Source organism: Sciurus vulgaris (genome assembly GCF_902686455.1).
Source record: "Sciurus vulgaris genome assembly, chromosome: 3".
Taxonomy (NCBI): Eukaryota; Metazoa; Chordata; class Mammalia; order Rodentia; family Sciuridae; genus Sciurus; species Sciurus vulgaris.
Genome location: NC_136463.1, coordinates 8,477,219 through 8,620,310, shown reverse-complemented (window position 1 = coordinate 8,620,310; position 143,092 = coordinate 8,477,219). Strand labels below are relative to the sequence as shown.

General features: G+C 48.8%; 1 protein-coding gene and 3 long non-coding RNA genes across 5 annotated transcripts in view; 3 read left to right on the top strand and 1 right to left on the bottom strand.

The window, feature by feature from the left end:
- The first annotated feature begins 52,028 nt into the window (after positions 1 to 52,028).
- SOX9 (SRY-box transcription factor 9) lies at positions 52,029 to 57,184 on the top strand. 2 transcript variants are annotated; one of them, XM_079134691.1, is made up of 3 exons: positions 52,029 to 52,827; positions 53,643 to 53,884; positions 54,469 to 57,184. In XM_079134691.1, exons 1-3 carry the CDS (start codon positions 52,397 to 52,399, stop codon positions 55,311 to 55,313), a joined length of 1,518 nt encoding a protein of 505 aa, XP_078990817.1. In that variant the 5' UTR covers positions 52,029 to 52,396; the 3' UTR covers positions 55,314 to 57,184. The 2 variants fall into 2 exon arrangements, with proteins under 2 accessions (XP_078990817.1, XP_078990816.1); XM_079134690.1 differs by having other exon boundaries at positions 53,643 to 53,896.
- A 12,238-nt stretch (positions 57,185 to 69,422) lies between these two features.
- On the bottom strand, positions 69,423 to 93,706 carry LOC306657459. The gene is made up of 4 exons (XR_013762801.1): positions 93,662 to 93,706; positions 81,632 to 81,756; positions 74,974 to 75,234; positions 69,423 to 70,608 (listed from the first exon to the last, which is right to left on the bottom strand). It is a non-coding gene; the product is annotated as an uncharacterized lncRNA (long non-coding RNA).
- A 1,968-nt stretch (positions 93,707 to 95,674) lies between these two features.
- LOC306657458 lies at positions 95,675 to 123,209 on the top strand. Its single transcript, XR_013762800.1, has 4 exons — positions 95,675 to 96,120; positions 116,250 to 116,439; positions 121,891 to 121,933; positions 122,817 to 123,209. It is a non-coding gene; the product is annotated as an uncharacterized lncRNA (long non-coding RNA).
- Positions 123,210 to 139,678: 16,469 nt separating this feature from the next.
- The window catches only part of LOC306656757, a 7,780-nt gene continuing 4,366 nt past the window's right edge, over positions 139,679 to 143,092 (top strand). The window contains exon 1 of the long non-coding RNA XR_013762635.1: positions 139,679 to 139,787. This is a non-coding gene — a long non-coding RNA (uncharacterized lncRNA). The remainder of the gene's footprint in view (positions 139,788 to 143,092) is intronic.

Here is a 143,092-nt window from a genome sequence, read left to right as displayed (position 1 = left end):
CCACAGATGTCCTCTGGCCCTGTCCCCCACCTCATCTTAGCGAGTGGCAGGGTATCTCTTTCAATCTTGAACATCTTACCTGAGCGAGGAATATTTAAACAGCCTTCATAATAAGCTTCCAGTAAATATTACAGTCACCAGGCACTGCCCTAAGGCTTTCAAGCATCCATTCACTTATTTCTCCCAAGAACCATGTTCATTTCCCTTTTGTAGTTTTAGAAATGAGATGACTGAGCACTGTCATCCCAAGACCACAGCTAGCCACTGGTAGAACCAATATGTGAACCCAGAGTTCAACTCCAGAGCTGTGGTAAGTCCTCCATCCTACTTGCCAAGAAGTCCTGCTCCCTCCTCAGCTCCCCCTACTGGGCACATCCTGGGATTACATTTATTGGGTTCTGTTATTTGGTGCCGCCATTTGACCAACAAGATGTAAACAAAAGAAAGGGTATCTCACCAAGATGAATGCATTTCCCTCTGCCATGTTCACTGGCAATGTTCTGCCGGCCTGGGTCCCAGAATAAAGATGGCACTGACAAGGGAGGAACTCCACTCAGTTTCTAGTGATACTTACATATTGTGTGTAAGAAATACACTCCCATTGTTTTAACCGATTAAAATTTGGGGATTAGTAGTATAAAAGTGAGGAAGGTAGATAGCTTTGGAGGAAGGAAGTAAGAGACAGAGCACATGTCGAGATTTCTGGAGTACCTACCAGGAAAGCTCTCTTTCCTGATCCAAGTGCTGCTTACAAGGATGTTGACATTCTAATAATATGGTATATATTTATTTTGTGAGGTATCTGTGTATTTATTTTACGCTAAAAGGTTAAAAAATATTTGGGGCTGTTTGTTAACACATCATAACCCAGCCAACACTGACTGATACACCATTGCCACTCCTGTTAGGAAATACTTACTTATATCTCACCTATCCCCTTTCTACTTAGATGTCAACACATTCGTAACTTCTGAAAGATGAGGACTCAAAACTTTGATTTTTTTGGTAAGTCTCTTCATGGAAAAGACAAAGTAGTGACATAAAATGCATTAGCCAGAGCAGAAAGTCTTCAAAGATCCCTCATCTAGAATCTCCTTAGGGATGATGACTGCATTCCAAAAGGCAAGACATGATTGGTTCTGAAATAGGTGATTTGATTATTGGACATCCTGGGCTGTCTCTGACTCTCCTTCCTGCTCTTCCAGCCCCTTATGGTTATTTTGATGGCTAGTATGACGTGTTCTCATTCACAGTACACACAGAGGGAGGCAAATGGAACGGCTCCATTGGATGTTGAGTCAGGAGGGCTCGCCCAAGGCAGGAGAAGTTCCTGATGGTATTTAACTTGTCCTTATTGGCAACTGTCTACGGGAGAGTCCGAGGACATTTCTAACTCATCTGGAGAGCAGTCAAGGTGCAAAGGGCAGCAAAGCTGCACCTCGTTCCCCGGCCGTGACCCCAGCTCAAGCAATGAAGGAAGGCTCTTGCGACATCAAGGAGCTGGAGAGGTAGGGAGACACGCAGTGCCAGAGCAACTCCCTGCACCCAACCAGCACCTGCCACCGAGAGCCCAGGGCTTCCCGCGGGAGGCCACCAGCCATTATGAAACTCTGTAATCCACCCCCCTTCTGTGCACCCCAATCCCAAATAGAAGCATCCCTGCACCAGAAAGGAAAAGGACTTCCAGGTTTCTTTTTTCTTCCATTCATTGTTTTCATTTTTACCCTGTCTCATTTATATAGTTGCTGATCTACTCATCTGCCAAAGCTCTCTGTAGTTTCAGTGTATTTTAGAACTCTTGAGTTTCGAAAGATAATTCCAAACCAAAACCCAGATTTTTCCCACCCACCGCAGGCAGACCGCTGAGGATTCACTCCAAATTCAACCCTTGGAGGGTCCTTGATCAGCGCTGGGAGGCCGTTGACCAACAGCTGTTTCCCAAGCTCAGCACTTGCCAGTCTAACCTCATTCCGCCAATACAACACGTCCACGCGATTGATTTATCCTGCATAATAAAACCAGGCTATTACTCACGGGGCAACCTGGCACATTATCTGTGCCTTCTGTACGAGGTAACAAGCCAGCAACATCATAAACCACTCTGCCATTTGGGGAGAGATAAATTACTAATCCGTGGTGTCATAACATAAATGAATTTTCATTACAGTCTGGAGCAACACTAAAACTTCGAGGTCCTGTAATTATAATCCATTGATTTTTTATTGTCACCTGCTAAAAGCAAAAGCATAAAACACCTGCTAAAAGCAAAAGCATTTAACACCGTGGTCCAGTTGAGTGTGAACCCTCCCCCTGTAAATTACAGGTTGCAGTCTGCAGATAAAACCACTTATTCCTCCTCCCTCGTTCCCGGAAACATGTCCAGGAGAGGCCCACGCTGGAGATGAATCATTTAGAAAGGACACTACACTTTCTCTCTTGTGGGACCTCACTCTTTCTATCTTTTATCTTCATGATTTGCAAGAGATTGTACGGCATGCTAGTCAAGGCTGCAGACCGGGGACAGATGCTTGAATTAGAACCCTGGCTCCCCTTTTTCCTGGTTGTCTGCTCTTGACTCATTGTGCCTGTTTTGCTCTCTGTAAACTGAAAATCTTAGTAAGAGTACCTACCTACCCACAGCGTCCTTATTGATGAAAAAAAATTAAAAAAAAAAAAAAAAAGGAGGTTTAAGTCATCAGATCAAGCACTTAAAATGATCCCAGCACAGGAGAGCATTCAGTAAACATCACACGTCATTGTGATTACCCTTAGCACAACAGAAATGAAGCTATGGGTGACGGTCACCCCTTGCCTTCTACAAGTCTTTGTCAATAGGGAACCTGTTTGAAATATCTTTGTTTTAGATATTTAGACTCTGAACAGCTTAAAGGCAATTCCTGGGATTTACCAAACTTTACGTCTCCTGGGTCCAGTGTGTGCCTGAGGCCGGGCAGGGCGGGGGTTCACGCCCAGCTGGACCTTGGTGTGAAAATAATGATGTCGTATTTTTGCTTTGGGTAATATATTGAGCAAATATGAAGAGAAGAGAAGTCTCCCCACTCCGACGGAAGGCATGGTAACCGTGAGAGTGCAGCCCTGCCGTGGACCGTGCCCTGCAGTTCCCCTACAGGGACACTGCAGAAAGCTGAGCCACAGGACCTCTGAGAAACCTTCAGCAGGTCTAAACAGACTGACAACTTCAGCTCCAGAGCCAAGCCACTTTATGGAAAAGAGGAACAAAGAAATCTGGGTCCGAGGACTTGGCAGAGGTGTTTCTCTAAGATAGGGATGGCTCTCCTCTACAGGAAGTGATATAAACATTAAGGCAGAGAAAATGGTAAGGATGATCTAATATGGACCATCACCTAGAACATCTAACACTTTTCCCCAAAAGGACCCAAAGCAAATTCATTGCCTGTGAATTTAAAAAAAAAAAAAAAAAAAAAAAAAAAAAAAAAAGGCCTCTCTAATCTGCAGTCTCAAAACTGGAAGAGGTGGATAACCGCGGGGGGGGGGGGGTGCAAAATATGGCCTTCCAGATGTGTCAGGGATGTGATAAGTCATGTTTAAATTTTACCCAAAGTGAAATAAAGTGTCAACAGAAACTCCTGCCCAAACTCTCTGATCAGGTCAGGCAAACAACCAATCGAAAAAAATCAATCAAATGTGAAAGGTGGCTCCGAGGGGTGGGAATGCTTAACTCTGTGATTCCCACAGGAGCCCAAGATGCTTCACAGGTTTCCTGCCAGCTGCTCTTTCTCCTTGTGGCCATGAAATAGCAGAAGCATATCACAGTGTGTCATTCTGTGAACAGGCTAAGAGCTGGGCGGCATGGACCAGCGGCACGGACCAATGCCACGAAGAGGGGAGGCTTCTGGGAAGGGTGGGCTGGAAGGAGAAAGTCAGATCAGCCCGAGGGGGTCAGTGCTTCCAGAAGAGGCCTGGTCAGCACTTCCAAGGGGGAATGGAGGATTCGGCCTTGATCTGGAACACCATAGGTGCTCAAGGAGTCTGTTAGCTCACGTAGGCAGAAGAGCAAAGAGGCCTCAGGAGATGAGATGGACTGACCCTAGTCCACTTCACCAGGGGCCACCCAGTTGGAAACACTGCATTTCCCCAGGGATAGAGGATTAGCAGGAGCCAGACTGGGTGCAAGACCCCAACCAAACAGACCTGTGTTTGGTTTCAGTTACAAGTTGGAGGTAAATTACCATTTGGAGCAAGGGCCCAATATCATGCACTTAATAAAAATGGTGGAATGAAATAGGTTTGGTGATCAGGAAAGTGTTTGTGTCTCACCTCCTCCCAGGTTAAATCCAATCCTAGGCCTCTAGGGTGGAGGGAACTTCTAATGGATTGCCATTCTGCCTGGATTGGTTGGAAAACCCGCTGGGCTCATCCTGTGTTGGTTTCAGCTGGGTACAGCTAAAGGCCAGCAAGGACTTGTCAGGGCAACCTGCTCCCTGCCTTCCTCCTCGGGGATAACTGACTCCAGGGCACGCCCCTTTCCCCACCCTCTGATATGGTAACATGGGCTAAGATTGGAACAGAGGATATGAAGCATGGCAAACCAATCATGAATTGTTGTACTCAGTGTGAATGGAAAACTTGCTACAGACTCTGAAGAGTAACTTAGTGTCTCATGTAAAAACGAGGAAAAAATGTAAAACCAAATAACTACAATTCTAGGATCCTATTTTTCACCTGAAGAAAGACATTAAGGACAGGAAGAAAGAGAGATGGAAAGGAGCTCTTCTGGAATATCTATCACTATTTTACAAAGCACTTTAAGTGTGTCATCTCATTCCATCCTCAAAACCCAATAGACCGGGACAATGGTGCTCGATAAAGCAGTATTTGTAATAGTGATCACTGTGCTATGTCCTTTTATCATAAAGCTTTACCCTCAGACCCTTAAAAACTATGACGAAGAATTTGGTGCTGATAGGAGGCCGTGTCCATAACATAATAGTAGAAGTATCCAAAATGGTCTACATAATAGAATTACCAAAATATTTCTACATCTCACTCATTACTCTGTGTGATGTTCTGTACATTAAAGTACATATATATATACATATAAATGGTGTTATTAATGGGTAGTAGGATCATGAATATTTTTTCTTACATTTTCCTATGTTTTCACATTATTTTACAATAAATATAGTTGCTTTTATAATCAGACTATAAATATTTAATGGGAATTACTTATTGACCATATGCTTTTATTACTGGTATCGTAACACAGAACCCTACCACCAAAACACCACCCATCATCAAATAACCTGTAGTGGTCACATTTATTAGATGATGGCAAACTACAGACAATTGAAAAACATCTAAAATGTCAGTGGCTGTTCTACTGCTATCAGCCTTGACATATTGAGGCAGTGTTGAAATAAACAACATCACAAAGATTGTGACCCAAGCATCAATAAATATATACTTAACATATTTCTTATCTGGAAACAGCACAACTTGCTCATATTCTGCATTGCTATTGAGAATATGTAGGGACTAGCTTAGAAAATGATTTAAGTTACCTATGTGTTTTTGTCCTATTTTAAAACTCTAAATACTAAGTTGCAGTTTGCAGCATGTTTTTAATCTCTGGCAATCCTAATGTGATTAATTCTAAAATAAAAAGTGCCATAAATGTTCTAATAACAACATATGGTATAGGAGATTGGTAAAGCCAAGACTTTGAAGCATAGTTTTTTTTCACCCTCTCTCTCTCTAAAACTGAGTTATAGAAGGTCTTGGGAGATAAAAACAGATTGGCAGGACCTGGTGGCTCGTCACTGAGAATCCCTGTCCCTTCTTGGAGAGATGGGTCTTCTTCTCTCTGCTGAACTCTGTAGCCAGAGAAACAGCCCCCTTGTGCCCTAACCTGTGGCCTGGGACTCTAGGTTAGAGATGGTTGGAGAAGTGCTAGGGAAACAAATATGAAGGCAAATCATATTTAATACTAGGAGGCTTACCTGATTAGCAACTATAAATTGTGGATATTCTAAGGCAGTCCGCAGAGAGACATTTCATTGTATGCAAGAGTTTAGATTTAGGCAAAGAGGGTTATATTACTTTCTGTTAATATCCAGGTGTATTCTCAGGAAAGAATGTAATATCTTGCTGGGAATGTTACCATTAATAAGATAGATTCTAAGAGTAGCTAATTGACAACACACAATAATTTGAAGAGAAACAAAAGGCCCACAGCCAAAAATATCTTCCTCCTTACGCTATGATGATAATACCTAGGTATGTTTCATCATCGGAAAACAGAGCTAAGCAGTATCTTACCCTCCATTTTAAAAGGTTGATTGAGTTGCTAGGGATTCACAGGGTTTGCTGACATCCGGGCATGCTGTACTAATTAGATTGTATTCTTCTACAAATGCAGAGATCTAGAGTAGGCAGAAAATTGCTCAGAAAAAAAGAAAGTCACCAAAAAGTGTGCAAATGACCTAGGGAGAAAGTGGCAATTAGTGGCAAAGATGAGGGTGTCATGAATCACAGTCTTGCCTTGGGTGGCCCCTGGGTTGGTTGCTCTGAAGCAGAAGGATGGAAGAAATGGACATGCAGGTTCCCTTCTGCTCCAGAGTTTCTTCATCCAGTTATTGTATCCTGGGGAAGATTCTGGATGGGGCCTTCTTCCCATTCCCCACACTTGTGCATGGACAGAGAACCCACCAAAAGGGAGAAAGACATATTTTGCAGCCAACTGTGATGAAGGAGATATTTCCTTGGACTCCACAGCTAGTCAGGTTGTCGACTTTAGGCAAAGACCAACAGCAAAACAAGAGTTGACCCAAACATACATACTGAATTTGAGTCTTCCCATCAAGTAGCAGGAAAGCTTTATCATGCCCATTCAAATCCAGGGACACTAAATCAGGGTTTCTCAACCTCAGCACTGTCAGCATTTGGAACCAGGTCATTCTTTGTTGTGGGGTAGAGGTGAAAGGGCTTTCTTGTGCTCTGGCTTCAGAAGAGAATGATTAAGTTAGTCACCCCAATGAGATGCACCATACCAAATGGACAGACCTCATTCCACAGTTCTATCCCAGTCAATCCTGTAAGCCAAAGTCCCTTACCGGACTTTCAGCTGGACGGCAAACTACGGGTAACAGAAGTGGGTGTCCTTTCCAGATCTATGCAGAAGTTTAAAAGGTAAAAAGACCATTTCCATGACAGGGAGAGGTTTTCCCAGCAAGACCAGTGGGTCATGTGTCCAAGAGCCTCTGGGTTCTCTGTACCTTCCTTTCTACCTAAGCGATCTGATTTGTGGTAAACACATCTGTGCCTCTGTCTAACTGGCTGACAGAACTGGGAAATATATCCTCTCAGGGGCATCTCGGCCAATGCACGGCAGAATCTCTGTGATTCTCCATAGCGTATGTCCATTCTGACCCCCAGCAGGGCTGGAAAAGACACAAAGAGTAATGCAAAGACTTCACACCTTCCTGATATCACCTGCAGATAGCAATTGCCCTTGGCTGTTCTACAGACTTCGTGAGGCACCATAGAGTTGGATCATGAAAGTCAAGACCTGAAGGAACTCAAAAGACCACCCACCCATCCCCTCATCTCCCAGAAAGTTGGGTAGGACTACTATACAGCACCAGGCTACCTAAAGGTAAAACAAGATCAGGATCTGGGTTGGGGTCGAGTGGATTTGCACTGCTAAAAGCAGACTGATCAAGGTCACAGCACTGCGTGGGGGGTGGTCAAGGTGAACAGAAACTCAGTTCACTGATGATCGTTCCTGCTTAGATGGCTCCAGTTCTCTGAGTAAAACACTAACATCCTCCAAAAGAACTTCTTTAGATAGTTTGAACTTGAAGAAATGCACACATTCTATAGATCATTATTTGAAACTCCAGTGCTCAGAATGGCAGGTTCGTGTTCACTGTGAAGTCACTAGACAGACCAGTGGAACAAGGCTACACAAAGATGGGTTGCTTTTTAAGCCAGCTAGTTATCCCCGCTTCCCCTGATCCTGTCTCTCCCTCCCCTCCCCATCCCCTGCTGTCATTTATCAAGCCTGGCCTGATTCTGTGGAATTCCATTCATTTTTCATCAGGGTTTTGACCTCCACCAATCAAACAAGCGAGGTACATTCTGGGAGAGAGCTAATGTCAGGCATGGGGGGCAGGGGGTGAAGAGAAGGAAACAATCAATGCCGCAGGACTTTCCCACACTTAGGGAATCAGTTTTATCAGTGTTTGGACACTGGGTGTCAAGGCTGGTCAGATTCAAGCCAAAGGTTCTGTGGGGGAGGGCAGATAGAAGACTGCTGCCCAGGCTTCAGTTATGGGCTGGCTTCCCGGAAGTGGCTGCTTGTCCAACATCAGCTCATTCAGAGAGGCCTGCACATCACACTCAGAAGCTGCGGGTCCCTCCCTTTCTCTCTTTCTCAATGTGAAAAAAAAAAACTCAAGCCAGGTTCCCAACATGCCCTCTTCATGTCTTAGAAAACACAAGGAAATACGGATTGGTTCTAGAAAAGGGCAGATAGATGCCCAGGAGAGCGGCCCTGCCCTCAAGAGTATGTCAAGACTTCTCTCCCAGAGCTGCTCCTCCCGATGACGTCTTGTCCACATCTTCTGCTTTGCTTTGGCTTTGGCTGTGCTCTGGGATCGTGATGATGATTGCTTTCATCAGAGGTGAGCAAAAGGTGAAAGCCAAACCAGTCAAGCTGCTACCTGGTAGCAAGTTTGAGCAGAGAAAGAGGTTGATGTCACGGCCTTTATGAGGACCCTAAGCTTCTTTATGCCACCCTACCTTCTTCCGCAAGTGCATCAGGCTGGGCTGTGCCTCTGCACCTTGTTCGTGTGACTCCCTCTTTCCGTGACACTACGCCCCTCCCCCTAGTCATCCACTTGAACACCCCTCCTTAGGGCAGGACTCGGCTCGAGTGTCCTCTGTGAAGTTGTCCCTGATGTGCCCCCTAAGTCACCTCTCCCTCCACTCTGCTCCCACCCTGCCAGAAACAGAGTGAGCATTTTGCTCTGTACACGTCTGAGCCAGCCTGAAGGCAGATTCATCTTCACCTGCTTCACCTTCACGTCCCCCAGCCCTGGTAGGGTGGGTAGCATGTACTAGACACACCATACTTATTTGATGAGCATATGGATCTGTGGATTTTTATGATCTCGATACTCTCGGTCCCTGATGATTCCAGAAACCTGGCCCTTAGTTGTGCGCAGATGATTCTGTAGAGCAGTATGCTAATTGCTCTGCCTGAAAATGGTGTAGGCACCTTCTATTGTTCTCTCACCCTTCCTGCAGCATCAGCCCAGACGGCTCTGGAGTTTCTACTGCCTGCATGGCCGGACAAGGGGCCTTGGCATCACCACCTGCCACTCTGCATTCCGCAATCTCCTTCTTCCCACACTGACCCACTCTCTCTGCCCGGAGCCAGAGGACTATGCAAATGATAGAGAAAGGGTCCAGGACACTGGAGTCCCAGTGACTCATGTGCCAGCTCTAGGTCATACCTCCCTGACCTGTGGAATTCATATTGAGTCAGCCTCTTCCTGATACCAAGTGTCACTGTGATGACTGGTACATTCTCTGGTGACCAAAGAGTACTGAATACCCACCTGTGTGAAGCAGTAAGGGTCTGTCCTCCAGCTCCGAAAACTCCCGGACTCTGCTCTGGGAAGCTAAGAGGGATCCTAAAAATCCCTAGTGCTCCTTTGCTTTCTGCTTCCGGAGGGATTCTGGTAATAGGGAGCCTAGAGGGAGGTTGGAGGCAGAAGAAGGGAGAATGTACTCCCTCCTCCTTGGTCCTTGCTCTGCCAGTCACTGCCCCCGACCAGCAGCGCCACATCTCCACCACAGCAGAGTTCTCCTGGAAGTGCAGGTTTCAGAAGGGCACCATGTCACCTTCCTCAGAGTTCTGAGCTGCAACTCCATGAGGACTGGCCCCCAAAATCTTGAGATGCCACCAGCAGTCACTCAGAAACTGCTCCTCACAGGTTTAGGACCCAGATCCTCAGGTCCCTTCCTCCGATCTAAGGAGCCAAGGCTCCTTAGCCTAGTGCAGGGCAGGTTCTCCCTGCAGTTACTATTTTCTGTTACCTCATTTCTCCCGTCTAATATTTTTGAACCATGCAGCACTTATACAATTCCGTCTATTAAATTCCCTTTGCTGAAATACTTACTATGGCTTCTGCTCTCCTGCCTACCCCTTAACTAATATAATGGCCAAAAGAAAGAAAAAAAAAATTCTTCAGTTGTTACCTAGTAGAGACATTTGAGAATCAATTCAACATATTGTGAATTCCAAATGGCAGCAATGTCTAAGAGAAGCATGTCAATACCAGTTGTCTGAATAACCGTAGACAAGTCACATGACCTTGAGTCTCAGCAGGTTGGGAAGACGCTTTCTAGTTTTGACCTCAGTCGGCTCTGCAAGACAGTTCCTCCCACCTGTACCAGCCACGCAGGGAATACTCCAGATCTGCTGCTCTGTGAAGGACTCACACCTTGACGGGAAGAGGTTGAAACCTACCATTTATTTCCCTTATCAAAAAGAGCACGGCCATCCCTTCTCACAAGTTCCAACCTCGATATTGCGACGCCAGGATCCAGCCTCTCTTCTGGGGGAAGTAGGGACAGGGGTTGTCCCTTTTGAAGAAAGTATAAGAAGCAGCGGGAAGGGGGACGGTGGGGCAAGAAAGGGAAGGACCATTTCTTTCCAGTTGGGAGTCATTCCAAGGGTGAGACTCCTGTTAAGATCTCTCTCAGGAAGAAACTCCATGGGTTAGTGGAAAGTGGGGATAGGAAAGAGGCGGCACCTTCAATTACTGAAATTGGCCCCAAACAGGTTTCCTCATTCTTCTGCCAATTGGTTTTGCAATAAATCAGAAGAAATTTGGCGAGATATTCAACCAGGGCATAGACAGTGTATTAGGACCAAAATAAATAACTGTGACGGACTTGGCAGTTTCTCATTGGTTGTGTCAAAAAGTGAGTTACAAGACACCGGTTTGTGAGTTGCTCCTTGTAAGTTTATATGATAGGAATGAAAATAAAGCCACAGATGATGAATTTTTGCCCTTGAAATTTGAGAGATGGCTATCAAATAGGAAATTCATGTATGAAACACACAAAGAAATGGAGGGGGAAAAATAGAATGAGGTTAAACATTCGTCCATAGCCAACATATGGAACTGAAAGAATTCAGCCCAAAAACATCTCTGCATATAAAAATAAAACAGGCCTCGTAGTAACTAGGAATTTTTTTTTCTACGAAGAAATATCCCTGAGACCCAGCCATTGTTATATTTTCTTGAGTGAATGAACAGAGATTGTTAACAATATGTGTACCAGGAACTTCCTGACAATTTGGTGAAGGCTTTTACTCTACAGGATTATATTTTAAATGCATAACTTCAAATACAGTTGTACATTGTACTGAAAAAAAGATTATAAAAATAAATCGTACTGAAATATGGTTGTATAAATAAGTTTAAAATAAACCTAAGGACAATACATATGTTTATTTATTAATGCAGAAAGCAGGAGTCTCCCTTTAAACATTTTCCTGTCCTCACCAAGACCATGAGTTGTCCTCAGACATGAGACAAGAAAAACCCAATCCCATGCAACTTCAATGAGAGGAGGAAGGCAAGATGACCAGTTCCCAAGGAGTGACAAAGTCTAAGAGACCAGATGGCACAGAGAGGGAAGCCTGAGGAATGAGGACAAGAGCTGGCAGGTTAGCCAGGCGTGGTGGTGCACGCCTGTAATCCCAGCGGCTCAGGAGGCTGAGGCAGGAGGATGGCGACTTTGAAGCCAGCCTCAGCAACAGCGAGTTGCTAAGCAACTCAGTGGGACTCTGTCTCTAAATAAAATATAAAATAGGGCTGGGGATGTGTCTCAGTGCCCCTGAGTTCAATCTCCAATACCTACCCCTTCCCCCCAAAAAACTGGGGGATCTTCCATGGCTACATTTTAGTAACCTAAGAATTATTTTTGTAAACTCAGCCTTTGTTCATATGCTATTTTTTTTAAGTCTGTTTAAAAAACAGTCTTCCTTTTGTAACATTTTATGTTGTCTTGGTCTAAAAGGTAAAGTTAAAAGTCCCTTAACTTATTAAATACATCATTACTAGGTGAAAGAAGACATTCTAAAAAGGCTACACGATTCCATGTCTATATGACAACTGGGGACGGTCAAAACTATGAAGACAGGAAAAAGATCAGTGGCTACCAGAGTTTGTGGGGTTAGGAGGAATGAATAGGAGGAGCACAGGGGACTTGTGGGACAGCAAAGCTCTAATGTAAGACACTATAATGGTAGATACATGCCATTTGACCAAACCCATAGAATTCATAAATACACACCAAGAGTGAACCTGGCATGAACCCTGGGCTCTGATTGATCATGATGGTCTACATGGGCTCACTGATGGTGGGGAATGTGCCACTCTTGGACAGGGTGCTGGTAGTGGGGGAGGTTGGGGGGCAGGACAAGAACTATATGGGAAAATCTCTGGACTTTCTGCTCAACTTTATATGAACTTCAAACTGATCTAAAAAATAAAATCTAATATTTTTTATTTAAAAAGGAAAGCAAAAAGAGCAATTAGAGAGAAAAACAGGGCCCCCTCTTCTCTCACTCGCCAGCTCCCATAAGGTAGGTAATAGCACCACCATGGACTGCGTGTTATGTGACCAACTCACAGTGTCACAGAGGGGGAAACAGGGGACAGCTGGGGGGGTTTGACACTATCTCCTTCCCACTTGCACCTTTTAATCTGTCCCCCGCCAATAGGATGTTGTTTGTGTAACACCTAAACCTACAACGTTCTCACTCTGCAGAAACACTCAACCTCAAAGCAGCAACGGTGCCTGACCTTCCTCCAGCTCTGGTTGACCTGGGACTTCACCCACATCTGCGTGTGTATACATTTAATCTGTATGACCCTTAGGGAATCATTGGTGATGATGGGACTAGAAATGCTCATAGTAACTTCTGGAAGCTCTCCTTAGCCCCTGGGTAGATGTGATGGATACCCAGCCTCCAGAGCTGGACCATCAGGGGAAAGTTTTAAATCAGTTGTGATTGCCAGGAAGTGTGTCCCTGGAACAACCTGGAAGCCTGGTATTCAGACTGTCACATGCAGTTAGGATCCCCATCAGCAGCTGGCAAGATCCTGGGAGTGACCCCTGCGACCCCTTTCTACACTACAAAAGTAGATTCATCTCTTCCAAGTGCACGTCCCAGAATAGGGCCTGAGCAGCCCAGATGGCTGGGTTAATTGAGATGAGAGTCATTTTTCTTGTGACCAACTCAGGCTTTCGAGGGTAGCAGCGCCAGGGTGGCTTAACCTCTTCTCTACTCCAGCTCCCAAAAAAACATGGGGTCTTCAGGGGGTCGAGCTGGCCTGACTTTCCAGAAGGGAGATCAAACAGGGCAGTGTGCAGAAACGAAAGTTCCTTGGAAGCGTGGGGAGCTCGTCACGGTATGTGAGGTCCTGGCTTCTCTGCATCTTGAATTATTTAATCTACAAACCCCGCCTAGCAAACTTCTAAACGTGGGAAGTGTGTGACTGAAGAAGCGTCAACACCACTGAGAACTGCGGGTTCCTTGTGAACACCCAACGACATGGCTGCAGAGTCTCTTCCTTCCCTTCCCTGCCCTTCCCGTGTATGCATTGCCAACTTACCACACTCTCGTACAGGGAGCTATAAACATTTAGAATCTGGGCGTCTTCCAGTTCTTCATCAACTTTAAAGATATGGAATGGGTGAAACAACAAATGCCTAGAAATTCCAATATATCAACCTCAAGAAGGAGTCAGGGTGTGCGTGTGTGTGTGTGTGTGTGTGTGTGTGTTCGCACACTCGTGTGTTTTCCTAGTTGCTTTGTTCTCAGATGAGAACTGTGGGAGTCGCAGGAAGTATGATCACCTTTTTCTGCATTCCATTTGTCTTTACTTAGGAATACGTGGGTCTGCGTGTGTATATATTTATATCTGTTATGTTTACTCTTCCTCCTAATATTACAAAGTGCATCCATGGGATGTTTTTGGCTGCAAGTGACAAAACACCCAGTTACAACTGGTTTAAACAAGGACGCATCAATAAGTCAGGAAGCAGGCAACTTCAGGGGGAATTAATTCTGTGGCTTAGTACCCGGCCTCCCACAGGGCCTCTTGACTTTCTCTGAGGGTTGCAATATGTCTGCAGCCGCCTCTCACAATACTTTTTACTATTTTATTATTAGAGGCAAAAGGAAAGGCTGATTTTGATGAACAATTTGTGCACTATTTCCCCAGGACCTCCAACCATATTCCATAGGCCAAGTTTGAGATTCCCACTTCTGAGTCAGTCGCCAGCAAAGGGAAGTTCAAGAGCATCAGAACTGACTGAGATCAACCAAGTTCCCTCCTTTAGCATCCTTCAGCTCTACATGTCCTGACACATTGCTGCCTAATGCTCACCGGAATGGGGACTCAGGAAAGGGTGGCAGGGCTGAACACCAAGGAGGTAGTCAACAGGAGTGAAGTCACAGTATTTATCTTCTTCCTTAAGTGCATGCATTTAAATTACTCTTTACCAAGTGACAGACGATGTAGTTGTCTGTAATTGGAACAGAAATCTACTCTCTCCATGACAGGAGTCTAGAAGTCCTTTTTGTAAATTAATATGCATTCAAAGTAAATGTTCTAGTTTCTCACTTTTTAAATCATATCTGGGATATGAAAAATCCTAATATTCTTAGAAATTTCTTTCTTCCCCCAAGGATCGCTCACTTTTGGGGCCAGGAGACTGAGCTGCCAACCAATGACTGACGACTGATGTGAATGCTTTTATTCTCCTCCACGCTACTTCTGCAATCTGGCACAGAAATTAAACACTGAGACTGACTGAATACAACGAGGCTCAGGTCATATTGTACAGTGGTATGTGTGTGCCTGTGTGCAATGGCGTGTCTCTATCTCCGTGTTTGTGCCTGTATGTTTGTGTGTCTGAGTGCATGTATAATTTGTTAGCCAAAAAAAGACTAGGGAATAATTCAAGATAGAAAAGGAGGTTTTATTTAAAAAGAAAACTGTAAACAGGCAATACAGCTTTAGGTCGAGAATGAAAGTGTGTTCTGAAGGAACAGGAAGAGGCTGGCTTATAGATGAGGACCCCCACCCCACCCCGGCCAGGTTCTGACTTGGTCGGGTCCACTTACGTAATTGAGGAAGGGGAGCACGTGAGAAGCGCCCAGTACCCATTGGTCGGTTGCTGCGTTCATCTCATTGGTCAGATCCAGGTAGCAAAATAGGAACTTTCTGGAGCCTATTTTTCTTGGCAGCTGAAACAGGAACAGGCCTGGACAAGGGTGGTGAAGTTTAGTTTGTGGTTCTTCCAGGAACACAGAGTACCCATGTGACCCCCCTGCCCCCTTGCTGGCAAATGGCTATCAGCTTGGTTCTGAATCCAGACCCAGGTAGCCCTTTGGGACCCTTCTTGGAGATCTAGCTTTTCTTAAAAGTTTCCATTTCCCCCTTTTGATTGAAACCTGTCTGCAGACAGGACTGGGGCTGATTAAAACAACTATGTCCCCTCACAGTAGGAGAGTTGGGGGTCATCTGCTCTGAGTCCTTCCATTCTCCTGTCAGGATCATGGTGACCAACCCAGCAACCAGAGCTGTATGTGAATGAGGCTCACCAGATACCTGTTAGCTCAGAACAAAAGTCCCTTGGGTTAGGTAAGTCCCCATCTCCAGTTGAGGTGTTGGGTTACCATGATTCTGGAGAGGGCCTTTTTCAAACTTGTATTAAAACAGGCTAGAATGTTCTTAGAGAGAAACTAAAGGCTTCATCCTGAGGTAAAGAGAATTGTCAGACACTAGATGGAGGGCCAGTGTGAACCCACCCAAGAAAGTGGCCAGTATAAAGGGTGTGAGGACGGGGAGTTGAACCTCTGAGAGGATCTGTAGAGGGTACTTCTTCGGAAACTAGCCAGTTAGATGATTTGGGAAGTTTCCAGATCAACCCAACTTGAAGTATGTACTAGAGTACACCATGAGGTATTCGCACCAGCACAGATGCCGTCCTGTGTACCGTGTGGTTATCCAGGACTAGATCTAGAGCAGGGCTCTAACGGGCTGAGCAGTGGGACAGCATCCACCAGGGGGAAAGGCTTCTCAACATGGTGGAAAGGTTTCCCATCATGCATTCATTCCAGGTGTGCAGTTCCTAGCCAGGATCACAATATTGCTCCAAACCTAGCCCAGCACCCAGAATTGACCCCTCCTGGTAAATCACAATCTTGGGAATGCCCGCAGCTGTCTCCCTCATGATTTTGATAGGCTGTCATCAGGGTCATCTTTTATAATGTGCCTCCTTTGATAAGGTTGGGGACTACTCTGTGTCATTAAGGACAAGGCAGCCCTGGTGTCAGCCAGAGCTCTGATTAATTTGTTCCCAATTTTAATATCTTAAGTCCTGCGCTTGGTTGGTTTTCAGTAGTAGAACTATCCCCCAGCTGGAGATGCTCTGCAGAGGGTTAAGTTTCCGTTCTGGAAGGGCTACCCACAAGCTCATGTGTTAAGCAACACAGCAAAGTTTAGGTAGGTGAAATGATTGGATTATGAGGGTCGTGGCCTCATAAGCATTTCTACCCGTTTTAAGGATGAATCATTTGAATGGACTACTGGGTGGTAACCAGAGGCAGGTGGGGTGCAGCTGGAGGAAATAGGTCACCGAGTGCATGGCCTTGGGGACCATTTCTGTCCCTGTCCCCTTCCCCCCTCCTCTCTCTCTCTTTCTCTCTCTCCCTCTCTCTCCTCCCCAGCTGCCATGAGCTGAGCTGCTTTCCTCCACCACACTCTTCCACCAGGATTGCGGCCTCAGCTCAGGCCCAGAGCAATGGAGTTGGCAGACCATGGACTCAAACCTCTGAAATCATGAGCCAAAATAAATCTTTCCTCCTCTAAGTTTGTTTTTGTCAGGTATTTTGTTCACAGTGATGAAAAGCTGACTAACACAGAGACGAAGGCTGAAGTCGCCTTATCAGGGTTTAATTGTAGCCAGCACTTATAGTGAAGACGGTCCTGTTTGAAATGGTCTGTACGCTCACGGAAAATCAGACCTGTTTCCTTCTGAGATGTAGGGACACTTGAGGTGTCCTTAACTGTCCGTAAGTGGAGGACCATTGGTCTGAGGGCTCTCTCCTCACAATCTCTCAGACTACTTTAGATTCCTCATCTTTCTCTAAGGTCTTTAACAATTGGGTAGCTAAAGAGGTTCTTTTATGGAGACATGTCGCTGCCAAGTTGACGTCATGTGACTAGGGTGTGAGAGTCTCAGGCACGAAGACCAAGCTGAACAAGCTCAGGATCTCACTCAGTTCCTTAAGCCATGAGTTTTAGCAAAACGTTTGTTGGAATCTATCAAACTAACCAAGGCCTTTTTTTTTTTTTTTTTTTTTTTTGACACCACTTTGCATGGCTTTCCAGTTCACCTGAGCAGGAAAATCAAAGGAACATCTTGTCATTGACAAGCTGCTTCTCTATGTATCTTATGAAACCATAGACCATAGACCTCAAGCTAGTTTAAGATCTTCAAGGGGTCTTTCCCATTCAGCAAGTAATACCCTTTCCTGGTCCAGGACATTCTCTATAAGAGTGTGAATAGGGTGCAAAAGATCTGAAAATCTAGGCTGGTGAGGGCTAATGATCAGGCTAAAGAGTCATCCAACTCAAGAGGATGGGTTTTGTAGTGTAGGAAATCCCTGACAGTGGTTAGGAGTTCTGATTTAATCCAGGGAGTGCAGGCAATCTGTCTGTTCCCATCTACCGTCACTGGATCTTAAAGGAAGCTGCTAGAGGGGACTGGAGGGATCAGAGAAGGCAATAGGATGTCAGGACATCAAGGAGAGCTCTGGGAGCATGGAGAAGGAAGAAGATAGGGGAACAGGGTAGAGGGGAAGAGGTGAGGAGGGAGAAGATGATGGGGAAGGAGAAACGGGGTGGCATTTGGTGCCAGAACACTTGTGGGTTCAGTTTGATCATCACAAGCATTAGTTGCTTTTTCTAACTTATTTAGCTGTTCATTTAGTTTGCAGCCATTCTTCTTGGAGAGAAAGCATGAATTCTTGGGCTCATCTAGAAGTTTCAAAATACCAATGAGAGAATGCCTCTATTACCCCTGAGAGGTCCTGCATTTTGTTTTTCTTATCAAGTATGAAAATAGAAAAGGTTTGGAATTTCAAAAGAACCCATTTTGATTTCATCCTAAATTATCTTGGTCCAGAGACTAAGCCAGTTACATTTTTCTGAAGCATCATAATTAGTCATAAAGCCAGCCAAAGTGCCAAAAGGTGGCTGACTAGCAGAAGAAAATTTAGAACATGGATTACCCATCTTGTACTCACCTAATGAAGGAGTCCTTTCCTGTGCAACTTAAGACTGTACCCTTTAAGGACTGGGTGTGCCCCCCTGTGCCCTTTACAGACTGGGTATAATAGTCTGAATACAGGGGTCCCCCTTGACTTGAAATAAAGTCTCTGAAACCCCCTATCTTCCCCTCCTGGAGTTTAGCAGGTCTGGATCCAAAAGACCTTACCCAGTGTGCCCCAGAGACAACCAAGCTCAGGTCCTGGGTGATGCTGGGAAGAAGCAGGAAGATTGCTTCAGATCCCACTTCTGACACCAAGGAATGTCAGCAAAAATTCACTGAGAAGAATTCAAGAAAAAAAGAGAATATTCTAAACAAAGAAACAACAAGGATACAGACTTCAGTACAAAAGTGTGCCCCAAAGGAAGGGAGAGAGGGGCTGGATGTATAAAGTTCCCACCCAATTTCCAACTCAGGTCCATTCATGTAAATGAGGGATACAAGTATGACCCCTAAGCCCTGGGGTCCTGATTGACTGATTGCAGAGCAGTTTATTGGTCAGGTCCAGAAATGCCAAATCCTGATTGGTTGATTGCAGCTCACAGCTTATTGGTCAGGTCAGGTGGCCAAATGGAATATTCCAGAGAGTGTTTATCTTTGCAGTGGAAACAGACACATGCCCAAGTAAGAGCCACAGAGTTTAGTTGTGGTTCTTCCAAGAAGATATTGAGTAAATGGCTACCAATGAGCTAACAGCTACCAGCCTCCATTCAGAACTCTATTTGGGCCTTCTTGGAGGTTCAACTTTTCTAAAGTTCCATTTCTATATGTCTGTGTGTGTATGTGTGTATCTATACGTATGTGTATCTGTAGGTATGTACATGTGTCTGCATATGCATGTGTGTATCTGTGTGTTTGCATGTATCTCTATGTATGTACTTGTATATGTGTGTGTGTGTGTTATTCTTAAACGATCCAAACCAGCAACACGAGTTTGAAACATGACTTATTGATATAGCTCATTATTTGAATAAAGGCATACGATGAAAGTCCACCTAGAACGCCAATCAGTAATAACCTTGAACTCAATAATAGCTTAGCTATTTTCACAAGGACCAACCCAAGTGTGTGGTCAGCTGTGTTTAGCTTTATCCTGACACTGGAGTCAAAATCAACTTTACAGAAAAGGAGAAAACAAAGATATTTAGAGAAAACAACTCGAGTTGAAGGAGATTTCTTGCCAGCTGAAAACACATGGAAGTGAGTGAATGCCTTTCCATCTTCTCTTTTTTCTGCTTACAGAACTCACTCTGTCTACATTCTCCACTCTTCAGTCCTGAGGATGCCGTGTCGACCCCAGTGGGTCAGATCTTCTTTTCACAACAGGTACTTAATACCCCAACCTTTCTCCCCTGCCCATCAAAGTTTACCCATCCTGAGTCCTATTCCCAGACTACCCCTCCTGCAGTGATGGAAGTTCATCCTAAGGGTGAAATTGAATGGCAGTGTGCTCACGGACAGTATTGGTTTGGGGATGAAACTTCTGCAATGGAGCAGCTGTTTCCAGGTCACGTCTGACAGGAGTCTGTCCAGGCAGTGTGCAGCCTCTGGTCCAGAAGGTCAGGAGCTGAACCTGGGATGGGATGGATTGCTTTTTCCCACATCAGACCATCAGATGGCCTCTAACTCCATTTCTCTGTAGCCACTTCGGAGCTGAAAGACCAAGATTTGTCACGTGAGAGTCTTGAACTCAGGTCTCTCCACTTTCAAAACAGAAAAGTGGTACCAGGCCCCAGCTCCTCAAATGCAAAGGGATCAGAGTACAGCCCAGACTCTGCAATTTACTCTCCCTCCACCTGCCACAAAAAAACTCATTTTAAACGCACCACCACAACCAAGCTTGGCAGACAGAGCCCAAGAGGCGAGCAGTTGCCACCGGGAGATCTGCACACCCACCTAAATCATCAACTACCCGTGATCCTTGCAGGACTGGGCGCTGGTCTGGGGTTTGGGAGGTCATTCACTTGGCCTGAAACTCCCTCTTCAGGTTAGGGTTAGGAAATACTTCCCCCAGCCCGCAGTCCCCACCCAGCCAGAAGAGGTGACTTCCAGCGTCCTCATTTTGGGTTTCATTGACAAGTCTGGATCTTATACGAGCTGAGAAAAGATGGCTTAAGACAGCCTCTTAAAGGAGAACAGATGGGGGCTGGGGAGATAGCTCAGTTGGTAGAGTGCTTGCCTTGCAAACACAAGGCCCTGGGTTCGATCCCCAGCACCGCAAAAAAAAAAAGAAGAAGAAGAATGGATGGGACCAGGGAGCATCTCGTCAAGTGAAATCAGCCAGACTCAGAAAGACAAGCACGGCGTGTTCTCTCCCCCATGCAGAAGCCAGAAGGAGAACAGAGCGGTGGAGAGCGGTGGATGAAGTGGCGAGGGGAGACTGTAGTGTAGGGGCGGGAGGAGAGGGGGAGCCTTAGGCTGGATACGAAGGGTCCCCCGAAGACTCGTGAATTGAAGACTTGGTCCCCAGTGCAGCAACATTCAGAGCCGGGGCTTTGGAAAGTGACTGGCTCTGCAGGGCTCTGACCTCCTCCGCTGATAACTGAGTGGCCTTCGGGGAGGCCAGGAGGCTGTGGGCAGCGGGCCGGTGGAGGAGGGAAGTCACGGGGCGCGTGCCCCCTAAGGCTCTTCCCGGCCCCTGCTTCCTTCCTCCTCTCTGCACCCCGCGCCTGGTTTTCTGGAGCCTGTGAGCTGACAGACTCCTCAGCTCCACTGCTCAGAGCAAGGGAGCCAGCAGACCAGGGACTGGAACCTCAGAAGCCATGAGCCAACATAAATTTTTTCTCCCCTAAGTTGATTATGTCCAGTATCTTACAGTGACCAAAAGCTAACATAGAGAGGTAATGGGAATGAATTGGATCAAACTATGTTATACACATGTATGATCAGGCCACAATGAAACTCACCATTCTGTACAATTAATACACATCAATTTAAAAAATATTGCTGGCGGGGCATGGTGGTGCATGCCAACAGTCCCAGCGACTCGGGAGGCTGAGGAAGGAGGATCCCAAGATGGAAGCCAGTCTCAGAACCTTAGAGAGGCCCTACGTGACTTAATGAGACCTGTCTCAAAACAAAAATAAAAATAAAAAGAGTTGGGATGTGGCTCTGTGGTTAAGCACCACTAAGTTCAATCTTCAGTATCAAGAAGAAAAAAAGAAAGAAAAAAATGTATACATGTATGCATATAAGTATATATGTATATTTTATATATATATTTTGCTGCTTAACATTTTCTATATTCAAATGTACACCTAAAGGTTCCACATCAGTCAGAGTTCTCCAAAAAAACACAACCAAAAGCAGATTTTTGTAAATATATATAAAATATATATTTATGATAATTTATAATTTGATATAAAACAATATAAAGTATTATTTTATAATAATATAAATTTTGCACATAAATTATATTTATATAATGCAATAATCATCTAAAAAGTTTTAAAGGATCATGACTAATTTAAAATGCTAAGATTTGCTTGTGTGTTTATTTTCAGGAAGCAGCTCCTGCAATTCTAAGGACCAGAAAGTCCAAGAATCCATGTGCAGACTGGCTAATGAGAAACTGAGGCAGGATTTCCTCTCTGGGAAAGCTGTCTTTGCTCCCAGAACCTTCACCTGATTGGACAAAGCCCACCCACATTGTTGAGGGTTATCTCCCTTATTTACAGTTGACAGGTCTTGAATATGAGTCACATCCCAATACACCTTCTCAGCAGTGTTTACAGTAATGTTTGGTTAAATGACTGGGTCCGGCAGCCTGTCCCGGATGACACATAAAATTAATGACTTCCAATGGTTTGGCGGGCATCTGAGTGTCTGTGAAGTTCTCGTGTCAGGAAGCTTTGGGTTTGCCACAGTCTTTGTAGACCTGGGATACACAGTTCAACTTGATCCAGAGCAGATAGCGCCACCCCTGAAACAGGCATCTCAGTATCTAATTAAAGGAATAATGAAATAACCCCCAGATTGAGTGTTCATCATGTTAGGCAGTTTGCTAAGACACTTGAGCAGCAATATTGGACTAAGTTTATTGCACTGAGATCAGTCTCTGCAGTCTTCCTTCAGAGACAAAGAAAACCCAGGGCTCAGAAGGGTCAAGTCACTTGTCTGAGGTCCCACAGCATTTTTGGCGGGGGCTGGGATCTGAACCTACGCACTCCACCTCCCGAGGCCTGCCCAGCCCTGCTGAGAACCGGCTCCCGGATGGACGGGGCGTTTCTTCTTTCTTCCTTTCCTTCCGCCTCCCCCTTCTCTTCCTCTGTTCTTCCATCCACTGCTGCAAAGGTCTACTCTGCACTGCGCTGACGGGGCTGGTAGTAACCGAGGGGCTGGTGACGGGAGATAGGCAGAGCTGAGACGCTGAGTTTTCAGCCGACAGCTCATCGGGGGAAAGCACGCGGAGACGTTTTGAGTTGCAAAACATGTTTTTGCCAAAACTTTAAAATTTGGCTCCAAACAGAGTTGAAATGCCGCCTGCAGCCAAAGATGCCCTGAGAGCACCTACCTTTCCTCCCAGTCACGCTGACTCTGGTAACATGTTGACGTCAACTTCCTCCGTGTTCCTGGCTCCAGGAAGCCATGCTGCCCACACCAGTCCCTGCGGTCCTAAAGCAGGGGCGCCCCTGACATCCGGGAACTTCACCAAGAGTCCAGTCGCACCTAGAACACTCGCCTGCCGGCCGAACTGACCTTGACGTTGACCTCAGGTTCGCATCCTGACCCCAGCTAAGGAAGGACTGGCCACCTCTGCACAGTTACCACTGCAGTTGTGCAGTGTTCAGCATGGGAGACCGGCCAGTGGGGCTCCTATGGAAAGGTGAATGGAAACAGTTCGCAGCCGTCAGCCAGCAACTGTTGTATTTCACACACACGGGCAGCTTCTGCCATAGCTTTTTTCCTCCAAAGGAATCAACACAAATGAAAACCGGCTGATGGTCTGGTCCACCAGCGGCCGGAGAACAAAACCACAAAATGGAATTTGCCCAGTTCTAATTTAATTCATAAGAACAAACAGGGTATCACTCAGCGAACCTCAAATCCCATCAGAAGATGATGCCCAGCGAGCAAACAGTTTTATGGACCATCGACCCCACCTACTCCCTCCTGCCACAGCCAGAAGATTAAAATAGTTTGAAATGACTTGGTGAGTGACGTTTTTGTGACTGCTTTGTAACCAGTGTTCATCCTGTGCAGCGTTTTAATGCAGAGTCAGACCCACAGTAGAAAGTTTTATTTATCAACTAGCTAAGGTTCTGCTGTGTGCGGCTTACATTTGGTCTCTCTCCTTCTCATCCCTGGAGACCCTATTTAAATACCGCTTCCTTGGGGGTCTTCCCTGGTCCCCACTTAAAACAGCACCTCCACCACCTGGCGCTCAGACCCTCTGGGTCTGCCTCGCTTTCTTCCTGGCATCAGATTGTACCTTTCCTTGCTCGTTTGCCTATGATCTGCGACCTCCCCCTCTCTGTTAGAATGCAAGCTGCAGAGAGACATCACGTTCATACTAGCTGTGCTTCCGGCCTTGGGACTGGTGTCTGTCACCACAGGAGCCTGGATGAACTGTATCAAATGAGGGACTCAAGAGACCTGTCCAAGAATCAGTCACATCAGAGACCCTGATGAAAATGAGCAGATCTGCGTTTGATGGTAGAGATTTCTGTCTTTGGCGAGAGACTCCGAAGATTCTTGACCAGGGTTTCCAATCCCAGGTGTTAGGACGACAGAGCTGAGCAGGAATAGCTGACTTGGCTGGTCAGCGGACCAGCTGTGGGCAGTTTCTACCTGTCACCTGAACTGAAACGTCCTGGAAGAGGTGCATAGTAGAAAGCTGGAGATCAAGAGCTGAAAATCAGGTGACCCAAACCCAAATCCTGGACCTGACATTCCCATCTGGGTGTCCTGGCGTGTTTATTCATCATCTCTCCATGTCAGTTTCCTTGTCTCCTGCGACACAAGTCATACCGACTTCATAGGGTGTCGTGTGAGGAAAATAAGCAAATACGTGTAAGTCCCTTGTACCGACACACAGAGAGCACGCCATCGGTACTAACTTTGGTTAGCGTTATGATTTTGAAAACTAATGGAAATGTATAAGCTTGCTCAGGGCCAACGCTCGAGAGAGCTGAGTGAAGCACCCCAAAAGAAAAATGCAAGCAAGGCTCACTCTCGGGTGACAACGGCCCACCCAGGCCACCCTGAGAGCGAGCGACTCCCTGCGTTTGGTGCCCGAGGTACTTGGGTCCCCTCACTCCAGTCCCAGCTCTGCAAGACACAGAGGTGTAAGAAAAGTAAAGCAAAAGATCGTAAGTGCAGTTCATCACACGGGACAACCAGGCTTAGGAAAAACACATGGCCAAATGAAATGTGAGGCAAAGGAAGAGCGGAACCCAGCACGGCAGCCGAATCAACACTGGCGTTGGGCCGATAGAGTCCCAGAAACTGCAGGACAAAACCCACCAAGCTGAGACCGCGGGTTCTTGGGACTGATCTTCAGACTTAGCCCAGGTTCCTCAGACGTCCCTCCAGCCTTCCAATAGGCGGGTCCAAAGGCACATTGTACGAGAGGTCCTTGAGAGGCACCCAGAAGGTGGGACTTCTTCACTGGAGCCAAATGTATTGGCAAGTGGCTTCCAGTGACATTAGATGCCAAGACTGTGAAGAAGATGAGAACAGCCTGAGAAATGAGCTACCCAGCAGGCCCCAGATGGTCAGGTGCCCAGTCCATCCACAAGCACTTAAGGGAAATGGCTCCAACGGCTCGTTACTACATGTCCTGATAGAGTTCCTGCCAAGGTGCGGGGATCCGATTGATCTCCAGGTGAGACGTCAAAGACTCACACGTGAGGACTGGCCACGGAACAGGCCCACTGTCTCCGAGGGGCTGCCTTCCTCAGTGCGGCCCGACCTTATCCACATAGATGGCGGCAGATAAGCCCAGTCGAATCCTCTCCTTCAAAAGGAACGACTGTCGGACAAGGATGAGACCAGCTTCTGAAACCCAGTTTTGATGTGGTTGGTCCCCGCAAAAAACTCACACTGAAACTGGGCCCTCACCGAAGCAGCCTCGAGCCAGGGCAGGAGCTTTCGAAGGTGATCGGGTCCTGCCAGGGATGAACACAGCTCTCCCGGGACTGGATTCTCCCTTTTTCACCACATTATGGTGCAACACGAGCTTCTCACCAGATGCCCGCACTATGCTCTTGGACTTGCAGCCTCCGGTACCACGAGCTAAATAGATTTCTTTCCTTTGCACGTTACCCAGTCTATGTTCTTTTGTTACAGCAACAGAGAACAGACTGAGACACACGGTTCTCTGTGAGGGTTGCTAATCTCACAGTCCAGAAGATACTAGGATTCAGGAAGACACCATGATGGAAGGGATAGCATCCCTCTCTCCCCCAGACCCATTGCTGAAGGAACCTGTGGGGGCAGGGGCTGCAGGGCCTGACAGAAAGCCCCATACTTCTATATAATCTCTAAATGTTCTGATGCATTTTAGTAATGATGTGCATACCAATCTAAACAGGAAAAAAACGTGTTGCAATACCCAGAACAAATGCATCTGTCTGCCTTCATGCCGTTCCAACACATTACTGATATTAAGGAGTTCCTGAAAAGACACACGGTGATATTCATGCTGCCTCCACATTTTTAATAGTTTCCCAGGTAGGGCTGTCAACACTGAAGCTCAGAGCTGGCAAGGAAGCCGATGCTGTAGGAAAGTCGTCCACTGAAAGAACTCCATAGGTTTGCTTAATGCCAACAGACTGCCCGTCCCCGGGTCAACATTGTTTGCAATGTGATTTACGAGCTTCATGTACACTGTCACGGAGAAAATGAAATGGAAGAAAAAAAATTGCAATTATAATTAATCTTTGAGTGACCAACTTTTGGATGTTCTTGGGGATGCCGAACCATGTGAGGCCACATTGATTCCTTCTTCCTTACCCCTCCGGCCGAGAGGTGGTGGCAGGCCATCCTTCGGTGTGCCACGCCTTCAAAAGCGGATGTCAAAATGTTCAGCCTCCAGGTTCCAGATGTCCTGGTTAGACAGCTGGGAGAGGAATTTGGCTCCCAGGGAGAGGGTGTAAGGCCTGGTGTAGTCACCGCCCTCCCCTGTTTGCTCTGACTTCTGACAGAGGAGTTTGAAAGGGATCTGTGAAGTTTCCCAAGCTCCGTGCGGGTCGCCGAGGTCCACCCTGCAAGCCAGAGTCCTTCGCCCTCTGAAGACCTGTCACCTATGAAGCAGCAGGAAAGGAATTTCCCAGCTCTGCGTCTGGCAGTCCTTACCAGGATCTTCCCACTCCATGGGTTGGAGACCCCCTACGTTTCCACCTCATGAACTCAGTGAGTTGGGCGATTGAAACACGAAGAGGCGAGAACTCCCAAGGTCCAGGCAAACCCCGGTCTCCTCTCCTCTCCTCTCCCCCACCTTTCCGCCCTGATGGGCAGCCTCTGGAGTGGGCCGGGTGACGAGGCACTGGTGTCTTGGACTTCAGGGTGTAGCAGGGTCAAGGAGAGAGGTCAGCAGATCTGACACGCTTCAGGCCCTCTACTCAATTCTGTTGAAACCTCCACCGGTCTCTCAGCTGTCCAGGGTGCCGTGGTGGCAGGGACGACATGGAGGGATGAAGAGACGACATTTCTGTTTTGTCACTGAATGAAGACAGACCAAGGCCCCTATCACACTGCTTTTCTGGACGCTCAGGACATCTTTGCTACAGTAAAACACCACGCGGGGTCTCCAGGGACAGCCCCACTCCTGAGCAGCTTCCGCTGAGCGTTTTTTTCTCAGGGTAAATATTGACAGTCCGGAGGCCACAAGCTTGGCTGTCAGCACCTGTCTCCTCAGTCCCCCAGAAATGAAAACACATTCGGGGAGCATGCTCCTGGACAGAAGCTGAGGAGGGAGTGTGCAGTTTGGTGGGGTCAGGGCAGGCTGCACAAAGGGCTACAGCGGGCTCCCCTCCCTGGCCCAGAAAGGCAGCCCTTCGGAGGAAGTCCCCAGCGTGTGGAGCTGGGCCACAGAGACATCCCGCCCCGCTGTTACGTCCTACATTCGGAAGCATGCTCCTTCTGAAGCACACGTTGGATCATGCGCCTCTCCAACTTCCCAGTGGGAGGTGAATTCCAGTCCTTAACATTGCATATCAGGCCTTTCCCGACCTGACTCCAGCCTGTTCGCTCAGCTTCATCTCTTCCCCCCACCCCGCCGCCCACATGCCAGCAGGACCCCCTTCTGGCCATCTCACTGGCCAATAGTTTCCAGAACCTGCCATGTTTTCTCTCAGTACCTGGATTTGGCTATTCCCATTTTCTGGAACATATTTCCTCAGCTTACAATGTTGTGTTTCTATTAAGAGGTTGTTTCTCTGAAAGTACCAAACCACTAAAATACGTGCAAAGCAACACAGTAAGTCATTCCCAATGATAAATAAACTTTAATCAATAAATGTGATGTTCCATATTGAGGAGCCATCCCCCCATGCTTGTCTTGGAAGACAGGAAACCACAGAGCTCTTCTCATATGGTTACCCCAGGAGTAACTGGGGGTGGAAGGAGCTTACCAGCAACATAATGCAAGAGGGACAGACTCAACCCTCTTTTGAGCCTTCTGACATTCATAAATTATATTGCCCTGTCCCAAGACTAAATGCATTTGCGTGTCCAACCTGAGGGAAACAGAGGAGGGACCACTCTTCTCATAATTTAACTTTTTGAGACAGGTCTCCTCACTCTTGCCCTGGCTAGCCTTGAACTCCTGGGCTCAAGCGATCCTCCTGCCTCAGCCTCCCGAGTGCCTGGGACTGCAGGGGCCTGACACCAGGCCCCTGCCCTTCTGATCATTTTAACTCTGGGAACTGAGGCGCTCAAGGGCGAGCTGCCCGAGCTCACACAAGTACACCGTTCAGCTCTTTCTTCAGATCACCTATCGCCAGCCCCACGCCTCACATGCCCTGAGCAGCAGCCCCTAACCTCAAAATCCTCCCCCTTCCCAGAGGCGCCACCAAGCTCCTTTAAAGCTTTTAGTTTTCCCTTCTCCCAACAATGGCCATCTGTAAGAGGCCTCGGCGCCTGGAATTTGAAATTGTTTTTCTTCCCTCCCTTCCTGAAGACCAGATTGTTCCTGAGCTCTGGGCAGCCCGGCCAGTGCAGCCTCCCTTGCTGGCACCGAGGGTCGTGCTGGGGATCTGGATTTGTTTTCCCAGGATCGCTCATGAGCGATGGAGTGCTGGCGTCGGCTTCTCCGTGAAAGGCACGTGGCAGCTGGGTATGTATTTGCAGGGAAGTAAACTCCAAGAATAAACACAGAATACACCGTCTCCACATCCCGCCCGCCAAGCCCAGCCTCCCCAGTTCTGACAGGTGATCCATTCTGACTTCCTTGCGGAGACACACACCCCGGCCAACTGCTCCCTTGAAGCATGGCAGCCGGGCAGGGGCACGCACCTCCACTCTCCACACTCCCCGGGGGTGCGCCTGCAGAGGTGCTGGGGCTCTGTGGCGCAGGCTCCACCTCCCAACCCTGGGGAAAGCTATGCCTGCTTCTTGGGGTACTTGTGCAGATTCCTGCATAGGCCCCAGCAAGGGTGCCAAGGCATGCTGCATTAAAGACATTCTTTCAGTTTCTCCAACATCCTGTCTTCCCTCCTGGGAGCCTTGGAATGTGCTCTTCTGTCTGTCTGCGGTGCCCTCTTCCCACCTCCGTGGGGTTTCAGCTGAAATGTCATCTGCTCAGAGAGCCCTTCCTAGCTACCTTGTCTAAAGGGGAAGATCCTTGGCTCACCCCATCCCAGTCTCAGTCTCTCTCTCTCTCTCTCTCTCTCTCTCTATCTCTCTCCTTTGCTTTCTTCAAATGTGTATCACAATCTCTCATAATTTTTGTTTGCTTCGTCCTCCTGCCTAAACACCCAGCTCCTGGAGGCTGCTCTCTCCTGGGGCAGGGCAGGGCCTGGAATTTGATAGGGACCTTGATCAGTATCCGTCACATTAATGAACGCATGTCCTTGCTTTGTCCGGGCTTAATTGGTTCAAGGGAGAGATCAATAATAGTTGCCAAAATCCAGAATGGATGCCCTGCTGATGATTTTTATCTCCCACGGAGCTCAGGTGGAACGGTAAATGTCAATGGCAGAAAAGTTATAGACCAAAAGGCCAAGGAAATGAACGGTTGTCCTGCTAGAAAGGACAGCGCAAAAACTCAGATTCTTTAACGTGGACTCCACGAGCTGGGGTTAGCCTACTATGCCAACTATATAACATGTTTGCCCATATCTGCTTAGGAATGTTCCCCACTTGCCAAAGTCTGTGACTATGTTTATAAAAACATCGTGGCCATCTAAGAATTTAACAGCAGGGTGGATGAAAAAAAAAAAAAAATACCATCAGTGGCAAGTGAAAAATTAGGAACTCACTATTCAGTTCTATTCATATGGTACAAATTTACTGAGTCACTTAGACAACAAGTAGATCAATAACATGATGCTACACTTGATAGCTGAACAACTTGCTCAGAAAACAAAACACCAAATTTTGAGACTATGTGAGGAACCTAAAAATACATAAAATGGTATAAAGTAACTATTTGTTGAAGAGCATTGAAGGTCAGGGTGAGTTAGGAAAAAATTAGAAAGAGTTTTGGCTAAAGTCTTCTAAAAGAGTGAAAAAAAAAATAGGTTTTAGAACAGGAAGAGGTTTTCGTTTCATTATTCAGCGTAACCCTCTTATTCACAAATGCAGTAAAGGGGGCTCAAGGACCCCCGACACTTGGTTTCCACGGTAGAGGAGGGTCGAGGAGTCGGCTGGGCTCCCAGGCTTTCCGCTACATCATCCAGGCCATTTTAGAAAGAGGTGGAGCGAAATCTCAGCCAAGTCACCAGAATGACTGAGCAGGATGTGGCAGTGGCTGAAGCAACAGGACCAGGCTGGCAGTGCAGGGACGTGACAAGAAAGGCTTGGGGTGGGGACCGAGGGTGGCCAGTGGCTGGCTTCTTTACAGAACGTCCTTATTTTAGGCCCACTGACTTGCTGAGCAGTCCCTGAGTCATGTCCCTGGAGGCTGGTCACCAACTCAAACAGAGGAGTTCACACATCAGTCCTTTCACCTTGAGCCTGGTGGGGAGCCACCAAATATTTGTTGACTTGCTTTGATTGCGACACTGAACCTGTGTGAGATGGGGCATCTGCGTGCCACCACCCTAGAGCGCTCTGTTGACGTTGAAAAGGTTCAGAGCAAAAAAAAAAAAAAATCAACCATCTCTCTCTTTTCCATACAGCAGGCATTGCTTCTTTGTGAAGTAAAAGGCTCTTGTCGACATGGAAACAAGAAACAGTTGGGCTGGAAGAATGTGGCCAAGAATGGAAAGATAGCCCAAAGGTGCCATTTTTACTTCTCTTCGCCAATCACAACTACACCCAAGCTTGACACCATGGGTGTGGTTCCCTTTCTTCAGTCTCCCCAGAGAAATTTTGATTTTACCTCTACTTCTTAATAGATATCCGATCTTGGGCATGACTTTGACCTCTTTGGACCACAGTCCCCTCCTTTAAAAATACAGGGCAAGTGTTCAGCATGGTATGTGGCAAGGAAGAGGTGCTCAACAAATATCAACTTCCTTCCCTTCCTGATACACATACCCTATGAAGAGTAGATGGCGCAGAAGAAGAGTCCTGGGTGAGCTGCCCTGGGGAGTCTGGTAGCTGGAGGACGGGAGTTCTGAAAGGACAGCACACTGAAGAGTTTTCAAATCATGGCACAAGCGTGGAAACCCCCAGAGAGAAGAAAGGAAAGGAGCCCTGGTCTGCAACTAGGGAGAGGTTCAGGATACTTGGAAGCTAAGTCCAGAGCTGCCAAGACAAAACATCTTGGGCCTCATTTCCCTCTCAGAACCTTAGTCTCCTGAAGTGAAGTAGAGAAGTTTTAATATTGATCGGAGGTCCCACAGCTCTGTGGCTCAATGACAAAAGGAAAGGACCGACAGAAGGGATCTCCTTCTGGGTAGTCTCCACCACCATCAAGCAGAAGCCACACAGACTGGCATCAGGACCTGGTGGCCTTTGTGATCCTCAGGACAGTAATCAAGAGATGAAAGTGATGTCCCTGGACTAGGGTTCTCCACGTTCCGCTAGGTTCTAGTCATATTGGGAGGGAGTTGGCATGGGAGGAATGTTAAAGGAATAATTTGTGTCAAAGGGCCCTGAGGTTGCAGAAGTGGTCAGAAAACCCACTAAAACGATGTGGCTTTCACCATCTGGACTCCAAACCCAGCCCTGTTCCAAGCAGTTTTCTCTTGCCCGTGTTCCCAGGGGGAAGGGAAGATTGCTGAGAGGGTGAAGCAGGAAACCAAAGTAGAAGTCTACGCTACCACACAGCTGCCTCCTCCCTATCGTCGCCTCTTGCAGCAGTGTGGCCCAAGGCATGCTTACCGCTGGTGTAGCCACTGCCACTGAAACACGTCTAGGCTAGAACAGGTTTCTCAGATACCAGCAATACCAGACAGACCCTGAGAACCTCCCATCGCCCAAGTGGGGCCATCAGAGGACATGTGTGCTGCTTGGCTAGGATGGGCTGGCACTGTTCCACCTTTGCAAATTACTTGTGCCCACTGAAGCTACATGTGTTAGTCTCCTAGCGCTGCCTTAACGAAGTGCCACACACCGCGTGGGTTGAAGCAATACAAATCTGTTCTCTCACAGTCCTGGACATTGCTGGTCCAAAATCAAGGCGTCCCCAGGGCCATGCTCCCTCTGAAGTCTTTGGAGAAGGATCTCTTCCATACCTCTGTTGGGGTTTGGACCTGGAAGCTCCCTCAAAGGCTCCTACGTTGCCTTGGGCTCTGAGCCCGATGCGTTGACGTTCAGAGGTCAGGCTCTTTGGAAGTCACTGGATCATGAGGACTCTGACCTCATCCGTAGGTTAATCCACTGGGGGGTTCACAGCTGAATGGCCATTGGGAGTGTGGAAACCGGAGGAGGTGGGACCTACTGGCAGGGAGCAGGTCCTTGGGAAATACATCTTGGCTCTCATGTATCTCTCTCATTCTCTCACTCTCTTGGCTTCCCAGCTGCCATGAGGTGACAGCGTTTGGTCCGCCGCACCCTTCTGCCATGATATGGTGCCTCGCGAAGGCCCAAGGCAATGGAGCTAACTGACCATGGACCGAAACCTGTGAAACCATGAGCCAAATAAATCTCCCCTCTTCCAAAGTTGTTTTGCTCAGGTGTTTTGTCTCAGCAACATAACGCTGATGACCACAGCCTCCCGCTGAGCTTCTGGTAGGCTCGAGGGTTCCTTGGCTCGTAGGTGCTTCACTGAGTCGCCTCTCCGTGACATTTTCCCTGTCTTCCCATCCTGCTCCCTCTGTACAAGACTGGGCCTAAATTTTCCCTTTGGATGAGAGGCCCAGCCCACTCCGGTATGACCACATCTTAACTGATTTACATCTTCAATGATCCTGGTTCCAAATAAGGTCACATTATAAGGCACGGGGGGGGATTACGACTTCCACATCCTTGAGGGATCCACAATTCAATCCATCACACTTGATGGATTTCAGGATTTGAAAGTAAATTTCTCAAAAGCTTAAAGACCAAGAACATTTACTCCTCAACCCCAGGGTCCTGTCACCAGAGATGGTTCACTAAATGGACATCAATGCAAGGAGCTCCAAAGACAGATACTGGCCCAAAGTCCTTCTCTTTACCCAGCCCACAGCTCCCTGCTCACCAGGCTGCCAAACACCCAGTGCCTTCCAGGCATCCAACAACCACCCCATAGCTGTTCATGTGACAAGCGAATCCCCATTAGGTTGCACTGGAGTCAGAGAACAGTTTTTGCTCAACTCAGTGAAGGAGGGCCTCTGGTGAGAAGGAGCCACAGAAGGTTGAGAGTTGATACAGACAGGTAGAAAAGCCATATGAAAGAGTAAATCCCAACACTGTAAAGATGTCTCATGTCACATGCGTCCCTATATCTACAAATCTCCACCGAGAAACTTTCAGTCTAGAATACTTTCGGGAGAGGGAGGCCAACATTCCATTTACTTCTGCCTTGACTTCGGGTTTAGAGAGTTGGGAATGGAGGTGGGTGGGGGTGGGAGGGGGTTCACTGAAAAGTCTCAATCGCCGGTGTCGTCTAACATATTATTTCTACATTAGTATTATCAGGCTAGCTACCCAAAGACAGATGCCGAACAAGAAGCTGATCACGTTTCCCAATCTTATTTGCAAACAAGCGTTCATTTCCTGCTTATCAAGGCATGGGCTGGTACTTTGTCCATTCAAATCATTGTCCTAAGCCAGTGATGCAAGCCACTGAGCCAGGTTCACCCCAGCTAGAGCCTGGATGCTCAATGTCATTGACCTCAAGGAGCAGATGATTAGTATTGAAAGGTGTGATTGCAGCCCAGTCAGCCAGGTAATCAGTCCCTGATTTCCCTTCAGGATTCTAGACCAAGTGGAAATCTTAGCCCCAGAGGAGGCTGGAGGGAATTATCCTGGAAGTGTGGTATCCCTTTTCAAATATAAACACCGGACAATTATCCCAGCCGGTTAGTCCTTCCTTGCTCAGCACACTACATCCTAGGCCGTGAGCAGAGGGGACCCTGGCTCTGCCCAGGCAGCTGTCTCCTGGCCCTGGCTCCCCAGCAGCTCACTCTTCCAAGGCTGTTGCAACCTTGGGAAGTTTCTGCAGACCAAGCCTCCCATCCCATCCCGGTTCCTGTTTTGCAAACATTCAGCAGCTTCCTGGGAACCTGCCTCAACCTGAGGCCTGAGCTCCTTCTTGGCTAGTGTGGTAAAGTCCTATTGAGAAGGGCTGCTATCTATTCCCAATCCCGTCAGATAGTTTGCAAGTCCCAGACTGGAATGTGTCCTTTCACCATCTCCAAAGATGGGGTGCCAGTTCTCCATTCTCAGAAGCCAACTGCCAACTCTGACATGAAACTTGGTGGAAGATTTAAATGCATATTCACATCAAAACAGAATTCTTCCGCAAACGGAAAGGTTCCAGGTAGGCCCCTGTTCTGCTTTCTGAACATGGGTGGCCCCTTCTCCATGGACAGGGATGCTGCCTGAGGAGAAGATACTTGTGGAGATGCAGTTGCTTCTGTATCAAAGAATGCTTTCTCCGTTTTCTCTACAGCTTTAACCAAACTCACAATGGCTAACATAGTTAGACAGCAAAATAAACATGAGTGGCCATAAAATACTGATTCTTTCAAGCTCTGATGGAGACAGTACAACCAGCTACCTGCCCCTGGACTCAGGGGGAGGGCCCGTCTTATAAACAAAGTGTGTAAGACTCCATGTATTATCAACATACCCGCTCGGGCTCCTGCCGGCCCCCCAGCGAACACATAACTCCACGTTAGGTAATGTGGACATCGGCAAGGTTTTGAGAAAAGAGGTGTTTTGTTCCTTAGAACCCATCTTCCACTCATTCAATGTCCTCTGACTCAGGCCGGGCAACTCTCAGGGTCCAGACTCCCGGAGAAAGTGCCCAGAGCCTCAGGTACCTCTTCCTTTCTAGAAAATGCTGAGCTTAGAGTTTGGATCACTGAGAAAAAGCCTTCCAGATAAGCCTCATCTTTCCTCCCCTGGGTTGTCCTTTGTTCCCCAACATTTTACCACCGAAATTTCAAATATTCAGAGAATTTAGAGAAATCATATAGTAACCACCCAGGAAATTATTTTTAAATGATTCCTCTGGCAGGAATGGCTCTTGAGTTCTTATGCTTTTCTCCAAGCACATTTCCAAGATACTTATCATGGGAAATGTGGCATGAGACATCAGTACCACGTTCCTCCTTGCTCAAATGGCAACCTAGGGCTTCTCTAGTTCTTCTCTCAAAAATGACAAGGTATCAGACAGACAGACCTGGGTTTCATTCCCAGATGCTCCACTTAGCTGTGTGACCCTGGATGTGTGCCTTTGCTGCTGTGAGTTTCGGGTACTGCCTCAACACTCACTCGTGATCTGAACCAAGGGTTTACTTAGATGACAATTTTCTGTGTGCCTGGCAAAGACTCTTTGGAAAAATACTGCTCGGAACACTCAGACTTCTAATTCAGAGCACCGCATAGTATGGTTGTGATAAGGAAATAGGAAATGTTAAAATGCTATATTTGAGTATTTCTGTGTCCTATCCTATAAACATAACTCAGACACAAGTGCTCGTTAAGGTATACCTTTTATAGGTTGCATCTTCTGTTTTTTTTAAAAGTGGGAAATTTATCAAATCTCAACTCCATCCATATGTTCTACTGTAAACACAGCTATTGACATTGTGGAAATATTTCCAGGCTGGTTTGTCTTTCGCCTGTTCAGTTTGAGGATATTTTCTGCAATGGCTGCCATATAAATTCTAAATCCTCAGGGTTGGGTGGCCCATATATGACTAGGTCTTCTTGCTTCTAGGGCAAGGAAGGGGTCCCTTAAAGTAAATGTACTGCCATCTTTCAGCCCCAAAAGTTTTCAACTGCTCTCAACTCTTCCCTGGTCTAAGCTCCTCCAGACTCACTCTAGCCAAGTTATTCCCACAGAAACATATTCAAGGTCTACGATACGTCTCTCAGGCTTGGGACAGGCAGAAGAGTGAGTGAGTGGACACCAACTTTTGGGGAAGAACTTCCCCTCAGTAAAAAAGAGAACTGAAATTCAGAGATGTCGCATAGCTTTTCTAAAGTCACAGATCAAATCAATCAAAAGAAAAAGAGAACCCAGGAGATCCAAATCGAGGATGCTTCTGTGCATTAGATCATTAAAAATTTCCATCAGCATGTCCAGAGCCCTGAGAACTGAAACAAATCCAACTGTAAAGCACGTGTTTTGGAAAAACCTCAAAAACACCCTGAGGCCATTGTCTTCCTATAGGGATGAAGTTTCAGATACACCCAGACAGGACGCTATTGATAAATCTGATAAATTTCACATCCAGCATGGGAAAGAAGGAGCATATCCTGAGTCTTCACCATTAAAAGCTGAAGAAGGTTAAGTTGTTGGAAAGTTGGGGCCAGAGTTTAGGAAGGAGATCCCCCATTCTAGGAAAGGGACAGAATTCCTCCAAGGGATGGACATGTTCAAAAGAAAATGGACCCAACAATCCCGTAGTGGAACTCTTTCCAAAGGAGAGTTATGCACAATTCCACAACTGGATCTGTACAAATAGAATTCTGGCTAAATTCTGAAGGGGAGAAGGAGTGAGGGACCAGACATTCTTGAGACATTGTGGACATTCATGAAATGATAAGTAAGGACTTGTCACTGGGATGGACGCTCCTGCCAAGACTCTTGCCAAGGTCACATCACTCCTTGGGCTGTGGAAGTTCACCACCAACGACAGGCATGGCGTGTGTAATCGAAGAGGAACAACCAAGGATGGAAGAGTAAGTAAATGCGGCGGTACACAGGCTGAGGGCAGGAGGCTGTGTAGACTGCCCTGCTTTTGAACATAACCCCAGAGTTATAGGAAGCCAAGTGCTCGTCACCTGGGCCAGACTTTCCCACCCCACCTTGAGGGTCTGCCAGTTTTCCAGTGTCGAGGCTTCTTGTGAAATGACCTGTACTTCCTGCTTCCTGTCACACCCCAGACCCAGGAAGGCCACCTCTGCCTGGGTATCCACCCTTGGACTCCATGAAAGGGAGAGCAAGGTCTCTTGAGGACAGAGAAGCCCCTGTCCAGATGAGGACAAGAAGAACAGGGTGACTTCCTTCACTGTGTCCTGGTCTCCTTCCCCCTGCCTGTTCTCCCCCACCCTCAGCCCTCATCCCAGCCCCACCAGGCTCCCTGGCCTTGGCCTTCATTCAGCATCACGTTCCAGCTTCTGCGTCCCCACCTCCCAGCTGGAAGACTGTGGGGATGTCAGAGAGTTGCAGCTTCAAGAAGCTCTCATCTCCATAGACCTGTCTACCCACCTCCCACCTGGCCTCCAGGGAAACAGCCAGCATTCCTTCAATCCCACAGAGAGAGGGTGTGACTTGGATTACTCAATGAACCTCCCAGCCAGCCCCGTGTGCCCCCAAAACAATAGAGTTGTATTTTTCTTGGACTTCATTCGTTTGATTTGGTTTCTCTCTTGATTAGCAGAAAGATCTCCTCTCCCTCCCTCCACAGTTCTTAATCCAGCAGCCCGGTGGGCGGCCAGCTCTTGGGCCCTTCAGGAAGGCTCCAATCCCCAGCCCCAGGAAGGTAAAGCCTTGGACGGGTGAGCTTGAGTGACGTCAGTGAGCTTGAGAAAGGCCATCTCCTGGGCTTTCTCACACGTGGGAATGGCTCTTGGGAGTCTGCATCCCATCTCCAATCTGTTTGTTTTGGATGCTAATCCTGGGACGCTGGGCGAGGTGTGCGGCAGACTGACCTTTCCTGTTCTCTGAGTCAGGGATCTTAGATCACCCAGTCAGGTGCTAAGTGTTGAAAATTGAAATCAATGTGTGGGGCCTGTCGGAAGAGCCAGGGAGGTGGGAACAGGTGGGAGAGAGGAGAAGGTGACACTGGTTTTGGTTGAAACGAACAAACGAAAACTTACCTGGGCGCTGTTAAATCCATTCTCAGCAAAAAGAGATTCAGCACATTTGCTACGAGGCACCTACCAGGAAGAACATCATGCGGCATCCCCCTCCTTCCCTCTGAAGATCTTCCCTCTGAAGGTCTGTGACCTTCCTGACCCTCCGGGAGCGCCACACAACCCCACGCAGCAGAATCTCCTGGTGTCCAGGGAATTTTTGTTGGCTCCCCTGAGCTCCTGAGGTATGTCAGGCTGCAAGGATATTTACGATTGTCTTGTCTCCCACCAGCTAGGGCATCTAGGATACCCACCAATTCCACCGGCTTGTCTATCAGGTAACAGATCTAATGGAATAACAATGCTAATCAAGTCAGGTGTTTGGTTTGGGTTGGCTTCTGAATCCAGCTCTTATCTCAAAATCCCCACAGGCCCTCCAACACAGCCTGAGTATCTACTGTACCTGGGACGAGACAACTTCTCGTTTTTAACATGAAAAAAGTGACTTGAGAAGCAAAGTGTTTCATGAGTGGTCATGCAGCACAGTCACAAGGACACAGAAGTCATATTTTTGGTCTAAGGAACTCCAGATATAGATTGATTGCTACCTGAAAGGTATTTGGAGGTTTACTGTATTGACAAAAATATGCTTCCAGATTTCACTAAATGTCTTGACCAACTACTTAGGATTTGTTACATTACAGCTTCTAACTCTCCAATCTCCCCAAATAATAAAATAGGAGTTTTGTTTTGTTTTGCTTTGTGGGAGTTTCGTTTTCTTTTGTTTTGATTTTTGTTTTTGTTTTGAGTACCATGAATTAAACCCAAGGGTGTTTAACCACTGAGCCACATCCCCAGCCCTTTTTATTTTATTTTATTATTTTATTTTATTTTATTTTACTTTTGAGATAGGGTCTCGGTAAGTTGCTTAGGGCCTCACTAAGTTGCTAAAGCTGGCTTTGAGCTCACATCCTTCTGCCTCAGCCTCCCGAGCCACTGAGATTACAGGTGTGTACCAATAAAATGTTTTATTCCCCGGCAAACAATTCCAGCACATGGGGAAAGTATCCACGGGTGCTGTGGGCTTCCTTCTAATTAACATAGATTAGCACAGCAGATGCAATTATTTCCAAAAGAATGTGCTAAGCACCAATGACCTACAAGGCATTTGCTAAAATCAGATAATAAAAAATACTGAGTTCACTTGTCAAACAAATCGTTCTATCATACACTCCATACCTGTGTTCAAAATTCAGTTACTCCTCCATCCTTTTTCGTAGGATCTTATTCTCAAGAACAAATGCCTTGATTATAAAAGGAAAGAAAAAAATCCCAATTTGCTCTGAGAAAGCAAGCAGACACACACACACACACACACACACACACACACACCTAAATAAAATAATTATTTGACCTGTAAGATACACATATGTCACAGATATAAATAGACGGGACCAAACTAAACCAGAACGCCAACCGCACTCCAACTTTTCGATGGCTACACAAAAAGAAAATGAGAAAAGGAAAATTCAGTGACACCCTCAAGGAGTCAGATGCCCTTTCTATATTGTGGGGTAATTGTTAGCAGAAATCTGCTGTAATAAGGAGCCATTTTAAAGGAATGCCAGTTCAGCTCTGTCCTGCCTAAAGAAGATCCAGAGACAGCCTTTGTTCCTAACCTGGGCGGTTTTGAGAAAATAACAATACCTTCTTTCAGAAACTGGGAGAAGTCTGAAAGGTAGGATGCCCCTCTCCCTGATAAGGGCTGGCAGGAAAGGTGGCTACTGTCATCAGGGAGCCTGGAGTTGGCCCTGCGGGGCCATCCAGGAGCACCAGCCTCTATGAAGGGAGCAAGGTGAGAAAGAAAGCACCTCCTGGTGTGGACTCCCCAGACGGCAGAACCCCCAGCGTCTCCGGAATCGGCCCCTTTGCCCTCCCAGTCACGGTAAGTCTGCAGTCTGGGACGGTGCTCTGCAGCCGATTCCTTCCCGGGTCTGAGGTTTAGGCTGTGGGTGAGTTTGATGGTTGGCCTTTCCCCTCTCACCTTTTTATTCACAGTTTCCAATACGCCAGGCGTTTTTTGATAGCCAGGGAAACTTTGGCAGCCACAGACTTAGAATACAACTGTGACCAAGTGTCAGCCGTGAGGAAGGCCGTCCGAGGGTGTCCGGTCTTGTAGCACGAATATGTTGCTTTCTCTTTTTCTAACCGGGTTCCCCAAATGGCATTTCTTTGCAAAGGGTCGCAATGACAAGGGCCCTAGCTAAGAAGGAATTCACAGCTGCCTGACATGGGGAGCGAAGAATCAAGTAGTCCTGGGGCTGGTAAATCTGGGTGGCTGCCTAGCATGGAGCCAGGTCACTCTCAGACACCGAAATGTTTGTGGAATGAATGAGCACTTCACTTTTTGTAAAGGAATCTCTGTCCTGGAACACACAAATGTTTCCCAGAGGCAAGAGTCAGTCCTATCCTAACATCTGAACTTTTCATTATTCCAGTCCCTCCAGTCTCCCTAAGAGGGACGCATTGAGAGGGATCTGAGCTTTAGGAAAAGTCAGTAAAATGTGCTCCTGAACCAACTGACCTTGTCCTCTTAAAATCCTCTGCCCGCATCCTGTACAGAGGCAGCTCTCAGGATCCACTGGCGAAGGGTTCCAGGATCTGTACAGATAACAAACTCCACAGAAGGTCAAGTTCCTCGTATGAACTGTTGTGGTGCTGGCATGGAACCTCCCATAGTCTCCTGTATGCTTTGAATCATTTCTCTATTACTTAAAATACCTAACACAATGTAAATGCTATATAAATGTTATCTTATATTGTTTAGGGAACAATGAGAACAAAAGAGTCTATGGGTGTTCAATACAGATGCAATTTTTTCTTATATTTCCAACCTGTGTTCTGTTGGTGTGGTACCTGCAATATAGAGGGCCCACTGTATTCTCTGGAGACAGTCCTTAATGATTGTCTGCATCCCAGTCTTTAAATTTTCTGTATACAAGAATAAATATCAAAAATTAAGGCAGAGTCCTAGGCTCTTCCATGGAGAAAAGAGCTAATGAATAGTAGAAACTATCAGAACAGTCAGGATGCCTGAGTTGCAGGCTTCCTGGGTCATCTATCTGCCCCGTGATCTTGAGCAAGTCCGGCCAACCTTCGGGCTTGGGCTGCTTCTTGCCATAAACTAGCCTAGCAACCCTCTTCTGCCTGCTATGCATGACCGACTTTCAAACACCAGTGTTTGCTGTACAAATGAAGTGTGTTATCATTCAGGCCTGGTTTGAGCCAGAGAATTCTGATCTCAATTCCTCCCCAAAAGAATGTGTACTTTTCCTACATGATCCTTCATCTTCAGGGACAAACTGGGCAGATGGGAAGAAAAGATACAAGAGCACTTAGTACCGATGGAGGTGCAGATCCCAGGTGGAACAAACTGGATGCCCCCTTTTCCATCACCTATGCCAAATGCAAGACAACCACAGAGATTCAGGAGTCCTCGGCATCCCATTTCCCGGCAGACCCATGTTCTTCCATTGAAACTTTCTTTGAGGACCATCTTCCTTAAATATGGCTTAACATTGTTCCCCAAAAGAAATAAGGCAAGGCCAAAAAGAAATGAGGCCCTGGGTGGAAACAGTGTTCTCTGATGTAGACTAGAAATGACAGCAACACAACACTTGCGATCTTGGTATAAATTGGGTCTCTGCGTAGTAAGAGTGCCGGATGTGGTAGCCATGGCTTTCTTGTGTCTCTATTGTCGTCATGGTTAGTGTGGATTTTAACTCCGCCAAACTTAGAGATGTGAGATTTTGGACAAGCAAATTAACCACTGTAAACCTCAGTTTTCTCATTTGTAAAATGAAGAAAACTAACAAGAACTACCACAAAAGGTGTTCTGGGGGTCCAGGTAAAGCCCTTAGCAGGGTCACATAATTAGGGCTCTGTGTACTTTCCTTATCAATAAATATTCCAAGGATGAGAAAGGGAATAGGCTTTAGTCCCGGGCCTTGCACTTTCAAGACGACAAGGACTTTTCCAGGTCTAAAGGGACAGTGGCATCCCCCTTTTTTGCTTTGTGGAATAAAATGATTTTCAAAGTCTGGACAAGACTGGATCAAGATATAAAAGGCCAGCCGCATAAGCAGAGGAGAAAGAAATCCCAATATATATATGGTAGCAAACTCAAGTAGATCAATGACTGTGAAATAAAGAAACGAAGGCACTGTTCCTGCACACCCGAAGAGGAACTCACAAAAAGGAAATTAAAAGGGAGGACAGGCTGGATGGACATGGCTCAAGTCACTCTTTGTTCCCTGCTCCTCCCGGCAAAGGCAACCAGACCCCGATTAGAAGCAAAGGGAGGAGATAAGGTCAGAGCTGCCTGTCAGAGAAGTGCGGAGTCCCTGTCTTCCCATGTGACCCAGGAAGGAGCTGGAGCCCAAACCAGACAGCAGGGAGAACACTGTGGACACGGAGGAGTGGGCTCCTGGACACGCTGCCTGGGAGGAGTTCCACAGCCGCCTGTGGGATGGGGATGTGGGAGAGGCCAACTGGCCCCCAAGACGTGGGACCAGGGCTCTGCCTCTCCCCTTAACTGTGTGACCTTGAGCCAGAGACATGCTACTTTCAGAGCTGCTGTACGCTTCACTCGAAAAGCAAAGAGACCAGTGTCTTCTCCTGGGGCCTCCTGGAGACAGCCAGGCGATAGCACTGATAGGCGGGGCAGAGAGCCTGGCTCACGCAGGGGCGGAAGCAGCAAGCCGTAGTCATTAGCAATGGAACTGTTTTTTCAGCAATAGGTGAGAAGGCACAAGAGCAAAGGAATGTATGTGTGGTAGAGTGGTGTGTGTGTGTAGGTGAAAGAGAGACAAGACAGGCGTTGACTCCAGGGGTTCTCTCCTGTGAGTGATCCTGCGATGCAGGGACAGGCGTGTGTTTGGGGGGGAGGGCAAAGGACCGTAGTGCATACCTGAGGAATAAACTCCACCCATCCCACCTCCCCATGCCAGTTCCTAAAGCCAGTGCTTCCCTTCTCCTGCTCCTTATTCTCCTCTCTCCCTCTCTCTTCCTTCTACCAAATAAATCACAGTTTGGATTAAGGACAGGAATGGAGATGGGTGATCCGGGTTTGGGATTGTCCCGGGGTTGGCGAAGATGTGGTGCAGGTGCAAACAGATTGCAAGTTGCAAGTCTCTAGACCCCACACAGCCCTGTGCGTTCACTTCCATCCTCACTTTCCCTTTAAATCTCACCTCCTCCCCTCCCCAAGAGGAGTGGGGAGGGATTCGTGCTTCTGGGGCCCTGGGGACTGCAGTCCCTGGGGCCATCTGGGAGTGATTAGCCTACAGATTTCAGGTAGCTGCAGCCACACGTGCAGCCCACATGACACCCGCTAATTCCATCCCCACAGCTCTACAAACAAACAGCACTGCCGTTTGCAGAGAGAAGAAAATGCCTTACTGACAGGAGCTGCAGAGAAAGGCTGGGTTGTAATTGTCTGCCAGGCTCCAGTCCCCCTGATCATCCCCACCCGCCATTCACTCATCAGCCTTGCCACCAGGGCTCAGCTGTGAGCAGACTGTGCCTGTGCACTACGCTTAGAAAAGCAAGTGAAAAAACCAGGAAGAAAAAAATATTTATTATCATTGTATATTTAGGTAGCAAGTTCTGGGGGTTTTAGAGGTTCTGATGTGTTAATAATGATTTCAGTTTGTGGTTTGATTGTTTTCTCAAAACCTGTATATCCAGGCCAAAAATGTATAAAGATTGCAATCTGAAAGCTTTATGTCCATCACTCCAAATATTCTCCAAAGGAATGTTTCCAAGATGCATTCTTATAGAAAGAAGGCAGGGAGTAGCAAATTCAGAAGGCCCCAGGACAAGGGCAGATTTGTCAATGACACGGGTAGGCAGCCATCTGCAGCACATATTTTGGGGACAGCCACAGGACATTCCATTAACTGGCCAAAGTGTCCCACTCACGGTATGTCTGAAGGTTAAATCCTACCATTAGGTATTCATTGCTTTGACTGAATTTGGGCATTCTTCCCTCAATTTAGCAGTCTCTTTTGGCAGACAAAGAGGATAACACTACTTGTTTTCAAAGAGGTCACAATTTAGTGATGAATATACAAAAGGCCAAAATTACAGCACAATACAGGTCTAACAAAATATGATAAGAACACAGGGAGAGGAAGCAAAAATCTTTCTAAGGGGTCCTGAAGGTTTCCTGCAGGGGTCAGCATTTGAACTGAGTCAATATCCCCTCTTAAAAGCCTGCTGCCCCTTAGGCCAGGAGCATGCTAAGCTTTAATAGCCATTTACTCCAGAGTCTGAGTAAGTCTCACATCTTCCCCCAGATAGCAGCAGGTGAGGGCAGCTTCAACCTGGGAGGGGCATTTTTCCCTGAGAAGGAGCATTAACAGAAAGGCTCATAAGGAAACCTCCCTAGCATACAAGAAAGGACAATGTTCAAGATGCAGAGTCAGCCTGGAGGTGCTTCAGAATCAAAAGAGAAAACTAATCTTTCTCTGAACACATTCCTAAGTCTCAAAGGCAACTGTGCTCCCGCTTTCTGGTTTGCCTGATTGAAAATCAAAATGCCTCAGTTAATAGAAGAGAAAACGGGGTGCAGAGCCCAGAGACAGAGGAAGGGGGAGGGGAGTGTTAGTCCATCTCTGCCTGAATCCTGCAGCCCTCCTGGTTGAGCACCCTACACTTTGCCAAGAGCTGGCTGAAGCAGGCCTCAGGCAGACCCCACGGAGCTGCAAGAGGTGAGCTTGGAGGCAGATGCCCCTCTGCTACCTCCCTATGTCCCGTCCTGCTGTCCTGAGACCCAAGTGCCCAGAGGAGAGCCTCAATCCAGAGAATCATCTAAGTGCCAGGGGAGATAGAAAGCAATCAGGGACTTCTGCTGCAGGCAGAATCTAAAGGAGAAAAGAAACCGCTGGGCCTCGAGAAGCTCCAGCTTCCTGGGCCTCGTCTGGAACCAGTATTCAGCCCACTCAGTGCTTAGCCCGTGCCCCTCTCTTCTCCAGATTTCTTTGCTTCTGGAAAATCATCTGGAAACTGTCCTCACCACTCTGCTGGTTGGCAGATGTGCCCCAAAGAGAGAGCAAAGCGTACCACTCACTGGAAGGCACTGCTGAGCTTGGACCAAGAAGGGGCAGGGGCGGGGGACGAAAATGTTCAGCCAAAGAGCAGCCTGGCATCCCCAGGCTGGAGGAGGAAGGGGCCATAAAGCCACGAGCTTGGGGGACCACTCCTCGCTCCTTCTTTGCCTGCCCCTCGGTGCCCTGATGGAGCCTCAAAAATAGGAGGCAATTTTCTGGGACCCATGAGTTCTTTCAGGGAAAGAAGACTCCATGACAGAAAGAGTCCCAGAACATTCTGAACCCAGAGTGTAAAGTGGGATATAGGGAGACAGAGGCTGACTCCTGATGGAAACCAGAGCTGGAGACAATTTAGCAGCAGAGACGAAATGTCTCCTTTGGATGTTGAACCTCAGAGTAAGCCCTCAAGCAACAGGCACTGGGTCGATTTATTTGGGATAGAGGATGATTTAACGGTGGACTAACCCGGAGACAGATGACTGATGAAAGAATGACAGGGGAAGACAGGACGGAGAGGACACCCTGTCTCCACTGCAATATACCTCTACCCACAACTCCGCTACTTCAGCTAGAGCACCTGGGCAGAGTTACCCACCCCACTCCTCAGTGCCTGCTCAGGCTTGGGGTCATCCACCCTTGCCAATCTGCCAACAGTGGTGGCTTCCTGGTTGTTGCCCATGGTACAACACATGTTTAATGTGGTTGAGGTTCAAACTAACATTTTATTTAGGGCTTCCTTGGGGGTGTCTGGAGCTGGATCCCTGCAGGGAAGCAGACCTGGAGGCATGGACCCGGGTAGAATGCCTAAGGGAAGCTGCCCACCCTGCTTTTCTTTCCTCTCAGAGACAGCACCCTTGAATAGATGCCACATTTCCTCCTGGCTTGCCAGGAAAACTTCTAATCTTTGAGAGGTCTCTTCTGCTCCAAGAAAGTGACTATTAAAAAAAATTAAATGCCTGGTTACTTGAATCCATAGTGACCCCATTCCTAAGTCACAGCAATAACTGCTTATCTACCTCTGCTTTGCGGAGAAGACTAAGGCAGAAGAGACCAAGACTAAGGTTGCTACTTCCACCCACTCAAGTTGACCCTTTTGTGAGCTTCTGGAGCATCCCAAAGAGAAGCAGCTTCTGTCAAGAGCCAGTGCTTAGCGATGTGTGTTCTGCCAGGCCTTCCCTCCCTGCTCAGTCAACCTGGAAATTGGAGAAGAAAAGCAGGTTCTAGTGCCAGAACTCAGTGCGGAAGAAAACAACCTGCCCTCTCCAGTGCATATATATACATTTTGTGCTAAAGAGAGGGACCAGGATACTATGAGATTGTCCCGGTCTTTATGGGGGGCGGAATCTAGAACATTCTCAATCTCTCCTCTCCGGTTCCAATTTCACAACCCATCCAAAACAAAACCAAAAGCAGGGAAGGAGAAGGAGGATGGCATTTCAGATTCTACTTTTCCTTTTATACCAGTGAAAGAAAGGGTCTTGGGAGAAGGCTGACACAGAAGAATGAAAATTAACTAATTAATTAATTTTAAAAAGGAACTCCATCTCTCGGAAATCCCTCACCTGCCTCTGAGGCTAGGAGAGACCCTAAGAACTTCCCCTTCCTCCCTCCAAACAAGCCGGGGAGGGAATCCTGTAATACGGCAGCCTGTCTTTCCTGCAGCCTCACAGACAAGGACAAGCACCATGAAATTTATATGAACTAAACAATGAGGAGGCAGAAAATCCAGCGGGGTCTGGGGGGTGAGGGGAGTTCCTTTTGGCCCCCACTCTCCAAAGCCCCAGGGGTTGTTGAACCAGGACCTCAGTCCGCCTACCCCAGGCACGTTTTGGGTTATCACAGCTCAGAGGACCATAGTGGCCAGAACCTGCAGAGTTATGATGTCACTCTCAGGGAAACTCAAAAGTTGGGACTGGCCTCCAGACGGTGGCCTTCCCCGAACCCTCGGAACAGGACGCTGTGGGTGGGGAGCGCTGCCCACCCAACCTGGCGCTGCTACCCGGGACGTCTGGCTCACAAAGCTCAAAAACCAAAGTGGAGCCCAGCACTCAGCCAAAAAAAAAAAAACGCTCAGCTGTCCCCAGGGGGAACTGTGGGTTGGAGCGAATAGGGAGAAGCAGCCTGCCGGCGGGCTTCCGGGGTCCTGTGGAGACAGAAGAGGGCTGCAGGACAGAAGCAAGATAACTCGTCCTAATTCTGTTACATTCGACCCTGTTATCCTAAAACCACGTCCTCCTATTCCGTGGGTTGATGGCGACATTATCCCGATAAATGAAGATCCAAAATAATCGCCCACCGTAAATAGGTCTTAAAGGCAAGAGTTGCTTAGAGTCCCCCCAGGTTGGGATGAAATCTTCGCCTTAGCCCACCCTCCCTTAGGAAAACCCTACAACACTACCCCGAGAACCTCAGCTCTCTTTGATCGGTACCCTTCCTGGGTCTGAACGCCCCTACACTGAAAGGTGACGACGGGAGGTGACAGGACGTGTGGGCTCCAACCTGCGATCTGCGGAGGAAGCCCCCGGGGCTGAAGCGAGGCCCCTGGCCGGGCCAGCCGACTTGGCAGCTCCGGAGGCGCCGCGGCACTGAGCGCTTGCTTTATTTTTATTTTTAAATCGGCAAGGCAAGAACACCTTCAGCTAAAAAGAGGAAAGTTGGGGTGGGCCGTGGGGGAGGACTTGGCCTAGGAAATTCACCGCAGGGCGTTCTAGGGAATCCGTTGATGCGCGGCTCCCTGGCTCTAAAGGACAGATATTTTCGGAAAACCAAGGATGAAAAAGGAGCACACTCCCTTTGGGAGGCCAGTCCCCTTGGAATTGGGGCTTTCCACCCCCATTACTCCTTTTTCCCTCCGAGGCTCAGCTGCTTGCCAAACAGCCAGGTCCTCTGGTCCTCACCCCCAGGACCCACGGGGTTACAGACATCCATGCCCCACGACCTGGCTCGGTCAACTGGGGGGCAGATTGGCGGTTCACACTCCCTCACCCAACACCTCCGGTCCCATTCTTCTTTCTTTCTTTCTTTGGAAAACAGACAAGGGAAAAAACAGAAACGTGCCTCCGGGTCTGCAGTTTGGGGTGGGGGTGAGTGGCAGGAGTGGTCGGAATTATCTAGTCCTGAGTAACCCCAGTTAGCCAACCTCCCAAAGAAGGGCGCCTCTCTGGGGAGAAGGAAACGTATAGGAATATACATGCAACGGTTTATAGGGAACGTGTTGCTAAGACGTATGGACAAACACACACGGGCAAAATGGCCAAAGGTCACATTTATTCAGATAGTTATTGTGCACCTACAAAGCAATCTGGAGCTTTCCTTTCCCTCTTGGCTGTTGCTATCCAGCCCAACGCCTGATCTGAAACTCGGCTTACCTGCGGCTCCCTTCCAAAGGAAACTTGGGTCCCGCGTAAAAAGCAAAGGACAAACATTCTCCATGTCCAGCGAAAAAATACTAATTACTGAGGAGAGAGGAGCGGCGGGGAGCCCAGGGCAAGGAGACCTGAGCGTCTGGCCAGGGAATGAGGTCTTGTGGGATTACCTTAAGGGGACCGGGCTGGGGAAACTGGAAGAGAGAAGGGGTATCCCCTCCACTGATCACCTCTATAGATAAGACTGCCCTGGGCTGAGATTTTCGCGGGACGCTGAGATTCACCCGCGCCCGACTCTTCCAGGATATGCGTCCCTGCTGAAAATGGCTTTAGACAGCGTTCCCACTTTTGCTAAAAGAATTCGGGGTGGAAAGGCTGTGGTTTCTCAATTCGCCAGGGAAAGGGAAGACGTCCGCCCTCACCCACACCCGAGATGGACCCCCGCCCCCCGGCCACAGCAGTGCTAGAGCGGCCCCGGAGCCCGCGAAACTCGCCCCGCGCCAACTCTGGGCTCCGGTCTCCGATCGTGAGTGTTCTAGGAGGGGAGACTGGCGGCCCCCGCTGGGGAAATTGAGCCCGGCGCCGGCCCGGACGCTGCAAGAGGGAAAGCGAGGATCCTAGACCTCGGTTTCTCAAGGTCCCCTCTTGGGATTCACTCGCACCTCGGTGTCTGGGCTCCTGGCGGCAGACCTCGCGGCGCTTGCTCAAGAGCCGGTACCGAAAGCACAGCGCGAAAGTTGTGAAGGGCCGGCAGTCGCCTGACGCATGTCTTGACCTTCGCCCTTTTAGCTCTTGGCAGAAGGCTCTGGCTAAAAATGAGCCAACGGCCTCAGTTTCCCCCATCTGTAACTTGTGCATCGAGAGTGGGTTCCTTTCCCTCCAGCTCTGGCTGAGATCCTCTGGCCCGGGACTTGCGAGCGTCTTCCCGGATCAGGGAGGATGGGTCAGCGCAACCCGGGCAAGTCAAGTGGAAGCGAATTGAGTCCCTAAATGCGAGTCGGGGAGTGGGCACCGGAGGCCCCTGAAGAAATACAGGACCAACCATTCTCGAATTGACGGTACCCACGCGCCAGATTTGACCTGATCCTGGCACGCCATGCAACTCTTGGCACCTGGGGAACAGGGGACCTTTTAAGTGTCTCAGTCTCCTAGTTCTGGACGGAGTAGAAATGTCAGGCATCTGCGTGGTTTTGTTGCCCGGTTCCCTGTAGATCCACATCTCTCAAGCTTTCCTAACTATGCTGCTCAGAGGTGGATCCACACAAGTGGGAATATCGCATAGGAACTCCTGCAGAGATAAATTTCAGCCCCAAAGCTGTCCTGACTGAGTGGAACACACCACCACCACCACCACCATGACCACCTTCCCCCTCGCCCTGCCACCAACCATCAAGTTTTCCCGCAGTTTCTGAGTTTGAGACAGTTTCTGAGCTTTTGGCGCCCCCACTGGATACAGCTGGAAATTGCAACCCATTTTAAGTCGACTGAAGTTTACAAAAAGATAAAAGAATACCAAAAAAAAAAAAAAAATTGCTTGCACCAAAAGGGCAGAAAATGTATAAAGCAACACAGTTTGTGATTCAAAATGTTGTTGTATATTATATCCCTTACTGCATAACTGTATTAAAGATCTACTTATGTGTGAGCGGATATATTCACAAATATTTAAATATTCCAAAATATCTTAAAGTCACAGCCGTTTTCACTGCCATTATGCCAGTAAACGTGGAAATTTCAGTAAAATACAGCTAAGTCCAGGCGCCTTGGTTAACACATCTCCCCGATGGTTTCTGAGTCTCCTCCTCAGTCTCAGGTGTCTGCAAATCACAAAGTTATACAAGGCTAATGCCCCCTCCCCAGGACTCAGAAATGTGTCCATATTACGCAGGACTTTTTTTCTTTCCCAAGAAAGGACCATGTCGCACTTAAGTTTTGCGAGTGTAATCAAAGAGGAAGGAATACAAGGCTATTGTTTGCAGATCTCCTAAACTTGTAAACAAACTATAAGGTACTAGCGATTATTCAACCTCCAATGCCAGGGAATTACATTCGTTTAAAAAGAAAATCCTGTTGAGCAGGGTAGACCTTCCTACCTTATCAAAAGTTCCTTTACCTATAAGAAATACCCACTTTGGGAGAAACGAGATTTTCAAAAACACTTCTTTCGTTTAATCTTGTAAGAGTGTCCACACTTGGCGGGGGTGGGGGGGGGGGCTGTCTTTGATATTAGGCAGGCTGATTCGCAGTATCAGTAATTTGATTCAAGGCGAATTTCTGCAACATCAAGAACGGGGGGTGTTAAAATCATGATTTTTCTATAGTTGTGCATGTTTTTGTGATCTTGAAGGCATGTGACCCGCAGGCGACTAAAATTTTTCTTCGGTTCCAGAACAGATAATTCCGCACCTACTAACCTGGCTCTCGGAGTTCGAGTAAACACAAAGATTGAGTGTGTTCAAGTAATACTTGAAATATATCAGAGTCACCTCCACGGCCTCCCTTAGAACTCCCACCTGTGTACAGGTCTGAAAGGGCGCGACTAAAATCGGAACGACGGGCTGCGCGCCCCTCCAGGTGTCCTGTAAGGAAGACGAAAGCGGGAGAGTAGCAGGACTGTTTCGTCTGCCGCGGTGCCCGTTTGCTGGGAGTTTTACAAACCCAGTGACCGGCCTCAGCTTCGCGGCCCGGGACGGCCGAATTCGCAAAGTTCGATCTCAAAGCCAGAGCGGTTTGCAAACTTCTTTTCCAGCGGCAATTCTGCTGATGTTTTTGACTCAGGAGGCATAGAGCAGAACGTCAAAGCAGGAACCCTGTCACTGAGGGGTGTCGACGGGGTGGGGGTTGGGGGACCAGAGAAAGACTTGTCAGAGTTCAAGGTCGGGAGGCGCACTGGACAGCCCCGAGAGTGCGGGGCTTCCGCGTTGCGGCGCCGCCGCCGCCGCTGCCAGCGTTCTCCCGGACTTCGCCTTAGTTTTCATTGATTCCCTTTGCCGTAGCGCAGCAGAATCCCGACCAGCCGCACCAGCCCCGGCGAACCGGAGCATGTTAATCTATTTATATGGATTATTACGGAGGAACAGCGGGCGTTGAGTCACCAAAACATTTGCTCCAAAAGACCATTTCTAAGCACTTTTGGAAGCGGGCAGGCTCCAGGCACATAAACGGAGCTACACAAGCAGCTACTTTTCTAATACTTGCAAACTCCGGCTACGTCCCCGATACTGCGGAGAGAGCAGTGAAAAGAAATGTCCGGGTGGGAGTAGATCCTAGTCTAGACACACACACACACACACACACACACACACACAGATTCGCGGGGAGACAGTACCAAAATTCTGACATTCCGAGAGTAAGGCAAACTTACACACTTGGACGTCCCGGGTCCCCCGCCTTCCCCACTGCGCCCCCTTCCCCCACCCGGCCCTCCACCCTTCGGCTGCGCTCCCCTCCCCTCTCCTCCCCTCTGGTCTCGTCACCCAGCCCAGAGCCACAATCCTCCTCCCCCTCCAAAATCGGGCCCAATCAGCTGCTTGCCAACCCCGGGACTGCTGTGCTGTGATTGGCTGAACGTCTCTAAGGTGAGGGGCAGTATTTATTAAAGAGACCCGGGGCTGGGAGTTGGAGAGCCGAGAGCCGAGCTCGGAACTGACTGCAAACTTCAGTGGCGCGGCGACTCACCAGTTTCACCCCGGGAACTTTCCTTTGCAGGAGGAGAAGCGAAGGGGTGCAAGTGCCCCACTTTTGCTCTTTCTTCCCCTCCTCCTCCTCCTCCTCTCCAATTCGTCTTCCCCATTTGGAGCGGGCAGCTGCGGACCCGCCACCCAGCGCCTGGCTAAGTGCTCGCTGCCGCAGCCAGGTGACGCGCCAGCCTCCTTGGGAGCCGCTCGCTCCTCGTCCGCGTCCGGGCAGCCGAGGGGAGAGGAGCCCGCGCCTCGAGTCCCCGAGCCGCCGCGGCTTCTCGCCTTTCCCGGCCACCCGCCCCCTGCCCCGGGCCCGCGTATGAATCTCCTGGACCCCTTCATGAAGATGACCGACGAGCAAGAGAAGGGCCTGTCCGGCGCCCCCAGCCCCACCATGTCCGAGGACTCGGCTGGCTCGCCCTGCCCATCAGGCTCCGGCTCCGACACCGAGAACACGCGGCCCCAGGAAAACACATTCCCCAAGGGCGAGCCGGACCTGAAGAAGGAAAGCGAAGAGGACAAGTTCCCTGTGTGCATCCGCGAGGCGGTCAGCCAGGTGCTCAAGGGCTACGACTGGACGCTGGTGCCCATGCCGGTGCGCGTCAACGGCTCCAGCAAGAACAAGCCGCACGTCAAGCGGCCCATGAACGCCTTTATGGTGTGGGCGCAGGCGGCGCGCAGGAAGCTGGCCGACCAGTACCCGCACCTGCACAACGCGGAGCTCAGCAAGACGCTGGGCAAACTCTGGAGGTAGGGCCCGGCGGGGGGCGGTGTGGTGGGGTGGGCTCCGCCGCGGCTGGGGGCGCTGGCCCGGGCTGAACGTCCCTGCCCCGCCCCCCGGGGCAGGGAGTTGCCGTTCCGGGAGCCAGCGCGCGGCGGAAGGGGGGTTTAGTTTGGCTCTAAGTTGGACAAAGTTCTTTAGATGGCTCGCAGGGATTTTGGGGGGGACAGCCGAGGACAGGGCTTGTAGAACCCTAGTCGCCTTGAACATCGGGGGGGGGGGGGGCTCGCCCTCCCTGGAACTGCACTCTGTCGTCCAGCCCTACACGCAAGGAGATGGGTTGCAGGGTGGGGGGAAATTGAGGCTGGAAGAGACACCCCCCGGCAGGAATGGGGTAAAGGAGGGAGGTTGCAGGGTTTGGGGGTTGGGGGAGCGTCTCCAGCTTAAGTAGTTTTTCGGAAAGTTGGGGTGGGGGTGGGGGTGGCGCATAACTCCGGTAGCAAAGACGTTTAGAGCCGCAGCAGTGGGTAGCTGTTTTCCTCGTCGAGGTTTCCAAAATAGAAGGAAAGGGGGGCGGGGCGAGGGGTGACCTCTCAGGTCGGACGACAGGAACTCAGTATTTTCTTTGCTTTTACTTTTTTTTTATTTTTTTACTTTTTCATTTTCTTTTTTTTTTTTTTTTTTAAGTTACGAGCTGTGGCAGAGAAGAGGGGGGATGGCTGTGGCAGAGAAGAGGGGGGATGGGGGTTGTGTACCCAGGTAGCGGGGCGCTGGGGGCTTGACACCACGCCGGGCTCTCTGACTTCCCCCTCTTTTTCTCTGCGCCCCCCCCCCCCCCGCCCAGACTGCTCAATGAGAGCGAGAAGCGGCCCTTCGTGGAGGAAGCCGAGCGGCTACGCGTGCAGCACAAGAAGGACCACCCGGATTACAAGTACCAGCCGCGGCGGAGGAAGTCCGTGAAAAATGGGCAGGCCGAGGCCGAGGAGCCCACCGAGCAGACGCACATCTCTCCGAACGCCATCTTCAAGGCCCTGCAGGCCGACTCGCCGCACTCCTCCTCCGGCATGAGCGAAGTGCACTCCCCCGGTGAGCACTCGGGTGAGTCCCACCCGGCTCCAGGCCAAGCCACCCCCAGCCCCAATGGGCACATACCCAGGCCCCGCCTAGGAGGCTCTGTCTGACGGGGGACTTTGTGCTCCCCGGGGAAGGAAGCCCTCAACTCTGCACCCAGTCCCGCTCCCCAATGCTGCCCAGGGTCCCAGCACACGCGCGAGCTCAGTCCCTGCATCCTAGGAGTCATTTTTTTTTTTTTTTTTTTTTTTTTTATTGCGAGGTAAAATGCTTTTACAACTTTTAAGAAACTTACCCACCCCCTTCGTTTCTTTGCTCCCCACCCCAAAAGCACACACAGCGCTCTTCTACAAGTAGCAATTTGGTCTTCCGTACTCTTGGGGCCTCAGACCCTCCCCTGATAAAAGGAGGCTGCTAACTGTGTACCCGCGGGTTAATCATTTGGCGACTTATCTCTGGTGCAGCGGGCCTCCCGCGCCTGTGCGGGTCCTTATGACACCTTAGCAACAAGGGAGGGTCCCAAGAGGGATTCCAAGACTAGGGCCTTTGCACAGCCCTCGTTGATTTTCCCGTGCTTCTTTTTCTTTTATTCCCTGCAGGGCAATCCCAGGGCCCACCGACTCCACCCACCACCCCCAAAACCGACGTGCAGCCAGGCAAGGCTGACCTGAAGCGAGAGGGGCGCCCCCTGCCAGAGGGAGGCAGACAGCCCCCCATCGACTTCCGCGACGTGGACATCGGCGAGCTGAGTAGCGACGTCATCTCCAACATCGAGACCTTCGATGTCAATGAATTTGACCAGTACCTGCCGCCCAACGGCCACCCGGGGGTGCCGGCCACTCATGGCCAGGTCACCTACACCGGCAGCTACGGCATCAGCAGCACCGCGGCGACGTCTGCGGGCGCTGGCCACGGGTGGATGTCCAAGCAGCAGGCACCGCCGCCGCCCCCGCAGCAGCCCCAGCAGGCCCCTCAAGCCCCGCAGGCACCCCCGCAGCAGCAGGCGGCGCCCCCGCAGCAGCAGCAGGCGCCCCCGCAGCAGCAGCAGGCGCACACGCTGACCACGCTGAGCAGCGAGCCGGGGCAGTCCCAGCGAACCCACATCAAGACGGAGCAGCTGAGCCCCAGCCACTACAGCGAGCAGCAGCAGCACTCGCCGCAGCAGATCGCGTACAGCCCCTTCAACCTCCCGCACTACAGCCCCTCCTACCCGCCCATCACCCGCTCGCAGTACGACTACACCGACCACCAGAACTCCGGCTCTTACTACAGCCACGCGGCGGGCCAGGGCTCTGGTCTCTACTCCACCTTCACCTACATGAACCCCGCGCAGCGCCCCATGTACACCCCCATTGCCGACACCTCGGGGGTCCCGTCCATCCCGCAGACCCACAGCCCGCAGCACTGGGAACAACCCGTCTACACACAGCTCACCAGACCGTGAGGAGACCTTAAACAAAGGGCGATGATGGCCGAGATGATCATACAAATAACCCAAGAAATAAATAACCCACCAGAATTTCCTTTGGACATTTTTTTTTTCCTATTCCTTAAAGACACTTAAGCTAAAGGCAACTCGTACTCACATTCCAAGACAGAAATGTTACCTATCCAAACGCAGTACCAACTTGTTGCGGATCGGTGGCCAGGCCACTCTTGGCTAGATGGACCAGCAGCATTGAGAAAAACCGGACTTAACCTTCAGAGCAAGTGTGGAGAATGATGGAGAACCCTGCGACCAGTTTGCTCAATCTCCCTGCCTGTTTGGACTTTGTAATTATTTTTTAGCAGTAATTAAAGAAAAAAAAAAAGTCCTCTGTGAGGAATATTCTCTATTTTAAATATTTTTAGTATGTACTGTGTATGATTCATTACCATTTTGAGGGGATTTATACATATTTTTAGATAAAAAAATTAAATGCTCTTATTTTTCCAACAGCTAAACTACTCTTAGTTGAACAGTGTGCCCTAGCTTTTCTTGCAACCAGAGTATTTTTGTACAGATTTGCTTTCTCCTAAAAAAAAAAAAAAGAAAAAAAAAGAAAAAAAAAGTTTTAAAAAGTGTGTCGTTTAATATTAACATAAAAAAAGAAAAGCAGAATTGTGTTATGTGATCAGTTTTGGGGGTGAGCTTTGCTTAATTCCTCAGGCTTTCCGATTCAAGGAGGAGCTGCCTTAAAGAAATAATGAAAGCCTTATTTTGCAAATAGAGTAAATAAATAGTCTAGGAAGCATTGGGTAAGCTTTATCCTATATATATATTTTTTAAACAAGAGGGAAATACCTTGAGCCTTACAAGCATGCTGCTGGCAATACTTGCGCTCTATTTAGCGGGTGTCCTCCTGCCTTTGCTTGTTCCCTGCAGTCTTAAGAGAGAAGTGAAAGGTGAGCAAAGGAGAAGGGATCTGTTTGGGGAATGTTGCAGCAGCTAAGAAGTGCCCCAGTGCACTGGCCCCCTGGTCGCCTGCCCGGCCCATGTGGACCGCAGATGCTGGAGTCTGCTTGCTCAGACATCACCTGTGCCTCTCTGAACACCAGCAGTTAACCTTCAAGACATTCCACGTGCTAAAATTATTTATTTTGTAAGGAGAGGTTTTAATTAAGAAAAAAAAAAATCTTCCTTCTTTTTTTTTTTTAATTTTTATTTACTGTCTTTTAAAATAGGTTGTTGGAGCCTTCCTCAAAGGGTATGGTCATCTGTTGTTAAATTATGTTCTTAACTGTAACCAGTTTTTTTTTTTTTTATTTATCTCTTTTAATCTTTTTTTATTATTAAAAGCAAGTTTCTTTGGATTTCTCATCCTAGATTTGTACAAATGCCTTTTTGTCCGTCATGTTGTTTTTTTTTTTTTTCTTTTCTTTTCTCTTTGTTGTTTTTGTTGAAAACAAACTGGAAACTTGTTTCTCTTTTGTACAAATGAGAGGTTGCAAATGTAGTGTATCACTGAGTCATTTGCAGTGTTTTCTGCCGCAGATCTTTGGGCTGCCTAAATTTGTGTGTGTGTGTGTGTGTGTGTGTGTGTGTGTGTACACAAAACAATGCAAGCAAGTATCATCAATATTCTCCTGCACTTCTCTTGCAGAGACAGAGGATGCAGGAAGGGAACCAGCCCACTGACAGAACTTAATCCTTAATTACTGCTGTGGCTAGAGAGTTTGAGGATTGCTTTTTAAAAAAGACAGCAGACTTTTTTTTTTTTTATTTAAAAAAAAGATATATTAACAGTTTTAGAAGTCAGAGTCAGTAGAATAAAATCTTAAAGCACTCTTATAATATGGCATCTTTCAATTTCTGTATAAAAGCAGATCTCTTTTTTTAAAAAAAAATATTTCTGTAACTTAAGAAACCCGACATTTAAATCATATTTTCTCTTTAGGTAAGAGGTTTGGTTTGTGTTTGTGTTTTGTTTGTTTTGCTTGTTGTTTCCCTCCAAACCATTTGTTCTCTCTTGTGAAACTTACCTTTCCTTCCTTTTTTTTTTTTTTTTTTTTTTTTTATTATTGTTTACAATAAATATACATTGCATTAAAAAGAAAATGGGCCTGTGGATTTATTTACCTGTTTCTCGGGTTAAAAGGGGGATTTGAGGAATCGGAGCACTAAAGAGACTCTTAAGATGCTGATCACTGGTGTTTTTGCTTTCATGAGTTTCCACAAGCCTGAGAGCCACTGAGGAAGAGACTATGCATCCCCCAAACGCTAAGTAACACATGCCAGAAAGTGTCACCCCAACGGGTGACACAGAGAAAGACATGTCAGTAATTGCCCACTCCAGCAAAATGCTTGTGGTTTTAACCCCATGCTTCAGGGTGAAAGCTGTTCCCTGGTGGAGGTCAGAGGGAACCAGAAGATTAGACCAGAAATCAGCAGCTTGCCTGCAGACAGAATGCCAGAGAGGTTGACTCCCCTTGTCTGAATGCCATATGGTCAACTTTATTTTGTTTCCATGAACACACACCACAGAAGTGGGGTGCCCATTTACAAGGCCAAGGGAGCTGGAGTTAAAGGTGGGTCTTCAGGGGACCAGGGGAAGCCTGTCATGTGGAACCCATCAAATGATTCAGGTCTTTCAGGATTTCTCTGCAGAGACAATGGGAGGAGATGACCTTATTTTTCTGTTCCCTTCAGTTTAACTCATTCTGCACAGATGCAAAGCCATCCTAGAAGAAATAGAACCTAATCCTGTTTTCCTTGGCCCCAATTTGATGGGGAGTTTCCAGGTTCAGAGAAACCTTCAGGTCATTTTTCATTAAACAGATGAAATCACTCCTTCCCTCCCCCCTCCTGTAAGCCCCCGCCCCCAGCTGATGGGGGAGGTGTGTCTAAGAAGGTGAGTTGCCTCCACCACCTGGGGCTGGTTTTACCACTGGGCCTGTGTCTCTGACAGTCTTCAGCAGCACCCAGGCCCTCTGCTTCTGCTGCTTGGATCCCTGGCCTGCATCCCACGGCAGGATCATGGCAACCAGGAAAATGGTAGTTATCAAATCGGGGTAACATTAGGGCTTGGGCTCCTTTGCAAATTCCTTCAACAAACATTGATTGAGGGCCTGTGATCCGCAGGGGACTGTGCAAATCCCTCCCTACCTCTCCAGACCTAGATTCTCTTCCTTGTTTGTGCCAGAGCCCACAGTTTATCTCTGTGTGTTTCTCTTTCTCTCCCTCTGTCTCTCTCCAACACTCAAAAAGTCCTTTTAAAAAGTCTCTATGGCATTCACCAATTCTCGTCCTCCTTATTTGTCCTTTGTCTATGAAAAGCAACAAACTCTCCCACCATGACTGCCCCCTTCCCTGCCAAATCTATACTCTTTGCTAGACTCTTCTTTCTTTTCCTAGAAGAGAGGCCCTAGGCAGGCCTTCTTAGAGTCGGGGTGCACTGCGTGCGGATGGATATCGACTTGTCAGGTGACCTAAGGCAAGTTGTTTTGCTTCCCTATGCCTCAGTTTGCCTTTTTGCCAAGAATGTTTACAATCACTCTTCCGTGTAATAGGGTTGCTATTAGTGTGATTTTTGGCCAGGAATAGTCTGGTATCCACTGCATCCGACTCTCTTGGTCTGCACAGCAATTGTTTTGTATTAGAATTCCATGAGTGACACCCAGGAAAAAGGATTGTCACAAGGTCCCCAAGTGGTTCTGATACACAATAAAATGCAAGAGACACTGGAGTGTAGGGAGAGAATTCTTCAGAATCTCAGTTCCTCCTCTCCACCAGACACAGTCAAAGCCCCATATTATCAGATTATAAAATATTTTAGAGGAATTTTTATTCTAAATCCAGAAACAGAGCTTATCACTCTGGCAACAGCAACACCCGGGTTGGAAAGCTAGGAAAGAGTCCTCCAGAACAGAGAAAGCTCGAATTTAGACCCAAAGTTATTTGCTTATTTGAACTAAAAAACAAAACCTTTTCTTCTTGAACTAGTCTAACAAAAAGGGGATTTTAATAAACAAAAGGGGAAAAAAAAAAACAAAACCTCCCTTGAAATCATCTTTTCATCCATTATTAAAACAGAACCCCGTGGGCTTATTTGAGCTGTGTGTTTGACTTTCCCATTTGGACTCCATTCCATCCCTTCTGGTTCCTTGATTTCCAAAATGAACATTTTGAGGCACCACGGTGACACTTTTTATGTTAACTTGATTGATGAACTATCACTACAGCCAGAGACAGATTTACTATGAAGCTAATGAAGCCAAAGCCTCAAAACCCCTTAAAGCGCTATCTTTAACCTCTTACTTTTAAAATTTAGAGTCTTTTTTCTTAAAGAGCCCCTCAAAAAAAATAAATAAATAAAGTAAAATAACAAGGCAGTAGAAACTTCAAGCCCTACAAAACTGTGTCTGTCTGGACCTTAGCTAGTGGCCAGTAAAACACAATCACAGAGGCGGCAAACAAAATCTGTCCCTATAAGTTCTCAACAGCATCGGACACGGTGGAGGCTCTCCATTAATATCTATCTACTTGCATCCTTATCTGTGAGTCTGATGGCCCCGCCACAGAACCCCTGGTTGAGAATCTCCACGGTAACACTCTGTCACTCATCCTTACATAAGTTTATCGTTCTGAGATTGAAATGGTGTGTTGGAAAAGGTGGGATTCTGCCCCGTCCTGCATGAATGAGGGAAAGGATTTCTGTCGGAGGATGGTGCTGGCTATGGATGAATCTTATCTAATCCAATAAGCACAAGAGCCAATAATCTTTTTAAATGGAAGGGGGTGTGACAACTCAGGCCAGGTCAAGTCTGGGCCTCAAAATGAGATGGAGGAGTCCACCTTCCCTTTATTTATAGCTGCACAGGTAAAGGGGCCAAGACCGGGAAGGGCATCTTCTGTGAGGAACAGGATGGGGTGGAGTTAGGTAAACCATTTGCTTAGAGAATTAGCCTTTCCTCAGGGGTGAGCCAACTCTGCACAGGGTCATCTGAAACAGTCTCTCAAGGCGGCCTGTGCCTGGGAGTCAGACCTCTGTTCCCCATGGCTCAGCCAAGCCTGATTCTGCTCAACGGAGATGGCTCCGCACAAACGTGCTCACTCCTTCAGTGATATTAACTCGGGGTTAAATAAGGTAAAACACACCAGAAATGTGAGCTACCTGCCCCGCCTCCTTACGTCCCTTTTTCCTTCCTTCTCCTTTCTTCTTCTCCTTTCTCCTGACACCCCTCTTCTGCATTTTCATAGGGTCTTCTGCTGGGCCCTGACTGGGCTGTTCCTCTTGGTCCTTCACAAATTAGAACTATTTTACTTTGGATTTCTGGAAAATAATTCTGTTTAGAATTAACAAAACATGGTCAGACAATCTCAGATTTGCATTCAATGGGAAAAAAAAAAAAAAAAAGAAACAGTTCTAAATTTGGGGTGATGTACATATTACCATCATGCCCCTGTTAGACGCATCTCGAACTTAATTCAGTTACTGTTATTCCAGGTTGCATATTTCTCTTTAGGACAATTCCCACTTCTCGATCTTTCCATAAACATTTGTTGAACCCCATTTTGTGGTTCAGGATACAGCAGTGAGTAAGAAAGACTGCCCGCAGGGAGCTGATTTCTTTGTGGAGAAGACAGACAAAAATCAAATAGTACTTGCTGGTATTTTCTTATTCACATGCTACGAACAAGGTAACTGATTAGGGCCAGGTGGGAGGTCAGGCACAGGGACTGGATGGTTGACCAGTTAGGGAAGTATTTGGAGGGAAACTTCCTGATCTCTTATTTTCCATTCTTGGTCTGCATTCATTGGTCAGTGACATGGAATTTACTCTGGTCCAACTTGCAGCTACCCCATTCCCACCTTCCCCTTGTATGAGTCTCTCTACCTCTTCATGAACTGTGGTTTCATGTATGTCACGCTTTTATTTTCCCCAGAAAATCCCTGAAGAGGATCCAGTCCCTGGTATCCAAAAGATTCCCTTGGCTCTCCTGAGCATCAGTTCATGCGGCCTGCAGGTATATGGAGGCAGAAATTGGGGAAATACAAAGAGAAGTCTCTGGGTATGGCTGTACTTGGGCTACAAAAATCCTTTATAGAGTGCCCTTGCTGTTGAATGTTCCTCCACCTTTTCTAGAACACTGGCATTGCAGGCTAGGAGCTCAGCGCTCCTGCTATCACAGATTACTCCTGGGAAAATCTTATCTCACAGTGTCCACCCAGTGATCCAAGAGAGCCACCTCTAAGCCAGTATGGTATGAGTCTTCTCCTTCTACCAAATGATAGCCCTTCACCTAGCTGTGCAATTTGCAAATTTTCTTTCAGTGGTCTCCCCCCAGCTAGACATTTCCAACACATTTTACATATGCATGCTTCCTATTCCCTTTCTATCTGGTGACTCTTTCACTTTATTGTACCCACTGGTATTCTCAAATGAGCACACCCTGAATTACCTGAAGAACTGCAAATATGGTTTGACTAATAAGGAATACATGTAGATTCATCAATTTTGTAACCAGAAATTGTGCTTTTATTTATTTAAATTAAAATTGTATTAGCTCTTATGGCAGCCAAATCATCCAGTTATGTGACGGTGAGCACTTTCTCATATCCTGTAATCGCGCAATTGATTTTTTTAACCCAATTACCAAGTTTTATATTTACCCCTGTTTTTCCTGAAGTATGACATATACAGGTTCAATGGAAAGAAAAAGAGGAAAAGGGATTTACATCATTGAGTCCTGACTTTGCCAGGCACTGTGGCAGATGTTTTATATACATGATCTCATTTAATCCATTTAACAACCCTTAGAGACAGGTGTTATTATTCCAATTTTATTAAAGAAGGAAACTGAGGCTCAGAGATATTAAGCAATTAACCTGAGGTCACCTAACAAATAAAAGGCACAAGCAACTACTCTAGACAGCCCCACCTCTTCATTTTCAACAGAGAATTCAGAGTAGAATTCATACCAAGAAAAGGAGAATAAATGGAGAAATATAATTCTTATATTGTAAATTATGCTACAGTGAATATTTTTAAAACAAAATCTGACTCCATAACAACCCACCCTCCATTCAGAACCTCCCAATGGTTACCTATCTGCTTGGAATAAATCCAAATTCAGCTTCCCTACTCCATCCAGCGACTGGCAGACTACAGCCTACATACCAAATCTGGCCCACCACCCATTGTTGCAAATAAAGTTTTACTTAAACAAAGTCTCACCCATTAGTCTACACAGTCTATGTGCTTTCCTGCTGTGATGCAAAGTTGAGTAGCTGGAACAAAGAGCATGACCCAGAGTCTATAATATTTCCTAGCCGGATCTCTACAGGAAGAGTTTGCTGACCCTGTGCCCTTTGTAGTCTTGCCCCTGCCTATTTTTGTGACCTCATCTCTTGCCGTTTCTCTCCTTATTTCCTCTGACCCCCACCTACACACACACACACACACACACACATACACATACACACCTTATTTCTCATTCTCAAATCTCTCAAACCCTTCGCTGTTTCAAGGACTTTGCACTTACTATTTTCTTGGTCTAAAATACGCTTCCATCAGAATCTTCCCTGTCTTTTTTTTACTGTCTTTCCGATCTCATCTTTCATGACGCCTGCCCCGGGGGATCCAACCTGGCTAATGTGGATGAGTGGTACCGAATGCCCTCACAGGCTCACTTTCTACCCCGCTACTCTGTTCGGGATACCATCTTGCACCATCTTTGTCATTTATGTGTTTGTTTTCCAACTACTGACTTGGAACTCTGTTTTGTCCCCAGCTTATCTCCAGTACCTGAAAGAGCGTTTAGCACCTACCAGAAACCCAATGACTAGCAAAAAATTCATTGATGTATTAAATTATTTTTACCCCCACCCAGGTCCTGAGGAGTACTAGGCACTAGAAGAGGAAAGGTCATCAACTCTTCTGTAATCAAACAGTCAATTCAATTGACAGCTGATGACTTCATTCTGTGCCAGGTAGGCGATAGGGACGCCCATCATTCTCAGAAAATAAAAGTCCTTTGCTTACTTGATGGATTTTTTAACAAATATGATTTCATTCACTGAAATGTCCCTCTCAGGAAATGTCCAACCTGGATTAATATTAAATCTTCTCTCCTCCTTAACTCGTGATTGCTTCAGGATAAAAAGTTGCTGTGTGGCAGAAAGGTGGCCCTGCTCTGGTTCACATGTCCTGTTTGCCCCTTCTCCTGCCAGCTAGCTGCTGTTCTCCTGACTGCACAACAGAGTCAAAGGGGTTGGGACAAGCAGGGGAGGAGAAAAAAGAGACAGGGACACTGATCTGGTTGACATCACCCTCTCAGGTCCAAGAGATGGTTACCGCTGGTATCTTGGGTACACCAGGCACTCGGGGAGAGCTGACTCTGCTTCCCCCCGGGCACCGGCCTGGACTGTTCATTCATACCACTGTCCTGATGTAGGCAGAGACATTTCTATTCGCACAGATAGTTTTCAGCTTCTTCCCTCCTGCTGAGCATGCTCAGAGCACCTCCAGCCTCTTCCTGCTGCGTCTCCTTGTGTTTACAGGCTACTCTGCTAGATAGAGCCCAAGATGATGCCACCCTTGCTCTTTCTCCCAGGAGACCCACATTCAGTCAATGGAAACCCATCCCTTGCCCAGAAGTTGCCCCTTTTCCTATCTCATGCTGGTACCTAGACTGGAGTCAGAAGCCAGTTCTCTGTGCTTCCTCAGAGCATTTAAAAGCTTTGCAAACACTCTCTTTTAAAGCCCCATTTGCTCACTTTGGATTTAGTGGGTAACACCACCGTACTTCTCTCCAGTGAAGAGAGGTGAGTACACTGTCTGGTCATAGCTCTCCAAAGAGCAGCCTTTACAGATTTCCTTTCCCCTCTCCATTTTTCTATTTCCCTCCCTTATTTCATTATGGGGAATAAAATCAACAACAAACAGACAGACAAAAAACAAACCTCGTGTACGGCGATATGCATAGGTCTTAAGTGTACAACTCAAGTTTTGATGTCTGCATACATCTCAGCAACCACCACCCTGGCCTGATCAGAGAGCAAATCCATCACCCCGGCAAGTCTGTTCACTCCCCATTTCAGCCAGTCCCTACCTCCCATAGACAATGTCTGCTCTGGTCTCCATCACCAGAGATTAGAGAGTGTTCTTCAATTTCAGATAACTGGAATCATGCAATAAGATTTGCCCATTTATATCTGAATTCTTTGGCTCAACTTAATTTTTTGAAATTCATCACTACTATTGTCTGTTTCCGTAGTTCGTTCTTTTCTGTTCCTGAATTGTATTCCATCCAATGACTCTATGAGAATGTGTTCACCCAGGTTCTTGGGGGTGGGCACTTGTGTTGTTTCCAGATTGCGGCTACTGTAACTAAAGCTGAATAAAATCACTCTTGGACAAATACCTCAAAATGTGAGTATGAAATCACAGGATAAATAAATGTCTGACTTTACAAGAAAATGCCAAACCATTTTCCAAAGTGGTCAAATCATTTCACACTCCCCTAAGCTCCTAAGGAGAGTTCCAGTTCCTCTACATCAATACTAACATCTGCCAACAGATGTTCGAACTTTCAACCCCAGGTTTAGCAGGTGGGCAATGGTATCTCTACTCTTACTTGGCATTTCTGACCTTTCCCCCTCCTCTGCACCCTCTGCAGCTCCCTTGCACCTAGTTTTCCAATACAGAATTCCAGGGGCCTCAGGTCTAATGATCCCCTATGTTCTTTTGAAACCGAGATATCCGTTTCCTCTCTTCGGATGGGAAGAGTTTAGATATCTGTTTTCCTGATGACTTTTCACTTCTGCAGCTGCTCAGCACCTTATGAATCCAACTAGACCCATGTGGGGACATGCCAAGCTTTGTGAGGGAGCCAACGATGCTGGTCTTCCAGGTCCAGCTGAGACAAATAGATCTGGGAGTCCAGAGCACTTCATGTGAGACTCTCAGACCCATTCACAGCCAGCTCGGGAGGTGGAGGAAGTCAAGGGAAATCTTCAACTCGAGTAAACATGGGAGCTTCTAAGGAGTGCTTGTGTAAATTGATCTAAGTCCCTGGACCTACAGGAAGGGAATCTGCAGCTATGCAGATAAAGGACAGTGTAGAGAGGAATCAATCGTTGGTGGAACTTCTGCATTTTAAAGCCTAAAGCCCCTCCGAAAACATAAGATTTGCTCCTGTTCTGAGTGTCCTTCATCTCTGTAGCTTTAGAAAAGAAGAGGAACTTTTCTTCTAGAGGGACCAGAGCAGAGAGAGAGGAAGGTGCCTAGAGGCTCAATTCCCCTCATGCTGGGTTCCCTGGATTGCAGAATGATCACATGCAAGTCTCCATCTCTCCAGACAGCAGATCTGTCTTCCCCATCAGCTAACTTTGAAAGTCCCTGAAATTTCTGAAACCTTCACTGAACATTAGCACACATCTGACCTCTAAGTCGATTTCATCACCCAGCTGGCCCCTGTCTGAATCTCTGTCTCCATGGAGAATTCCTAAAATCCATTCTGTTCTCCACCTGCAGCTGTGTTCTGGCATTTAAAAAAAAATAGTATGGTATTTTTAAGTCTCCCCATTGCTCTTGCCCCTTAGTCCCCTATTCCCACCAAGACTCTTTTCTCTCCAATTTTCATCTGTGCCACCTGATCATTTTGATTTGATCCTGGTGAGAATGATTAATCGTCAGATTTGACCTGCACCTCATGCTACTCAGCTAAGTTAAGATGGTGGGAAAGGAACTTGAACCAACAACATTATCAGAAATCAGGACCAAACAAAATTCGCATGTCCAGCTAGAGGCCAGCTGTTGATCAAAAAAGTTCCCCAGACCCAAACAGTGTGGAAAGAACCGTCTTGGTAATTCCTTCAACCACATTGCCCAAGAGGACAAAATCAGCCTAGGAACAAGTGTCTCTTGCTCCTCTACTACCCAGCAAGCTGAGTGCTAGAAGCCAGTGGCAGAAAGAAAAAGGAAACAGAGCCTGCACACCTCACAGGAAGAGACTGTACGTCCTGAAAAAAAGTAGCGCTAATAGCCAAATTTCTGAATTCATGTATTTCAGAATTAAATATAGTCAAGGGAATAAGGCAAATAATGATCTTCGAGTCAGAATTTCCCTAGGAATTCATCATGTGAATATGTCTTGCTTTTAAATACCAAACAGAAAATGAAGGACTGCTATTAATAAATAAATCAATAACCTGGAAAAAAGTCAACACCCTGCTTTGTAGAATCATCTGCCCTTTAATCAGCACTCGGATTATGCTGCACAGCAAGGTGACCCTTCATTGCTGCCTTAGTGATTTAATGGAAATTATTATCATCTCCATTATTGATGGTGGGAATTAAGCAAGGAATAGCAAATTTCTCCTTTTCCCAGAAACTCATTGTCTATTCTGATAGGCTATCTACAATCTTCCCCCAAGTTGCTACATTGTCACTCTTGATTTCTCAGAGCTGTCCAGTCCAAAAGTCCCTCTGGAGAAAGAGGGCCATTTCTCCTGAACGGGAGCCAGCAATTATGACTAAGTGTCTTTTCTGACTCTTCCACGCATCATCCTGGTCAACCATGGACAAATGGTGCCTTAACCTGCTGTTGACTTTCCACGCCAAGAGCTCAGCAAAAAGCAGGTTTAAACAAAGCAGGGGGATTTGTATGTGGTGGAGGAAACAGTCCCACCGCACCGAGAGTTAACAGCCCAGCGGTCACAGGACCTGTCCATCTTGTTCTCTGTCTTCAAAGAACTTCAGTCTCCATCCTCCGATCTGCCTTGGACAGTGAAGCAACAAACAGGGGGGCTGTAGGATCTGTGGAGGGGGCAGCGTCATGCCAGGACACTGTTTCCTGTGACACCCCCTAGCCCAGGAGCAGAGGCTTGACAGACTGCAAACCTCCTCGGGCTGGGACCCACCCCTCAAGCTGCTGCCCTCCTGCCACAGCTGTTTCCGTTTTTTATTACGATTTTCTCCGCCTTTCATTTTCCAGGCCAAGGAGAAGCTCAGGGGGCCCATCTGTTCCTCTCTTGCCCTCTTCCCTGTTCCCAGAAGCAAAGCACACACACTCGTACACACTCACTCCACACCAGACCACCACAAACTCCCTTCAGGATCAAGATCAGGAACCAGAAGTGACCGTCAACCTCTGTGCCATCAGCACTCCAAGGAGCTGAAAGGAGACTCAGCCTTGAAGGAGGAGGTGGGGTCCTCAGACATCCTTAGAGGAAGAGCTTGGTGTCCAGGAGCAAACCTGCCCACCAAAACAGCAGCTTCTCTTCCCAGGAGGACTTTCTCTTTTGCTTTTGCTTTTGCTGGAACATTCCCAACAAAACGGACAAAACCAAAAGAGAACTAGTGGAATAACCCACAGGGCAAGTTACCCCAAGTCCCAAAAGTTACCCCAAGTCCCAAAAACCTCTGATGAAAAGTTAGAAACTGGTTGAATGAGAACTTTTCTCTCCAAATGGAGCAGAAGAGTGTTGTTCCTATGAAGAATAGCACAGTTAAAGCCAGTTCAAGCTCCTAAGGCCCCAAGGTCAAAGCTGGGTCTTTGAGGACATTGTCACACAGAAGACCCAATATCAGCTTTTTGGATTTTTTTTTTTTTTTTTTTTTTTTTTTTTTTTTTGTACCGTTTTTCTTTGCTGGACGGCAGGAGTCAGTTCTCACGCGCTGCCTGTTCTTTCTCAGTGGGCCCAGAGTCACCCACCCAGCGGTCGCTGTTACCACCCAGGCTGAAGTTAGCACAGCAGTCTCCTTGTTTCTGCTGTTATCAGAATTTTCCGGAGTGCCAATTCTCTTATGTTACCGGGATTGTTCAGGAACCTACAGCTCTACAGCCTAAACACCGCGCTGAGCCAAGCAGGCCTTAGGGTTCTTTTTCAAGCACCCCTTCTCCTCAGTGGACCCATCTCTAGCCACCTGGATAATAGCCCTGCTTCCCGTCACATTGCAGAGTCATTCATCTTATAAAGCAGAGTTTTCAACCTTGGACTAATGGCATTTTGTTGCAGGGAGTTATCCTGTGTATTATGGGGTACTCAGCAATATCCCTGGTCTCTCCTTCTTAGATGCCAAGAATGTCCCTGCACTGTTTTACTATCCAAAAATCATCTCTGGATATTGCCAAGTGTCCCTGGGGGTCGGGGACAGAGGACAGAATTGCTCTGGTTGAGAATCATTGCTGTGCATCTGTGTTCTTGCCATTCTTGGTCTGGGACCTGCTCCTTATTTAGAACTTTGGCTATTTGAATCATCTTCTCCCCAAAGGGCTGGAGCGAGTCACTCCTGGGCTGGTCCACCCTCGGTTCCTTTGTACCACTTAGATAACTAATGCCTGGGTATTCACTTGCTTGGTCATTGCTTCTCAACTGTCTTATAAGGATTTCTCTTCTTTAAAGCAATAGCTCTCAAGTTTCTAGACCATTGGGGTGACATTTCCTTCTTTTTCGGGTACTTAGCAATTAACAAGGTATCCTCCTTGTCCCAGGGTGCTTGGTATATAATGAGCCTTCAATAAATATTAAGTAAAGGAAGAAAGGAAGAGAGGGCGGGGCAGGAAGGAGTAAGGGAGGTAAGATACCAATTGACTCTTGGTAGAATGAAAGAATTATCTATCTTTGCCCTCTTGTTCCATTAGGGTTTCCTGCTTCCCAAATCGCTGAAATCATCAGAAGGCTCAAGTCTGGGTAGCCCTGCCTGGAGGCAGGGACGCAAATAGTCCCTTGCTTTCTGATCAATCGGCAGGTTCCAATTCGCAAACCTCCCGAAATGCAACAAGTCTAAAACCAAAAGCGACGGCATCATGTATTTTTCTTTTTCCATGGCTGAACTCATTCCGTAGCCGTTACAGTAGTGTCCAGGCCTTGGGTCTCATTGACGCAAATCCTGAAGAAATAAGGCCACCTCCAGATGGGCTGGGACGGCTGCCAGCGGAAGATATGGCGGATTGAAACCCTGGGCAGCTGAATTGCCCAACCGCTGCCCACTGTCAGAGAGGTACAGTCACTCTCTCAGCCAGGGAGCAAGGTCTGTCCAAGCTTGAAGTGGGTCTGAAGGGAGCAACTGAGGCCAGGAAAGAAGTCGGGGTCCATTCATTCGGTTTTCCTAACAACTTCCAATATGATGTTCAGTGCCTTGTGTAGGACTAAGAATTGGACTTCTGCATCTCCCTGACCCTTCCCTTCCAGGTTCTTGCACTAGCCTTGCAGGTCACCTCCAGTGTTACCTCCCTGTTACCTTACACGCTGGCTGCCCGAATTACACCAGCCATTCTCCACCCCTTCCTGCAGATCGTCCCAGTAGCCCTCAGACAAAACCTCAGGACCCCCACATCCGTCCCTCCTGCCTTGCTCGGCTCACTGGCTACCCACTACTCCCTTTTGAGGTCCCTGCATGTCCATCATCCTCAGGTTCTTGCCATGTCCCTTACACGGCTCTGTGCTTGATGCGACACTCCCTTAAAATACCCTGTCCCCATCGCCTTCCACCAACCCTGTCCATCCCACAAGTTGAAGCCTTTCCTGAGCCTTCGCCTCCTCCACTCTCAAGACCAAGTCAGAAGCACACACTGTTGAAGTATAGGGAATGGACTGTTGTCTTTGGTCACCTCTACAGAGCCACTGAATGAGACACAATGTGCGTTTCGGAGTCCATGAAATGAACGCGCTCTGATGCTCATCTCTTCCACATCTTTAATTGAAGTCGTGGCTATCATGTGTGCAGCCTTCTTCCCCTCTGGACTGTAGTCTCCTTACAGGTGCCCCAATTTATGACAGCCTCAATTTCTGTGCTCCTCATGGACACCAGTGCCGTGCAGGGCTACATTTATAAAGGCAGACAGAAGCGTCTATTTATATGTACAGGAAACAATGACAGTCCACCTTCCAGAATCCTTGCACACATATTCAGTTGATTAGGTTTTTGTCATAAAAATGTGTACTATATCTAACTAACAGCCTAGCCCATATATTCAAAAACATGAACTTACATTGACAAACTAGAGACATTTATGTAAATTAACAAGAAAGAACACAAAGGTGACAAAGTATTAAAACAGATCGCTGCTGAGTACCTACTAAGCCCTGGATTCTAAGTCTGAGCTCCAGAATACCTAAATGGTGTCTCATCTAGTTCCTTCATCAAAGATGTAGTCATTCTTCTAGAAATGACCAGATCTTGCTGCCAAACCCAGCGTCGCTCTGCTGTCACTCAAGGAGGGAGGTAGGGCATCCCTCAGGTTCCAGGGTCAAGCCATTTTCCACCTTCCTTAGCGGGTGAAATCAGCAAGGACCTTCCCGAGGGGTTCCCTGGAGGTGGCAGACAGGGAAACAAACAAACAAAATCAAACTGGGTTAGCATGGAATTCTCTAGAGGAAATGCCTGTGAGAGAAAATAAGGAGGAGGCTGGAAAAGCGGGTAGAGCCATCAGATCAGGCTGCACACCTGACCCTGAGGAAGAGAGAGACAGGGAAGAAAAGCCCACTGGGTAAGTCCCCAGCCAAAGTTGGGCTCCCCAGTGTCCCAGCAGGGCTTGCTACTGCACTCTGTCATGGGCCAGGAGCAACCTGGGGGACGCCGAGGACACTCACCTGGGTTAAAGTGGATTGTGTCCCTGTGTGTCAAGGGGCTGCACATGCTCCCTTCCATGGCCTGTGTGCCCTGTAAGAGCAGAAAAGAGAAGTAAGGCCACACCCCTCATCAGACTTCCCGTTAGCATCTGGTGCCCAGCACTTGACATTTGGTGGTTCCTATGGGCTTGTGAGGCTGGGCTCTTGAGTGACGTTTTCTGGGTCTACAGGTGAGGAAGTAGCAGTCAGAGGAGCAAATGAGACAGGGAAGCTGAATGAGGCCCAGAAAGCAAGGACCAGCGACCGGATTCTACCTCTGATGCCTGGTTTCTGCACAGAGGGCTGCAGCTATTCCACGGCAGATGCTGTCCAGTCCCCAAGGACACCTTCTAGAGTGTTTCCCTCAGCAGACTAACTCCAGAGAAGGTCCCCACATTCTTCCTCATACAGATTGGGTCTCTTCATTCCAAGAGTGTCAATATTATGTTTCGACTCAGGAATCAAAAGAGAACAAAAACCTATCTAGTCATTCATTGCTCTCTCACCTTTCAGTTGTTAATAAAAGATCATATCAGGTGAAAGATTAATGGAAAAGGAGACAGAGCTCCTACGTGGTAGCATCTAAGCAGACAACTCCACAACCCCCAGCTCTTAGTCCTACTTTCAACTGACTGTAAATGCTTTTGAACACATAGACGACACCCGGAAAGAAAAGCTGAACCCCACCAGAGGGGTGGACCTCGCACCACGTTTGCCTTTCATCTCTCTTCACAGGGCTCTGGACGTGACCACCGGGCTCTACTTTATATCCTGAGTTGCTTGGGCCCAGAGTTCCTTATCGCCCCCAATGGTCTCAAGGCATAAATTTCAAGCCACTATTAACATGGCCAGACAGATTTTTAAAACTTCTATAGACAGCATACAATTAACCATCTCCTGTCAGCTGGAAAATCAGCTCAATAGCCATTCAAGTTCATGTCCAAACTCCTTTACATTAAGGAAAGCTTAGAAAGCTTCCTGAACTCTCACAACTAGAATCTCACAGAAGCTATGCAGAGAGGAGGAAGTCCAAAAGGGGAGATGGACCAGCCAGGGGAGGGAAGGCCAGGCACATGTCACAGGAGCATGTACATCAGCAATCACAGTAGGCACCACCAGCTGTTTTATTTTTCTTTAATCCAAATCACTTTATTACAGTAGTCGTGCCAGTAAGTCCTGCACAATACTGGCCAGTCTGATCTGCCCCTGGAAATTCACATGCAAATGGTGAAGCAGCCAAGTGGACGCGCTTGCCCGTGGCTGAGGGCACCTACCCAGATCCCAGAGTCTACAGGTCTTTCCTGGAGTGATGCAGAAAGAAATATCGGTGGGGAGACAAAACTCTCACCCTTGGTATTGAACCCCTGGCCACCAACTCAGAAGACAAGAACCCCAACCCCTCAACCACGCATTAGGAGAACAATGCCAAGAGCAAAAGTCATCCCCAGGAAAAGACAGAGCAAGCTTAAGCATTATTCAGACTATTAGCATGAACCAAGATGGCGGGAGCTATGTGGATAAAAGACCAACAGGCAAGACTTCCGTTCTCTTGGCTCAACTTACATTGCTGGTTTGATTTCTCCCTATTCTCCTGCTCTTCAAATCCCCCGTGCTCCATTCTCATTTAAGGATCTGGTCTTTCTTTTTCTTCCCTTTTCCCCCACTTCCTCTTCTCTCTCCACCTTTCCTCCTCCTCCTCCCTCTCCTCTTCGTCCCTCTTCTTTGTCTTCACATCTCTATTTTCTCTTCTCTTGCTCTCTCCATCTGTAATGCCTTTCTGCTCTGTGGGCATCTTCAACTTCCACCTGGGTTTCCCCTGTGACCTCCTGCATGCAGCCTTCTGTCATTTCTTCTGAATCTCTTTTCATAGCAATCAGAGTTTTCCTCGGAGTAGTGATCGCTGTCCTCACATCTTGTCTTCCATTATCAGATCGTGCACTCTTGGAAGGCAAGTCAAATTCATTTCATCCTGACAGATTTGGAATTAATAGGCTGATGCCTTAAATATAGCACATAGTGGATACACCAACACATTCATGGAACTGTGGAGATACAGTCAAACAGATAGGTGATACTGGTTGGGTGGCATCTGCATATACTTTTTCAACTTGACCGAGGCCAAAAGCCAAATCCCTCAAATCTTTATTTCCTATTAGAGTCGGAGGCTCCACTAACCATCAGTTAAAAGTCCATCCTCAGCTCTTCCCGACTCCTTTATCTTCACATTCAATCACTCCCTAAGTTTTCTTTAACTTGTGGTCCTTCCCAACTACCACTGCTTTTGCTCAGCCATTCTTCCTCCTGGATGATTGGGTCAGCCCTCTCACAGGGTCACCAGCTTCGAGGTTACACTCCCCCATTTATTCTCCACATTGCCTGAAGAATGATCCTTCTAAAACTCTTCTGACCATACTGATCGCCCATGATAAAATGTTTCAAAGGCTCCCTTGTTTAGGTAATAAAGTCCAATCTCTTCCATCCAGCCTGGAGATCTCTTTGAGACCTGGCCTCTCTATGCTCAGCAGCTTTCTCTCTTGCCTTTCCTTGCTTTGCTCTTTGGGATGAAAGCAAAACCACACTACTTGCCATTCCAAGCTGAGGATGCACCTGAATGAGTTCTCTCTGCTGATCCTCTGGCCCTTTCTCCTCTCCTCCAAGTCCTGCTGGGAGTCCTTTCCTGGAAGACTCCTGCTCCTAAGCTGGGTCAGCCTCTCTGTGCCTTCAGAGCACATTATTGTCCCCTTTATTCTACCATTCACTGTCCTGCACCAAAATCTTTGCTTTCGTAACTGTCTTTCCCACTAGATGAACCTTTAAAGATGACATCAGCATTTCATTTATATTTGCAGCCAGAGCAAAGAGTAGCCCCTTCCTTCGGGTCACTTCTACGAATGTAAGGTAGGGCAATATGACACTTTAGTAAAATGGAATGAATCATTGGTCAATGATTCCCCTTTCTTCCAAAGATTCAGAAGGAAAACTTAACGCTCCAGGACCCTGGCCCAGCTGGTACCTTCTGTCTGGTTCATCCTGGCATGATTGGAGAGTTGATGGCAACACGCGTTTCCCTGCACCCAGGCCAGTGGCTCTCATCGTAAGGTGACTTCGTGAGTGACAGGTTATTATTTTAACCATATTCAAAACTTAGATGTGCCGAGAATTAGAAAGCCAACTAAAGAAATAAAAACAATAAAATGATGTGAAATAAACCACACCAAAGTTTCCTCCAATTGAGAAGGAATTTTCAACCCTCTCAAAACTAGAAATCTTCACGAGATTGACAGACTTCCTCGCCCTCGGACTGGCAATGCCAATACTGGCAGCAAAATCCAACAATTCAAAGGTCTCCAAAGAATATAGAGGGAAATTGCCAAATGCTGAAAGACCACCAGAATGCAGTTAGGACTTGGATCTTTTTATGGGGAAGATCCAAGGGAAATCTATCTAAATCTTCAACCTGAGGACCTGGGATTACTATTCTGTTTTGTGACCAAGTTAAAGAAAGGCTTTTCCCAAAATAGGGCCTGGTCTGTGCTTGAATTTTGTCCCCCTATGTTGACCTCCTCTCTGGATCTTTCTTCACCATGGTTGCTCCAGCGACCACCTTCCCTCCCGCCTACAGCCAGCTGTCCAGGAACAAATGGGACATATTGCAGGAAAGGAGTTTGAGGATATGAGGGGAAGGGTCTGTGGAGACTAAGAAAGAGCAAACAGCTGTGCAGTCTGGAGGCAATTAGGCCCGGGATGTCCTTCTGTCTGCAAATCGGAATCAAAGTTATTATTTATACCGTTGTTCAGCTAGAGTTTGACTGAAGCAGTATCAAAGCCTGGGTAATTTATAACATGTTTCTAGAGAGGAAAATATGCATCCTGAGTTCCAAACAAGGTTGCTAACAAAATTTTGGAAAGAGTCTCTTTTTTTTTAAGGCGGAGATTACATCAATCTTCATTAATAAGCCATGAAATTGAAATCAACATTTTAGTCACTTTCTTATTACTGACAGTTCTTACTGAGATTGTCATTAACCCAAATATCCCATTTTATTTCCATATAAAATTTCTTACCAGGTTTCATGTTCTTTCTCACAGTTATCTTCCTGCAACTGATACTTGAAGCTAAAAGTCCCAGGACTTTGCTTTCGACTCCACTGAAGTTCATTCATCTTCTGATCCATGGCTACCGACACTCAGATTATTCTGAATTTTGATTGATCCTTTCCCATCATTGACCATACATAGCATTGAGTAGAACCACAGCAAGATAGATCCTAGATGATCCTTCCTGGAGATTTTCCTTCCAATCAACATCAACCTAGCACTCAATACCTGGAAAATGTTTTTAGGGATGGCTGCGTTAGCACAAGGACAGTGGCCCTTGCATCTGCCCCAGGTCCCTTCATCCTGCTGGGGAACTAGCAGGTGTGTTGCCCGAGCATCGTACCACGAATTGAGACCAGAGGGTTGATTGACCTTTCCCATACCTCTGATCAAGGTCTCAGAAAAAGTACATTTAGAATTATGATCTACTTGAATTACACTTACCGAAAGATCTATTTTGAAATATCTAATGACAGTATAGAAAACCAGATATTTGTGTTTCTCAACATTGAGATGAGTTTTGTTTGTTTGTTTGTTTGTTTGTTTAACGTGAGAAATGGCAGGGCTCATTCTTCAAGTCCATGGTCTGGTCGGTCAGGAGCCCCACGAAAGATATGTCCTTATTTGTCCTCCTCAGGGACGCTGTGAGGCAAAGCTAGGCAAATTGAATTTACTTCAGTGATGTGACCATTTCGAGTCTGGCAGTCTAGTCTGGTTCTGGGGAGGGGACGGCCATGCAACTCAGAGCAGCCCCAGGAGAGGCGGGCTCCTCTGCTGCCCTGTGTAACAACTGAGCCAGTCCTTCCCCAGGGCACCGGAGGATCACTCGCCATCCAACTTCACAAAGCTTAGGATTCACTTCTTTGGCCGCCAGCACAGTATGGAGGAAGGGTGGGGAGCTGGCCAGTGCCATCAGGCACCTGGTAGGACATTTTATAAAGGAACAGGAGGACAGTGGAGGCCACCGAGCGGAAGGAGAGCTAACTGGAGAAGGCAGAGGGTAAGGCCTCAGAGGCAGTGGGTGCTTAAGACAGGCCAGGCAAGTTCTGAGTGCTTCACAGCCTGGTCTCAGCCAGGCAAGGGCCTAAGGGTGAAGTGGACAGTTCTTCCCATTCTACCTGTGAAGAAACCAGGGCAAAAAAAAAAAAAAAAAGGAAAGAAAAGAAAGAGAAAGAAAGAGAGAAAGAATTAAGCCTCAGGGTTGAAGTCAGGTGGCAGGTAAATAGCAAGGATGGGGTTTGAACCCAAATCACCCGACCCCAAACTCCACCTTGAACTCTGCAGCCTGCCCAAGTTCAGAGGGGGTGCTGTACAGAGCAACCTCAGCGGCCACCCTTTCAATCTCTTCAAGGGAGGGTGGAAGGAAGAGCTGTGGAGGACAGCCTGCTGTCCTGTCGGGTGCCCCATCCTGCGCACCCTGCTCCCACCCAGACCTCAGCCCTTCTCCCCTAATGTCACCAATTACAGGGGTGGCAACGTGAAGCATCCATGTGTCTTGGATTCTGCTCCACGCACTTACGCCTCCTGGGTCATTTCCTAGGAGGAGGGAGGGAGAAGGGTGGCATTCCTTCCAAATCCCAGCCCCTTTGCTTCCCACTAGGAGTGTGGGTGCCTCTGGGGAATGCTCTCTGTGAGGGACCCAGGCCTGCCACTACCAGCCCGGGAGGAGGAGGAGTAGAGGAAGAGGGAGGGAGAGGAGAGAGGAGGAGGGAGAGGAGAGAGGAGGGGCAGGGGGAGGGGAGGGAGGAGGAGGAGGAAGAGCTGCCTCCTCAAAGGAAGAGCCTTTTCCCATGGAAATGCAGGGTGGCTGGTGCCCATTAGCATCCCTATGCATAATAAGAGGTCGGCCCATTGTCATGCAAATCAATTCAGATGACAACACTCTCCTGGACAACACCGCCCGGCCCGGGGAAGTTTCTCACACTGCCGCAGCCAATACCCACGGCCTCCTCGCCATCTTTCATTAATTATTTCTCTGCCCTTCACAAGGTTTGTTCTCAGCCACGTCCCCCTTCACTCCCCAGCTGCTGCTGGAGGAGGCTTTTCATCCCCGAGCGGTTGACATCATCCCCATCGACGACATTCGATATTTTTTAAATACATAGAAGCCAGAGCAGCGTGCACATTTCGGATCGATACAGAACAGGAACAGCGTGACTCGTCACTTCCAGGCCCCCGTGGAGCAGTGACTCCTCTCTCCTCCCATCACGGTTCCCATGAGCCGCATCCCCCGGCCATCGCGCCGGCGGAGGAGGCGGATTCTCCAGGGTTAACTGCTCCGGTGACTCATGCACACATTGTTTGTGCTGTCAACCTCCTGCTCTCGGCCACTGACCAAGAATCCCCACTGTCCACAGCAGCAGGCTTAAACTAAGCCACCGGGCCACTGTCACCGGCTGAGGCTAGTTTCTGCCCTGAAGGGAGTTCTCTGGCAGCTCTAACCCGGGAGCCAAGAGAAAGAGTCCACAGCGTGGCTTCCACCGAAGCCAGAAGCCAGAAAGCAGAGCGAAGGCTCAGTGGCCTCTGCTGCAGCCACGGGGCTCTCTGGGTCACCTAGCCACCTCTCACCCCACCTGGCCACCCACCCTCTGCTGGCCTGACTAACGTGAAGGGCGGGTCCTCCCTCTCAGTGCCAGGGATAGGCCTCCTTCTGGCACACAGCAGGTGGACCAGTTAAAAGCAGCTCCAGGGGTCTGGAGATCAAGTTGACTTCGGGCAAGTCCCTCTCAAACTCATTGACTCATCTCTAAAGGGGGGCTGGAGGAGTGACAAGGTGCTCACCTCATGGGGTCACGGTGACAATTTGACAGGTAACACACATGAAGCCCTGAAACAGGACCTGGGCCGCTGGCAGCGATTTAAATAAATGTTTGCTGGTGTCATTAATTAATTTTCCCAGACTTTACCTTTATTTGACGGACCTGGCTAATTTCCCCTTCCGGATTCAGCCAAGTTCACTCCTCTATTTATTGCTTCCAAGCCTCCAGGGAGCCCTATTTCGGTTTCTTTTGATGTCCAACATGTTTTGCAACAATAAAATGCACGCTATCATGTAGCCTTGCTGACACAGAAAGCATGTGACCCAGGGCCTACCCAGGTCCCAGACTTTCCACCTGCTCCTGAGGACCCCGAAATTTCTACCACACAGCTGAGTAGATGGGGTGAGGAAAGACAGGGGTGGAGAGGAACATGCTAGAAATAACTTTAGCTTACACATTATCTCAGCAACAGAAAGGCTTTGTAGTCAGACACAAATTATATGCAAATCACATGCAAATCTGAATGTAAATACTTCTAGCCTAGCCCCGGGAGAAAATCCTTGAGAAGTTCCCATTCCCTTCTCCCCTCCTTCCCAAGCTGCATTTCCATTTTCTGATTGGTCAGTTGGGAATTCATTATAAAGATTCAAAGGTGCACTGGATTCTCAGAAGGAGTCCATTTTACCTGGTGTCAAAGGTCAGAGGCTGAAGAGCTCTCAGGGAGGGGAGTCCCCCAGCTAAGCCTTCCAGGGCAGACAGGGATCTGCTCACCCTGCCCCTACCCAGGAGGAAGAGGGGACATCCACTAAGGTCAGACAGCCCAGCAAGGCCCAGAGAGGACAGCTACAGCCTCGGGCCCTTGGAGGGGCTGGCCCCCGGGTGCCGTCCTGCATCCTCCTTGACCTGGATGCACTAGCACCACTTGCTTGGTGCTTCTCTGCCAAGATTTGCGGACACTCTTTGTTTCTTTAACCAAAATGGAGAGGAAGCTACAGGAACTTGGTTGGAAGTGGGGGCAGGAAATAGAAAAGAGAAACCTTGACCACTGTATTCATTCATTCATTCATTCATTCAATTCAACGGAATTTTACCCGGGCCCTATGAGGTATGGGCAGTTCCCAGCCATGGCCTAGGGAATTTCACTAAGCTTCCCACAGGGAACTCAGCACAGAGCGCAAACCTTGCTCTCTGTGTCCCCTGAGCACAGGTGTTGGAGGAAATGTTGCTGTCAGACTACCATCATCATAGACTCCTGATCCTCAGCCTCAGCTGGGCCCTCAAAGTGGCCAAAAAAATATGGGTGTTTCTTCAGTGGACTCATTCCCCATTCTAATGAACGGCAGGCCTTATCTCGGCCCTCCTCACCCTCCCCTCTTCCCCCTGCCCCTCACTCCAGAGGGATGGTAATGACTGGCAGAGAAGACGGGAGCCACCCACGTCTTGTCTTACCCATCTCCTTCTCTTTCTCTAGGGCTCCAAGGGAAGACGAGTCTCTCATTCTTCCTATTAAAGATCAATTGTCCAGATCTTCCCTGGACCATGCAGTCCTCTCTATGGACAACTTCAAATTCCTGTTCTTTTCCTTTTCTTTCTTTCTTTCTTTCTTTCTTTCTTTCTTTCTTTCTTTCTTTCTTTCTTTCTTCTTTCTTCTTTCTTTTCTTCTTTCTTTCTTTCTTTTTCTTTCTTTTCTCTCTTCTTTTCTTTCTTTCTTTCTTCTTCTCTTTTTCTTTCTTTCTTCTTTCTTTCTTCTTTCTTCTTCTTTCTTTCTTTCTTCTTTCCTTTCTTCTTTTTTCTTCTTTCTTTCTTTCTTTCTTTCTTTCTTTCTCTTCTCTCTTCTCTCTTTCTTTTCTTTTTCTTTTTTAGCACTTGGGATTGAATCCAGGGGCTCACACAGGTTAGGCAAGTGCTCTGCCACTAAGCCACTACTCCAGTCCTTTTTATTTTTTATTTTGAGACAGTGTCTCCTGAGAGCTGAGATTATAGGCGTGTGCCACCATGCCCGACCCCCTTTTAGTTCTTGAGCCTTCTCTGCAGCATTTGAACAACAGGTTCAGAGATACATTAAGTAGATCACCTCCACTGGACTAACGCCCCCTACACAGCAAGTGTGCCTAGGGGTTTGCTCTATTATGTTCCGTTGGGTTGTGTTGTTACATTGTGTTATATCATGTTATATCGTGTTATGCAAAGCTGATCAGCCTCACTAGCATCAGGGCCATGTACCTAACACCCAGGAGGTCGTGCCTTTTGTCTAGGAGCAGGGGAACTCTCTGTGCTGTGGAGGTTCTCCGCACTTTCCAACATGGTAGCACTTTCCAACGTGGTAGCCACGAGAGAGCAAGAGTGGCTGGGAGCCCTTGAAATGCAGCTCGCGTGATTCCGGAGCTGAATGTTTAACTGTTTCATTCTAATGCACAAAAATAGCTAAACATAGCTAGTGGCTACTGTATCTGATGGTGCTGGTCTAAACATCTGCAAAAACTGAAGGGCCTGATGCTATCCCGGTGGTAGGGAGTGTGGGGAGGCAGGTAACCCCAGACTCCATCAGTGGGCAAGTCAGTCATGATGGCCTGTGTCAGTCAACACAACTGAATCTGTCATGTTAAATGTGCATTTGTCAAGCTGCCAGAATCTAGACTTAAAAAAAAGAAAAACCTCACATAAAGGCAAAAAAGATTTAGAGTGAGGAATCTGTAATTTACAAATGTCTATTTTCAACTTATTAAGATTGCCAGTTGTGATATAATCTATGCATTGGTTCCTCTTTAAACAGATGATACTAGTAGATAATAAAGATTCTCAGGGAGATGATGGGTTTCATCTATTTCCTAATACAAAGCAAATACTTAAAAAAGTGATAACTTATTAATTAGTATAGCAGTAGTATTATGCATAGGGTTGAACTGGGATAGAAGCCTTTATTTGACTGGTCCCATTCTTAAATTCTCCTGGTTGTATGGTAAGCAAAATCCAGGGAAGACCTGCTGGCTGGATGAAAGAAGCTGCCGAAGAAGAGCGTGTTAGAGGAATCACCTGTAAAGGGGCTACCCCTCCAACTCCAAGGTCAGCACCACATGAGGGTCAAGGGTAGGGAGCAATAGCTCTCAACTATGGGCCATTTTCACCCACAGGGGACGCTTAATAAGGTCTAAAACTGAGTTTGGGTTGTCACAACTGCAGAAAGTGCAAGTGTTCTTGGCATCTAGTGGGTATAAGCCAGGGATGCTACTCAACATCCTACAAGGAATGAGATACCTTATATCTCTTGCCATGTGAACCTTATAGCACCTTGAGACTCTGCCAGCAAGAAGGCCCCCACCAAAGTCTGAACCAATTGAGCCATCTAACCTTGGACTTTGAAACTCCAGGACCATGAGCAGAAGTAAACCTTCTTTCTTTATAAAGTAGCCTGCCTCTACTACTTCATTATAGTAATGAAAACCTGACTGATTTCAGGAGTTTTGACAATTATTCAATACTGCTCTTACATACTACCCTTGAGAATTTAAAATCTCTTTGAAGAATGAGAAATGCAGGCATGTTAGACAAACTTAATTTGTTCAATAGATTACAGTACTGGTCATATTTTAAAAAATAGAAATAGGTGAGGAGCAGGGAAGGGGCTGGAGAGTAGCAGACCATGTGAATGACCCCTTAGGTGTGACGTCAGGGTGTTGGCCACTGGCAGTACTGATGGGATAATTCAGGAGCAGGGATGTCTTCCCAGGGTGCCACCTCAGCCTCACTGCTTCTCCTTACAAAGCCCCAAAGTCCTCTCCTGAATTTGGATGCCACCCCTCACATCTCCTCCATTTGACTCTTTCTCTGCATGATGAAAGCAGAGCAAACATCTGAATCCCGCTGACCTGTGTTGAAATTCCAGCTTTTCCCTTGACAAACTCTGAGCCCTTGGGCAGGTGACTGAACGCCTCCGCCTGGGTTCCCCCACTGTGTGGGCCTTGTTCTCAGCCAGCGTCAATTCCCTGCTAAACTGAGAATGGATAACCAAGACTTGGGTTAGTCTTCCTCTGTTATGGACTGAACTGGGCCTCCCCCTAGGGGAAAAAAAAAAAAAAAAATTATATGTTGGAGTCCCAGGTACTTCAGAATGAAGTTTTATTGGACACAGAACTTTCAAGATGTAATAAGGTAAAGTGAAGTCGTATGAGTGGACCCTAATCAATATGACTGGTGTCTTTATAACAAGAAAATGCACACACACACACACACACACACACACACACACACACACACACACACACACGGATGCCCATGTGGGGTACAGGGAGAAGACAACCATCTCCAAACCACACAGACCTCAGAAGAAGCCACTTGTGGATACCTTGATCTCAGACTACTAGCTTCTAGAACCATGAGAAGATAGATTTTGGTCAAGTACTTTGTTGGGACTGAGTAACAGACTTCCCAGTGTCATTTTAAAAGTTCCGTAGCAACTTCTAGAACACATTTGGGATCTAATGGATGAATGTTAAGGGAGCATGCTGACAGTAACAACAGGCAGTGGAAGAAACACCCTTGGCCTCTTTCTCCTGCACACAAAGCTGCCGCCATTTTGACGCAATTCCCACGAAATCTCAATTGCAATCTGGAAGCACCCTGTGCCGTCTGAGGACGCAGGACAAGCCATCAGTCAGATTTATGCAGGAAAGGTAAGGGAGCCAGAGTGCTCTTGTCTGTGTCCCATACGTGTCTCTGTAGGGCGCTCTGGGCTGCAGTATGGAGGCACCAGGTCCAGGAGCTAAGCAGGCCACCTCCAACACAGCCCCAAAATCTCTCGGCTGTAGCACTCCTCCACCAGCGAGGTGTTTCTATCTCAGACCTCAGCTTCCTCCTCTCTCCTCCTCACACACTTACTGGCTCCCTCTTCTACCTCTCTGGGCCTTTCATGCTTTCTCTGCCAAGTGACCATTTTCTCCAAACTTCCTGTCTCCCATGGAAATGGGTTAGAGTTCCAGAAGGCAATGCAGACTTGTTGGAGAGTCTTGCTTCAGCTGATGGAAGTGAACTGGGACCTCTCTCTCCAGAACGGGTCCCCAGCATAGACCACCACCCTGGCTTCACTGGATCCAGCGAAGGTCTCAACTGGGTGGTCCTTTGCCCTCCTCCAGGAGTATGACGGTCAGGGACAGAAATGCAGGTCCTGGGCTCATTCCCAAAAGTCATTTCATTACCAAAAAGCATTCCTACCACAGCCAGCCTCCTACGGCCTCCCTCTACACCAGCCTCTGCTCTGGCCAGGCACCATTTCACAGATGGGCGACGGCAGACTAGAGCTCCAGAGTCTTGCTTTCTTCTAGCCCCATCAGGAGGGTCCGGCGACCCAGGAGCACCCAACACAAAGAGAGGAAAGAAAGCGTGGAATAGAGCCCGTTTCTTCCCACTTGTTGCCGGGATCTCACGTAGCCTGTCTTAGATCTCCATGGTCCCACCGCCCGCTCTCTGTGAGGCCCGAGCCTGTTGAAGAGTGTTGGCTTTCCTAAACGTTCCCCAGTGCCATCCACAAAGACAGATGGCTGGACCTCTGGCCACCTTCCACACGACTTCATTTGCAGAGTCCAGGAGAAAAGGGCCGGGCATCACATCAGGACCCCTTATCAATGCGGGGCTGGGCGGGCAAGGCTAACGGGGCAGAACGAGGGAAGACAACCCCGAAGGCAGCTCTTCCGAGAGGGACCCCTGCCTTTGATTCGCAGCTCACACAATACATCTCGCCACCACGCCTGCCAATCGCCCCAGCAGGGGAGGGGGCCGGTTGGTGGGGAGGGAGAGGCAGCGGCACCGTTCCAGCTGCCGGGGCCTTGGCCCGAGCCCCTGGGCCGCGCGGACTGTGCTTCTCTGTCCTCATAATTCACTTCCCCGAGGTGTCACAGTGTGAAGGGACGAGCCGTGCTTCCTCATGGTTTCCCTAATCCTCCCGTGTCAAGTAACATAGGCATCACTCCCGCGCCCTCCACACAATTTTGGCAGGTCATCCACCAACATCTGCTGCCCGAGGCCTGCCCCAGGCAAGCTACGCCGTCATCGAATGACAGGAGCGGTAGGTAAAACTATCTCTTCCTTGCCCTGCTGCCAGCGCGCAGCTTGGGGTCCCGGGGTCCAGCACTTTAGCCTCGGACAAGCACCAATCAGGCCAAGTGCAGAGGCAGCTGGGCGCCTATCAGGAGGGCCAGCTCCCTCCCATCCCCCCGGAATGGCGGCCTGGTGACCTCCTCGACAGCATCAGTAATTTGTCTTGGAGGGGAGCCATACCTACAGCAAACACAGGAAGGATCAGAGCTCAACATATGTGCACAGCAGCAGAAGCAGGCTCAGCCCTTCCTGGGTCTGCAGGATGGTCCAGGGGGAGGGGAGGGAGGGACGGAGGGAGGGAGGGCCTGGAGCACGGAGATGAGCCAACCCCCGAAACCCCATCAGTCACCGGCGGTCAAAGGAAACGGATGCCTCAGAACCGGGCATGTCGAGGTCAAATCCGATATGGGCTTTGAGTTGCAGCCTCTTTAAAGCCCGTTGGTGACAGATGTGGACGTTGGCCAAGTCAACCACAAAACAGGATCAAAGGCAGTTGAAAAACAACAACTGGCTCCCGGCTGAAGGTTTTCTCCTGCCCTTGGAATGTCGGCCCAGTGGACTTGGTGGGGAAGGAGGAGACAGCCGCAGAGGGCCTCCACTCGGCAGGCTGGGAAAACGTCCAGATGGGGACCAATCTCACAGCTGTGCGTTCGGACGGAGGGTGTGTTCTTCACGGCCGCGGAGAATCAGAAAACACCAGCCCGGGTGACCCATGCCCAGAACCAGCCTGCGCCAGGGAAGCCCATGGGGAAATGTTCACCTTCTTTCAACGAAAATGGATGTCAAGCAGCAATCAGGTCACTTCACAGGCAAAAGGGACGGTAAAGGGTTGGGTTTCAGATGGCTGGCTTTGAGGCCATTCCAACTGGGTTCGCGTCTACCTTCTCCTGCTTCATAACTGCGTGACCCTGGCAAAGTCACTCAGTTTCTCTGGTTTTATTTTCTGAGCTAAGGTTGATAGTAGCACTGGTCTTAAAGGGCTGCGAGGATGGAATATTCTCTTATAATGCATTTACGACACTGCCTGGCCAGAGTCAGAACTCAATAAATGTTAGCCACTACTTTGATGCCAATTTGGAAGAATAAATAGGCGCCCTGTAGAACGTCCCCCTAGGGAGGGCCAGACAGAAAGCACCCTGTGTGTGTTCACCCTCTGAGACTGTCATCTGAAGTGACAGTCATTTGCAAATGCTAATCGCACTATACAAACAACATGCAAGTTCCATATTCCTCATTGCTCCCATCTAAAGCCAGACTTAACAATCCGTCTGAGGAAGGGCAAAGACTTAAATAAAAAAGTGGCTGCCTTGAGAGAGAGAGATGGCCCAAACGGGGCTCCTGGTCCTGCCCTCACGTGCTCGTTAGTCACTGAGGACAGGTAGCAACGCCGACCGTGTGGTCGCCCTTGCCCACCCATGGAACATCACACCTTCTGTCTCTCCCCTCCCAAACCAGCTCCTCAGTGCTCCTGTATAATCCAAAGACCAGGAATTCCCAGGTCTTTCCAGCCCTGCTCCACGTGGGTCACCTGCCCAGGCATCAGGACCTCATTGTCCAGGAGCCACCCCAATTCTGGGGTAAGGCCTCTCTACAAAAGACACCCCATCCACCAACAAATATTCCCGCCTTTGGGGAGGAGGGAAAAGGGAAAAGGGAAAACAGCGTCCACGGTACTCTTCTTTTCTGGAGAGCTTCCGGCACGGAAGTCGCTACATCTCTAGAGAATGTCTCTGAGGCCAGCTCTCAAGGCCACCAGGCAATGCTCACAGAGTTTGAAGCATAGTCCTCACAGTTTAGAGTAGAGCGTGCTCCATACTCCGTAACCCCAGGGCTTACCAGAGATCTTTATGGCATGGGTGTGTGGGTAGAATACATTTGAATGGAGGATTCTCCTCCTAGGAAAATAAATAAATAAATACATAAACAAAATTTAATTGAATGCATGAACTAGTGCTTTGGTTTTTAAATCTATTGAAACAACAACCAGCTTTTGTTGTGTCTCAGCAACCCCGATGGGTTGTGGTAGATTCCCCAAGCAAGATGGCAAAGCCACAAACCTGCGTGAGACTGGCTGAGATTGACTAGCAATGTCTGCCATATGTGTGGCAGGAAGCTGGTGGCAAGTGATTAGCAATGTCTGCCATGAGTCTCGGATTTGCATATGTGTCTTGGGTAATACAAAATAAAATTTGTAGGTTTTAAAGTATGGCCATTCCAAGGGATCTTTGAAGAGTTCCTTAAAACTCCATGTCCTTTTCATTTCCACTTTCTTAAAATATACAAGGGAGAAGAGAAGAACTAATTGATGATGTGGTTTTTATTGTCACATTTGAATGAACTGGTACCTGAGGGCAGTTTTTATTTATACCTGTTAAAGCAGGTATGGAAACCTATCCTCCAAACACAAGGTCTAGGCCTAGACAGTTAAGTTAAAGTTGACGGCTATGTCTGAACAGATTTCTTTTTTTTTTTTTGGCCTCCCTAAAATGATTTATCAGTAAGACTGGCCTCCCAACCACAGGCTCAGGAGTTCTTGTATCAGAACTTGACTCTGAAATCCTACTATCAAATACTGAGCTGAAGGACCGCACCTGGAGAGCCAGTGAACTCAGAGCAGGTGATTTAAAAGACATAATTAAGGACAGGGGTGACTGAAGGTATTAATTTGCATTGAAACAACTTTACAACATTGGAATAGATGAAAAACCGCTCTCTGTGTTTGAAATTACTCTAGCTCTTTTATTCTCAAAAATCTCTTTCTCCATCTTCCAGACCGGCCAGAGGAAAGGAAAGAAATGTATATATGAATTATATATGGACTAGGGTTCCCTCTACAAAGAAATAAGGAGGAAAGGATATTCCAGAAAACAGAGTGAATCCAAAAATCTGAAACTAGTTACTATGTATTGACTTTACTTGAAAATGATTGTTTATTTTTCCCAGTCTACATTTTAAAATTGATTTTTGCTGTCCTGATAAAAGGGGTAGATAGAACTAGTGCTTATTCAATTCTCCCCTCTTCTGGCCTTGAGTTCATATGTGATTCCTGGAGCTGCAGAAGTCATTTTGTGAGTAAGAAGGTGAGGAGCAAAGAAGCCAAGCTAAGGAAGGAAGTATAGACAGGTAGAAGGAAGCATGGATCTGGAGATCAAGGCTAAGTGCAGAACCAGCCCTGCACCACCAGTACTGCACCACCAGTACTTTCTTGTGGAACAATTAAAATTTTAAACCACTTTGATTTGTAAACCACTGTTATTCAGGTTTTATTATTTGCAGCTCATGATTTTCTAATGCAACCATTTACGACTGTCGTTTGGTTTCTCTTAGGTCTTGGGCCCAAACTGATTTCCACAATTACTTTTTTTTTTTTTTTTTAACTTTAAAAATTAAAATATAAACCCGAATTGTCACGGGATCACAGAGAAAAAGTATTTCCTGCCAGCCAGCATAGATGAGGGGATCAAGGAGGAAGACCAGGTTCCAAGCTGATTGATTTTTCTAGCATATTCTGCATGACAAGAATGCAGCCACGACCTCAGCTGAGGCTTCCTAAACAGGCGGTTTCCCACAGCTGTGTCGACACCCTAGGAACTTGAGTCAGGGGAGCCGTCTGTGCACACACCTCCACCCACCTCCGGCTTGCCCAGCAAGCAAAACCTGGCTGAGTCAGCTCCTGGCACCGCTGCCCATAATGCACCCTGGCTCTCTCCATGTGCAACTTGCAAGAACGACCCAGCCAACTGCTATGGCTGCGGCTTTCAGCTCCCTAGTGCTCCTGGGCAGCATCCTTGATCCCTTCTTGAAGACTCGGCCTCAGAATGTCAGGAGGGCCCAGCATGAGCTAGTATGACCTCTCTTCTTTTTTTTCTCTTTTCTAACAGCTCCATGGTACTCATTTGTCTTGGGAAGGTCAGCAAGGAAAGCAAAAGGATTCTCCCTGCATCCTGATTTATCCAATTAAAACCATATGCAGCCCATGCTGCCTCCTCTTGCCCTACAAGCCCTCAGAAACAACTAGAAGGGAGGAGGGAGGAGAGAAAAGGGAAGAAACCTTTTTCGGCCTCTCTTCTGTGCCTGACTCCGTGCTGACAGGTACCTTCTTCCTATGTCGTCTTACTTGACCCTCACAGGAATCCGACAAGCTTATCTTACAGATACAGAGGTGAGGCTCAGAGAGCTTGGGAGATTTGCCTGGGGCCACAGCTAAGGAGGCAGAGCAGAGATCATTAGTGTTCACCCATATCTGTGTTTAGCGGCAGTTTCTAGTCGTCCTTGCAAGTATGTTGGTTGCGTGCTGAGTTCTGGAATGTGCCCTGAAGTCAAGCACACCACGCTGCAGCTGGACCCCGGGGGAGTGTCTTGCAAACGCCTGTCCCTATGACCAAAAGCAGAAGCCTCCAAGATGGCTGTGTAGAAAAATAGAGGGAGCTAGGATCTTTGCATAACTGCTTGGAAGACAGTTTGCCGTCCATTTGGATTATGGAGCTGATAAACTTGAGTGGATGTGTTGCCCAAGTGTGACCAAGCAACTCTGGCTTCTAGAAAGCAGCCATTTCATAGAGGGTTGGTGATGCACCCGTTGGGGACCGGACCTTCAAAGACTGGGACTGAAATGTCACAGAAAGCTATCAGGTTCAGCACAACCCTGGAGCAAGTACAGTACCCAAAACGAATTCAGAAGGACTGTGCATGGGTAGGAAAGATACGAGCAACCCTCGAAGGCTTCTTTTGTGTCTCTCTCTTGATCCAAGACAATTCTCAGGCAGAAGAGAATCCAGAAAATACATTTTGAATTGAATCCCGACTGGCTTCGGAGTAGGCTTGAACTGGGTGTAACAGCGCTCGGAGAATGCTCACTGAGGTGCGTGTCTTGATTTCTTTTCTTCCGTGAGAGCTGAATAAAGCTCCCAGCTCTTCTTCAGGAGTGTGTGTTCTTAAAGCGCAGCAGACCCGATAACCTAAATGGAAGAGCTCAAGGAACCTACTCTGCTACTGGTAGAAATTATCTCAAGAGCCACACTGTATACACTTTCCGTAGTCTCTGACTTGCCAGATATGTTCTCCAGGCTGAGCTGAACGCTGAGAAGCTGAAGCAGTGATTATCCCAAGAAGATCAACTTTTATTAAGAACTTGTCAAAGAAAAGTAGGTGGAGAGATGGATTAGTGGACGGGAAAGGGTCTCCAGGCTGCCAGTGAAAATCAACAAAGGTTTGGAGTAGAGGATTTTTGTGTCCCGCGTCCTCCTCCTCATTATATAGCATCTTCCATGGTATGTGACTGTTGATAAATATTCATTGGAAGGGGGAATGACCCAATGTAATGCAAATCACATGCAAAGCAACATGTAAATTGGAACCATTATATGAAGTCAATAGGTGAGGTACTGTGCATATCAAAAGTACAGGACCACAGTTTCAAGAGGCAGGAGAGGCTCATAAGACTAGCAGGGGACCTTCCATTCCTAAAGGAATCTGAGCATCAAAGAGAGAACGCCTTTGCCAAAGAATGTCAGGAGGCATGAAGCAGGACAGCCAGGGGCTACAGGAGAGAGAACCCGGGACGGTGGCCCACGGTGCCCAGCCCATCCCACGCTGCATTACAAACACGTCTTCTGTCATGGCCTTCCCATCCCGATCAGACCTGATACTGATTGATCGGTCAAATCCACTGAGTGACAGGGAGGCCGACTGATCCGCTTGTCCATTAGCCACGCTATTCAGGATGGCTCCTTCCAGCCTTCTAACAAAAGAGCAAGGCACTCCGAGACAGAGCCAGCGAGGCTGGTCACTTTGAACCCGCTGGCACCACACGCAAGACGTTCCCAGGCTTTTGTGTCCCCTGAAAGCCCTCATCCCGTGAGTGTGACACGCTGGCACCAATGCACGCACGTTTTGTCCAGATCTGTCTGTGTCGGCAGAAGCGCGCACGGCAGGGACAGGCCCACAGCCACGCAGATGCACGCCTTCTGTCTGCACCCTTCCCTGGGAGCTTCAGGGGGGTTGCCTGTGGGGGATTCTCTGGGCCAGAGAAGGTCATGAGCTGTTTCTGATTGGAGCCCTCCACTCTGTTTGCTTTCTGTGCCTCCGCAGACCTCCTGACAGGACCGGGGGACATGGAAATAAGTCAGGGGTGACCCTTCTGGTGACCCATAGCCTCGCCAGCCAGCTCCTGATTGCAACCTTCTGGCTTCAGTAACAGCCTTTAATTCACGACTTCTGGCCTCTGCGAGGCCGGAGCTGCTCCAGAGCTGCAGGAAACAAGGCCCGGCTCTGAGAGCCGTTCCCTCCACAGCAAAACGGCTGAGCCGGGAGGAGGCAGAGGGAGATGTCACAGGGAGGAGCAGAGGCCAGGGAAACAGAGGGAAGACGTTTCTGGTTGTTCAGTATATTCTTGGCCCCCTGGGAACACATACCCTTCCTACCCCAGGGTTACACTGCTGCCCTGGCGCAGGTCTGGTGTTCTCCAGCCTTTGGAGGCAAATCTAAGGGGAACCCTGGACTCTGGTCACAGAAGCCCTGCCTTCCAATCCCTGTTCCTCTGACATTAGGTTGGTGTAACCGTGCTCACAATGACTCAGTGATAGACTAAGACATGAGTGCAGACTCCGGCTCAGGTACGTGTGTGTGTACAGAGAGAGAGGGGGAGGATATATGCTGTTACGACCCCCAGCCACCTCCGCACACTCCATCATCCTACACCCTACGCGCCTGGGCCCTGTGGGTTTGTCAAGCATCCCGCGTGAGGCACTCAACCTGAAAGCGTCAGCATGTTCTCCCCGCCCTCTGCAGCCCTGTGCCGGGACCAGCTCCCCAGCAGAGACTGTGACAGGTGACAGATATGAAGTGATGGCCCCACCCATCCCACGGTCAGCTCCTAGGACATGCGACCCGAGACCCAATCAGAGTCAGCCTTGCTCCTGGGAAGTGGGGACAGCGGGGACGTGCAGGGGACTGGACGCCCAGCCCGGCTTCCTTCTCAACACACACAGCACAGCCACACGACATCACATGCTGCCGCACGAACAGCCAGGCCCGGTGCCTCGGGTCCCTGCTTCCGTCCGCCCTCCCCATCTGAGCCCCTCACTCTTAGAGTCTTTTGCAGAAGCCGTGGCGGATGAACCAGAGGGGTGGGAAAACAGCCCTGAGGACCTCAAGAGAGCTTGCCGTAGGGATCAGAGGTCAAATGCTGGACCGTAGGAGCTGAATTGTGTACGTGTTTTCATAACTTCTGGAGAATCTGCAGAACGGACTTCGAATGCTTGGTGGGCCTCCCGCAGCCGATGGGACCTCCGTCAGCCGTGTCGATCCTGCTTAGTGCCCACAGCCAGGCACTACCCCTGCCCTGCTTCTCCAGTCCAAAGTCAACATAGCCTACCTGTTGGAGAATTTGCTTTTCAACTCCAAGGACCTCTTAGGCTCAAGGAGTATAAAAGCTGAAAGTTGCCGGAGGACATTAGCATCAGGCGATAAGCGCTCCTCCTCCGCGGGACTGTGCGCCAGCCCTCCCGGCTCTCCACAGCGACCGTAGGACTGCCCGTCCGGCTCTTCCTGGGCTCTTCGCAGGTGATCAGCCTCCCAACACAGGAAACTGCATAAAGTCACATGCACTCTGTCCAGGTGACACAGGAATAGCTTCGGATGATTTTGTTGGTCCTTTCCTCTTACGGGAGTGACGGTGAGTTTTCTGCTTGGTTTTCAAGCTTCAAAATGAAGCTCATGTCACTTTTACACAAGTCACCTGCCACGTCCCAGGGTCCCCTTCTAATATGGGTGTGGTATTTAGCTACCCACGCTTCACCAGCCATGCCTTGCTTTTGAAAACTGGGTCCCCTGATGTCCACGTGCATATGCAGAAGCACTGCTTAGTGACAGCTCGGGCCCAGCCCCACATCGAAGAGGGAGAAACACTTCTCCCATCATGCAAGATCCTCAGTCACCATGTCTCAGCAGGACGAAGTTATCAGATCTCCACCGAGACAGTTTCCCTTATCAAAGTAGCTCCTCACCTTTTCACTCCTGGGTATTTTATTTAAAAAGAATCTTGTTGTTGTTGTTGTTTTGTTTCTGAGCCCCAGCTTGGAATTCTGAGATGTGAAATCTGGAGCGAATAGTATTCCAACTTCAAGTTCCCGAGTCAGTCACTCATTCATTCATTCACAGAATTTCATTCATCCAACCCGCAAAGATGGGTGAGCAGCTGGCATGATCCCTGACCTTATGGAGTTCACGACAGAGGCAGGAGCTGGACCCCAGACAAGGGCTCCAACGGATGGAGCTTCAGTGCCACCGGAAGCAGGGGCACAGATGAATCTGAGAGCCAGGCAAAGTTGGCTTCTTTGGGGTTGGAGGACCCTGGAATTCATCCTAAAAGTTCGGGAGTTCAGCCTAAAAGAATCCATGGATCCAGCCTCTTCCAGAGGGGACGTGCTCTTCTGATTCAAGTTCAAATTCTACTTCCATCCACAGTAAGATTCATTCCCCCAAACCAGAGAGCGTCTTCCATGCTAGGCCACCCACAGCCGTTCCTTCCATCACATGCCCCGTGAGAAGGAGAGAGAGCGGGTCCTCAAAGTCCCGAGGTCAGCGGTGAGACGTCTTGGGAGGGTCGAGGGTACTGGCACTGGACCAGAATTTCAGCCAGGTTGAAAAACAAGCGTAAAGGAGACCCAGTTGGAAGCTGGCTTCCTCTCCGGTTCTTTCTGAAATGTGGTGGATGGCATGGTAGAAGGTGAGCTAGGTCGCTGAGCCGGCTGTCACGGGGCTAGCGCGCACTCACTCCAGGCCAGCCCGAGGGTTCGCCAAGCCCTTCCTGAAAGTCCTGGCACCATCCCCCCCTTGGGAAAGTGACTTTGTTCACAGCCACCCTTTCCCGATTAGCAATTGCTTAGAAGGTGAAATGAACGGCAGAGCAATTGGCAAAAATGATGGGGAAACGGTACGTAAGTCCGGAGCTCTTAGAAGCGCCCTCAGAGGAACACAGGATCCGCACCTAGTGCTTGGGGAGAAGGGAGGCTCACGCCTCCGACCAGCTGGGTGATTTCGCGATTGTCTATTTAGGAATCTCACAAGTATGGCACACCTGTTTTGAAAGCTTCTTCAAGAATCCCGCTTACAAATTGGTGCAGTTACTCTGGAAAGCAGTGTGGAGATTCCCCAAGAAACTTGGAATGGACCCACCATTTGACCCAGTTATCCCACTCCTCAGTTTATACCCAAAGGACTTACAATCGGCATACTACAGTGACACAGCCACATCAATGTTCATAGCTGCTCAATTCACAATAGCTAGATTATGGAACCAACCTAGATGCCCTTCAATAGATGAATGGATAAAGAAACTAGTATATATACACAATGGAATATTACTCAGCCATAAAGAAGGATAAAATTATGGCATTTGCTTGTAAATGGATGGAGTTGGAGAATATCACGCTAAGAGAAATAGGCCAAGCCCAAAAAAGGCCAAATGTTTCCTCTGATAAGTGGATGACAATACACAATGAGGGGACAAGTGGTGGGGGAGGGAGAGAAGAATGAAGGAACTTTGGATAATATAGAGGAAAATGGGGTGGAAGGGGACAGGGGAAGGAAAGGTAGTAGAATGAGACATATAGTATTGCCCTGTGTATATGTATGGTTACATGAATGGTGTGGATCTCCATCATGCACAACGGTAGAAATGAAAAGTTGCACCCCATTTGTGCATGATGAATCAAAATACAGTCTGTAAAAATAAAAATTTAAATTAAAAAATTAAAAATTAAAAAAAAAAGGAATCCAACTCAGAAAATCCGTTGTCTCCTTACCGTCTCCCTCTGGACTTCAGTCTGCAGGATCTGCTTAGAAGGGCTGGAGACAGCACTGCAGGTCTCAGAGCAGCAATGAGCAGATGGCCTGTCCTCACAAGGCAATCCTAACTCCAGCAGGACTGCCTGCATCATAGTCTCCTAAGACCTAAGACTCGATCTTGTCCAGTAGGTGTTCACTTCGGCTGGAATCAAAAAGAAAATACATGGAAAAGAGGGGAGGAAGAAAACAGAGAACAAACCAAGTAGGGTTTCGATGAGCCCCTGAGCTTGCTACATCGCAGCTGACATCTTCCGTTCTTTCCAGAAAGGAGAATGAAGATTATATAAATCTTCCCTCGGGGCTGGAGCAATAGCCAGACATGGAGGAGTCCCGGGATGAGCTACCAGCCCCTGCAGAACAGCACACTGATGACTTCACCGTTCGTCCCTCGTCTCTGCCCTAGCAAATGATACCACCAGCACCCCAGATGACTGAGCCAGAAAACCAGCCCCATGGCGAGCTTGTTCCTTGTCCTCCGCCATAGCCGGGAGCTCTCTCACCACTTCCAGAGATGTCTCCTCTCTGCCTAGCGTCCCCGGGCAGGGCGGGCCACGCTTATTCCCTCCACAGTGTTACTGCTGTTTCCCGCAACATGGGCTCCTCAACCAGCTCTCCGCTCTGATGCCGCCTCCTCCCAGACCCCCTTCTCCAAGCGCTCCCTCTGCGAGTGACTCCCACCCCTCTTGTCCCTAGCCCCCTCCCTTGCCCCGACTTCGTTCACAACTCTGATCTATGTATACGTACCGACTCCTGAGATTTATGTACATAACCTGTACTTCTCTATGTCTCATATTTAATCACAGATATCATTTATCGCTGGTTTTCTCTTTCAGAACCAGTCTCCTGCTGAGGATTCTTGCGGTATCCCAGGACCTGAAATGATGCCTTATGTGCAAAAAGGTGTCTGTACGCATTTGCTTCATGAATGAAGAGGGGGGTGCCCTCCCTCCACCCTCACCCTCCTGTGCATCGGTGAGATTTGTTTTCTGAAATGCAGACTCGACGGCATTATTTGACCCCTGAAATGCTCCCAGTTCTCGCCGTTATCTACAAAGGAGCCCGGGATGTGACCTTGGCACGCACAGTGGGCCATGGCCCACTCCGCAGCCTCCTCTCCCAAGGCCTCGTCCCAGGCCTCAGGCTTCCCCCGCCCCCCGGGCCAGCCACACGCCATGACTGTGGGTTCCCAGGACACGCCGTGCTCTGTCCACGCTCGAGAACTTCACGAAGGTGTTTATGGGTCTACGATGGCCCTCTCTCCCTGACCCTGGAAAGGCATCCCTCCTCCATCCACCAGCCTCTGTTGACTCTGCCCTGACGTCACCTCTCCCACCAGTGACAGAAGCTGGTTAGAGTGCACCCCTGTGTGCTCATCTGGACCCTCCCTTGGCCCTGGAGCAGGGAGCCCTACCCTGACCCATCACGCTGTAGGGACACTCAGGGTTGACAGCACTGGGGAAAAAAAATCCTTCTTTCATCTTGGGAATTTTTATCTCATAAAGTGAAATAAAGTGGGGAGGGAAATGAAGACAGACTCTCTACATCTGTCCTCGACGACCTGCTTTTCATGACCCCGCAGACACACACGCACACACAATGCACACACACCACACTTGCACACACACACCACATATGCACACACACATGCACACACATCACATATGCACACATACATGCACACGTGTGCACACACACACACACCCATGCATGCACAGAGGAAAGAAAATCGGAGGTGAGAGGAATTTCCCATCCAAGTGTGAAAAAGAAAGCCAGAAGACCGGCCTTTGCTTCTTTATTGCATTGATTACATAGCTGAAGGCTGAACTCAGAGGGCAGAGAAGCTGGCAGGTCACTGCACCCACCGTGAGGAGCCACTGGGCATGTCCAACGAGTGGAAATGGCCAGAAGCCCAACGTGGCCTGGACATCACTCTGGGCTTTGACTTTCACTCCTTTGGAGTGACTGGAGACTCCTGGGGAGATCAGGACCCCTGGGACCCGCCCACGCCCTCCTCAGCTGCCCTCTCGGGCGGCCTTCCTCCTCTCCCTCCTCTCCCTCCCCTCTCCTCCTCCCAGCCTTCCCATCCAGTAACCGCGTTTGCTCCAAGACCAACTTCCTCTGCCTTGTTCTGCTCTGTTGTTTGTTTGTTTGTTTGATGACCCCTTGCCGGTGGAGACAGAACCAGCGTCGCTGATCGCTGACCGTGGGTCCCTGTCCAGGACCCTGACTCAGCCGCTGTCTCCACCCTCACAACCCAGGAATCCCCAAACCAAGATGTGTGCCATAAAATATCGGAGTCCTTCTGGGGCAGGGAAGGTTGAGGAACACTGCAGGGGAGAAGGGCCTGGGATGGAGCCGAGGGCTGGCTGCCCAGCCAGGACCACGCCAGAGCGTCTGTCACCGGCTCCAGCCTCCGGTAAGAGCAATGATCGGGTGCTCGGGGAAGGGTGGGGTGGAGCCAATGTGTCAGGGGACACTCCGTGTCCATTTTCAGAAACAGCTGCGGTGGCCGCATCCTTAGCTCTGATGGACAGCCTCCATAAATTACCCTCCGGGCTGCCACAGAGCGGGACGTGACGGTGCCAACGGCCGAGCTCAGGCGTACCCACCGATCCCTGCGTTCAGGCCAGGCACTGTTCTCTATCTTAGAAACTCCAGTGCGACAATTTCAGTTTTGACCCGTGTTGCCCAGATCTCCTAGAAAAGTCTGGAAATACAACATATGATATCCCCAGGACTCCAGAAAATATTTCAGCAGGACTCAGCTTCCTGTCCTGCCTGGCCCTGGGGGAGAACCTTGCACTTGCTTTCATTTAAAACCAGAGCGGCTGCTGTGGGCTCTGAGATGCAGTAATGGACAAAGAGATAAAAATTCTTATTCTCTGGGAAGCCGCTTAGTAGAGCAGGGGAAGGGAGTCCGAGAACTTCCAAGGAAAGAAGAGTTCAAACGCGGGGACATCAGATGGTGCATGGTACGGAAGAAAAGACAGAGGGTCAGAGGAAGTCCCTGATTTGGGTCTGAGAAGGCATCTCTGCCCGAGGTGACCTTGTAGAGTCCTAAGGAGCAATGTGAAGGACGATCCATGAAGATCCTAAACCCACAAAGATTTAGGATTTTCACAGAGCTTCCTGGGCGTCTCACCTTCTGTCCTACCCCAAGGCACAAGGAGCAAATGAAAATAAGGAATGAGAAGAAACAGAAACTGTATCACCCACTCTGCTCGTTGCCATCTGGTGGGCCCTGGACCTTCAGCATATTTGGTTACTGTGTTTACACAGCCGGCAGGACACACAGCGATGGCCAGGGGCTCCCCAGAGTCCTCGGAGTGGTCCCTGCTTTCCTGGATTCCTGCGGCCCCCACATCCGGGGGCTGGAGCCCCACCTCTCCCCCAAGAATCCCATTGGGTTGTTCAGAGCTGGGGGCCTCTGGGATCTTCTCAGTCGGGGTCTAGATCTTTATCTAACTCAAGTCCTGGGCCTGGTGTCAAATGGGGAAGGAGGACTCAGGAAATGGTTGCCGGGACCAAGAAGGAAGAGACTGGAGCGGGACTCTGGGCTGAGCATGGCAAAGGAGTGAGTCGTGTGAAGTGCCAGCCGCGGGGCCGAGCCCGGGACACTCACCGCTCTGCACCTGCGGAAGTGTGCACCTGCTCACCAGCCACGTCGCCCGCACCTTGGTTCACGGGAGCCTCCATTTTTGACTGATTTCCTGGAGTGAAAAAGCTGCAGACCAGGAAGGTTCCCTCCCTCTCCAGAAGTGGTGCCGTTCTAAGTCAGGGCCAGAATTTGAACCCCAGTCCACCGGGTCCTAAACTTGGGTTCTGGACCTCCGAGCTCTTGCTCTCGGGCTCTACCTCCCCACGAGGGATGAAAGCAAGCCATCCCCTCCCGGCCTCCCAGCGAGTCAACTCTTTTCTCTCCACCCTCGCGCAACGGGAAGGGGCCGGTGTGTCTCAGGAAGCTTCCAGGAAGGAGGTGCTTCACACAACGGAGCCTCAACGACTTCTAGGCATTGTTCTAAGGGCAGATGAATTTCTGCTAAGAGCGGTACCCAGGGTGTTGTAAAGAACAAACAGGTGATCCGAGCCGAGACGGGCTGGGTGCCATAGCAGGAGCACCCAGTGGGTCCTCAGTCTTGTAAACACGGTTGCACTGGTAATCCCTGGTCCCCATTTCAGGGTTTGGGCCAAATCGTTATGGTAACACTGGAACTGGCTTCTCAACTCAGTGGAAGGGACAGTGGTCCTAAGAAAGGCTCGAACGGCCTGTGGCCTCTAGATGAAACGAGGAAGAAGGAGGCCGAGGAGGAAAGCGGTTCTCTCTGAAGTGGCTCAAGAGTTAGCAAGGGGCCTGCCGTCAGGAGAGTCCCCTGGCATGGCTGGTCCTTCCGCCCAGGGCCCAGGGTCGGGCGGCCTTCTTTAACCATGGGCTAAAGCCATTCAGGCCAGGAAATAGGATCCATATTTAGAAGAAGAAAACATGTTCCAGCTCACTCTGCGCCTTCCTCCTACGTCACCTGCAAACCCCAGACTCAAAGACAGACACAGCAAAGAGTCAAGCAGAACTTGAGGCTGGGCGGGGCCCACTCGTCCAGCACCACCAACCGAGGCCGTGGGCAGAGCAGCCCGGGGCCAAGTCAAACGGGGACGGGGCACCGAAGGCAGTGTTGACAAACTGGGTGTGTTAGAGGGCCAGCCGGGGCTAGAACGGGGAGAAGGGAAGCTCCTGGCCGCAGACAGAGCACAGGGGAGAAAAGAACTTCCCAGATCCCTCCTCCAGCCCGGCCACCCCTGGAGAGAGCCCAGGTGTTCCGCTTCCCTCCCCGGCTGCTCTTCTGCCCTTGCTCCCAGAGCCGGGCCTTCCTGCAGGCTGGCTGTTTAACGAGGCAGGTTGAGAATTTTCAGCCTCCAACTCGTGTGTTCTAATCCTATTAAATATGCACCGGCCTCAAAACTCAGCTTTTTAAAAAAACTGGCTTCCCCACCCCCAGCCTCCACCCCCCCACTTCACCTTACTTAGTGGGACTTGCTTCATTCCAGCTTGAAAAGCTATTGCTCAGTTGTTGGCCAGGGTCCCACCAGCGTTTTTGCAAGGATTTGGGCTGTGATTCAGCTACCTACAGCTGTTCCCCAGTTACCACCCACGTAAAGGAATTTCTGATATTAAAACGGGTGACAAACTTCCTCCCCCCTTCCCCCAACACATTAGTTTGATTGACATCCACAGCCCAAGCGGCCAAGCTCACCCTCTCTGGCTTCTTCTCTCTGTTCACTTGATGACACACTTGGTCCTCCTGCCCCCGCGCCTAACTCTCCCCTCCTCCTCATTCTGAAGGTCACCCTCTGGGAAAGGACATGGGAGTGCCATTTGGGGGGGTACTTTAAAAACAATCCGCTAAATCTCTCAAGAACTAAGTTCTGTTCTCTCTTTATCATCAGGTTAAACTCTCTTCCCACCCTTGCAATAAATCTCCCTGAGTGCGCTCCCAATGTGGAATGTCACCAAGTGGGAGGGGAGAAGCAGGACACAGAGAGAGGGCTGAGTCGAAGACACGTGTTCAGCAAGTGCTGGGGACCACCTGCTTCTCTCCCTGATTGCTCAGGGATGCCACCGTGTTCCTCTGCCCCAGAAGCTGGGCCCAGGCCTGAGTTTCCCAGCCTCGGCTGCCTTCTTTAGTGTGTGTGTCTGGTTATGGAGAGTGGGTGCAGGATAGCCCCAAAGTCAACTGCCTGACCTCCTTCTGGCAGACGCCCAGTCTCACCCTGGGCTCCTCAGCTACACGCTTTCTTTCAAAGAAGGATGCGGAAGAATCCAACACAACGCCTTCCAAAGCTGCCATGACACTCAGCATTCGAGGCACCTACGTTGAGGGTGGACTCTGGCCCTGCTGGAGGCCCTGGACGCTCTGAGTTTCTCCCTTCTGTTTGGCAGACACTCTGCAGGGGAACAATAGAGTGCCCCCCCAGTACCATCAACCCCCAGGCCGAGTTCCCTTGCTTCTGGGCAGTAGCCAGTAATGTGATCCTTCAAGGCAGCGCCAAACCCCCCTGTTGGGAATTCAGCCAATCTTGGGGCTCTCCAGGGAAGAAAATTCCTTTCCCTGACCTCTGCAGGTGATCGGATTGAGGTCCCCGCAGCTTGAAATTTGATTTGATCTTTGATCTCTGCTTGCACAGCTGCGATGGTTATTATGCACCATAAAGTGTCCCAGCGCCCTGCCTGGCTCACCTGCCCTCCATGGTGAGCGCTTGGGGCCAGGTATCCTGCCAAGGGGCAGAATATTACTTCTCTGTTTTTCTCACGTGGCATTCTCTCCCGTTCAGTCCTGAGTTCTCATTCCCCTCATTCCCAGGACTTAACCCTGAATTCCAAGACTGGCCATTTTCAGGTCTTTCTAAATGAGAGTATCGTTTCAGAAATAATAACGATAATAATGATAATAATAACAATGCGGTGTGTTAAGAACCGCAAATAGTTGACTGCGGTCAGAGTCTAGAAGAACACCACAGCTGTGACTACAGAAGTTCTCGTAGGAGAGGGGTCCTCAGTGTGTTCTCCGGAGCGTCATCCACTCCTGGGTCACGGGAGGATCATTTTGTGGCGGGGTGATGTGTCTGAGGGTTGCAAGTTGAAGACGGTCCATTACATCCATTGCTTTTGAATCAGAATAAACGATACAACAGGAATTGCTCTTTTTTGGAAGCCTGCTGTATTTTGGACCTCATGCTAATGACTTTACCTGCATGGAAACAGAGGTCTCACAAACTCTTGGGAAGACTATACTATTATCTCTCGTTTGACAGGCGAGGAAACTGACATTCAGAGGGTTAAGTAGGTGCCTAAGAGCACGTAGCCCTGAGCAAGTGGACTTGAGATTCTCTCAAGAGCTCAAGCTCTTCAAATTCATATGCTCCCCCTTTGGTGTGCTTGACTGAAGGATCACGTAACCAGGAGAATAGTGATCCCCAGCATGCACTGTCCACAGCCAGAGAAAATCAGTTCAAGATTTATTGAGCAGTTACCTTGATTGTAATCTGAAAATAAGATCAGAAAGACACATTTTTATACCTTACTTTCAAAATTAATATGAAAATTTTATTCAACAGCCTGAAAGACTCATAAAAGGAATAAATATACCTTTAAAAGAAACCCCCAAATGGTTATCATTTGGGGCATACTAACTTTTTATTCCTGGGTGCTCATATTGCTCTTACCTTTGGGTTTGGACTTGATAAGGAGATTTTTTCCCAATCCTCTGTCTAGCAAAGTCAGAATCATGAGATTCTCTCATGACCTTGAGAGTCAAGTATGCTGAATTAAACATTTTAGCAAACATTAGTATTATTATCTTAGTTTCCATTACATTTCAGGCACTAAAAAACCATTGCAGTAGTTTTTGTTTGCTATTTGAGCCACATTTCCAGTCCTTTTGATTTTTTATTTTGAGATAGGGTCTCACTAATTTGCTTAGGGCCTCACTAATTTGCTGAGGCTGGCTTTGGACTTGTGATCCTCCTGCCTCAGCCTCCACTGGGGTTACAGGTGTGCCCACAGTGCCTGTGTTGTGTTGTATCTCTCTGCTGCTCCTGCCTGAACCCTGAAAGACTACCCCCCACTTAGCTGTCTCCTGGCATCTGGCACCTGCCACCTGCCCATCCGTTTGTTTCTTCATGGGGTGGAGGCTGGCTTATGGTTTTCCCCACTGCTGATGGAGGACTTCAATAGGTCTCTGCCTCCTGCAGTGTGTGTGTACACATTCTCTCAGCATCCCACAACCTTTAGGAGGCCACTGTGACCAAGAACTGAGTGACAAGTTCTCAGCCGATACAAGAAACTTTGTCCCTAAAAAGGAGGCAGCAGAGGCCTTTCCACTCAAAAGCATTTTCTCAAATTTGTGGTACAAACATGCTCAAACTTGCAGGAAAATTAAAGGAACCGTACAAGGAACAACATATCGTCTGCCCCTGAACTTGGTAACATCAATGTTTTCGTCCTGCTTGCTTTATCTCTGTCTGCAGGGTGACTTGGGTTTGCTTTGTTCTGCTGCTGAACTGCATGAGGATGAACTGCAGCATCAGACACATCCCCTCTTCAAATCCAGATCATCCGCGTGTGCCTGGTACCCACACACCACCGCGGCACCTGAGGAAGGGCACCAGGGCTGCTCACTCTTAGCTGCTACCTGGCTCTCATCAAAATTCCCCAGCTGCCTTCAAAATGTCTTTCCACCGCTCTTTCAGTTTCCCCTTTGAACTGGAAGTAAGGCGACAGCTGTCCTGTATTTTGGACATTGCCTGGGTGTGTCCCAGTCTTGGCACTCAACAACTTGAAAACACCCTCAAACTCCATCCTAGGCACCTGGGGAGGACCCACACCCTGACCTGGAGCCAATCAAGTATCACGCCTTGCACGTGATGACCTGTCATTATCTAGACTCTTAATGGCAAGAGGGACCAGATTTTAATTAAAAATACAGGCTTTACATTTTGTGTCTGAAGCTGTCTCCCAACGCCCAGGGCCAGCTTCGTGATGGGGTGGCTGGTCCTTCCTCTACTAATGAGTGGCGCCAGCCTCACAGAGGAAGATCCCCAGGAGTGAGCACACCTTGCTTGCCTTTTGTTCTGCCTCATTTTCTCGTGGTTTGATTGACAGTCGCGTTCACAGATGAGCTGACAATTGTGACTGGCAGCACAGGAAACATGCAAAGCCACCAAGTGCATCTGCTGCACTTCCTTATGAGCCCATCGTCATCTGCACAGGGTGGGTTGCCAGGGGAGCTCGCCCCGGCCTGTGTCACACCATGGACAACATCCATGGTGGTTCTGTCTGCAAAGTCAGGGAATGTTGCAGGAACCAAATGAAGCCCAGGGTCCAAGGCTTAGCTCTGCACAAGTTGAACAGCATGGCCTCGGTCAGGGCCTGTCTCTTCTCCAGGTCTCCGTTTCCTTGTCTGCAATGCCATGAGCTGTGGTGGCCTAAAAGACAAGGCTGCTTTCTTCTTCCCTCTTTCTGCCCCTGCCTCAGGAAGAAGCACCGGGGGCTCCAAGTTCACCCTCGGATTAGGATTACGATGCCCTCGTTCTGTGTCCAGAAGGGCACCCCTGAGGCCTGAACCTGATGAATCTGTGGAAGGTCAGGACACTGGCAATGAGCAGGAGAGAGGGTCTTCCAAGTCCCGTTGCTGCTTGGATATGTGGGTCCCCCATCCTGAGCATCCTCTCTCTCCCATGAGCCACAAGAACCTTGCTCCACTTCATCCAGTCGTTTTAGGAAATGGGGCAGGAGGTATGTCAGAAGTAATATGTCAGACTGGGCTCTAAGCTAGCCGAGCCCTCTGAGCTCTACACTAACATAAAAGTCGGTGTCTTCTCAGCATCTCCAACAAAATGTCCAGGAGGCAGCCTGCCCTCTGGATAGCTTCAGCAGAGCTCAGCTCCCCTCCAACCATGCCTTCCAGTCTTCCCAAAGCATATGGAGGCACCCCTGTTCACCCCTCCGCTCAAGACAAAAACTTCACAGCCATTCTCGATTTTTCTCTTTCCACGTCCAACCCAGAACTGGTCGGGTGAGCTCTACCTTCAAAATAAAGTGGAGCTGGTCCCCTTGCACCAGCATCCCGCGCCGCTGCCCAGACTACTGCCACAACCATCCTAGCTTCCGCTCTGTGTCCTTCGTCCTATCTGATCATCAGGCAGCAACCCAAGTGATCTTCCAGAAACCAGGAAACCCAGTCAGATCGCTCCCCTGTTCCGGATCCACCAAGACTTTACATCAAGTTCTGCACAGCCCCACTTGGCCCAGCCTCTGCTCCCGCTGACCTGACCCCCTGGCCTCATGCAGGCCACTCAAGACCCTTGCCTTCCCCCAACCCACCAGACCCATCTGATCCTTTGCCATTCTTGGCAACTGGACCGAGCTTCATTTTAATGTCACTTTTGCCACCTACCTGCCACCCTATGCCACCATCACTGCCTGGCTTCCTTCTCTCCGTCCTCCTGTCTCCTAGCATATCCCTGCACTTGCTTAGCATCTGTACCATGAGCCTTGGGGCCTAGAACATCACTGGGCCCAGCAGACACTCCATAAATATTTATGAGGTTAATTAACCAATGGAACATGGTTACTCCAATCAAGGCAAACAAGGATGCTGATGATCAGCCAAAAGGATCTTCTGCCCCTTTCCCTTTTTGTGGCGTTTAAATTCATTCCAAAGTAAGATCTAATAGTTATAAAGACTCAGCAAAGGAAGCCATCACACATTTCTGACACAACAGAGCACCACTGTTTATTATCTTCCCAGCAATTATCAGAGTCTGTGAAGATGTTGTCCTTGTATGTCTAACTACCTCTTTTGGTCTGTCTCCTCCATTAGATGCAAGCTCACAAGGGAAAGAACCTGCTTGTACTTGCTCACTGCTGAATCCCCAGGACTGAGCTGCGGGCCTGGCCTGTAGCAGGTACTCCTTATGTGTTTGTTGAATGAATAATTAAGCGAGAAACTAATCAGAACTGGAAGTCTTATTAAAGATGTCATGATCTCTTCAAGGGCCATAACTTCAAATTTTTTTTTCTTTTTGCAAACTCACTAGAGCCTAACATGGTACTTTGTGCTTAATAGGAGCTCAGTAAACATGTTTATTGGGTTGAATTTCACTGAACTAGCAAAATTTTAGAGACTCCATGTCCTACTTAGAAAAGCTCTTCTGGAGAGGACAAAGGCGTGGGGGATTCTGTTGGGAGACCCAGGTTTCCAGCTTGGCAGGACATAGACAAAAGGTTCAATGGGCTCATTTGCATTTTGTTTTGCATAAATATGCAAGCCGAGTGGCTGAGCTGGAGTCTCCAAGGATGTCAAATGGCAACTGGCTGTGTTTTCAAATAGAATATTCGGGACCTTACAAACACAAGATTCCCACCCAGAAGACGCCTCCTCATCTGTCCTGATTATGGCGAGACACCCTGATCTTGGCTGAACAAATGTCCCTGGAAGGAGCCCTCCCTGTCCCCTGACCACTGCCAGCCGCTTCCCCATGCTCACCCCCTACAGGGACCTTGGCAAGGCTGCCTAAGGTGTGGTGACTCCCAACAGGCCCCTGTTGACAGAGTTTAGAACAAACCTCCCTGTCCACACACAGCCCTGCAGCTGGGAAGAGCCAGGTTGGGAGATTGATCCCATCCTGGCTGAGGTTACCAGTGCCCAAGAGAAGTTTCAAAAACAGAAAACAGCAGCTCATCTACCAAAGAACTCCTCATCTTTATTGTGACCCACACAGTGCTGGGAAGACTCAGAAAGACCATGGGATTTTTTTTCCCCCCAGTTAATCCAGCAGCCCTGATTTGCATGGGATTTGCATAAACAGCAGTTGTATTCAGGCAACTCTCACTTCAAGGGCCAAGATTAGGGTGGAGGATTTGTCCCACCCGCAGTAGTTTTGTTCAACCTCCACTGTTTAGACCCCCTAAAATAGCTCTTTATACACTGGCCAAGGTGAGGAGGTTAGATGTGGCGTGGAGAACCTCACAGGTGGGGGGGGCGGGGGCGGTGCTTGGCTCTGTCCCAGAAGGAGGGGTTGGACAGTAAGAATGTTAGGGTCACTCCCAGTTCTGGAATTCTCTATGAATCTCTGCAGGGGGCCGGGCTCCCAGGGGCGGCTCACCAAACGTTGGTTGGGACGATACAGTAAGCAAGAGGTACGGTAGCCAGATTCGGCTTATGCTAATATTTGTTGAAGGCTTTTCTATGACAGTGACTGTCATGTGGGGAAAGTGGGGGGAGGAGACGGTTTGAACAAGGGAAGGGCTGGGCAGAGGAATGTGGGATTCTCAGCCACATCGCCAGTGCCTGCCAGCCATTATGTAGTGATCAGTCCTTGCAAAGGCCCGAAACCTCTCAGTTTGCAACTGAGTTGCGCCTCCTTCCTGTATAAGAAAGAAAAGCAGACGATGTGCTAGTTGCTACTGGTTACGGTCATTGTCCAACTCCCAGCACCAGTCTGGACCCGGGGCACTTCCAACTGGGCCTTGCTATTTACGGCCGATCCTCCCAGGTATGGTCTTTGAAATGACCCATGGATTTTGGCTTGGAGGCAGTCGCCTTGCCCCACCCATCCACCCCTACCGCCCCCAGTTCACACCTCAGCCCAACTTCAGATTCCATACTATAAAGCAAGATGGCAGCAGACATGATCCCCCAGATAAAACAATCCATAGGTAACACCTCCCAAGAGCAGACCAGGCTAACCTGCAGTTGCTAAGGGAGAGGGAAGATGGGGCATCGGTGTCTGATATCTGTTTCTTTCTCCCCAACTTCCTTAATCTGTGCAGAATGCTAGAAGATGATTATTACATGCACAACCGAGTGCCTGAGGCACTGGGCTTCCAGGAAATCCCTGCCTGGAGGAGAGGTGGGAGGAGGGAAAGGGAAAGGACAGGCCCTAAGACCTCCCGGCTGGGCTTCATTCAACTACCGCCCACTGGATCTTTATTGAAGCATCTAGATCGTCTCCCTATGCCCCAGCATCATGGCAAAGGAAAAGGAACTGGACTGGAATAAACCAAACCTGCAAAGCCTCAGTGCTGGCCTCTGGTCCCAACCCAAACCCTCAAAAGCCAAGGAAACTTCTCAAGTCATATTTGTTTGCTTGTATTATTTTCTTTATAAAATTGGGAATTTGAAGTCTATACTACTTATCCTGGTGAGTTTATCAAGAGTCACAAAGGACATCATACACAGGAGCTGGCTGGACCAGATAGGTGCTGAGTATTGTTACCACCTCAGTTGAAACCAGCCCGGGAAGGACAGACTTCCCTGGAGTATTTTCCAGCTGACCCCACATGCAGAGTTGTCCAGGTCATCTCCAGTTTGGTCTCTCGAGTTGATTTTCACCTTTTATTTCCGTTTGTCTTTCCTAAGGGATTGGAAGTGGCAAATACCTGAGAAAAATAACTTAAAGAAGGAAAGATATATTTTGACTCATGATTCCAAAGGTTTCAGTCCATGGTCACCTGGCTCCTTTGCTTTGGGCCTGAGGTGAGGCAGAACATCATGGCGGAAGGACATGGGCAGAGAAACTGCTCAGCTCATGGCAGCCAGGAAGCCGTGGGGGGCGGGGGGATGACCTTCCAGGGCACACCCCTAGTGACCTACTGTCTTCAACCAAGTCCCACCTCCTACAGTTTCCACTGTCTCTCAGTAGTCCATTCAGCTATCAATGGATTAATCCATTGAAGAAGTCAGAACTCTCATGAGCACATCACTTCTCAGAAGCCCCAGCTCTGGACATCGCTGCATGGGGATCAAAAGCCTTCAACCCGTGAGCCTTTCACTTCATATCCAAACCATAAAGGAAGTAAAGGAAATGGGGATTCCTCAGTCTTTCTGTCCACAGACAGGGTGCTCAGCAATGGAGAGACCTCCCAGACCCAGAGACCTGTGACTAAGGAGACCAGTGACTCTCCTCCTCTAGGGTGTCATCTCTTCGTGGCACAAGAAAACCCTTTTTAATTCAGTGAAACAAGGAGGGTTTTCTCAAGGAGACTTTTAGCTTCCTAGAGCCCTGAGATGGCCAGGACCACACCTGTAATGGGGTAGAATAAAGTCCTGCTCCCCTTTTTTGATCTGACTGCCTAGGAGACTTAGGTGCCTAAAGATTTCTTAGCCTAACTTCTCTTGGGCACTGATAACCTCAGCCAGGATGGGAGGTACTTTTAAAATTTTAATTTACTTTAATGTTATTATTTTTGTAAGCAGTTTTTAGTGACTTTAATTACCCTGCTCCACTTATTTTCCATTCCTTCCTTCCTTCCTCTTCCTCCCTCTTCTCTTTCTTTTCTCTCTCCTTCCTTCCTTAGCCTGGGGGCTCCAAGATAGGACTCTTGGAGTGGCTTCCCATCTACACCTCATTTTCCTTGGAGGCCTGGGAAAGGCAGGGCAGGAGGAGCAGCACACCTTGGACTCCCCTCAGCTGACACCTGAGGCCATGTGCACAGCTATTTGCTCACAGATCCTTGGGTCCTCTCCCCACCTTGGAATGTTGCCAAACTCCAGGAACTAGGGATACAGGGAGGGGGGAAAAACATATTGTTGCAATCCCCTCCTCCCCCTTGATCATTAATTGTATCCTGCTGGGAGCCCTCTGCACCGGGGTGAGCATGTGTCAAACACATTTCCCTCTTCCCAGCACTTGCCAAGGGTGTGTTAGCCTCTTATTTTTGAACCCCCCCTCTCTGAGGCGTCCGGAGAGTCAGACCAGAGGAAGGAGGGGGAGGAGAAGATTATAGCGAGCAGCAGGCTGGGGTCAGGCTCTGGGCTGGAGTCCGAACTTCCTCCCTGGACAAAAGATGGGGGCCGGCAGTCCTTCTGCAGAGATCAGCTGTTGGCTGGCCAGGCAGGAGACCCACTGTGGTGACCGGAAGTTAAGAGGAAATGGACTCAGTTGGACTTCTCCTTAAAGGATGGAGGAGCTGATCTTTTCTCTAGCCCCCTCTTTCTTGTCCTGAGGCCCCCAAGACAACCCAAGGCCGCTGCTGCTTCCCCTCCCAGCTGTTTTGAATCTTCTGAGAGAGCAGAAGAAGCAAAAATATCCTTCCTGGGTATTTATTTCCCCTGGAGGGCAACAACGATACATGATCAAGAGACCAGGAACAATCGATTGCCTTCTACCAGGGGAGGGAGAAGTCCCAATTTGGGGGCCCTGGAAATTCAGTGGTTTCTTCCACTGCCTGAGCTCACGAGGAAGTCCTAGCCTTTGGAGTTGCTCACAGCACCAAGGATGAGCTTCCCAGCAGCTCCGCAGAGGACCCAGGCAGGTCCTTCTCCTACCTAACCCTCTCTTCCCTCAGCCCTGTGGCGTAGGAAGACATCAAATGGCTCTTGCAGATCAAGGTTGCTTCTCAAAAACACTGATTCTGCCAAATGCCGAAGGATCCTTTTCCCCTTGGCAAGAGAGGGAGCTACCAAGCTTCTGTTCTGCTTTACCACAGTTACTCCCTCCCTCTGTATTATCATTATCACTCATATTTTGGTACTGGAGGTATCTGCCACTGAGTGACATCCAGCCTTTTTCATTTGTTATTTAGAGATAGAGTCTCACTAAGTTGCCCCGCTGGCCTCAAACTTGTGATCCTCCTGCCTCAGTCTCCCAAGTAGCTGGGAATAAGGTGTAATACTGCACCTGGCTCACATGTGATGTTCTCAGCCCCTATGGGTTCCATTCTTGGGCGGGCCTAAGAGGAAGCTGCTGGGTACTGTGGCTTCCTGTGTAGCATCAGGAGAAGCCAGACTTACAGGCAGAGAGGTCTGAGTCTCTGCCTTCACCTCTGACCTCACAAGGTAGGTCACCTCATGACCTGCCTCCTCTGAGCAGCATGAGCTTTAGGGCAGTCATCTCCAAATTTATTTTTTAAAGATTGAATGTGATTGTATACGAAAAACCATTGATACTTTGAGTAGCACATGTCTTTATTATTGCAATAAAGTTAAACATGCTAAGAGGGACATCTTAAAACCCCTATTGGATCTGCCTCATTTACCAATGTCAATGCTACTCCCAGCCACACGGCTCCTGTCCCCGGTATAAGGTCATCCCCTTTCAAGTTGAGAGCATACATATGCCCACTAGCCACAGCTCTTTGCCATCCCATGAAAACTCAATGCAAATGGAGACAGGCAAAATATGCCCAAGTCTGGCTCTCCTCCGGCCCTCGCCTGACTTCCAGGAGGCACCCCGTGCACGCCCCCACGTATGGCTGCTGTTCCTGCCATGCTCAGCCTCAGCATCCCACATTCCTATGAGACAGCATCTTGAACCCAAGTCACAGCCGGTCCTTGAGGCAGCCTGAGGCCTGACACTCCCTGTCAAGAAAACGCACAGGGCCCCCGCTGCCCTGTCCCCACCACTGCCCCAACACTGTCCTACTACTGTTTCTGTGTAGCACATCCAGCCAAAGCAAACAGTGCTCTGGAGCCAGCCTCCAGCAAGCAGCTGCAATGCAGAGTTGGAGGCTCTTTCAGGAAACCTAGGCCTTCCTCCGCCTGCTCACCCCAGGAGCCCTGCTGGAGGACAAGAAATGAAGCCCGACCTCTCCATGGGCCCTCACCTAGCCTGACCTTGCTCTCTGGAAGAGCTGGTCCTCCTCCCTCTAGGGCCCTGACATCCTTCTCAGCCATTTTGCACACATCGGATGCCTGGGTCCTGCCACGAACTGCTATCTTCTTTGAGAAAAGAGAGAGCACATTGTGAACGTAGGTGTTAGGAGCCATAAGACTAGTTATGCAATTTTGATATCATCCTATATTCATGGTTCTCAGACTGAGTTTGAGGTTTGGAGATGGGTGAGAATCTCCCATCAATGAGAAGAGGGGAAGCAAGAAGGACAAAGGGAGAGGAAGAAAGAAGAACCACTGGGGGAGGGGCCCTTGGCACCTCTGTCGGTCAGATGATGCATGTTTTTCCCTTAAAACTCCAGACGGTCTTAGATTTTGATTATTTCCATCTTACATCTAAGATATTGCCCCAAAGAGAAGGGACTTGCCCAAGGTGACTTGGGTGGTAAATGGCAGAGCAAAGACTGGAGCCCGGGTCTTCCAACTCCAGGGCCAGGAACTTACATTCAGTTGCTGCTGTTATCCAATAACTCCGAGGTTAACCCTCTATATAATTCACTTTTTCAGTCCCACCAACTGGAGTGATGCCTCTATAGACTCAGTGGTCCCCATTGGTTCAACCGTCAGGTCTGCATCATTTAGCCAAGGCTGGTAGCCCCTAACTTTGGCTACTGGTGGTGGTAAGGGTGGTGGGAGACAGGAGTGGAGTGGCAGCCATGGTGGAGATGGAGGAGACGGTGGTGGTGGTGGTGGAGATGCAGGTAGCTATAATGGTGGAGGAGGTGGTGGTGGTGGGAGAGGTGACAGATGTTGATGGTGATGATGATGGTGATGGCGATGTTGGTGGTGAGGTACTGATGGCGATGGTGGTGATGCCTGTAGTTGTGGTGGTGGGGAGTCATGGTGGTGGTGATTGTAACCATGGCGTTATGGTGACGGTGACAGTGATGGTGGTGGTGGTGGTTGCAGTGTTGGTGTACGCGGTGGGTGGTGGATGGCAGTAGTGGCGGTGATTGGTGGTGATGGTGGTGATGGCGGCTCGCTCTTCTTGTCACTACCAGCAGTGGTGGGGGTAACATCAGGCATTGACGAACCAGCCAGGGGGCTTTCTCCTTGTCTAAAATCCTCCCTAGCATCCCACTCCCTGTCTTCTGATCTGATTTTGTGTAAAAAAAAAAAAAAATAGCAGAACTCTGGACTTTTGTTTCTTGGTAGCAACATCTGTAAGACGATATGACAGCCTCTTATTTATTTATTTTTGAAAGGATGTAAGGGAAACAGCTTCCCTTAGTCAAACAAAACACACATGCCCAAGGCTTTAGAACTGGAAGCTGCCTCTCCAGCTGGAGATGAGATGGAGACGAGCGGGCCACACAGCGTCGCCCTGAGTTTCCTCTTACCCCTACTCTTCTCCCCTCGACTCTCACATCCAGGATCAGGTCAGCCCAGGGATCAGTCATATTCCCTCAGAGCTCTGGCCCGAATGTGGCTTAGCATCTCTCCCTGGGTTCTTCTTAGCTCATCTGAGAGACTGGAATTCCAAAGAGAGAGGGAGAGAGAAAGACTGGGACAAGAAAACCAAAAGGAAAACAAACAAAGAGAACACAGGAAGTTTAGCCAGCACCCAGCTTACAGAGCTTACTTCCTGAAGCTTGGCAGTCACTCAGCCCCAGGGCTGGCTACCCACGTCATGACTCTGAGTAGCTCAAAAGGCTGGGACGACTTAGAAGACACCTTCCAGAGGTCAAGCCCCCTGGAGTTCTGACTTGCTTCCACGTGGAAGTGGGTGTAGTGTCACTTCACCTCTTCCTCTTGTCACTTCAAGGTCTTGGAGCCCAAGCTAAGATCACCCATCTCAGAGCCCACCCGGGGTGGTGGTGGGGGGGTGGTTCTCATGCCGCTGTGCCTGCGTTTGCCCGGATGTCCAGCAACGCTGAGGAGACCACCCAAACAAAGAGCACGCCCTTCTGTGACTGACCTGGCTCTTCTCATGGGCCCCAGAGCCTGACAATCGCCTAGGCACGTAAACACTTTCTGATGAGATTACTGACACCCCTAAAGCAACCCCCCAGCCATGGCTACGGACGGCCTACGCCAGTAGAACTGAAAAGCTTGGTGTGAGAGATCGCCCTCCGCCATTTTCCTGGCTGCTCGCTGAAGGCAAGATTTTTCAAAGACTGGGACAATTTAGCACTGAACACAAGCAGGTCCCCTCTGAAGCTCCCAGCCCACAGGGTCCTCCTGGGTGGGAGCTGGCCCAAGGGTGCTGCAGGGCCCCTGCCTCCTCTGCTGGCTCCTCTCAGCTCCAGGCTTCATTTCCTGGGACTCTGTCCCCTCGTAGCCCTCATGCAAGTCCCTTTGGGACTTCTCAAGAAATCCTGATAAGGGGCCCGGGGTTGGAAAGATAGAAAACAAGCAGGAGAACACTATCTGGCACATTTGATTTCTCCTTTGCCATTCAAGTAACAATCCGTGCCTGGTCGGTACAGACAGCAGATTTTAGTTATTTCGTTCGCCTCCTACCCCATTCCCGTCCCAGGGGTGGGGCCGACTGATATTTTTTTTTCAAGGCTGTACTAAAAATTCCAGCCTCCCTTATGATTCCAACACCCAAATTACCATTTCAGGCACAGCCTGTCACTCACAGGCCAGCCCCAGAGGCCAGCCGCTTCCCTGTGCACTTTGGGTCGGCCTTGAAGCATTTGGAGACACGGAGGTGCAAGGCGTTCCCTCTCCTATCTTCCACACGTGTTGCTGGAGGACTGAAACTGTTTCCTTTAGCAGAACATTTCTGACAACACGCCTGACTCTCCCGCAGGGTTATCACTCCCGGCTCCATAACAAGGCCTTATCTATCCACAGAAGTCAAAGTGTTTCCATGTCCCATCCCTTAGAGGGTGGTTTTTCTGAATCTCTTTGGAGAGTGGGAGTGGATGTCCCAAGGAGAAGAAGATTCGCCCTGGGAGATCCCCAGCCTGGTACTCGAGGGCTAAGTTAGCCTGGTTCTGCAAGAACATGGACGCTCCCCCGATTCCAGATGGAGAGCGTGAAAGAAATCGCTTCAGTTGGGGAACTTGTTCGGTCATCTTGGAGTGTGCACTGCACTGGGGCTAACTCGTCCTGGCCGGTCCTTCCGGATGTGGCCTTGCTCAAAACCAGGCTTTGCACAGGAGTCCTGTTCCCTGGGGCTGCCTCCTCCCAGGCCGATAGAGGGTTTCATCATGGATGACTCAGGAGGTTGAGATGTGAGCTCTGCTGATGGCTAACGAGGCCTCCGGCCCCATCTGCCCTCACATTCTAGCTGTTGACAGGTCCAGGCGGGCTGGCCAAGCAGCCTCCCAACCAGACTGAGACGAATGGTCTCGGGCTCCACTCCCCTCTGCCTCCGGGTCCTTCTCCTGGACTGTAGTCCACCTCCAAGGCTCCCCATGGATCAATTCCAGGCCATGATTTCCCTCGTGGGCAAGTGAACAAACCAGGATAAATGAGACCGTTACTACTTTCCACGCCCCCCATCCTGGCCATCTTGGAGCTTGGCATCCGACTCTGTCCCTTCCTTACTTCTTCCCAGACTCTCTCCTTCCCTCTGGATCTCTTCAGGACCTAAGTAAATGGATCTGGATCTTGACTCCTGTTAAAAATCCTGAGGTAGGCCCCAACCTTTTGTGTGCAGAGGAGACTTTTAACTAGTTAAGGAACAGAGAGAGAGAGAGAGAGAGAGAGAGAGAGAGAGAGAAAGAGGATCAGCTTGTTCTCTAGTCAAAGCCACGATGGGAATGGAGGCCTGCTTATTTATCAGCCATAGCCAGCAGCTCTGAGGGCCCCCAGCTCCTGGGAGCCAGTCAGTCCTTGAGATCCCAAGGACAGAACTGGAAGCCATCAGAGAGACAGCCAAGCAGCTCCAAAGTCTCCATGTGGCTACCAGACAGGCTGTCTCAGGACACATCTTGTCCGTGACTCCTCGAGTTAAACATCACTTTGGAAACACTGGAAGGAGCTGGGAGTACTGGGGCACGTAGGGAGCCATGATGCCCCCCAACCTGGGGACCGGGACCCCAACCCATTTGCAGCATGGGCTATGTCCATCCTTACTGGGTTCAGGGCTGAGGCTGAGACCGTGCCAGGTCCTCATGTGGCAACGGTCCACAGAGGCAGGCTCAGGGGCCTCAGCGCTAATCACGCACGCTCTTGCTGCTGCTGATGTTTGGTCCTCTAGATGCCTTTCGCGTACATGCTCCACCCCCGTGGCCGGGCCTCAGCACACTACCCTCCCTCCTGCACAGGGGAGAGAGCAGCCGGAGGACACAGACCTCAGGCCTCTGTCTGGCTCCTCCCTTGCAGAAGGGAATGGATGAGGCTGAGCCAGGACAAGGGACGTGAGACCTACAGTCACAGTGGCCAGGCTTGCAACGTCGAGGGGACCAAAGAGTGAGGTCGTGTTAGTTCTTAGAATTGCTTGGTCCCGGCACACTGCAGCTTTAACTTTTCATCACCGTGTGAGGCTGGCCCACAGTTAGGATAGAAGTTGTTCAAACACCCATAAGCTAAAGGAAAAACAATACACCACTAACTACAATTGCAGCCACTAACAAGAAGGCGTTTGTATGTGTGTGTGCAATGTGAATATACGCATGTATGTATATATATATATTGAGCTTTTCTATCCCATTATGCTATAAATATTACATAAAGTGTCTGAAATATTCCATAGCTTCTTGTTTACTTAGAACTCAAAAAAATGATGACAATAGCTTTCCACGTCAGTAAATCGGTGTGTACTCCTTTTTAACAGTTGCCTAGTGTTCCGTTGTATTGATAATAGTGGACACTGGTATTTTCTTTTGCACTTTATACCATCTCAAATAATGCTGTCACGATGCTTCTGAGCATATCCTTGTGTGGCTGTCTGATTATTTCCTTAATATAAATTCCTGGAAGTGCAGGAACTTGGTCAGGTCACCCCTCAGTGCACCTGCCAGAGGGCGTGTCCCTGTGCAGCCCAGCAGCGGACTCCAGGAGTCTGAGGGCTTAGCCAACCAACACGCTAGCCGTCGGGGGCAGCCAGTGTGACGGGGTGCAGGCCGTATCTCGGGGGCCCCGGTGTGACTGAGTTGAAGACTGGACTCTGATTTTCAGGGATTAGAGAGGTTTTAAACGTTTTTGAGCAGAGCCTGACTTGACCCACAGCAGAAGCAGCAAGAGGGACAAAGCAGAGGCCCAGAAATGGCAGAGCCCCGGTCTAGCTGCGTGAAGAACGGAGAGCAGGGCAGTGGGCGGCAGGGATGGTGGGGGCAGGGAGAGGGAAGGCAGGAGAGTAAGAACCGGGAGCAGGGAGCAGCGAGGCAGGGCATGGCACGTCCTCCTGGGAGTCATTAGAGATGATGCAGAGATTTGAAGTCTGTGCTGGAAGGCCAGAGATGCTGACGGTGCAGGAGGATAAGGGCAGCAGGGAGATTGGAGGAGAAAGCCCGATTTGTTCTGGATAGTTGGACCGTACACACCCCTGCAGAGCTGTGAGCTGGGCTGGAAGTGGGCTTGAACCCAGGGCTGCGGCCGCAGAGGAGGAACGCCCTGAGAAGAGAGGTCAAGGACAGACGCTTGGGCAGTCCCAACTGTCAGAGCGGGAGGAGATAAAAAGAAAAGGCAAGAAGTTGATGGAGCCAGAGCCACCAGAGAGGAAGGAAGCGGATGGGCACACTCCACTCCACGGTAGGGAGGCCGCAGAGAAGCCAAAAGCGGAGGTCAAATCACCAACGGGCAGAGAAGGCGCCCCTGGAGCCAGCCGCAGCCCAGCTCTTCTCAGAACGAAACAAGGCCACCACCAACCTGCCATGGGCCTGGAGCAACTTGGGCTGAGACTTTACTAAGGTCAAAAACAGGAGCGAAGCAAAAGGAAGACCTCCTAGGCCAGGACCGTGGCAGCAGGAATATTCGTCGGCCCAGCCAACAAGAAACGCTTCCAACCAACTCCTGGCTCAAACTGCTCAGGCCAGATGGGACCGTCTTTTCTACAGTGGCAGAAAAGAAGGCACAGCAGACAGAGGGGTGCCACACAGAGCGAGGACTCGGCCTTGCTCTGGCGAAGGCAGTGCCAGAATGGCAGCCCAACCGAGCACGCTGTGTTTATAAGCAGTGTCAACCCGGAATGAGAAGGGTAGCATCTCCTCTCGGTCTATGTCACGGGGAAGTTGTGTCTGAATTCCCTGCTTCTTAATTCAGTGAGACAGTGAAGGTCTCGAGGCTGACTCCAATGCCACCTTCCTTCCTAAAACAAAATCCGAGCTACAGGAAAAGCATTCTCCCAGGAAGGTGGGCACTCTGCCACAGCCCCCATGCCTTGCTCTCTCTGAGGCTGTGTCCTGGGTTATAAGTCCCCCGCCCCCAGTCTCAAAGGGCAGGCGCAGCTCCTTCCTGAATTCTTCTGCTCTGCCTCCTCCAGGACACAATGGAGAGCACACACCAGGCGGAACAAAACAGTGGCAATTGATGACAAATGGACTGAGCTGCCCCCGCGTCCCCTCCCCACTCTCTGTTACCATGGAGACACCAGCCAGCCGAAGCCAGGAGATCAGGAAATGTCCGTAAAGGACGGTCTGGTGGACGCAGGTGCTTGGGGTACCAATGCATTGGTAAGATCCTTCAATCAGCTGAGGGTGAGAGAGGGAACTGGGGACTAAGGTGCAGAGATGGGTGTTGTCCTTGGGCTGGAAGCTTCATTTCTCTCCCTCAGTTACACTGAGACGTGTGACATTTTTCACCAAAGCTCTTTTCAATTTCCATTCCTAATTTTCTCATCTACCTACAGAACCCACTTAAACTCTAAGATGGGCCTCTGGGTATATGCTCATAAAGCCATGAAACCAGGTAGAAGAATGTTCCAGAAACTTGATCTCCAGCACTTCTCCTACCACTCTGGAAAATAGGCAACAAGTTCCCTGGAACTGCCAAAAGATTCTTTTCCGATTCCCTCCCTTTGGAACAAACAGTGAACATATCCTTGAAATTTACAGCTAGCAAAGTATCTCTTTAAAAGGGCAGAGACTTACAAGTTGGAGGGAGAAAGAAGAGGAGACAACTTATATTGTGGTTTATTTTTTCACTACTAGTTTCTGAGCAACAGGAAACCAATAGTCAAATATTAACTGGAATTGTACCACAGCCCAACAGGTCTAGTGGAGATAATTTCCCCCAAACCAGCTGTTATCAACATAGGAGGAAGGGAAGAAAAGAACTTCCAGTAACCCCTACTTTTTAATGCGAACGTTGCTATTTCCAGTGCCATTTGAATTTTTCAAAGTCTAGGCATCCAGCATGATTCTTGTAATTCCACAGGAAGCCCAGAGAATCTGGGGGCAAGTTCAGCCCCTTCCTTGCTCTACATTTCCAGGTCATAGATTTGTTATTTGTGTAATCATAAATGTCAAGATCAGGATATTTATAGTCGATTGGCAAAAACCTAGCAAAGCTCTTTGCTTCTAGAAAACACTCAAAACATGCCAATTCATTGAAAAAAATTTAAATTCTTACTATAGTAGAAATTACAGTTAAATTTCCACTTTCTCTCTTTTTTCTTCCATTGTATAACCGTCCTGCGATGACCTGGAGGGTGACTCCACTCATTTGCAAGGTTGAACCAATCAGAGATGGGATGCCTGTCCCCCTGCCTCAGTGATTGGTTAAGGTAAATGAAGTCTATGCCAAGGTCAAATGCTGGTTTCCTCATCTGACTCCTGAGGACTGGCTCCGTAGGGCTTCTAAGAAAGGAAGTTTCTACTTTGTTAGAGGAGGCAATCCCAACCCATCTCCTGGTTTGTGGCCAGCATAGTTGAAAGATGACAAACCTAGTGCATAGGCCATGTCACCACCTTGAAGGAAACTAGCCTGAAGATAAGGTGAAACCAATAAATACAGAACAAAGGGACAAAATAAAATCCAGTTCTTGATGACTTAATTGTGTGTTGGATCAAACCAACCCTGAATGCCACTTAATCCATCATCTTTCCAGTAGTGTAAGCCAATAACCCCCCTCTGTTTTTTTTTTATTTATCCATTTGAGGTGGGTTTTTTGTTTTACTAATTTAATTTTTAAATAAAAAGTCATAATAAATAGTTCTTATTTTTTTAAAATAATAGATTCTAAGCAATACATTTACTAAAACAGTCATCAGTTTGATGGTTTTACTCTTAATGATTAACAAAGAAAAGTTTTGAAGCCATGGAGATTGAGGTGATCAATGAGATCTTCTCTCCGAAGAGTAGGCTAGGTATTGACAAAAGTATCTAAGCACAGTGGGCTCCTCAAAGTCCTTGTAGAAGGACAGATGGGGGAATGTTAGAAGATAGAAGTGTATTGCATGCATTCCGGCAAACAAATCCATCTTTATATGTGGCAAAGGCTAATTTCAAATGAATTTTCATTCTCCAAACATAAAATTGTGGATCATTGTGAAAGACAGCTGTCAAAGGTGCTCAATCCATCCAGAAAATAAGGAATTTACCCTTGAAATGAGTAATATGTAGATAATCCCAAACTGTTTGCTAAGAAAGATGTTTAGACATTCCATTGGAATTAAACTATTTACTATTTGAATGAAAAGGAAGCATTAACTAGACCATCATCTGCAGAAAGGCCCTCTAGTTACTCTGACCAGGTACACAGCAAGAAGTACTGAGAAGTTGTGGCAAATGTTCTTTGGGGAAATTTTATGATTTTACTGGCAGTTTTGAAACTTCAGGGATAAAACTTGTATTTTGTTCTTTGACTCTCCAAAAGGGCAAAGTAAAAAAAAAAAAGAGATGTTCAGGAAGTAATGGCTAGCTGGCTGGATGTACAGAAAGAGGAGAAAGAGGATGATAGAGGTAGATGTGTAATAGATACGTAGGTGACAGAGATGGGTAGACAGGTGGATGGGTGGATGGATGGATGGATGGATGGATTGGAGGGATGAAAGATGGATGGAATGGAATTGATGGGAGTTGGAGACTTCCCTGGAAAGGACAGGAATCTATATCACACCACCTAGTCCGAAATATTCTTCCCAAGACAGGAGTTTCCAGTTTCTAGTCCCAAACACGTTCTCCAATAGCATTTGTGTTTTATAGCTTTTTGTTGCTGTGACCAAAACAACTTGGAGGAGGAAAGATTCATTTTGGCTCATGGTTTCAGAGGATTCAGTCCATGGTTGGCCAGATCAATTGCTCTGGTGAGGCACAACATCATGGTGGAAAGGTGTGGCAGGAGAGCTGCTCACCTCATAGCAGCAAGGAAGCAGGCAGCAGGGAGAGAGAGGGAGAGGGGTGGGGAGGAATGGACCAGGCAGGACAGCGCCTTCCAGGGCATGCCCCAAACTGACCAACTTTTCCAACTAGGTCCCATCGCCCTGTAGTCTATCCAGTTATCGGTGGATTTAAAACAAAATTTTTTTCAAACGAGTGGATTAATCCATTAGCCGATGAGGTCAGAGTCCTCATGATTCAAACATTGCCCAAAAACCCCACCTTTGAACCTCGCTGCATTGGGGACCACACTTTTCAACACATGAGCTTTGGGGAACATTCCAGACCCAAACCATAACAGTATTTGTCAGTCACCCTGGCCTATAATCATGGCCACGGATGCCTCCGCAGGTATCCTGGTGGAAGGCCACTTCTACTATCTTGGGTTCACATGTCTCAGATCTAATTCATGTACCTTTCATTTCTTTTCTTCTCTCCTCAAATAAGGACTTGCATGTGCCTGAGAGTCACTGACTTCCATACCAAACCACGTCCACTTGCCAACTCTACTAATTCTGGTCATAGAACCACCATTTTCCTTTGCCAAGGCTCCAGATGAGGAAATTCTAACAGCTCCTGGCTTCCACGACCCCCACAGGCAGCCCGCAAGCCTGGAAGAGCCCACCTTTCCATTTCTGCGGCCACTGCCTGCTTGAGGGCGATGGCTTCTCACTCAGGACCCGTTGCTTCTAAACCAGTCTCCCTCATTTCCACTGTCCCCCCATTCATGAGAAAATATGATTCTATGTCAACAGAACCCATTGTTTCCAGTTAAATTTGTTCATAAGATGGAAAAACAGCCAAGTCGCTCTGGATAGGGCTGGAATGTGCAGAGGACTAGCCCAGGTGTCCCCCCCAGGTGTCCTGGAGTCCTTGGCATTGGAACCTCACTCCTGCTGCCGCTGCCGCTGCTCCTTGGGAAGGTGGCTGAGTGTCCCTTCTCCCCACTGGGTTACAGTCACTCCTACAACCTGGAAGCAACGGGGCATTCCGTCTCCCCACTTGGGATCGCAGCGTTGTCTGCATGAACCTCGCTTCTGACTTGAACTTCTGCATTTTCCTACAGGGAAACAGGCCTGTGTCTGGGTCCAGGCAGGAGGGAGCAGTCACCACCGTTCTGTTGGTTTCCGGTCCCTGTCCTGTCATCTGTGTCCTGGGGACCAAAACAAGCCTTTCATACTTAGATAGATGATTAGATGACAGAGAGGACAGACAGAGATAGAAGATAAGTGATAGATGATCAAAAGAGGTAGAAGGATACATAGATATAAATACAGACATGGCATCTCTCTGGGGGTTGGCTGAACCATGAGTTATCATCAGAAACCACAGTCAAGAACAACAGCTTACAGGTCCACGTCCATAAACTTGTTTTCCAAATGGAGGACTTGGATCATCCTTGGTATTTCACTCTGGGCGTGGGATGCAGCTCAGTGGTAGAGCACTCACCAAGCAAGCATGCGTGAGGTCTTGGGTCCCATCCCCAGCCCTGAAAAAAAAAAAAAAAGGAAAATTAATATTTCCCCTTCCTTCCTCCAATAGGAAGTTAACGGGTTCTTTTGATTGCACCTCTAAATCTCTCCTATCTGCCCCTTCTGGCCATCTCTGCTGTTCCTTCCCTGGCTTTAGGGTCTTATCGTCTAATGCTGGGCTGTTATGGTAGCTACTGAGAAGTCTCTCTGCTCCCCAAATCATCCCCCTCATTTTCCGTTTGCTTACAGCTTTAGAGTGGAAGAATATAAATATGGCCATGTGATTCCTAGCTTATATTTTTCATGGTTTCCCTTGGCCTAGAGGCCAAATCCAAACTCCCTTCATATTCTGGCCCTTGCTCCCATAATGGTCTCCTCTACAGTTTTTCTCCCAGAAGCTCTTTTTGAGAATTGGCCCACGTGCCCCTCCCTATTCACAGGGTTTCAGTACAAGGAGACCCTGTTAGAACACCAGCCCACTGCATGGCGCGGCTTGGCCCTAGTGGGCATTTGGCCCTGGTTCAGTCCTGCAGGGCTTCCTGGTGTGAGCAACAGTGTTAAGCTCAGGCTGTGGTTCCTACCTGTGCTGTCCACTGTTCTTGACATGGAACTGCTGGGAGGACAACGAAGCCTTGCAAATAGGAGTAGGAAGTGGAGCCAAAAGGGGGGCCTGGTCATACTTGACTCTCTGGTCCCAGTGGACCTGAAGCAAAGTTACACCCCTCCCCTTGCAGGGGCACCCTGATCAACCCTTCCTTGGGCTCCTTCTGGCTTCTCTTTTATGCAGGCTGGAGTTGTGCATCTGTGTTTGCAGTCAAACTCAGCAGTCCGAACTATGTACCCACTTTAATCATCTTGGCTCCCCGAGGCCAGGTCGACGTCTAGGTCATCTTCGTGAGCTTCGGTGCCTACCTCGTTGCTGGCACTCAAAGTTTATTGAATGAATAATTTAGTTGGCTGCATTTCTAACTCAGAATAAAAAAATCTGCATAACAATGTGATCTAAGAGACTTTCCCAGGTTTCCCGACTTCTTTGCCTCCTGGAGCAACAGCATCCTTCCTGTGGGGAAAGCACCGGAGTTCTAGCAAGAGCACCGGGCCCTGAGTTCAGCAAAGCCTGCAACAGCCGTTCACATGCACTAGCTCATCCGATCTGGAGGGGCCCTGCTGTTGTAAGTATCTCCCTTTTCACACGTGACTGTACGGAGGCCGCGGAGACAAAACAGCTCGCCCAAGATTGGTCACGTGGGGTTGCTCCAACTCCAGCCCAGCTCTGCCTGGCTCCAAATCCAGCACTCTTAGACTTTTTTCCCTCTGGGGTCTTCTCACTAGGTGTCCTGTGCTGCTTGGCTGTCTTTGATCAAAGTCCCAGAATGTGAGTATGTATTTAAAATCCCCATCCCTTAGCTGCTAGTCACTTCTGCCAGGTCAGAAAGGGAAACGCTGGTGGGGGTGCTGAGTGGTCACAGTCCACACCAGACCAGACCCAGCAGCTTTCACTGCTAGCAAAGTGGAACTGGCTGGAGAGAGAGAGAGAGAGAGACCCTTGATTTTCCAAGAGTGTCACCGGCATGGGACACCGTGTGGCCCTCCCGCTTCAGTACTAACCCCCCTCCTCCTGCATCCACAGGAAGGTGAATTTAAGAGCTGTCATTCTGAGGAAGGATCAGGCAAGTGAAGGGACCTCAGGAGTGGGTAACAAAGAGTTAAGACCGCAGCTGCCAGCGTGCCCGCCCGCCCGCGGGGTAGAGTTATGCTCAAACTGTTCCCACTGGCGACCAAGTCAGCTGTCATCGGAGAACAAAGAGTCCCCCAGAGCTGCTCAAGTTGTGTCACACCCGGGAAGCCCTGAGCACTCCCTGATTAGGATTTCTAAATCAGCCCCATCGAGGCCTGAAGAATAAAGCTGAGGAACAATGAGCCGGCTACATTCACAGTCAGCCGTCCGGCCAGGCTGCCGCCTCCCGCCACCCACCCCCTTCCAAGGGGCCTCAAAGGCCACTTCACCTCCATCGGGACAATCGAATCTCCTCCACAGCCCCCAGCCCGCTGGAGCAGTGTCCAGAGAACTTCGGGAGTGGGGTGAGGGGGGTTGCCACGCTGGGGCTCCGGTTGCTACCAGGGTAGTTGCAGGGGGCAGCGTGAATACAGAGGGAGCGGGTACAAGGATGGAGGGGGGGCGGAGCTGCAGGCATAAAGGAGGCCACATTTGGGATTTGGGAGGTCAGATTTTGCTGTTCTTCTTTCATTCCAACCAGGTTCGTGCTGAGTTTTATGCTGGACTACTGGAAAACTCCACCCTGACCCCGGTCCTGAGTCTGAGAAGAACTCTCACATAGTAAGTGGAAACTACGAAAAAAGACCTGGGGGCCTGGAGCATCAGCAAGACCACGCAGTCAAGATTTCTTATTCCCAGCCGAGCCAGCCGAGCCAGACGGAGAACACTGCAAGAGGTTTCCCCAGCACCTTAAATGCAGAGCTCTGATCTGACCTCCACGTGAGGACATACATGTCATCTTTGCAGAGCTGTTGTTGGAACTGAACATTGGTTCATTGGTTCCATGTCAATGTTTAAAAAATGCCAAACCATCGTTGGATTTGCATATGCGTTTAATATATTTGCATCCTCCAGAGAAGGACGAGTGAAACCCCTCAAAGGTGGAAGGTTTTCTGGTTTCATTCTTGTCTAAACATTTTTCCTTTTCATCTATCGATAGCCAAAGTCATTGCCTTGGATGGTCTTCCAGCTCTGGCTGTTGTGGTGTCCCTAACAGGGAAAGCGGGGGAAGCTTGAGGGCTGAGGAGAGGGAGCCTGTAGCTGCAGCACAGAGATGCTGGCTGTTCCCCCTCCGTGGGAGACTGGTCAGCCCTCTACAGTGGGCAGACCACCGAGAGGCATCAGCATGTATGGTCCCTGCCTGCAGCTAGGTCTCCATGGCCTGATGCAAAGAAGGTATTTCCAAATTACGTGCCCCCATGGTCCTTAAGCCAGCTGGAGTCACAGGGAAGCACCTGCAGGTCCCTGCTCCACTTCTTTGAAAGGTAAGGTAGAGGAAGACACAACGTGGGCTCCCAGACCATCTCCTCCAACCCAATTCTGAGATCTGAAAGCCAGAGGGGATGAGTCGGAATCCTTTGCAACAGAACACAGAAGGCTTCCAACTTCCCCGGGTTGACTTTTACAAATTTTCACGTTTACAATGGCATAGGAGGATACCCAAATGTTTCACCACTCCTAGATTTTCTACTTCTAAGACAACAGGAGAAAATTCATCACAAGTTCTGAACTCAGTGAAGACCCCGATATATAAAACGCCTGCGGGTTAAGAGACCAGTCTCACATGTTAAGCATTGTTTACAACTTATACTCAGAACATTGAAGCTTCATCTGTCCATCATAGATAGGAAAGATGAGGCTCAAAACTCTCCTGCTGGGTGCGGTGGTGCACGCATGCCTGTAATCCCAGGGACTCGGGAGGCTGAGGCAGGAGGATTGTGAAATCAAAGCCAGCCTCAGCCAAAGTGAGGTGCTAAGCAACTCAGTGAGACTCTGTCTCTGAATAAAATATAAAAAAGGGCTGGGGATGTGACTCAGTGGTCAAATTCCCCACCGCACTTGCCCCCCCAACAAAAAAAAAAAAAAAACAAAAACAATTCTCCTAAGACTGTGTAAGTAGTAAACAGGAAAATATTGGTAGAGTCCAGATCTGAAACTGGGTCTGCCTACCCACAAAACTCTTGAGCTTGAGTTTTCTGAATCCCTTCTCCTCCACTGAATTCCGAATCTAAATCACAAAGCCTTCAGTTTGCAAAGGATGGAATGAGATGGAACTGCCCTCCTCAGAGGAGAGGGCTGATCTGGGGAAGGGTGAAGCAAGGTCCATCGAGCCAGCCCTGCAGGGGACATGCTGCACCCCTGGGGCCAGCCCTTCTTTCTTCAGGTTGGAAAGTCCAGTGATAACATCAATCTCTCTGGGATGTTGTGGGGCTCAGAGGGAGAAGCCTGCCTAGTTTCTGATCCCCACAGGCCTAAAGGTAGCTGTTCGCTCTCCTCAAATCACCCTGCCTTTGCACCTCTCTTTGTCCTGCTGTATTTTGGACGACCTTTGTATTACTCCTTAACCTTCTGGAATCTTGGCAGGACAGAGCAGCAAGGCACACTGCCTGAAGGTATCCTTAGCACTTCGGACCTGAGAGTCAAACTGCTGTGTTCCTCCTGCAGTCTGGACTAGAAATCTGCCCTTGATTTTGGCCGAATGCCTCAGCTGCTGTCACAGCCGCTGATGCCTGCTGAAGAGGGCAGGGGGCAGTGAACGTGAAGAGGACTCCTTCCTGGTAGGAAGGTTAGTCTAACAGTGTCACCGAGGATGCCATTGTTGGTGAGGACCTTCACGTCTTTCTCCAGAACCCTTTAAGTTGTCCCAAGAGTGAGGCTTCTTAGCCACTGTATTCTGCTGGTATTGGTACCCTGGACTTCTCTTTCAGCAGCTGGGTTCAGGGGATGCTTAAGTGGCCGGTGGGTTGAATAAATGAATGAATGACCGGGACACACAAGCCTGGACTTTCTCTGCCCCAAGTTAACTCTTGCTCACAACATCATTGGATTATCAAGCCCCTGGTCCCTCAATTCATTTTAAAATACCAGCTCGGCTCTGGAACTAATGAAACCCATAGTCTGAGGCACAAAGGAAACTCCAAAAAATTACTAATGCACCCTCACCCCTGGCAGGAAAGCAGAAGTTTGAGGAGCCCAGCCAGATACGAGGGCAGGGAGATTGCGTCCAGGCTGAAAGGAAGAAGGTCACAGATCTGAGCAGGATCAGGTTGCTGAAGATCCACCACCCATCATTTTGGTGTTAGTGAAGAGCAGTTTTAAAATTCAAGGGCAAGACAAAGGCGGGTGTCTTTGATGTCAGGCAACTGAAAGTTGGAATTCTAACTCTACCACTTACTAGAAAACCTCAGTTTCCTCACCTGTAAAAACAAGTGCCTCCTATTTCACAAGGCTGTTGAGATGGTTAAATGTAACAAACATCCTTCCTCTACTAATGAGTGCGCCCAGCCTCACAGAGGAAGATCCCCAGGAGTGAGCACACCTTGCTTGCCTTTTGTTCTGCCTCATTTTCTCGTGGTTTGATTGACAGTCGCGTTCACAGATGAGCTGACAATTGTGACTGGCAGCACAGGAAACATGCAAAGCCACCAAGTGCATCTGCTGCACTTCCTTATGAGCCCATCGTCATCTGCACAGGGTGGGTTGCCAGGGGAGCTCGCCCCGGCCTGTGTCACACCATGGACAACATCCATGGTGGTTCTGTCTGCAAAGTCAGGGAATGTTGCAGGAACCAAATGAAGCCCAGGGTCCAAGGCTTAGCTCTGCACAAGTTGAACAGCATGGCCTCGGTCAGGGCCTGTCTCTTCTCCAGGTCTCCGTTTCCTTGTCTGCAATGCCATGAGCTGTGGTGGCCTAAAAGACAAGGCTGCTTTCTTCTTCCCTCTTTCTGCCCCTGCCTCAGGAAGAAGCACCGGGGGCTCCAAGTTCACCCTCGGATTAGGATTACGATGCCCTCGTTCTGTGTCCAGAAGGGCACCCCTGAGGCCTGAACCTGATGAATCTGTGGAAGGTCAGGACACTGGCAATGAGCAGGAGAGAGGGTCTTCCAAGTCCCGTTGCTGCTTGGATATGTGGGTCCCCCATCCTGAGCATCCTCTCTCTCCCATGAGCCACAAGAACCTTGCTCCACTTCATCCAGTCGTTTTAGGAAATGGGGCAGGAGGTATGTCAGAAGTAATATGTCAGACTGGGCTCTAAGCTAGCCGAGCCCTCTGAGCTCTACACTAACATAAAAGTCGGTGTCTTCTCAGCATCTCCAACAAAATGTCCAGGAGGCAGCCTGCCCTCTGGATAGCTTCAGCAGAGCTCAGCTCCCCTCCAACCATGCCTTCCAGTCTTCCCAAAGCATATGGAGGCACCCCTGTTCACCCCTCCGCTCAAGACAAAAACTTCACAGCCATTCTCGATTTTTCTCTTTCCACGTCCAACCCAGAACTGGTCGGGTGAGCTCTACCTTCAAAATAAAGTGGAGCTGGTCCCCTTGCACCAGCATCCCGCGCCGCTGCCCAGACTACTGCCACAACCATCCTAGCTTCCGCTCTGTGTCCTTCGTCCTATCTGATCATCAGGCAGCAACCCAAGTGATCTTCCAGAAACCAGGAAACCCAGTCAGATCGCTCCCCTGTTCCGGATCCACCAAGACTTTACATCAAGTTCTGCACAGCCCCACTTGGCCCAGCCTCTGCTCCCGCTGACCTGACCCCCTGGCCTCATGCAGGCCACTCAAGACCCTTGCCTTCCCCCAACCCACCAGACCCATCTGATCCTTTGCCATTCTTGGCAACTGGACCGAGCTTCATTTTAATGTCACTTTTGCCACCTACCTGCCACCCTATGCCACCATCACTGCCTGGCTTCCTTCTCTCCGTCCTCCTGTCTCCTAGCATATCCCTGCACTTGCTTAGCATCTGTACCATGAGCCTTGGGGCCTAGAACATCACTGGGCCCAGCAGACACTCCATAAATATTTATGAGGTTAATTAACCAATGGAACATGGTTACTCCAATCAAGGCAAACAAGGATGCTGATGATCAGCCAAAAGGATCTTCTGCCCCTTTCCCTTTTTGTGGCGTTTAAATTCATTCCAAAGTAAGATCTAATAGTTATAAAGACTCAGCAAAGGAAGCCATCACACATTTCTGACACAACAGAGCACCACTGTTTATTATCTTCCCAGCAATTATCAGAGTCTGTGAAGATGTTGTCCTTGTATGTCTAACTACCTCTTTTGGTCTGTCTCCTCCATTAGATGCAAGCTCACAAGGGAAAGAACCTGCTTGTACTTGCTCACTGCTGAATCCCCAGGACTGAGCTGCGGGCCTGGCCTGTAGCAGGTACTCCTTATGTGTTTGTTGAATGAATAATTAAGCGAGAAACTAATCAGAACTGGAAGTCTTATTAAGATGTCATGATCTCTTCAAGGGCCATAACTTCAAATTTTTTTTTTTTTGCAAACTCACTAGAGCCTAACATGGTACTTTGTGCTTAATAGGAGCTCAGTAAACATGTTTATTGGGTTGAATTTCACTGAACTAGCAAAATTTTAGAGACTCCATGTCCTACTTAGAAAAGCTCTTCTGGAGAGGACAAAGGCGTGGGGGATTCTGTTGGGAGACCCAGGTTTCCAGCTTGGCAGGACATAGACAAAAGGTTCAATGGGCTCATTTGCATTTTGTTTTGCATAAATATGCAAGCCGAGTGGCTGAGCTGGAGTCTCCAAGGATGTCAAATGGCAACTGGCTGTGTTTTCAAATAGAATATTCGGGACCTTACAAACACAAGATTCCCACCCAGAAGACGCCTCCTCATCTGTCCTGATTATGGCGAGACACCCTGATCTTGGCTGAACAAATGTCCCTGGAAGGAGCCCTCCCTGTCCCCTGACCACTGCCAGCCGCTTCCCCATGCTCACCCCCTACAGGGACCTTGGCAAGGCTGCCTAAGGTGTGGTGACTCCCAACAGGCCCCTGTTGACAGAGTTTAGAACAAACCTCCCTGTCCACACACAGCCCTGCAGCTGGGAAGAGCCAGGTTGGGAGATTGATCCCATCCTGGCTGAGGTTACCAGTGCCCAAGAGAAGTTTCAAAAACAGAAAACAGCAGCTCATCTACCAAAGAACTCCTCATCTTTATTGTGACCCACACAGTGCTGGGAAGACTCAGAAAGACCATGGGATTTTTTTTCCCCCCAGTTAATCCAGCAGCCCTGATTTGCATGGGATTTGCATAAACAGCAGTTGTATTCAGGCAACTCTCACTTCAAGGGCCAAGATTAGGGTGGAGGATTTGTCCCACCCGCAGTAGTTTTGTTCAACCTCCACTGTTTAGACCCCCTAAAATAGCTCTTTATACACTGGCCAAGGTGAGGAGGTTAGATGTGGCGTGGAGAACCTCACAGGTGGGGGGGCGGGGGCGGTGCTTGGCTCTGTCCCAGAAGGAGGGGTTGGACAGTAAGAATGTTAGGGTCACTCCCAGTTCTGGAATTCTCTATGAATCTCTGCAGGGGGCCGGGCTCCCAGGGCGGCTCACCAAACGTTGGTTGGGACGATACAGTAAGCAAGAGGTACGGTAGCCAGATTCGGCTTATGCTAATATTTGTTGAAGGCTTTTCTATGACAGTGACTGTCATGTGGGGAAAGTGGGGGGAGGAGACGGTTTGAACAAGGGAAGGGCTGGGCAGAGGAATGTGGGATTCTCAGCCACATCGCCAGTGCCTGCCAGCCATTATGTAGTGATCAGTCCTTGCAAAGGCCCGAAACCTCTCAGTTTGCAACTGAGTTGCGCCTCCTTCCTGTATAAGAAAGAAAAGCAGACGATGTGCTAGTTGCTACTGGTTACGGTCATTGTCCAACTCCCAGCACCAGTCTGGACCCGGGGCACTTCCAACTGGGCCTTGCTATTTACGGCCGATCCTCCCAGGTATGGTCTTTGAAATGACCCATGGATTTTGGCTTGGAGGCAGTCGCCTTGCCCCACCCATCCACCCCTACCGCCCCCAGTTCACACCTCAGCCCAACTTCAGATTCCATACTATAAAGCAAGATGGCAGCAGACATGATCCCCCAGATAAAACAATCCATAGGTAACACCCCCAAGAGCAGACCAGGCTAACCTGCAGTTGCTAAGGGAGAGGGAAGATGGGGCATCGGTGTCTGATATCTGTTTCTTTCTCCCCAACTTCCTTAATCTGTGCAGAATGCTAGAAGATGATTATTACATGCACAACCGAGTGCCTGAGGCACTGGGCTTCCAGGAAATCCCTGCCTGGAGGAGAGGTGGGAGGAGGGAAAGGGAAAGGACAGGCCCTAAGACCTCCCGGCTGGGCTTCATTCAACTACCGCCCACTGGATCTTTATTGAAGCATCTAGATCGTCTCCCTATGCCCCAGCATCATGGCAAAGGAAAAGGAACTGGACTGGAATAACCAAACCTGCAAAGCCTCAGTGCTGGCCTCTGGTCCCAACCCAAACCCTCAAAAGCCAAGGAAACTTCTCAAGTCATATTTGTTTGCTTGTATTATTTTCTTTATAAAATTGGGAATTTGAAGTCTATACTACTTATCCTGGTGAGTTTATCAAGAGTCACAAAGGACATCATACACAGGAGCTGGCTGGACCAGATAGGTGCTGAGTATTGTTACCACCTCAGTTGAAACCAGCCCGGGAAGGACAGACTTCCCTGGAGTATTTTCCAGCTGACCCCACATGCAGAGTTGTCCAGGTCATCTCCAGTTTGGTCTCTCGAGTTGATTTTCACCTTTTTTTCCGTTTGTCTTTCCTAAGGGATTGGAAGTGGCAAATACCTGAGAAAAATAACTTAAAGAAGGAAAGATATATTTTGACTCATGATTCCAAAGGTTTCAGTCCATGGTCACCTGGCTCCTTTGCTTTGGGCCTGAGGTGAGGCAGAACATCATGGCGGAAGGACATGGGCAGAGAAACTGCTCAGCTCATGGCAGCCAGGAAGCCGTGGGGGCGGGGGGATGACCTTCCAGGGCACACCCCTAGTGACCTACTGTCTTCAACCAAGTCCCACCTCCTACAGTTTCCACTGTCTCTCAGTAGTCCATTCAGCTATCAATGGATTAATCCATTGAAGAAGTCAGAACTCTCATGAGCACATCACTTCTCAGAAGCCCCAGCTCTGGACATCGCTGCATGGGGATCAAAAGCCTTCAACCCGTGAGCCTTTCACTTCATATCCAAACCATAAAGGAAGTAAAGGAAATGGGGATTCCTCAGTCTTTCTGTCCACAGACAGGGTGCTCAGCAATGGAGAGACCTCCCAGACCCAGAGACCTGTGACTAAGGAGACCAGTGACTCTCCTCCTCTAGGGTGTCATCTCTTCGTGGCACAAGAAAACCCTTTTTAATTCAGTGAAACAAGGAGGGTTTTCTCAAGGAGACTTTTAGCTTCCTAGAGCCCTGAGATGGCCAGGACCACACCTGTAATGGGGTAGAATAAAGTCCTGCTCCCCTTTTTTGATCTGACTGCCTAGGAGACTTAGGTGCCTAAAGATTTCTTAGCCTAACTTCTCTTGGGCACTGATAACCTCAGCCAGGATGGGAGGTACTTTTAAAATTTTAATTTACTTTAATGTTATTATTTTTGTAAGCAGTTTTTAGTGACTTTAATTACCCTGCTCCACTTATTTTCCATTCCTTCCTTCCTTCCTCTTCCTCCCTCTTCTCTTTCTTTTCTCTCTCCTTCCTTCCTTAGCCTGGGGGCTCCAAGATAGGACTCTTGGAGTGGCTTCCCATCTACACCTCATTTTCCTTGGAGGCCTGGGAAAGGCAGGGCAGGAGGAGCAGCACACCTTGGACTCCCCTCAGCTGACACCTGAGGCCATGTGCACAGCTATTTGCTCACAGATCCTTGGGTCCTCTCCCCACCTTGGAATGTTGCCAAACTCCAGGAACTAGGGATACAGGGAGGGGGGAAAAACATATTGTTGCAATCCCCTCCTCCCCCTTGATCATTAATTGTATCCTGCTGGGAGCCCTCTGCACCGGGGTGAGCATGTGTCAAACACATTTCCCTCTTCCCAGCACTTGCCAAGGGTGTGTTAGCCTCTTATTTTTGAACCCCCCCTCTCTGAGGCGTCCGGAGAGTCAGACCAGAGGAAGGAGGGGGAGGAGAAGATTATAGCGAGCAGCAGGCTGGGGTCAGGCTCTGGGCTGGAGTCCGAACTTCCTCCCTGGACAAAAGATGGGGGCCGGCAGTCCTTCTGCAGAGATCAGCTGTTGGCTGGCCAGGCAGGAGACCCACTGTGGTGACCGGAAGTTAAGAGGAAATGGACTCAGTTGGACTTCTCCTTAAAGGATGGAGGAGCTGATCTTTTCTCTAGCCCCCTCTTTCTTGTCCTGAGGCCCCCAAGACAACCCAAGGCCGCTGCTGCTTCCCCTCCCAGCTGTTTTGAATCTTCTGAGAGAGCAGAAGAAGCAAAAATATCCTTCCTGGGTATTTATTTCCCCTGGAGGGCAACAACGATACATGATCAAGAGACCAGGAACAATCGATTGCCTTCTACCAGGGGAGGGAGAAGTCCCAATTTGGGGGCCCTGGAAATTCAGTGGTTTCTTCCACTGCCTGAGCTCACGAGGAAGTCCTAGCCTTTGGAGTTGCTCACAGCACCAAGGATGAGCTTCCCAGCAGCTCCGCAGAGGACCCAGGCAGGTCCTTCTCCTACCTAACCCTCTCTTCCCTCAGCCCTGTGGCGTAGGAAGACATCAAATGGCTCTTGCAGATCAAGGTTGCTTCTCAAAAACACTGATTCTGCCAAATGCCGAAGGATCCTTTTCCCCTTGGCAAGAGAGGGAGCTACCAAGCTTCTGTTCTGCTTTACCACAGTTACTCCCTCCCTCTGTATTATCATTATCACTCATATTTTGGTACTGGAGGTATCTGCCACTGAGTGACATCCAGCCTTTTTCATTTGTTATTTAGAGATAGAGTCTCACTAAGTTGCCCCGCTGGCCTCAAACTTGTGATCCTCCTGCCTCAGTCTCCCAAGTAGCTGGGAATAAGGTGTAATACTGCACCTGGCTCACATGTGATGTTCTCAGCCCCTATGGGTTCCATTCTTGGGCGGGCCTAAGAGGAAGCTGCTGGGTACTGTGGCTTCCTGTGTAGCATCAGGAGAAGCCAGACTTACAGGCAGAGAGGTCTGAGTCTCTGCCTTCACCTCTGACCTCACAAGGTAGGTCACCTCATGACCTGCCTCCTCTGAGCAGCATGAGCTTTAGGGCAGTCATCTCCAAATTTATTTTTTAAAGATTGAATGTGATTGTATACGAAAAACCATTGATACTTTGAGTAGCACATGTCTTTATTATTGCAATAAAGTTAAACATGCTAAGAGGGACATCTTAAAACCCCTATTGGATCTGCCTCATTTACCAATGTCAATGCTACTCCCAGCCACACGGCTCCTGTCCCCCGGTATAAGGTCATCCCCTTTCAAGTTGAGAGCATACATATGCCCACTAGCACAGCTCTTGCCATCCCATGAAAACTCAATGCAAATGGAGACGGCAAAATATGCCCAAGTCTGGCTCTCTCCTCCGGCCCTCGCCTGACTTCCAGGAGGCACCCCGTGCACGCCCCCACGTATGGCTGCTGTTCCTGGCCATGCTCAGGCCTCAGCATCCCACATTCCTATGAGACAGCATCTTGAACCCAAGTCACAGCCGGTCCTTGAGGCAAGCCTGAGGGCCTGACACTCCCTGTCAAGAAAACTCACAGGGCCCCCCGCTGCCCTGTCCCCACACCACTGCCCCAACACTGTCCCTACTACTGTTTCGTGTAGCACATCCAGCCAAGCAAACAGTGCTCTGGAGCCAGCCTCCAGCAAGCAGCTGCAATGCAGAGTTGGGGCTCTTTCAGGAAACCTAGGCCTTCCTCCGCCTGCTCACCCCCAGGAGCCCTGCCTGGAGGACAAGAAATGAAGCCCGACCTCTCCATGGGCCCTCACACTAGCCTGACCTTGCTCTCTGGAAGAGCTGGTCCTCCTCCCCTCTAGGGCCCTGACATCCTTCTCAGCCATTTTGCACACATCGGATGCCTGGGTCCTGCCACGAACTGCTATCTTCTTTGAGAAAAGAGAGAGCACATTGTGAACGTAGGTGTTAGGAGCCATAAGACTAGTTATGCAATTTTGATATCATCCTATATTCATGGTTCTCAGACTGAGTTTGAGGTTTGGAGATGGGTGAGAATCTCCCATCAATGAGAAGAGGGGAAGCAAGAAGGACAAAGGGAGAGGAAGAAAGAAGAACCACTGGGGGAGGGGCCCTTGGCACCTCTGTCGGTCAGATGATGCATGTTTTTCCCTTAAAACTCCAGACGGTCTTAGATTTTGATTATTTCCATCTTACATCTAAGATATTGCCCCAAAGAGAAGGGACTTGCCCAAGGTGACTTGGGTGGTAAATGGCAGAGCAAAGACTGGAGCCCGGGTCTTCCAACTCCAGGGCCAGGAACTTACATTCAGTTGCTGCTGTTATCCAATAACTCCGAGGTTAACCCTCTATATAATTCACTTTTTCAGTCCCACCAACTGGAGTGATGCCTCTATAGACTCAGTGGTCCCCATTGGTTCAACCGTCAGGTCTGCATCATTTAGCCAAGGCTGGTAGCCCCTAACTTTGCTACTGGTGGTGGTAAGGGTGGTGGGAGACAGGAGTGGAGTGGCAGCCATGGTGGAGATGGAGGAGACGGTGGTGGTGGTGGTGGAGATGCAGGTAGCTATATGGTGGAGGAGGGGGTGGTGGGTGGGAGAGGTGACAGATGTTGATGGTGATGATGATGGTGATGGCGATGTTGTGGTGAGGTACTGATGGCGATGGTGTGATGCCTGTAGTTTGTGGTGGTGGGGAGTCATGGTGGTGGTGATTGTAACCATGGCGTTATGGTGACGGTGACAGTGATGGTGGTGGTGGTGGTTGCAGTGGTGGTGTACGCGGTGGGTGGTGGATTGGCAGTAGTGGCGGTGCATTGGTGGTGATGGTGGTGATGGCGGCTCGCTTCTTCTTGTCACTACCAGCAGTGGGTGGGGTAACATCAGGCATTGACGAACCAGCCAGGTGGCTTTTCTCCTTGTCTAAAATCCTCCCTAGCATCCACTCCCTGTCCTTCTGATCTGATTTTGGTGTAAAAAAAAAAAAAAATAGCAGAACTCTGGACTTTTGTTCTTGGTAGCAACATCTGTAAGACGATATGACAGCCTCTTATTTATTTATTTTTGAAAGGATGTAAGGGAACAGCTTCCCTTAGTCAAACAAAACACACATGCCCAAGGCTTTAGAACTGGAAGCTGCCTCTCCAGCTGGAGATGAGATTGAGACGAGCGGGCCACACAGCGTCGCCCTGAGTTTCCTCTTACCCCTACTCTTCTCCACCCTCGACTCTCACATCCAGGATCAGGTCAGCCCAGTGATCAGTCATATTCCCTCAGAGCTCTGGCCCGAATGTGCTTAGCATCTCTCCCTGGGTTCTTCTTAGCTCATCTGAGAGACTGTGAATTCCAAAGAGAGAGGGAGAGAGAAAGACTGGGACAAGAAAACCAAAGGAAAACAAACAAAGAGAACACAGGAAGTTTAGCCAGCACCCAGCTTACAGAGCTTACTTCCTGAAGCTTGGCAGTCACCCAGCCCCAGGGCTGGCTACCCACGTCATGACTCTGAGTAGCTCAAAAGGCTGGGACGACTTAGAAGACACCTTCCAGAGGTCAAGCCCCCTGGAGTTCTGACTTGCTTCCACGTGGAAGTGGGTTGTAGTGTCACTTCACCTCTTCCTCTTGTCACTTCAAGGTCTTGGGAGGCCAAGCTAAGATCACCCATCTCAGAGCCCACCCGGGGTGGTGGTGGGGGGGGTGGTTCTCATGCCGCTGTGCCTTGCGTTTGCCCGGATGTCCAGCAACGCTGAGGAGACCACCCAAACAAAGAGCACGCCCTTCTGTGACTGACCTGGCTCTTCTCATGGGCCCCAGAGCCTGACAATCGCCTAGGCACGTAAACACTTCTGATGAGATTACTGACAACCCCTAAAAGCAACCCCCAGCCATGGCTACGGACGGCCTACGCCAGTAGAACTGAAAAGCTTGGTGTGAGAGATCGCCCTCCGCCATTTTCCTGGCTGCTCGCTGAAGGCAGATTTTTCAAAGACTGGGACAATTTAGCACTGAACACAAGCAGGTCCCCTCTGAAGCTCCCAGCCCACAGGGTCCTCCTGGGTGGGAGCTGGCCCAAGGTGCTGCAGGGCCCCTGCCTCCTCTGCTGGCTCCTCTCAGCTCCAGGCTTCATTTCCTGGGACTGCTGTCCCCTCGTAGCCCTCATGCAAGTCCCTTTGGGACTTCTCAAGAAATCCTGATAAGGGGCCCGGGGTTGGAAAGATAGAAAACAAGCAGGAGAACACTATCTGGGCACATTTGATTTCTCCTTTGCCATTCAAGTAACAATCCGTGCCTGGTCGTACAGACAGCAGATTTTAGTTATTTCGTTCGCCTCTACCCCATTCCCGTCCCAGGGGTGGGCCGACTGATATTTTTTTTTCAAGGCTGTACTAAAAATTCCAGCCTCCCTATGATTCCAACACCCAAATTACCATTTCAGGCACAGCCTGTCACTCACAGGCCAGCCCCAGAGGCCAGCCGCTTCCCTGTGCACTTTGGGTCGGCCTTGAAGCATTTGGAGACACGGAGGTGCAAGGCGTTCCCTCTCCTATCTTCCACACGTGTTGCTGGAGGACTGAAACTGTTTCCTTTAGCAGAACATTTCTGACAACACGCCTGACTCTCCCGCAGGTTATCACTCCCGGCTCCATAACAAGGCCTTATCTATCCACAGAAGTCAAAGTGTTTCCATGTCCCATCCCTTAGAGGTGGTTTTTCTGAATCTCTTTGGAGAGTGGAGTGGATGTCCCAAGGAGAAGAAGATTCGCCCTGGGAGATCCCCAGCCTGGTACTCGAGGGCTAAGTTAGCCTGGTTCTGCAAGAACATGGACGCTCCCCCGATTCCAGATGGAGAGCGTGAAAGAAATCGCTTCAGTTGGGAACTTGTTCGAGTCATCTTGGAGTGTGCACTGCACTGGGGCTAACTCGTCCTGGCCGGTCCTTCCGGATGTGGCCTTGCTCAAAACCAGGCTTTGCACAGGAGTCCTGTTCCCTGGGGCTGCCTCCTCCCAGGCCGAAGAGGGGTTTCATCATGGATGACTCAGGAGGTTGAGATGTGAGCTCTGCTGATGGGCTAACGAGGCCTCCGGCCCCATCTGCCCTCACATTTCTAGCTGTTGACAGGTCCAGGCGGGCTGGCCAAGCAGCCTCCCAACCAGACTGAGACGAATGGTCTCGGGCTCCACTCCCCTCTGCCTCCGGGTCCTTCTCCTGGACTGTAGTCCACCTCCAAGGCTCCCCATGGATCAATTCCAGGCCATGATTTCCCTCGTGGGCAAGTGAACAAACCAGGATAAATGAGACCGTTACTACTTTCCACGCCCCCCATCCTGGCCATCTTGGAGCTTGGCATCCGACTCTGTCCCTTCCTTACTTCTTCCCAGACTCTCTCCTTCCCTCTGGATCTCTTCAGGACCTAAGTAAATGGATCTGGATCTTGACTCCTGTTAAAAATCCTGAGGTAGGCCCCAACCTTTTGTGTGCAGAGGAGACTTTTACTAGTTAAGGACAGAGAGAGAGAGAGAGAGAGAGAGAGAGAGAGAGAGAAAGAGGATCAGCTTGTTCTCTAGTCAAAGCCACGATGGGAATGGAGGCCTGCTTATTTATCAGCCATAGCCAGCAGCTCTGAGGGCCCCCAGCTCCTGGGAGCCAGTCAGTCCTTGAGATCCCAAGGACAGAACTGGAAGCCATCAGAGAGACAGCCAAGCAGCTCCAAAGTCTCCATGTGGCTACCAGACAGGCCTGTCTCAGGACACATCTTGTCCGTGACTCCTCGAGTTAAACATCACTTTGGAAACACTGGAAGGAGCTGGGAGTACTGGGGCACGTAGGGAGCCATGATGCCCCCCAACCTGGGGACCGGGACCCCAACCCATTTGCAGCATGGGCTATGTCCATCCTTACTGGGTTCAGGGCTGAGGCTGAGACCGTGCCAGGTCCTCATGTGGCAACGGTCCACAGAGGCAGGCTCAGGGGCCTCAGCGCTAATCACGCACGCTCTTGCTGCTGCTGATGTTTGGTCCTCTAGATGCCTTTCGCGTACATGCTCCACCCCCGTGGCCGGGCCTCAGCACACTACCCTCCCTCCTGCACAGGGGAGAGAGCAGCCGGAGGACACAGACCTCAGGCCTCTGTCTGGCTCCTCCCTTGCAGAAGGGAATGGATGAGGCTGAGCCAGGACAAGGGACGTGAGACCTACAGTCACAGTGGCCAGGCTTGCAACGTCGAGGGGACCAAAGAGTGAGGTCGTGTTAGTTCTTAGAATTGCTTGGTCCCGGCACACTGCAGCTTTAACTTTTCATCACCGTGTGAGGCTGGCCCACAGTTAGGATAGAAGTTGTTCAAACACCCATAAGCTAAAGGAAAAACAATACACCACTAACTACAATTGCAGCCACTAACAAGAAGGCGTTTGTATGTGTGTGTGCAATGTGAATATACGCATGTATGTATTATATATATATTGAGCTTTTCTATCCCATTATGCTATAAATATTACATAAAGTGTCTGAAATATTCCATAGCTTCTTGTTTACTTAGAACTCAAAAAAATGATGACAATAGCTTTCCACGTCAGTAAATCGGTGTGTACTCCTTTTTAACAGTTGCCTAGTGTTCCGTTGTATTGATAATAGTGGACACTGGTATTTTCTTTTGCACTTTATACCATCTCAAATAATGCTGTCACGATGCTTCTGAGCATATCCTTGTGTGGCTGTCTGATTATTTCCTTAATATAAATTCCTGGAAGTGCAGGAACTTGGTCAGGTCACCCCTCAGTGCACCTGCCAGAGGGCGTGTCCCTGTGCAGCCCCAGCAGCGGACTCCAGGAGTCTGAGGGCTTAGCCAACCAACACGCTAGCCGTCGGGGGCAGCCAGTGTGACGGGGTGCAGGCCGTATCTCGGGGGCCCCGGTGTGACTTGAGTTGAAGACTGGACTCTGATTTTCAGGGATTAGAGAGGTTTTAACGTTTTTGAGCAGAGCCTGACTTGACCCACAGCAGAAGCAGCAAGAGGGACAAAGCAGAGGCCCAGAAATGGCAGAGCCCCGGTCTAGCTGCGTGAAGAACGGAGAGCAGGGCAGTGGGCGGCAGGGATGGTGGGGGCAGGGAGAGGGAAGGCAGGAGAGTAAGAACCGGGAGCAGGGAGCAGCGAGGCAGGGCATGGCACGTCCTCCTGGGAGTCATTAGAGATGATGCAGAGATTTGAAGTCTGTGCTGGAAGGCCAGAGATGCTGACGGTGCAGGAGGATAAGGGCAGCAGGGAGATTGGAGGAGAAAGCCCGATTTGTTCTGGATAGTTGGACCGTACACACCCCTGCAGAGCTGTGAGCTGGGCTGGAAGTGGGCTTGAACCCAGGGCTGCGGCCGCAGAGGAGGAACGCCCTGAGAAGAGAGGTCAAGGACAGACGCTTGGGCAGTCCCAACTGTCAGAGCGGGAGGAGATAAAAAAGAAAAGGCAAGAAGTTGATGGAGCCAGAGCCACCAGAGAGGAAGGAAGCGGATGGGCACACTCCACTCCACGGTAGGGAGGCCGCAGAGAAGCCAAAAGCGGAGGTCAAATCACCAACGGGCAGAGAAGGCGCCCCTGGAGCCAGCCGCAGCCCAGCTCTTCTCAGAACGAAACAAGGCCACCACCAACCTGCCATGGGCCTGGAGCAACTTGGGCTGAGACTTTACTAAGGTCAAAAACAGGAGCGAAGCAAAAGGAAGACCTCCTAGGCCCAGGACCGTGGCAGCAGGAATATTCGTCGGCCCAGCCAACAAGAAACGCTTCCAACCAACTCCTGGCTCAAACTGCTCAGGCCAGATGGGACCGTCTTTTCTACAGTGGCAGAAAAGAAGGCACAGCAGACAGAGGGGTGCCACACAGAGCGAGGACTCGGCCTTGCTCTGGCGAAGGCAGTGCCAGAATGGCAGCCCAACCGAGCACGCTGTGTTTATAAGCAGTGTCAACCCGGAATGAGAAGGGTAGCATCTCCTCTCGGTCTATGTCACGGGGAAGTTGTGTCTGAATTCCCTGCTTCTTAATTCAGTGAGACAGTGAAGGTCTCGAGGCTGACTCCAATGCCACCTTCCTTCCTAAAACAAAATCCGAGCTACAGGAAAAGCATTCTCCCAGGAAGGTGGGCACTCTGCCACAGCCCCCATGCCTTGCTCTCTCTGAGGCTGTGTCCTGGGTTATAAGTCCCCCGCCCCCAGTCTCAAAGGGCAGGCGCAGCTCCTTCCTGAATTCTTCTGCTCTGCCTCCTCCAGGACACAATGGAGAGCACACACCAGGCGGAACAAAACAGTGGCAATTGATGACAAATGGACTGAGCTGCCCCCGGTCCCCTCCCCACTCTCTGTTACCATGGAGACACCAGCCAGCCGAAGCCAGGAGATCAGGAAATGTCCGTAAAGGACGGTCTGGTGGACGCAGGTGCTTGGGGTACCAATGCATTGGTAAGATCCTTCAATCAGCTGAGGGTGAGAGAGGGAACTGGGGACTAAGGTGCAGAGATGGGTGTTGTCCTTGGGCTGGAAGCTTCATTTCTCTCCCTCAGTTACACTGAGACGTGTGACATTTTTCACCAAAGCTCTTTTCAATTTCCATTCCTAATTTTCTCATCTACCTACAGAACCCACTTAAACTCTAAGATGGGCCTCTGGGTATATGCTCATAAAGCCATGAAACCAGGTAGAAGAATGTTCCAGAAACTTGATCTCCAGCACTTCTCCTACCACTCTGGAAAATAGGCAACAAGTTCCCTGGAACTGCCAAAAGATTCTTTTCCGATTCCCTCCCTTTGGAACAAACAGTGAACATATCCTTGAAATTTACAGCTAGCAAAGTATCTCTTTAAAAGGGCAGAGACTTACAAGTTGGAGGGAGAAAGAAGAGGAGACAACTTATATTGTGGTTTATTTTTCACTACTAGTTTTCTGAGCAACAGGAAACCAATAGTCAAATATTAACTGGAATTGTACCACAGCCCAACAGGTCTAGTGGAGATAATTTCCCCCAAACAGCTGTTATCAACATAGGAGGAAGGGAAGAAAAGAACTTCCAGTAACCCCTACTTTTTAATGCGAACGTTGCTATTTCCAGTGCCATTTGAATTTTTCAAAGTCTAGGCATCCAGCATGATTCTTGTAATTCCACAGGAAGCCCAGAGAATCTGGGGGCAAGTTCAGCCCCTTCCTTGCTCTACATTTCCAGGTCATAGATTTGTTATTTGTGTAATCATAAATGTCAAGATCAGGATATTTATAGTCGATTGGCAAAAACCTAGCAAAGCTCTTTGCTTCTAGAAAACACTCAAAACATGCCAATTCATTGAAAAAAATTTAAATTCTTACTATAGTAGAAATTACAGTTAAATTTCCACTTTCTCTTTTTTCTTCCATTGTATAACCGTCCTGCGATGACCTGGAGGGTGACTCCACTCATTTGCAAGGTTGAACCAATCAGAGATGGGATGCCTGTCCCCCTGCCTCAGTGATTGGTTAAGGTAAATGAAGTCTATGCCAAAGGTCAAATGCTGGTTTCCTCATCTGACTCCTGAGGACTGGCTCCGTAGGGCTTCTAAGAAAGGAAGTTTCTACTTTGTTAGAGGAGGCAATCCCAACCCATCTCCTGGTTTGTGGCCAGCATAGTTGAAAGATGACAAACCTAGTGCATAGGCCATGTCACCACCTTGAAGGAAACTAGCCTGAAGATAAAGGTGAAACCAATAAATACAGAACAAAGGGACAAAATAAAATCCAGTTCTTGATGACTTAATTGTGTGTTGGATCAAACCAACCCTGAATGCCACTTAATCCATCATCTTTCCAGTAGTGTAAGCCAATAAACCCCCTCTGTTTTTTTTTTATTTATCCATTTGAAGTGGGTTTTTTGTTTACTAATTTAATTTTTAAATAAAAAGTCATAATAAATAGTTCTTATTTTTTTAAAATAATAGATTCTAAGCAATACATTTACTAAAACAGTCATCAGTTTGATGGTTTTACTCTTAATGATTAACAAAGAAAAGTTTTGAAGCCATGGAGATTGAGGTGATCAATGAGATCTTCTCTCCGAAGAGTAGGCTAGGTATTGACAAAAGTATCTAAGCACAGTGGGCTCCTCAAAGTCCTTGTAGAAGGACAGATGGGGGAATGTTAGAAGATAGAAGTGTATTGCATGCATTCCGGCAAACAAATCCATCTTTATATGTGGCAAAGGCTAATTTCAAATGAATTTTCATTCTCCAAACATAAAATGTGGATCATTGTGAAAGACAGATGTCAAAGGTGCTCAATCCATCCAGAAAAATAAGGAATTTACCCTTGAAATGAGTAATATGTAGATAATCCCAAAACTGTTTGCTAAGAAAGATGTTTAGACATTCCATTGGAATTAAACTATTTACTATTTGAATGAAAAGGAAGCATTAACTAGACCATCATCTGCAGAAAGGCCCTCTAGTTACTCTGACCAGGTACACAGCAAGAAGTACTGAGAAGTTGTGGCAAATGTTCTTTGGGGAAATTTTATGATTTACTGGCAGTTTTGAAACTTCAGGGATAAACTTGTATTTTGTTCTTTGACTCTCCAAAAGGGCAAAGTAAAAAAAAAAAAAGAGATGTTCAGGAAGTAATGGCTAGCTGGCTGGATGTACAGAAAGAGAGAAAGAGGATGATAGAGGTAGATGTGTAATAGATACAGTAGGTGACAGAGATGGGTAGACAGGTGGATGGGTGGATGGATGGATGGATGGATGGATGGAGGGATGAAATGATGGATGGAATGGAATTGATGGGAGTTGGAGACTTCCCTGGAAAGGACAGGAATCTATATCACACCACCTAGTCCGAAATATTCTTCCCCAAGACAGGAAGTTTCCAGTTCTAGTCCCAAACACGTTCTCCAATAGCATTTGTGTTTTATAGCTTTTTGTTGCTGTGACCAAAACAACTTGGAGGAGGAAAGATTCATTTTGGCTCATGGTTTCAGAGGATTCAGTCCATGGTTGGCCAGATCAATTGCTCTGGTGAGGCACAACATCATGGTGGAAAGGTGTGGCAGGAGAGCTGCTCACCTCATAGCAGCAAGGAAGCAGGCAGCAGGGAGAGAGAGGGAGAGGGGTGGGGAGGAATGGACCAGGGCAGGACAGCGCCTTCCAGGGCATGCCCCAACTGACCAACTTTTTCCAACTAGGTCCCATCGCCCTGTAGTCTATCCAGTTATCGGTGGATTTAAAACAAAATTTTTTTCAAACGAGTGGATTAATCCATTAGCCGATGAGGTCAGAGTCCTCATGATTCAAACATTGCCCAAAAACCCCACCTTTGAACCTCGCTGCATTGGGGACCACACTTTTCAACACATGAGCTTTGGGGGAACATTCCAGACCCAAACCATAACAGTATTTGTCAGTCACCCTGGCCTATAATCATGGCCACGGATGCCTCCGCAGGTATCCTGGTGGAAGGCCACTTCTACTATCTTGGGTTCACATGTCTCAGATCTAATTCATGTACCTTTCATTTCTTTTCTTCTCTCCTCAAATAAGGACTTGCATGTGCCTGAGAGTCACTGACTTCCATACCAAACCACGTCCACTTGCCAACTCTACTAATTCTGGTCATAGAACCACCATTTTCCTTTGCCAAGGCTCCAGATGAGGAAATTCTAACAGCTCCTGGCTTCCACGACCCCCACAGGCAGCCCGCAAGCCTGGAAGAGCCCACCTTTCCATTTCTGCGGCCACTGCCTGCTTGAG

Bases quoted from the DNA above. Each gene is read 5' to 3' on its own strand.
- SOX9 (XM_079134690.1), top strand. From the start codon at position 52,397: ATGAATCTCCTGGACCCCTTCATGAAGATGACCGACGAGCAAGAGAAG. The intron at 52,828-53,642 runs GTAGGGCCCGGC...CCCCCCGCCCAG, and splicing joins ACGCTGGGCAAACTCTGGAG to ACTGCTCAATGAGAGCGAGA. The intron at 53,897-54,468 runs GTGAGTCCCACC...TATTCCCTGCAG, and splicing joins CTCCCCCGGTGAGCACTCGG to GGCAATCCCAGGGCCCACCG.